Source organism: Pelmatolapia mariae, linkage group LG10_11 (genome assembly GCF_036321145.2).
Source record: "Pelmatolapia mariae isolate MD_Pm_ZW linkage group LG10_11, Pm_UMD_F_2, whole genome shotgun sequence".
Lineage (NCBI taxonomy): Eukaryota > Metazoa > Chordata > Actinopteri > Cichliformes > Cichlidae > Pelmatolapia > Pelmatolapia mariae.
The window spans coordinates 13,912,338-14,020,493 of NC_086236.1; the positions used below are offsets into that span (position 1 = coordinate 13,912,338).

At 39.3% G+C, this 108,156-nt stretch overlaps 4 protein-coding genes across 5 annotated transcripts; 2 read left to right on the plus strand and 2 right to left on the minus strand.

The window, feature by feature from the left end:
- Positions 1-20,481: 20,481 nt before the first annotated feature.
- plac8l1 (PLAC8 like 1) lies at positions 20,482-26,134 on the minus strand. The gene is made up of 4 exons (XM_063488303.1): positions 26,004-26,134; positions 25,214-25,617; positions 23,624-23,760; positions 20,482-21,865 (listed from the first exon to the last, which is right to left on the minus strand). The coding sequence occupies exons 1-4, from the start codon at positions 26,027-26,029 to the stop codon at positions 21,734-21,736; spliced, it is 699 nt and encodes a 232-aa protein (XP_063344373.1). The 5' UTR covers positions 26,030-26,134; the 3' UTR covers positions 20,482-21,733.
- Positions 26,135-28,538: 2,404 nt separating this feature from the next.
- Positions 28,539-49,407, minus strand: LOC134636876 (leucine--tRNA ligase, cytoplasmic-like). Its single transcript, XM_063487119.1, has 32 exons — positions 49,301-49,407; positions 48,941-49,062; positions 48,483-48,570; positions 48,289-48,369; positions 47,910-48,047; positions 47,484-47,645; positions 47,135-47,247; positions 46,837-46,900; positions 46,168-46,256; positions 45,792-46,017; positions 45,537-45,624; positions 44,707-44,783; positions 43,188-43,241; positions 42,946-43,086; positions 42,515-42,592; positions 42,345-42,430; positions 42,068-42,133; positions 41,782-41,864; positions 40,817-40,955; positions 40,336-40,548; positions 39,341-39,398; positions 38,676-38,739; positions 37,352-37,535; positions 37,072-37,162; positions 36,718-36,858; positions 35,350-35,490; positions 34,194-34,304; positions 33,832-33,942; positions 32,559-32,663; positions 31,715-31,810; positions 31,345-31,477; positions 28,539-29,487 (listed from the first exon to the last, which is right to left on the minus strand). The coding sequence occupies exons 1-32, from the start codon at positions 49,304-49,306 to the stop codon at positions 29,282-29,284; spliced, it is 3,555 nt and encodes a 1,184-aa protein (XP_063343189.1). The 5' UTR covers positions 49,307-49,407; the 3' UTR covers positions 28,539-29,281.
- A 275-nt stretch (positions 49,408-49,682) lies between these two features.
- On the plus strand, positions 49,683-68,184 carry rbm27 (RNA binding motif protein 27). Of its 2 annotated transcripts, XM_063485624.1 has the most exons (21): positions 49,683-49,837; positions 52,349-52,467; positions 53,695-53,822; positions 54,349-54,422; positions 55,132-55,337; positions 55,798-56,103; positions 56,847-57,074; positions 58,804-58,980; positions 59,913-60,059; positions 60,164-60,317; positions 60,788-60,941; positions 61,078-61,311; positions 61,412-61,543; positions 61,741-61,866; positions 62,042-62,116; positions 62,220-62,396; positions 63,265-63,369; positions 65,175-65,402; positions 65,601-65,684; positions 65,847-65,966; positions 66,892-68,184. In XM_063485624.1, the coding sequence occupies exons 1-21, from the start codon at positions 49,779-49,781 to the stop codon at positions 66,994-66,996; spliced, it is 3,138 nt and encodes a 1,045-aa protein (XP_063341694.1). In that variant the 5' UTR covers positions 49,683-49,778; the 3' UTR covers positions 66,997-68,184. The 2 variants fall into 2 exon arrangements, with proteins under 2 accessions (XP_063341694.1, XP_063341695.1); XM_063485625.1 differs by lacking the exon at positions 58,804-58,980.
- Positions 68,185-73,664: 5,480 nt separating this feature from the next.
- pou4f3 (POU class 4 homeobox 3) lies at positions 73,665-76,762 on the plus strand. Its single transcript, XM_063485627.1, has 2 exons — positions 73,665-73,894; positions 74,250-76,762. The coding sequence occupies exons 1-2, from the start codon at positions 73,772-73,774 to the stop codon at positions 75,180-75,182; spliced, it is 1,056 nt and encodes a 351-aa protein (XP_063341697.1). The 5' UTR covers positions 73,665-73,771; the 3' UTR covers positions 75,183-76,762.
- Positions 76,763-108,156: the final 31,394 nt, after the last annotated feature.

Here is a 108,156-nt window from a genome sequence, read left to right on the forward strand (position 1 = left end):
AGAGTATTCCTGCAGGTGGAATTAGCTGCAGTCTCAGGTGACAGAGCACCGCCCAGTCTCATATCTTGCAGCCTCTCTATCAGATAGTCAGTAATCCACAAGATGGCTGTGTTCACTGACATTTCCCATAGCAACATCTCGAATGTATTAAATGCCCTCGAAGAAGGTGATTCACACTCTGTAGCCATTAGCATTTAGCTGGGACTACACTCTCTGTACCATGTAGATGATTGCATCATCCACTCCCCAATTTGGTCTATATGCAATATAGAGGGTGTCTAGAGATGTTTCTACATGCCGTCACTTCGGTACCTTCATCACATCCAATATGAGAGCAACCGGTCGATACTGATTAAGCTCTAATGTTGTCAGCTTCTTCGCTATGGAAACTAAAATGGATATTTCCACAGTGCCAGTGCCTTCTCTGCTTCAGATTACTTCAGGCTGTAATTGTGACTCAGGATCACAGACAGCTGGCAAGCACAGGTCCTCAGAACTTTGGGGATGATACTATCAGGGCCTGCAGCATTCACTCTGTCCTTTACTATGTTTCATCTTTTATGAATACTCTCAGGACTACAAACCAACATTCTGTAAGAGTTGCTATGGGGAAGTCTTGTCTGAAAGACATCTCTGTTTATATTCCACAGTACATAAACTACAGCTAAATACACCATCGTTCATGAATGTTGTGACGAGGGGAGAGCGTGGCACAGTGAATGAAACATTAGGTTGTATAGGTTGAATAAAGGAATGACACTGACATTTTAGTGTTGCAGGAAGAAACCACATTCAAACATTAAGTGCAGGCTGTAGCATGGAAAAGGGAATATTAATCAGTCAGTTTGGATAAACAACCTAATTGGAGTTGTACCTTGCCCTAATAATCCTATTATCATGTGCATATAAACACAGCCTTTGTCAAGTTTGACTTCACCTCATTAATTTTACAGTTCTTTAAGTGACTAATAGAAAATTGGCTTCAAATTAAGTGAGCCATAAACAGAAACTACCACAGCTACTTTTCTTCATTAGAATAGGTCACCACTGTGTATCATCAGCTTCCATCCAGGACCTGATGATCTGGGATGGAATTTTTCTGGTTCACATATTCAACCCTCCGACTGATTTCTGATAGAAAGTTAAATGGCACCTAACCAGAGTCTCACCATAATAAAAACAAAGTAAAATAATTAGTCGGGCTCAGTTTAAATTTAAAAAAATATCTTATGTCCTCTGATACTTTAATGAGGGAATTATAAAAGTGTGAGTAGGCTTCTTATCCAGTCTGGTTGTTACACATTGTTTCTTATGCCAACCCAGGCAAATTACCACCAATGGTAGACCAAAACTCTAAGTCTGGGAATATACTGGGTGTGAGTCTTTGACATTGCATGTCCAACTGCATTTTGTTCAGTTATTGCATGGCTTCAAATTACACCAGGGGGATTTCAGAAACTGATTCATTCACTCTGCACAGGGTCTTTTATTTCAAAGACTGGATTCTCTCTCTGTCTGACTCAATGTTGAGATGCGCTCAATGTTAAATTACTAGTATAAGCCCTGGTCCATAACAATAGAAATGATAACCCAGTGCTTATGTGCGTATTAGCTAAAACACAACATGTGTTGTTCGCTGTATAGAAATTCCTTATTTTCCTGATAATTATTATGTCAAAAGTTGCAAATATGAATCAGAGGGTTTATAGTTAAATCATTAATGATCTGCAGCTGGGGAAGTTACAATGAGAAATAGGTCAAGATCCCCTGTGATCACAAGCATAGGAGGAATAAGGGAGGGAAGGAAAGATGCAGGAAAGAAGTGCAGAAAAGGTTGCAGGATAGAGAAGTATCCCCAAGACTTCATTCACACTCACTCTTTTTTCCTTTCTGGACCACTGCAACTGGCTTCACAGTACACACCTACACATTTTCTGCACTGCAGCCTTTTGACATGTAGTAATCACACACACACACACACAAACACAACACACACACACACACTTCTGAGGTGCCAGTAGATGAAAGAACACCCACATCAATGGCAGGACTGTGGAAGTGTGTGTGTAATAGAGATAAAAACATTATGCAACACAAGCCACAAGCCTGTTATGTCAGCTATTAGGCACAGCTACATATATTATCGAATGAGCATTTATAGATCACATAGTATAAGGTCCATTTGTATGGCAAGACAAAAGACGTACAGTAGAGAACGATGATAATGCACTAACGGCATAGCGGAGACTCATCTATGTGTTTCATGCAAGTGAATTATAGACAAGAGAAAAACATCAGGAAACTTCAAAAGACTACATCATGAGGTAGTTAATGGATTAAATATTACCATGTTAGCTACCCATGCAGAGGGTACATAAATACATAGCGTAGCCCAGAGTGAAACAGAGTTAAGCATAAAACCCACACATATTCACAGTATGAATCATTAGTGTTTTATCAGAGAAATCAATGACAGAAAAAAGTCCCAAGAATTTCAGGGATTCATGGGCTTTTCAAATAAAACACACAGCGTAGAAGTTTAACGCACCGAATCCCATAAGCACCATGCTGGCTTGCTCGCCTAGTAAGTAAGATGCCCCCTTACATAGTGTAGGCCGTGGCATACGTACACAATGGCATTGCTATTGAAACACCTTCATTTATCTAATTGAATGCAGCACACTTGACCTTTTCCAACAAGTGGTCTTCTACCATTGTACACTGACAATAGTTACTATGGACACAGGTCCAAGAGCTTATTTGAAGCATCAGTCTGTTGAAGCTGCTTGCTTTCTACCCTCCTGTGTCACATTAACCAGCATTTAGTGTACAGCAGGCAAGTATAAGGGAATAAAAAAAGCTTACTTCGTACATCTGTAAAAACAAACTGTGACAGCTATCTGGTCAAAAGGATTTTTTGCACTTAGTGTACTACATAAAAAATTAATACATCAATTATTGTTAAAGTGCTACCGGGGGGTGTCATTTTAAGCTGTTCTTGGTTACAGATGCAGTATTCATTCATTTCTTTTCCTTTCTCTGAAATACCTCATGGGTATCCAGATTTTATGTTTTCCTCTTTTCTTTTAAAATTTGTTTTTTAAAAGCATTTTTCTTCCTCATCTCACTGTACCTACGTTTATGTATCAATAAGAAGCACTGTTCCATATAAATAGTAAACTTCAGAATACTATACTACTATACTATACTATTATTCCTAACACAATAATGTTAGCAAATTATGCTATATATCAATATATAATGCAGTATTAATGTAATGGTTTTTTTTTTCCTTTTTAAGACTAACAGCTACAAAACAAATGCTAATAATAAGGTAGAAGTTGCCCCATAAATTTCAAATTTCCCAATTATTTCTTCATTACTTATAATCTCTCCCACTATATTAAAAGTTATATTTTTAGGCACCAAAAATGTTTGCTAAATTTGCTAAATGGCTTTCCTTAAAATCCCTATTTGCCATTTTTATTTTATAAGATAAAATTATTTCTATGTAGTATTACTGACATGTGAAGAGGCTGGTGAAACATGTTGACGCACTGCTACGATGGAATTAAAAAGTAATTAACTACATATCTTACTATAATACACAAAATCTTGGTTTATTTAAAAGGCTAGTTAAAAATATATATATATTTTCTTAACTCTGACTTTCATATGAATCTAACATCTGTGCATAGCGTATTTAAATTGGTGCCCCGAATTGCCTTAGCTTAGCATAAAGACTGGAAGCAAGTTTAACTCACAGGTTACAGGTCAACCAAGGGTGAAGTAACACCTGCATGCAAGGGCCTCTGTTGAAAGTCTGTAACTTGTAGCTGTCAAGTGAAATGGCAAGATGTCCTTCTGGCAAACTGAAGGAATGACCTAAACATTTACTTTGAAGTTGGCACAAGAAAAGAGCCATCATGACACTTTCAAATGGAAGGGTTATCCCCTACGGTTTTCTGTTAGCTGTTAAAAAAAAAAAAAAAATAGTGCTCCCAACACAGTATGGACCTTCTAAATCAGCAGGGAGGAATTCAGAAGGTGACCAGTAGCAGTAAAAGAAAGCACTTTATAATTGATGTTCACATAAAAAAATATGCTTTTACCAAAGGAACTGTGGGGGGAGCAGTGCATTGTGAGCACTTCAGTTTATATATTGTAGCTCCACAGTGGATATGAAAACACTGGAAACACTTTGACGAAAAGAGAGAGAGAGAGAGAGATAAGTGCCGTATGTAAATCACCACCCTGACACAATAGATAGATTCATGCAAGAGCCCCTTCTCCGGGGTGCTCAAATGAGAATAGATGACATTCTTGACATTCATCAGAGATGCTTTTCTGACTAAAAACACAGGCATTCAGTTCCCACAGTTGTGCTAGGAGGCCACAGATATTTCTGCCATTTGCCACTCTGATATTTTTGTACATTCAAATCTTTAAACGTGTCAGTTCCAGTTTTGATTGGTGTACGATCTCAGTGATAGCTTTTTATACAATTTTTGACTATTTTTTGCCATGATCCTGTTTAATATCATGTTTTATTTCCTTATTTCTTTTCTGTTTATTTTTTTGGAAAGAGGAACTTATTCCATAGTTAGAAAACTTTTTTTCCCCTGCAAGAAACCTCACAATCTTTTTGAACTCCTTTGAGTTCAATCCCTTGCCTCATGTTGCTTCAGCTCACACACAAAATGTGGTCACATCAGACCGTGTTTGAAGTTGACACATACTGTACATCTAATTGAAATTTAACTTTGAAGTTAGATTTTTCTGCCCTAGCTTAGTTATATAAAAATGATTTATGTCCACATTTCTTCTAGCTTCTATTTGACGTGCCTTATGACCAATACATTCACCACAGTACACAACATATTTTGTTGTTGCTAGATTCATTATCACATGTTTTAATGCTTTCAAAGCCTTATTTTTTTTTAACAAATTCAGCCATGTAATTCAGTATGATCCATGGTAAAACTGTAAACATAGCCATATTTGTTTATTTTAATTAATGCTGGATGAAGTTCTGGCAACCATCACTGTTTAATGACCTCGAATGATGCACAGCTTATTTCATGAAAAAAAAAAAAAAAGATCCTCCCTTTTCTTGCCAAGCAAATGATAAATGGATAAATGCATCAGCAGTACATATTCAGTCATAGAAGAAAATATATCCTCTTTGAGTTCTAAGGTTTTATATATCAGGACCTAATAAAAGTAGAAGCAATAACTTGAAGTAATCCTCTTCTGACTTTATCAGTCTCTCATATCATTATGGAGGAATTTTGGTTCCTTTTTTTTTCAATATTTCTTCAGTTCATGATGCTTTGCAAGGAACTCGATTTTGCATTGCTCTCCTACCACAGTATTTGCATGAAATCTGGACTTTTCCTATCTGGATCTGCTGGATTGTGTTTAGCAAAACAGGACTCAAATACAGATGCATAAGGTGAGATGTTTATTTGGCAGATTGTCCAGGTACACAAACAGATCATGACATACAAAGGAAACTAACAATGTTAAATCACCGGAATTGAATTAAGCAAAACATTAGGAGACTCAAGGAGCTGGGAAACACTGAACAAATGACCTGATGAAACTGAAACAATAAATACGCAGACAAGTGATTGGTGAGTGAGTGGAGATAGGGGAATACAGTTGGAACAAATCAATATAACGAGACAGGGGAAGCAAAAGTGAACCAAAAGACATAATACAAGGACTATCAAAATAAAACAGGAAACATAATAAACAGAGAAACATAGACCCAGACTCAAAACACAAAATTAATGAAAATAACACACACTCCATTAACCTGATTATGGACTTGCATCGTTAAATACAGTGAAACTATATAAAATAATATGGTATTATATTAAAAAAAAGTTCAGTATTACTGTAAATTACTGGCAGCTGTGGTTGCCAGAATTTCACTGTGGGAAATATAGTAATAATGCAGAATACATAACAGTATATTTTGTTGATAAATGTAAAATTCACAGTGAACTGTTGTTTTTTGCAAAATAATTACATTGAAAGAAGAATGCTTGGTCATAGGCAGTGACCTGGATGGTGATGTGGAGGCCAGAAGAGATGGCTATGAACAACACCATGGTGGACAAGGATACGGTACGCGAAACGAAGATATGCACCTAGATATTGGACAGCATCGGCGCCCTCCAACAACCAGACCAGCCCGCATCAAATGGTGGAAGCTGTCCAAGAGCAAAGACCAATTCAAGATGGGACTCAACCAACTGACCACCGAAACAGACCTCTTCCTAGACCTAGTAGTCAGATGAAGAAGTGCAGAAGATCGTCAAGCATAAGAAGGCCGCTTTTAAGAAATGGCGTCAAACACTGGCAGACTCCGATTACCAGCAGTACAAAACTTGCAAATCGGCGGCAAAGAAAGCAGTAGCAAAAGCGAGATCAGCCCACTACGACCAACTATATGCCGACCTGAATACGGCAGAAGGAGTGAACAAGATCTACCACCTCGCGAAGGCACGCCACCGCTCAGCGCAAGATATTGGTCAAGTCAATTGCATCAAGGACAATAACCATCAGGTCCTCCGAGATCCGCCCACCATACTAAGGCATTGGAGCAACTACTTCTCAGAGATCAGTAACAAAGAATTCCCCCACCCTCCAATTATAAGGGCTAACCCTGTACCCGGACCAATCCCGCCGATTACACCCGCTGAAGTGGAAACAGCCGTCAAGAAGATGAAACATGGAAAAACAACTGGACCAGACAATATCCCAACCGAAGTCTGGAAGCTTCTCGGGTGACCGGGAACGGCCATCCTGACAGAACTGTTTAACAACATTGTCAGCACAGGGGAAGTACCGAAGGCCTGGACGACCACCATTACCATACCCATATGGAAGAACAAAGGGGATGTAGCCGAATGCTCAAATTATCGTCCTATTCACCTACTATGTCACACGATGAAAATATTCGAAAGAGTCATCGATGCACGTCTTTGGGAAATTGCCAACATCACCCCCAACCAATGCGGTTTTGTAAAGGGATGCGGAACAACTGACGCCATACACGCCCCCCGCCTCCTGCTAGAGAAGCATAGGGAAAAGAGCAAGACGGTACACATGGCCTTCCTAGACCTTGAAAAGGCTTTTGACAGGGTACCCCATGACCTCATATGGCACTCCCTAAGATCGCATGGTGTCCCTGAGGCGTATGTCAAATGGATACAGCTCCTATATGACAACGTCACCAGTTCAGTCCGATGCGCCGCTGGACTATCACCTCCCTTCCCAATTAGTGTTGGGGTCCACCAAGGGTCAACTCTGTCACCCCTCCTCTTCATTCTATGTATGGATACCATCACGGCCGACTTCCCTTTACCCCATGGTCTCTCCTCTTTGCTGATGGCTTATTCCTCGCCAGCAAAGACAGAGAAGAGACACAAATGATGACTCAACTCTGGAAGACCCGGCTCGATGAATATGGAATGCGGCTCAATACGAAAAAGACCGAATACCTGGAAGGAGGCCCCCAAACTGATGGCACCATCATAATTGACAACGAAGAGTTGAAGAAGACAGAAGAGTTCCGCTACTTGGGCTCAGTCATCAGCTACGATGGAAATATCACCTCCGATGTCCGAGCACCAATAAATGCAGCCTGGTTAAAATGGCGACAGGTCACTGGTGTCCTTTGCGACACAAGAATGCCAGATCGACTCAAGGAAAAAATCTACAAAACGGTAGTCCGCCCAGTAGCCCTGTATGGCTCTGCATGTTGGCCCGCATTGACCACACATGAACAGGCCCTAAACACCATGGAGATGCGCATGCTCTGATGGAGCTTGGGAATTACAAGACGGGACCGTGTTACGAACAAAGACATACTGAAGCGACTAGGCCCCAATTAAGGAAAAGATGCTCGAGTCCCGCTTGAGGTGGTATGGACACGTGATTCGAAGCGATGAGAACTCTGTAGCAAAAACAGCTATGATGATCGACCCAGAAGGATGCCGGCCTCGAGGCAGACTGAAGAAACGGTGGATGGACAAAATTAAGGAGGACATTAAGACCGTCAACGCATCACCTGAGGACGCCTCGGACAGAACCAAATGGAGAAACCTTTGCCAAAGAGCGGACCCTGCACCAGCGGGAACAATGCCAGGATGAAGAAGAAGAAGAATTACATTGAAATAAAAAACTACTATAATGTAAACCTGTTGTCAAAATAAATTTTTTATAAGCTTGATTATCGTCTCCTATTGAAAAAGCAAAGAAGAGCTGTATAATATGATACATGATTTTTTTTTTCATTCAAAAGTTCATATTTACATTCAATTACTGGCAGCTAGTGTGGCCAGAATGTCCCTGAAACATGATACGCCTGATTGGCATAAAATTTACACTCACTGACTTTTTGCTATAATTTGCTAGAAACATTAACTAAAAAACAATAGAAACATTGATTTAATTTTTTTTTTTTTCCGTACACTTTATTGATCCCCTTGGGGAAATTCCCCTCTGCATTTAACCCATTCACTCAGTGAAGTAGTGGGCAGCCACTGGGCACCCGGGGAGCAGTGTGTAGGGACGGTACCTTTCTCAGGGGTACCTCAGGGTAGCCATTCAGTGGATTGGAACCCCCGACCTTCCGATCATGGGGCCAGCACTCTACCTACTGAGCTATCTCTGCCCCAAATTAATTAATTAATACAACAAAAAACAAAAATGTACATAATAAACAGTCAAATAAAATTTAAAACACTTGATACTTGCAGTTGTAACCCAGTTCCTAAAATCTTTCAAACAAAAGAGAAGAAAAAGTAAAACATTTTATGTTCATTGTTTCTGTTCTTACTGTCCTTGTTTAATGAAAGTGAAACGAGATCAAAATACCTATTTAAACAAAAAAGGGACAAATTTATATATATGCTCTGGTTAAATAAGGGTTAAGTTTCTCCAAGGGTTGATGAGCTCTGATGAGAGCCTATTGTTTTATTCCACTCCTCGCGTGTCAGCCAATCGGTGAAGCTCTTAGCAGCTCTTGTCCCTCCTTAGTACCAGCTCCCAAGTTTTCAGTCTCTCGTTTCTGCAGCCGAACAGAGCAGGCGGACTAAAACTTTGTTATTGGTAAGCTGGAGAAATTAACCTCTAACGAGTTAAAAAAAAACAGAAAACAACTTTAAACTGATATTGTTCACAAAGTATGGTTTTGCACTTGTTGTCGTAGAGGGCAGAGCGAAACCGGAAGGTTTACTGAGCTGTGGCTTCACCTAAACGCTGAGCATCCACTCGACGGCGGTAAGCTAAATGTGGCTAATCAGACACGTGATGTGCAGAGTGTGGGTACAGTTGTTGGGTGTCTCTGAAACGCACTAGCTTACTGGAAAAACGACTTAAACTTGTTGGTTAAATCTTTGACTTTAATTAAAAAGAAAAAGGCTGCTTTTTTTGTTTCCTTTTTGGAAGATTTTAAATTAAGGAGGTAATAATCTGTTAAATTATGTGACCCCATCTTTATATTTTCTTTTTCCTATGTATGAAAGTTGCTAATATGTAAGGAATGTCTATTCTCTGAATGTGTAATATATGGTGCATTTTGTTTGTATGTTAATTTTGCTAATAAAAAAAAAGTCTCTGAAACGCACTGTTGTTATGCTAGTTAGATCATTAACTAAGTCATTAACATGTGAAAAGCTGTAAATGTTTAAACCAGCTGAAAATAAGTTTATGAGAGATAATTGTAAGCAGACTTTATGCTGCTTCCTGCTTAGTTTTGATGCCAATCAGTTATTTTACAATGCTCAGTATTGACTTCTTGGAGGTAATTTTTAGTGTATTTCCACTTGTACTAGTAGGCCTATGGTACAAGCGGGATTAAGCACATCTATTTTAATACTCCTATTCGTAGCCTGAGTCCTTGTGTTTACGTGTTATTGAACCTGATTGTTTGCACTTTGTTCAATTTCTGATAAGCATTTGCATATTGCTCCATTTCTTAAAAGGCGTAATATACTTATTTATTTGTGATTAGATATATATGTACAGTGAGTTTATTTTGATGGATGTAATTAATGTTTACAATGAAAGTGAATTATATGGTGACTATAATTCCTGAATGTTTGAAGCCTTGTAGATAATCTTTAACATTACTGCAGGTTACAGCTGTGAATTTTGAACATTGATACTTTGAACTTTGAACCTTGATATTTTAATGTTGTACAACATGACTGAACTGATGATGATTGAATTGATTGAAAAGCTGATCTGAATAGTAGTTACTGCAGTGTAACCCTACTTTAGTTTAATTTGTGAGAGTTATTCTTAAAGTGGACGTGACATATATTTGGCCATTGTTTATAGGTCAGGTTTTTATATGGGACGAATCCAAAGACCAGGTCAGCGATTCCAGAACCCAGAGTGTTCCAGTGTTCACTGGATGGCGAGCCAACCCAAGATCCTAGGAGACGATAAACATACACACGCACATTCATTCGCACATTGATGGACTACAATCCTCTACTGTACAAGTAGTGCGGTAGGACAGACAATCACACACACACACTCCTCATTGGACGGACTCTATTGCAATACACCTGTTTGTCATGGGTAGGGCTGCCACAAACGAATATTTTGATAGTCGACTAGTCACCGATTATTTTTGCGATTAGTCGACTAATCAGATCATGCATCCATTGGACGTAAAACGTACAGTTTATTGCACCAGCATCTGCTCTTATATAACTATCATTAGCTTACAGCTTTAAGTGTTTAAGGTCTGTGCTAACTAAAAATAAAGACAAGATGATAGCTTATTAAATTTTAATGAAAGTTGCAGATTGTTTCGGTGAAGTTTAATAAACTCCTTGCAATCGAATATATAACAGGACACCGGAGTATATTCTCCAGTATCTCACATTTCTGATAATCAGTTGTCTGCTTGACGTTTATTCGGCTGTGTAAAAACTAAAACTTTAATCTCAGCCAAACCGATTTACTCAGGAATAAATATAATACTAAAAAAAGCCAAACAATAACATTTTTAAGTTATCTAAGTGACTTATGTATGTTTAACCTGAGTAGCGAAAGACGGCGGTGGGTTTGAAAACGATTTGCCGGGAGTCCGGTGTTCTCACGGGCGCTAGTGAGCCTTGCCCCCGGCTAGCTATCGAGCTGGTGGGTAACAGACGTCTCCGAAAACGTCGGAGCGCTTTTGAAAATATGTGGTGTCTTGATAAACTGAGCAGATATTTGAGGTTTATACAGTTACATTCTCGCCTGAAAACATGTTAAACGTTTATTTTGTGACCCAGAAACAATAATAAGAGTAATATTAAAGCTAACTAGCTGCCGCCATTGTTGGAAACGGGGCTGGGCTGCGCTATGAATTCTGGGACAGAGCTACTTCTTCCTCTTCGGGGTTTAATGGCAGCTGGCATCCTTGTACATGTAGTGCTGCCATCTTCTGTTTCAGTCTGTTATTACACTCTTAAATCCTACTACTTATTCCTGCGGCTTTTGTGATCTTACAAAGCTTCAAACGACGCGTCGACTATTAAATCAGTCGTCGACGATTTTGATAGTCGACATAATCGTGACTAGTCGACTAATCGTGGCAGCCCTAGTCATGGGCCCCACCGGTACCATTTGGACTTAAAAGGACTAATTCTTTTACTTGTGCACAATTTTATTTTTACTCTATTTTTTTGCTACTTTGGGGGAATTTTTTATACTTCAAGATCTGTTAAAACCTGTTGTAATACTGTGTGGTTACAAAATTCTTTTAAAAGGCTTAACATCACTGAAGTACTTTTAAGCCACACAACTGTGTTTGTCTGGTTTCTCTGCCATCCATGTACCAGAGCTCTAAGAGTCGTTTTTACTCTTCTGATACTAGCCCAAATTACTCATTACCTTGGTAATTATCCATTGGTACTGTATATAACTCCACGTAAGTGCTACACAGTGGTTGACAAAGTTTCTTTTTAACCAGACTTGACAGTAGAGGGCTTTCAAGTCTCTGATGGTGTCGTAGGAACTAGAACAGGTTTTGGATCAAACTTGTTTGAGGACTTGCATGTTGTTCTTCAGATGCTCAGTGTAGATTAGCATTCTTTTCTTTTAGCCTGAAAGCAAATACAAATACTAATTTTAGTAACTGATTGTATTTACTATTAAGCTATAGTGATATGTGCCATATCACTGAAAATTTATGTTTTTTCAATATATTAACAGTGTAAAAAAAAAAATCAATTTACCATTTGTCTATTAACAGAAATTTAACATACATATTACAATAATTTACTCGTTTTGATTTAATGGTCATTTACCATTGCCATTTCACAGTTATTTACTGTAATTTGTACGTACATTTTTTACAGTGAGGGAGTACTGTAGTCTTTTCTACCTAAATTAATTTACATTACTCTAGAGATACATAATATAACAGAAAACTCATAAGCACAAGGAGACTAAATTATACCAACAGAGTCCCAAAAAAGTTGATTCTTCAGTCAGACTGAAGGAGTCGCTTGGATGAGTGACATAACATTTCTCCCACTGAAAACGTTACGTAAAGAATCAACTTTTTGGTGATTTCCTTACCTAGATGGTTGACCACGCATCAAGACATATACCAGTAGAGGCTAGGAAATATAAATCACTCCTTGAGATCAAAACAAAACAGTGACCTTATAATCCATAATCCAGTTTTAAGATCCCTTCCCAGACGCCTTAATGCCCACTCACACCCTGGGCCGTCTGACCTCAGGAAATCACATGATAGGGTGGGTCCAGGTTTCACAATGAGCTCACCCGAAACCCTGGCTGATTATGACCCACACCCGTTTTCACACCTTGGCTCATGTGATTAGGTAGAGGATCATCAGGGGGTCCTTTTGTCCCTCTTTGGGGGGTTACTCCCACGGGGGTTAAATTTGGGACTCTCCATCATGTGACCCTAGAACTGAAGAAGCTTCTCGGCTGAGAGGTGAAACGTCTTCAAGCAACTTAAAGAAGTCCAGACGCTTTTCTTTCCAAGCTCCTTAGACTACGATGACCTGGATAACTGAGAACCTTCACAGACAGATTATCTTTGTCCAGAAACTTTTGGCTTTTTGTCACAATTTCCTGCTGAGGGACAAATATCGAAAAAGCAAGAAAATCTTCAGTATTGTTATGTTTTGTTGTTGTTTTATTAAGTCAAATCAAACAGATTTGATACAACTGAAAATAAAAAATGCATATCCTCTTAGGTTTAAAAATGCCAATGAAATTCCGAGTCAATACATAAAAAATATACAACCCAAAACATGACAACTCATGCTCACAGACTAGCATAGCACACAGATCGCTGTTCAAACTGCCAAAGCTTCTAGCTTGAGGCTGAACGGCAGCTGAATGCCCTCCACCTCCCCGTGCCTCCCATTTCCACAATGGTAACGTGTGAGAGAAAGAATGAAAAACACAGGGAGACAGATGAAGGACAAAGATGAGCAAAAGGGTATCACAGAGAAAGTGATATAAAGACAGGGTATGAGGAAGTGCGTGTATATGTGTGTTATGTAAACCCCAGGTGGTACTTGTTGTCCTGGATAGAAGCATCACCAGGGGGATGGCTGCTCCTGCTAAGCAGGTCTCACCACACCTCTTTCTTTCTCTTTTTTTCCCAGATACACACCAGTAGGAGTAAGAAACAGAAAAAACACTAACAATAAGGGAGAAATGAAGGGATGAAGGGAAGAAGACTGAGCTTACTGACAGAAAGGGGCACTGAATTTAGCTGGTGTGAAAATGTTAACGTAAAAATCTGCAAGATGGAAGAGAAGAGTTTGATCCTTTGAGAGAAGAAGAAGCAAAGGGGGAGGTGAAGTGTATGGTAATGTATGTCAGATATGTGGTTTATGAAAGCCCAAACACGCCACCCTTAGCTTCTTGTTTTTGGGAGCGCATTTTGTATTTTATGTGCCAGTATAATGGTGGCGTTTCTGTAACAGTTCATTAAGAGCACATTCATGATACATCTGCATATATCACACAGACATTTCCACATCCACCCACACACGCACACAAACACACCTCCCTGAGGGGCTGTTGTCAATAACAGCCTGTGCTCTGCACCTGATGCATCTGTAGGGATAGTCGTCTTCATGCTGAAACAGCAGGAAAGAGCATCAGCAGAGATATATTTTATGGTTCCTGTCTGACTGCTGACTTAGATAGAGCTCCACTGTTCCAAATCTTGACCTCTACTACTGCTCTGGAAATCCCAACTGTGACCCCAAATCAGCACTTAAGACTGATTTCACCCCACTGAGAAGCTGCAGGAATCACAAGCAGACAGAGGTACCGTGATCTGGGGCAACACTGTCCCCTAATGGCTCAGACCTGGAGGTGTATCTGGTAGAGATGACGTAAGGCAAGGCTGTGCTCATTGATCTAGTCATGGGTTAAAGATGTATTTGAGGTTTAACTGTAAGCCTGTAACGTTTAATTGATACCACTTGACGTTTTGTGGCCTGCTCCATAAAACAACACTAAGTAATTCATTATACGGTGAGTTGCCATTTTATTATGTGCACCTAACTGAAAAGAATGCAGTCAGATCATATAGTCCGGCAGTAAACCTTTCATTTTGTGAAGGTCATTTTGTTCAGTTTCTCTTGAAATTGTTTTACTGAGGTGCTGATTGTCCTTTATGGCTATTTCAAATGAAAGTATAGTGAGCCCCATTTATCCTCTCACTGATACAAATGGGGCTGACAAAATAATAAAGTTTATCAAAAGTTTATTACATTTAAAGGACTCTAAGAAAATGCACTAGCTCAACTGAGTAAATCTGGCACAACAGAAGAAATATTAGTAGCACGGCTACTACACATGTAAGGATATTACAATAGTGCTTCATTGCAAGTTGGCTCGAGGCAGTTCCAGCTCACCAATAGGTACTGAGCAGCGAATCCGTGGGAGGATTTATCAATCTCTGCATGTAATCCAGACATAAAGGAAGTAAGATTGTACTAAGGTGGCAACGATTTTATGGTGCAGCTGTAATAAAAAAAACAACAGAGCAACTAACAATGTGGGGTGTTATCAATTATAGTACAGACTTGGTATTGTTTAGAAACAGGGATGGCACCAGAGTCTGCGTCTGCACCAGAATGATATATTTTAGGCTGAAATGGTTTTATTTATTTTAGTATTTTCAAATGGGACTTTGTAGGCTTTGTTGCCAGCGTTCATCTGTTTTCTTTTGTTTCTTTGATGTGCTTGGGTACACAGAAGCAAGGTTCAAGCTGTTTTTATGGTCGTCTGTGTAGAATGTGAAATCACAGTGTCCACAGTAGGATGCACACTGGCAGGTAACCCCAGCAAAATGCAAAGCAATGTTTTGTTTTGTTTTATATGCAGCAGTTATTGGCAGAAAATGCTTGCACATCACTGTGTTTAATCTATTTGTTCCTGCTTTAAAATGAATTTGCAATTCTTCTGTGTAACAGGCACTATTCCACTCTTAGTCTAATAGTGATTAATTAAGTGTTGGTTAAGGAGAAGGATTGGAAAAACATTAAAAATGCACAAAATACAATCCAAAAAGAAAGACGTGGCTGCTTAAGAATAGCAGTGATATAAGAAAATGTATTTACATTCAGGAAATTAACTTATTGAAATGGGAATTGGACTCTGTGTAATATATGATTACATTTTAATATTCACATCACTCCCTTTAGAAAACAAATCAGTTTCTCTATTCTCCTATTACATTCGAGGCAGCTGCCAGGTGGGAGACCACATCGGAAAGCCTTAACAAATTTGCCCTTTGAGGACCCATCTGTGTGGCGGATAAATAAATTTTCATATCCCTTCTTTCTGGTTGGCATTTCAGGTTCAGGGAGCCACTGCAATCAGACTAGATTAATAATATGATTGAATGCCAGAGGAGGAATCCAGGAATACATGGATAAAAGAATAACAACAATATGGAAATCACATTCCATTAGCGGCCCAGAGGTGCGAAAAATATCAACATTTCACAACTACAGAACAGAAAACACAACATCCCCAGACAGAGCCCAACTATAAGGAAAAGGATACAACAAAACCACAAAAGCAACAACGCTGCACTTTTCCTCTTTGTGACTGGACAGAACCTGAAGTTGATGTTGAGAATTAAAAGAACATTATGTCCTCTGGTTTTTTGGGGTTTTTGTGTGCTTTTTTTCTGAATGAACCCAGTATTACATGTCAAAAGGTCCAAAAACCTGCTCACAGACTCCGTGGACTGTATGTAGTCCATTATGGACTCCCAGTGGTCTACATAAAGTAACTATGTAACTGTGAAAACTGATGAACAGAAGGATGAAGTGTCATTTTGAGCGTTGCTGCCAGAGAGCGAAGGAATGGCATTATTTATTTTCAACAATTTAATTCAGTTCAGTTCAGTTTCATTTTTATAGCGCCAAATCACAATAACAGTCACCTCAAGGGGCTTTATATTGCAAGGTAAAGACCGTACAATAATACAGAGAAAACTCTAAAAATCAGACAACCCCCTATGAGCAAGCACTTTGCAACAGTGGGAAGGAAAAACTCCTTTTTAACAGGAAGAAACCTTAAGCAAAACCAAGCTCAGGGAGGTTAAGAAACAAAGCATTTGAATCTGTTCTTTTAAATAATTTGACTAGTTTGCAATAACCCTAGATACTTCCAGGTGATTTTACTCAGTTTGAAACCTGGCTGAGCTAAAAGAACTTTTAAAATGCAACCCAAGTCTCTGAATGACAAGTCAATGTTTCTATTGTATATCACTCTCAGTGGTGTCCTTATGAAGATTTAAAATATGATATGAAATACTAGAATCATAAAGGAATATTTCAACAAACGACATTTATTAATACTGTGATGTAATTCTTGGTATATGTTCATACTGCGGAAGCAAGTTTCAAAGAATTACGACTTCTGAAAACTCTTTTTCTTTTAAAGTTCACTCAAGGACGCTGCATAAAGCAGTTTAGAAGCAGGAGATTATTTTAAACTGTCAAATAGGATAGTCCAAACACAAATGATCACAAAAGAGAAATTTTGTCTAGACTTGTTCTATAAAGTGAAATGTGTTTTTTGAAATGTCTGCTTGAGTTCGTGTCTTTGGTTTTGCTTTACATTGCGTTACACATGAGGACCAAGATATTCATGATATACTTCAACAACTGACTGTAAGCAGAACTACTCAGTGGTATTATTCAGTCAGTAGACAGTATGTCAGTTAATGAGGCAGTTGGCTGTGTTTATCAAATGAACTCACACACTTGTTTCATCCTGTACACGGAAATATATTTTTCAAACTCTTCAAAGCAATTATGTTTACTTAAGTAACCAAATGACTGCTTGGGTCAGACTTAATTGGCTTACAGCTTTCTGTTCTTCCCTGGCTTTACTTGGATTTAGTTTTAAATGGGACATTAAAATGAGATTTGCAGATAGGGTCCTTCATGATGAGTTGTGTGCTCATTGCACAGTTTGTGCCTCAAGGTCTGGGAAGCATTACGTTTCCTCACTTCATCTTTCCTTCATATCTCAGGGGGACTGATCACATTAATGGGTCTGGTGACCTTTGGCATTCTAGACACAATTAACCGGGTGAGTCACACATATCACATACGAGATTTCACAGTTACTTAATTTATAACAACCTTCAAGCTAAAAAATAATGAACTGTTATCAGTGAGCTACATCTAATATCCAAAACACGAGGGACATTGCTTTTGGAAAGACATCTCTGGTATCCTATTTTTATAAATGACCACCCGACTGAAGCCAGTATTTATTATCTATGTGGCTCAGTGTCAGTGATTTGAATTTGGCTTTAAATTTAGAGGTGCGATCAAGCAGTTGAAGTAATACAGAATAATAAATTGGTTCTGAATGTGTTTAAAACAAGAAGCTTGAAACACATGACTTCAAAGCACTATATTACAAAGAATTCAGCTTTAAATATATTCATGTATTAAATAGGGCTGGGCCATATCATACCGTTCACAGTAATACCGGTATAATGTTAGGCAACGATAAGAAAATGAAATATCGCGATAGAATATGGGTAAAACGCACAAGCGCAGTGCATTTGTTTTCATACGCACATGGCAGAAAAAGCATGGCGGCGACGGAGAATGAGATCTGTTTCATCTTAATGAAACAGATGAACCAGAATTGGTTTGTAAAAATGCTGCAACTTCAGTGGTGTGGAACTGGTTTAGCTTTCGTCCGTCAGATACACAACAAAGCACTATTTTTGGTAGTGCATGCTAGCGGGCCGTCGTTATTACTGTGTTTTTTGGAAAATACGGCACACTTAAAATCAATCCTTATAATCCCGTGTGCCTTATGTATGAATTCTGGTTGTGTTTACTGACCTTGAAACGATTTTATGTGCTACACGGCGCTCGAAAATCTGTCAAATGTTTTAGTACGACTTTGCTAAGCTACGAAGCCGCATCGCTTGATGGATTGTCGGAGCATTACGGCTATCGTAGGCAGGAGCCTCGCGGAGTGATATGTACTGTGCTTCAACATAATATTACCATATTGTGTGTGTATAACCTCTTTTTAAGTTTTGTGGATATTATACATGGTTATGCTGAGGATATGTCGGCCAGTTTCCACTGGAAATGCCTTTTGGTTAAACTGTCAGCAAGGAATTTGCATTTGCACTGTAAAATCTTTATATAACTTTAATGCACATAAAAAACAGCTGCTTGTTTAAGTGAAAATACATTGATGTTTTGTGGGGTTTTTTGCACTTATAAAGTTGTGGAGTTGTAAAACATTTTGTCTAGTGTCAATTATATCGTCAGTTATATCGTTATTGCAAATTTTCAAATGTATATAGTCATAAATATTTTTGGTCATATCGCCCTGCTCTAGTATTAAATATATGCGTATAAATGTATTGAGTAAGCCCGTGAGACCAAATTTCTTGTTATCCTAGTAAATTATGTTAGACAAAACATGTCAATAAAACAATTGCTATATATTTTAAACGCACGTACACAAAAAAATAAATAATTAGACTGCTCTCCTACATAGACTGTATATAAAAATGGATATGGTAAAAAATTAAAGCCAATGTAGTGCCTTAAATTTACATTCATTCTAATTCATAGTTTTACAGCCACGGTGACCAATTCGCTACCCTGGAGGGGTCGTCATTACTCCATCATGACAGCCAATAGTGGACAGTCGGTAGTACTGCAGGACAAAAGTGTTTTGGGGGGCTTTTTTTGCCTGTATCAAGCCAAGAATACTTGTACCATCTATTCATGGAGGAAATATTAAGATATCAAGAGAAACTAGGAATTTTGGCACTTGTGATCCATATTTTGCCCCGGCAGCTTTATTTAAATACCTGAAAGTGGGATGTCTCTCTCAGAGCTCCAGTTCAGTGACATCTAAGTGTATCTTGAAAAGAATCACTCACCTTACACTGCTGCGACGAAGAAAGCTTTCAAAGTACAGACAGCTACATGTTTTTTTCGATCTGGATGGGTAAATAATGGCTCCATGTGGGAGGTAAAGAACAAGATCTAATGTTTTGTTGACTTTGACACTTACACTGTAGGGCCAGAAAATTCCAGTAGTATTAATTTGTCACATTAATGTCGTGGTGTCCCAGTAGCTTTGATGTCATGTGAAAACTATGAATGAAGCAGGGGGCAACTCCTGATGGGTTGCTGATGGGGGTTTTGCTCTGAAATGCAAATAAAAATTTCAAAAAGGAGGACAAAGCAAGGTGAGCTTTACTTTTTAAATGGGAAGTTGCTGGTCAGTAAGCTTGCAGTATTCTTAAGGTTCTTAGTCAGAGCCACCTAACTCTATGCCACTAAATATGCAAATAAACAAACAAACAATTAGGTTGCTATAGTGAATGACAATCCTTGACCCATCTGATCCTGAGGTTTCCCCTCCCTCAGAGGTCTGGGTGTTACATTTGATTAGGTGTTCAGGTTTGATAAAACATGATGGTTGTCTTGTATGATACTGTTTTTATCATCTGCAGAGCATTGCCCAGCTTTATTACATTGTGTTTCATCTGATATGGAAATGATCATGCTTTAATTCCATCACACCTCTGTTATTGAAATTAATTATTCCTTTGTCCAAGCAAATCTTCTCTTGATTACCTACAAATGGTCCAGTGTTCCTGCAAGACTTTGGTGACTAGTTTCACAACTCCTTATGTTCAGATTAGTGAGCTTTTACATCCTGGCAGTACCACTTACTCCCACTGGATCAGTGGACACTGCTGATAACCAGCAAGTCTGCTTTTTTCATTCTATTGATCTATATATAACACCTTTTCATCTTTTTTAAGTTATACTGTGACTTTTCTTCTTTAAAAAATGTAGTAAAATTGCATTTTACATACTTACATCAACCATCAGTCATATCTGGTTTCAAAACACCAAGACAGTAAAAGCAAAAAACACTCAGTTTGAAGCTTCACAATTTTACTGCACTCACCAGAGGGTGACTTCATGTTCAAACCCATCTTTTATATGGAGTCTGTGCTTTCATCTTCATTATTGCCCAGCAATAAGGTTTAAAACTACATCAAGAAATTGCAAAAGGTACAAAACATAACAGACCATGTTAAGCTTTGTTGTGAGTAGAACAACCACTGGAACAATGTTTAAAAGTCTAGACTGGTTACATGTAAGAATATATTACTATAGTCAATGAATGTATTGATTACAAACATTATATTATTTTTGTATAAAATCATCTTTCAGTTTAGACAGACATGATTATGCACTAACAGACCAGCCGCATGAGGAAACATTACATTATCAAAAACAAATTCAGTCTGTTATGTGCCAACCTGTGCAGGGCTGGTACTTAGTGTCAACACCAGTAAACAGTAAATGTTTTGATGTGTTGTGCTGTTCTCCATTATTAAAGTTTCCCCAATATTAAGTACAAATTCCTAATGCAATCACACAACCTTTTTTAACTGTAAGGAGCTCATCTTGTTTCTGTGTGTGTTCTAGTTATTGATTTGTTAAATGTGTCTGTGTGATGCAAGTTGTCATGATGTATTGTCACAATATAACATTTTATTCTGCACCCCAGGAAGAATAGCGGCTTCAGTGGTGTAGGTAACAGGCATTGTAAAAAGCTAAACTTACTTGAGTCTTTCTAAATTTTCATTATGTAAAATGTCGTGCAGTTACCTCAGTCACAGAAGTTAACCCAGGCTGTTTCTAAAACCAAAATTATAGATAAGTTAAGAATTATAAGTGCCGGAATTTAATGCTGCAGTAAAAAGTTGGTTAAGCTGATCTTTCAAATATAATTAATCAGACCAATACCTTCATAAAAAACTGCTCTGCAATATTCTATATGCATTAATCCAGATGTAATGGCTTTTAATGATCTTTGAACTAACTACATTTAAAAATATCTGCAACTGAACAAAGGTTATCAGTGTTGGTGTTGGTTCATGTTTTACAGCTGTACCTTTAACACAGTTTATGCCGTTACTTTAAGTTTTCCCTTTTCTATCACTTTTAAGTATTTGTATCACAGGCTTGTTTTTTATTATTTAAGAAGCCCTCAGGGGCAAGTTCAAACCTCAGAGTAATGATTCATCCTATTGTTCATACCAGTAATCTCTGATGGTCTTCACACATTTATGATAAATTGAAAAAAAAAAAAAAAAAAAAGGATCTCATTTGCTGTTTCTTTAGGAGCATTCGAGTGTAGTAGACACATGATATGTCTGAGTCTTCATCCTCCACTTCATTTCTCTTATCATCTGACATACAGCCAGAGGGTAACAGCAATACACTGTAGTCCAGTCCTCACACACACTTCCCTGTGGATAAGCATGCAGGACAGATGAGTGCATGTATACATGCAAACACATACAGAAGCACACATAAACAACAAAAATGCAGTAGGAGCAGGATGGATACATGATAAGATGAAAAATGCAAACACAGAACTTCATTTCCACAAATAAGATGAATATTTAACTGATAACCATTTAGAAAGAACCAGTACAAGGGTCGGTTTTCCATTTACTAGAGTTGGAGTCAATGTTCCCTCTAAGCTGCACACGTGCGCAATTGCGCACTGTTGGCACGGTCTCTGCGCAGAGAAAATCTGTGTTGCACACACAAAAAAATTCTAACCTGAATTGAAATTAAAGTAAATATGTGCCGACACCGGTGTTTTAGCTAGCAAAGCTGCGTGGCTGATGTGGAGTGAAGCCACGTTAATGACAACGTGTACAACCATTGGAGATGTGAGCAGGACAGACAGAACAACTGATGGGAAAAGTGTGGACTTTATACCAGTTTTTAAATTGTGTTGATAGGCCACGTAAAACCAGAGTTATGACAAAAATATCTGCAATGTTTGGTTTTCTTCCTGAATACTATCGTTGTTTATATTTACTGCGGGAAGAAACGGTAAAAACGGCGTTTTATAAGGAAAGCGCTCTCTGCCTGTGAGCAAGGACGAAACCAAAACACCCCACCCTTTCCCATTGGTCGAAAAATGTACCATGTCGCCCAATCAAAACATGGCATTTAGTTGTTAAGAAACGGGAGGAAGTTTTAGGAGTGAGGGCGGTGTTGTGAGATGTGAGAGATTTGCAACGTTTAGCGCAAGTCTTGTGTAGTTAGTGTGTAGTGTAGTCAATAGTTTTGTTGTGTGTGTCAGAACAATGAGGCGACTGCTGAATGTTACAGGTGTTACAGGAGTGATACATCTCCTGTTGTCAGGCCTGCAGGTATCAGGCTGTTGTTCTCCTTTATCTAATAGTGGACAGAAATTATTTTTTGGAGTGGCACAAATAATTTGTGTGGCATCAGATTTGATGCAGAACAGCTGATTGTTCTGTAAATAGTTTGAAATGTTTATTTTAAAAAAACGCTTTGGCAGCATTTTTAGGTAAACAGCTGCAAAAAACTTTGTTGTTTGCAAAACTCAGTAACTTTTTTGAAGAAGTAACTATATAATTAATTGCCCAGCATTGGTCATTATATCCTGTATTTTGCAGACCGAGTTACAGGACTCTCTCCCAGACCACAGACTCATAATACAAGTCAGAGCTATATATATATATATATATATATATATATATATATATATTTATGTATATATACTTCCAATAGTGTTAACATACTACAGGTCATGAACAAGATTCTTTTTTTTAATTTTCATTGTAAGTGGGCTAAAGCATTTAATTAAAAGTAGTCTAACATAAATGTAAATGCTTTAATTTGATTATTTTTATAAACTATGTAACTTGGATTGATTCGACGCTGGCGTGACCACAGTGCACACGTCTGTTGTTGCTCACAGTGGTCCAAGGAACGCTCAGGGAGTTTGTGTGTTCGCTCAGACACATGAAAAATTAGAGGGAACATTGGTTGGAGTTTTAAAAATGGCTGAAACGTCACAGCACTAAAAACTGAGTGCGGTGGTGCAGTTTCTACTTCATTGTAAATATTATGGTGCTATGAACAGGGTCCATTTTGACAAATTTGCCTTCCTCTGTGTTCAAGGACACTCTCACAACAGTACAACATACTGTATACCTGCACACACATAGACACACACTCACCCGTATCTTGTAGCGCTCCCTGATCCCAACTCGTATGGCAAAAGTGGATCCTGGTAGTAGAGGCATGCACAGACACTCCCCATATTGGTGAGCTAAACTCAGGTCTAAACAGCACGGCACGAGAGCCCCGAGAATACCTGCAAGCACAACGCAGCACATCATGTGGGTATATGAGTGTTTGTTTACGCCAGACAAAATCCTTCTTATATGTCTTTGTCACATCCAAAAGTACATTTAGAAAGAGACAATGATGATGTATTGGCTCTTCATTTTGTAGAAACAAGTCAAGTGAAAAGCAAAATACACTGTGTTCCCAATCATTTTCAGTTTAGAAAAATCTACGTAATCTTAATTAGAAGAAAAGCTACTTAAAGCAGTTGTGCTGAAAATAAATAATCTTAAGATAAAAAATGCTTAAATACTAAATTGTTTTGCAAAAGATGAGCTATTAAAAGTTTGTTAAAACTGAAATGATGCAACTGAACTATAAAATAAATGGGTAATATTCATTAATATTAATATTATAATTATAGTATTAACTATGTCTCAATATATTGACATAACGCAGTGTGCAAAGCACCACTGGGAGAAGAAAAAGGTAGCAAATGGATATCTGAAACTGCTGCTATTTGAAATTATTTGCACTTGGCTCTAAACTAAGACTAAGTTTCAAACATTTTTTTTTTTTCATCATATATGAATTGCATGCTATGGTACATCTGATGGTTTAGCTGAATGGAGTTCTGGATAGTTGGTGAATGGTCACCCAGTTCCAACGAGACTGCACCGTCAGCAGCAGAGGCTGAGTGATGATCTGAGCTGGAATAATGCAACGTGAAATGGTAAAGCCCCTTAGGATCTCTGAGGGTGTTAAAGTGACCTCTGTGAAATATTTTATGTATTACAGACCATTTTCAGCCACAATATTAAAAAATAATAAAAACAGAAAATAAAGGCTTGGTCACCATAATTCCCAGCCCTCTGTCAAACTGAAAGCATGTCATTAAGGGAGGTCTATGTAGAAGGGCAACAGCATACCTCTAGAAAGCCTTCTCAAATGAATTAATGCAGAGAGTGTAAGTTTATTGCAGTGGGGCAGAGCGCTGGGAATTATGTCGATCAGGCCTTTATTTTCAGCTTTTATTACCAAAGCAACCAAGGATGGTCTTACAGTTCAAGAAGTTAAAGTTCAAAAGGTGGAGGAGCTGCTGTTAAAGAAGAGCTCTTATGTGAGGTGTGACCATCAAGTTCTGTGACCTTATAGCGTCTCCCTTTTAATGGTCTCTTTGGACAGCATGGCCGTTACTTTTAGATCGTTCCATATTTTTATGAGCTGAGTTGCTGTTTTTGTGTATCAGTTTTTGTACCAAAAACTAGACAAAAGTCTAATATGTGTTGAACTTGTTATGGCCTTCATTCTGCATTATTATTTAGAACAATCAATATTTATGTTTTTTTAATATTATTATGTTTATAAAATAATCGAAATTATTTAGAGTTAAAAGGAAATGTTACATTTGCCTACTGTCTTGTGGATGAGAGGCCTGGGCTTACATAGGAATACAATATCTGGCTGTGTGTCTACATTACATGTTGTCTTGTCTCTGCAGACATCAAGTAGGCCAGTGCTCCAGTCCCCTCCAGTCTGCGTGATGGTGGTGATGGTGGTTTTGGTGATGCCAAGACCGGGCTGCGTCACTACTGGTTCCAACGCAGCAGGGGCTTTGTTTGACCCCCAATTATCTTCACTTCTTGTAGTGACCCACCCCACTTCCTTCTCTTGAAATACTATTGCTGAGTCTGTAGTGAGCACCCCCACTTCTTCCCCTTCTTCCTCTTCTAATGCTGATGCTGAAGGTGTGCTGAACACCCCCACTTTTTCCCCTTCTTCCTCTTGTAATACAGATGTTGAAGGTGCGGTGAACACCCCCACCTTTTCCCCCTCTTCCTCTTGTAATTCTGATGTTAGAGGTATGGTTACTAACGGTTCTGCACTGAAAAAGAATTTTGAAAAAATAGATTATTAGATAAACAGTGCATAGGTTCACAATCATCTAAACGTCAACTTTTACTCAAGTGCAAGAGAAACGATTTCAAATCAGCAACCTGGCCTCATGTTATTCGTAATTCTGCATTAAAGGCAAACATCACGTAGAGCTTGGCATTTTAAACCAAGAAGTGCAAATACAGAAGCTGCAGTAACAACAGATTCAAAAGCTTCTCTTTCTTTTTTATTATGATTTATTATAGAGGCAGAAGAGAATAAACACAGCAGCATTATTAAGCTGGGTAAGATAAAAGAGCTGTTGGCTGTAATTCTATTGTGTTCAGCGCTGACAACAATGTGTAGTGGTGGGGACAAAAAAAAAAAAACACTTACTGGTGTGTGACTGTTGCATCCTCCATGACTAGCAGCTACTGGCATCCAGACAGGGGTAAGACGACGAGGCGAGAGAGGACAGCGAGCAGGGAGTCAGCAGGAATGAGGAGGTGGAGGAGGGGGCGGAGTGACACTTTCCCAGTGAGAGGGTGTGCATCAGAGCAGATAAACCAGCAGTCAGATGGCTCGGCCAGAAGCTGTGTGACAGAGATAAGTCTTGTAGTTTTCTTCTGTCTGAGACTTTGCCGTGCACCCTGCTAATACAGCAAATGCAGAATCGGCAGATACACATCAGGGTGCATGAACATGAATGTCTGGAATAAAATAATGTGGATGCAAGCACGCACTTAATATGAACACGCCAGCAGGAAGAAGACCTCAAATCTCGCAGAAAGAACTGAAACCTACCAAAAACAAACTGAGAAAATGAGGGAAATGCAGTAAGCACGAATTATTTTATTGTTTGATAAATGTTGGAAGTTAAGAATAAGCTCGAACAAGAGAGTAAACCTATTCGTTTGTTTGACCTGTGACTGATGAATTTAAAACCACTTACAGTAAATGTTACGCTTACCCTTAAGGTAGAAATACAAGTCTATAGACTGGAGCGCTGGGAAGTCAGAGATACAATGAATTACTTGTGGTTTATGTTTAGAGGCAATGTGTTCATTTCCTGTGTTCTCTTATTGACCTTTATATTTAGACTGACATATTTCACGTCTGACAGTGGGTAACGAAAAGAGAAAGAGGGAAGCAGGCAGCACTTTGTACGTGGTGGAGAGACATGTAGTGAAACTAATGATGGTTTGGAGGCCAAGACGGTTCACACACAAGTACACCCAAAGAGAAAAGTGAAGGGGAACATAGTAAATTACCTAAAACATTGTACTGTTTAATCTGAAGTCCCCAGGATTAAAGCAATGCATCATTTTCTCATGATTATTTTCACTGGCATTCCTGATTAAGTCATTCTGTAAAAGCCTTTCTAAGTGATACAGGCCTGAAGGCTTGTGCTTTTCTGTCCACACTGGAAGGTTTTATGTTTACCTGTACAGTGATCTCAGCTTGGATCTTTTTTTTAAATCAAATTCCATGTCAGTCTATAACGCCAGCTTAGTTTTTTGGAACAAGAAGTTACCATCCTTGGACAAGAAGGTAAGACTGGCAGGTTTGGCTAGCACCATGCACAAACACACATATCTGCCAATTAGTTCTGCATCAAGGATGAACACAGAAACAAAACAAACAAAAAAATTGATTCCACTTAACTAAACAAAAACTTCTTATATGGGGCGCAGAACTTGTTTCTCTGTGGAGTTCTCTCTGTTCCTGTGTTGGTTTCTCCCACAGTTCAAAAACATGGCTAGGGTAACTGGTGATTCTAAAAAGGCCATGGATGTAAGGTGGACACATTTTTTTTAAGTGTAAAGAATAAAGTGCTGCATGAATGCATAGTTAAAGTGTGACTTGTAGTTAAAAGCTCTTTGAGTGGTCTGGAAGACTAGAAAATAAATGAAAATAAATGTGATTATATTATATTACCTTTGCATCTACAAACACCAGAAGCATAACAGAATAATCTAAAAGGAAACAAATTACAGTCAATTTCTTCTGAGCTTACTGAGAGCAGAACTCAAGAGTGGTTGAGGGAGGTCATAAGATTAGAGTGGGAAATGTATTTACAAGCCCACACATGCAAGATGTCCTGTTACTGCTTTGAATGCACAGATTTATTCACAATAAGCAATTTTTGTTCATTATTGGTAGTTGTGAGGATTTTTGCAAATATCAGCAAGCATAGAGTTAAATGATTAAAATGGTAATGGATATTCAGTTCCAACAATCTGATAATTTTTTCACCATTTTCACTTTTAAATCGATCTGGACTATATTGTGAAGGCATGAAATATGAGGTTAATTCCATTAAAATGTTGCAAAAGGGACCAATAGCACAAATGCAGTGAGAGCAGTTTTCAGGCCTGACAAACACCTTGGATGGTGTGCTGGGAGACATGCCAATCAAATCAATATTTCCATCAGGCTGTAAAAAAAAATTTTTTCCCAAATATTGCTAGTTTGACATTTTAACATGAGACTCTGTCATGTAGCCACTTAAGTGCCTGCTGTTTTTCAGACTGCATTTTTCAGCTGCAAGATTGCTGGTTGATTCTGACAGAGAGGTAGAGTAACTTCATGCACAGTGTGTTTTTATATTTGGTTTTAGAACAAAGATTTGGTATATCAACAGAAGAGATATTGGCTATACAGTAGTTGTATCCAGGCTGCTTTACTCCTCAAATAAGCTCTAACCTTTCACTATAGACATCTAGATTCAACTCATGAATCTTAATTTTAACACTTGACTAACACTAACACTTTAGTTCCCTGTGAGATGTGATGGAGTAGAAGTTAACAGAGGTGTGAAAAGCACAGAGATCTCAAACATGCCCATAAGTATAAATCTTAAGTAAACGTATTTTGTTTTATTGCGCCACTGCCAGCATAGAGGTTAGAGGAAGACAAACACCACAGAGGTTTAATGTTTCATAGGTTTTATTATTCATCTGGAAAAGCCAGACAAGCACCATCCACAGCTAGAAAACAGGAAAGCTGTCTGACAGGCTGACAAACATAAGGGAACGATACGCCTCACCTTGGATGTATAAAACAACACAAGGCACGTTACCCTCTGTATGAAACCATCAGGCATTCTGGAGGATGCAGGAGCAGTCTCACAACATAAACATACATCAAATCAGTGGTTTTCTGTGACAAGAATAAACTGTACAGACGATTTAAATATGGACACCGCTGACTGAGTTCCTGAGTCCTGCAAAACAGATGACAAATTCTAGTGCTGTTCTTGATTGCAACCATGACAAAAAAAAAAAAGGTCAAAACTTTTAGGATAGGTTTGCAGTATTTTGTGATAACGGTTTTGCAATACTAACTTCTTAAGGAGAAAACTGTACCAGAGGGATAGCCCAGAGGCAGATGTGGATGTACTACAAATATAGAATTTGTTTTAAAGAAAAGAAGACACAAGCCATCATTTTAGGTCCAGCTAGTTTCGGTATTTCTTGATGTTACACTCATCAGTTTACAAACAGAAATATCAATTATAAAACAGATACAGCTTTGAATTGCTGTCCTGATGCTTTAAATCAAAATGAGTTGTTTTGCCGCAACATTTCTTGATGCGTTTGAATCTTCAACAAAGCTCAACAACTACTGAACATGCCCCCTCACCTCTGTGTGTGTGTGTGATCAATGTTATTCTAATGAACCAGATAAACCAGAGTGTCGCCAATGTCTACAGTGAGGCCGTTGTCAGCCAGAGTGACCTTCTTTTCCTCCAGATTGATGTTGAACACAGATTTGTTGGAGATGAGCAGTTTGCCTTGTTCCTCCTGTCCCAGGACAGGCAGCCGGCGAGGGCCGAGCAAAGGGTCCTCATACCTCATCAACTTGACTCTGGACAGATCTGGTGGAGTGAAGGTGGACAGAAAGATGTGAGGCAAGACAGACAAGAAACATGGGAAATAAAATAACTTTGAAATTGCAGAAGTACTGGAGGTGGGATAGATAAACAAGTAAGAAACAGAAAGCTATGCTTGAGATTGGGGAAACTGGAGAATATAAAAGAAGAAGCAGGATGGAAAAAATGAAAAGAAAGAATTCACTGAGATATACAGAAAAAAAAACTTGAGATGAGACATTACAGGCAGAGAACAGAGAAGTGAAAGAAAACAGCCTACAAAGAAAATTGGGTCATATATTGAACTGTTCTAAGCCAACATTATTCAGTTTTTCTTTTCAAATCTGAAAGCATAACACAAAACTAAAGCCAAACATAAAAGACAATATGGAAACAGCAGAAGCAGAACCTCTCAAAAGGCAGAGTGCCTGGTGGTGCAATCACAGCGGAAAGCTTTCTCAAGCGGTTCGCACAAATTTGATGAAGGATTGCTGGTGGTTGTTGTGTTAGCAACACACTGGCAGAGATATTTGCCACAGTTTTAACGGCATGATATGGCTGTCAGCTGTCATCAGACAGCTCACATAAATTAGCTTGGAATTAAAGATGACTGAAGCGAAGGTAAATGAACGCTGTACATTAAGTGTCTTTGTGTAGAGACACTGAGGCTGTCTAAATAGCTGAAAGAGAGTGAAAGAAAGAGAGAGAGGTGGTGGATCATCCTAATGCTACTTTGCTCGGCAAAGTTGTTAATGATATGAAGGAAGTTGGGACCACAGTCACCAAGAATACCAGTGGCAACACACTACGCCGTAATGGGTTGAAATCTTGCTGCGCCTGCAAAGTCCCCGTGCACCAGAAGGCACATGAGGTCATGTACTGTAAAATCTTGGATGCAAACCTCCTTCCCCCATGCTGGGTCTTCCAGCATGACAGTGACCCAAAAACATACCACCAAGGCAACTAAGGAGTGGCTAATGAAGAAGCACATTAAGGTCATGTGACCTAGCCAGCCTTCAGATCTCAGTCCTATAGTAAATCTATGGAGTGAGCTGAAGATTCAAGTTACCAAGCACCATCCAAGAAACCTAAATGATTTAGAGACTTTCTGTAAAGAGGAGTGGGCCAAACTCCCTCCTGAGATGTATGCAAACCTCATGACCAACTACAAGAAACATCTTACCGCTATGCTTACAAACAAGGGTTTCTCCACAAGTACTAAATCATGTTTGGCTTGGAGATCAAATACTTATTTCACACAATGACACGCAAATCAATTTATCACTTTTATGTAATTTATGTAAAGCTTGGGTTAATATTCTCTCTCTTTATTAAAATGAAATTTGCATAAAAATAGAGATTGTTTATTTCTTTGTAAGTGAGCAAACTTACAAATTCAGCAGGGGACCAAGAAATTATTTTCCCCACTGTATATTTAACTCCCTGTGATAAAGGCCCTTCTAGCTCAGTTATTCAGTCATGTTATTCTAAACTTTTCACAAATGTTAAGGCCACTGTGTACCTGGGGACATTTAAAACTTGAGGTATGGTTTCATACCCATCACACTGGCCTCTCTCAACTCTGCCCAATCAATTCACTCTGTCACACTGTTTTGTTTTGTTTTTTTAGATGTTTTCTGTTGTTCACTCAAACCTTCCCCACTCCTTCTATATGATTACTACAGGCTGGGAAAGAGTAGAAAAGATGGGTCAGAAAGATAGAAGGAAAATGTGTGTTGAACATCACATGGTGCTGGTTAATTGAACCCAAATGCTTTCAACTAAACTGAGCAAATACTTTTATCCCCTTTTGATTAAGTCACTAAAAGTCATTTTGGCTTTATTTATTTTTGTCTTACTAACCTTTAATGAGTCTGTTGACCTTGGCTAGCCTGCGGACGATGCTGTCTCTGGTGTCCCCCTGTCGGACGTCAACCTTTGTAGAAAACATGCCATTGCACGGCTGAGGGTTGACCAAGGACACAGAAACTCCAGGCTACAGGGATTAAAAAACGAGGAGAAATGAAAAACTGTCTTTTTGATTTGAGTATAAAACAAATTACTTTGTTCATCACTGGCTGCTGCACAAAATGAAATAAGTCAGTAAAATGAGCACAGCCATAACGAATATATGAAAACTGTGGACAAACACATGAGTGAGGAGAAAAAAGCTAAAAGTGATCTAACACGCACAAAGTCTGGCCAAAGCTAATAAGCATTGAAAAGTATTTACCTCTGATCTGAAAACACTGAACGGTTTCCCTGGGCAACAGTCCTCCTTCACTTTGTCATCAGCCTCAGAAGCAAACAAGATGTCAATCTGCTCCAACTGTCAAAGAGAAAAGATGGAGGGGAAAAAGATAATCAGCTCAGCAGTGTAATCCACAGGGAGTATGTTTACAGGTGCGTTTGGTATGCACACCGGCAAATGCTGGTCGTACTAATCATGCTACAGTAATGAGAGACTAGTTTGTACTTGGGTCTTTAAAGAAGACCAGGAATAGCGACAGACAAAGCACTTCTCTCCTCATCTGTCCTATGAACTACAAGCCCATTTCAAGCCACACTAGTTAACCCACTTCTTAGAGTTGGTTTGTGAGTAAGGTAATGTATCACCCTTTTTTAGTCCTACATGATACAGCGTATTTCATTTCATTATGTCTTCCTTGTCATCAACTTATCTTTAGCTATGATCTATCAGAAACATGGGAATTTAAGCCGAGCTATTGCTTTGATGTACATTAAGTGCAATTTTCCTTTTCTGTGGTTAAATCTGCTGGTTTCGCAGAAGTATCCTGGGGACTTTGGGCTTTTTCCCCCCCTTTTTTCCCCGCCTAGGCTAAGCTTTTGTGCAGACAGTGGTATTAAGGGGATTTTCTGCAGAGAACTGAGCTCAGGATTTCTTCAACTTACTTCTGCAAAGGGAGTAAAACTCAGCTTTAAAGCATCTCTGTGCGAGTTTGACATTTATGTGAAGACACACTGAACCAAAGTTCTGCACACTTTGCTGCACAGTTGTTGCCCAACAAATTTTAGACACCAACAACGTGGGGTAAAGGTCGGATCAAAAAGCTTACCTCCAAAGAATTAGTCAAGTAGACCAGGTTCTCCATGAGAACTGCTCGCTCATCAAATTCCAGCTCCAAATCCAAAACTCTGGGTCCATTCTTTTCCAGGTTCTCCTAAAGAAAAAAAGAAGATCCCATTGTACATGATAAGAATCAGAGCTATCATCACGAATGATCAACAAGGCAATGAATAATAACTCCCATGAGGAAGTGCAGAGGATTTCCTTGGTATAATTTTACACAGAAGCTGAGATATTTGGAAATATAAAAATTCATCTCATTACTGAGGCAATCGTGCTTTAGTTTATAATACAGCGCACACACAAAGTTCATTGCTATGTTGATGCCACCACCACAAGATTATCAAGAAACAAATGTTTATGAGCCGAAAAAGTTAAAAACAAACAAATAAAGCAGGGCGAGAAATCGACATGAAAGATACAAGACCAGCTTGAGAGACAAACCGTGGATGAATACAAAGCTCATCATGACTATTTATTAGCTTCATTCTATTTGATCACTGCAGTGAAAGAGCGACACCTGAACAAAGCCCAGAGCACAAGAGATGTGGCTTCTAAAATTTTAATAAGCAACAATGCTTCTGATCATTTATTAGCACCACTTGATCTTGAGTGAATATGTAGCTTTATATAACAGAAACAGCAACTGCAGGCATAATGTTATTTTTGATATTTGTATCATCTGGTGGCTACTGCTTTTAGAAACGTTTTCGTAACATGAAAGGTGGGGATAAAAATTGTAAATCAAGACATGCAGACCTGCGGCCGAGACAGTGAACATATTTTTTGTGGATGCTGCAAATAAATGGAAAGTGGCTGACACAGCCCATCAAAAGTGTGTTTTGTATTCTTTTCAATCAATAAACACATTACACTGTGCAGAACAAGTATTCCTGAAATTTCTCTGTAATGTCAGTGTAACACTTGTTCAAATTTTTCATTGTATTGTCTACAGTTTTGTTATTATTTAACACAAAGCACTAAAAAAAAAAAGAAAATAGCTTTTCAACTCCAATCTTCCCAACAAATTATCAGGGAAGACTTTCCACCAATCATAAGTTGATCAGTGTGAAAAAACAGTCAACTTATGGATTGGCTGTTGTGTAAGAGACTTATTAAAAAGGAAATCACAAGTGAAAAAATGTCTCTGGAAAATTCCATCTACGTATAAAGATGACAAAACGGTTTATGATCATTGGTGGAGAGTGGGCTGTGTACGTCTTCATAGTAAAACATTAATGTTGGCCTTTCAATATTTTTACCTTGATCATGGCTACAAAAGGCATGACTCTCTTCATGTATTTCTTCAGTTCCGGCAGAGCGCCTAGTTCACTCGCTATCACTTTGTTGTCCGGAAGGGCCCCATTGTTGTTCTAGACATACAAACAGGAACATAAAAGAAAAGAAAAAACAATTAAGAAACTTAAACAAACAGAAGCATCGATAGGAAGACACAGAGAAACTGAAAGAATTCAATTACATAATCATTTAATTCTGAAATTATTGATTTACAGAAATAAGCATATTATTGCACCACTAGGCAGACCTGCAGTTCTTCAGCAAACAATAAATCTTCAAACCTAATGCCGTGAATAATGTTGGGCTTTGTGTGTTTGTTTCCTACCTTGTAGTGCTTGCCGAGCAGGGATAAGGCACTGTGCTGCCATGGAGGGTAGCTCTTGGCCACATAGATGGTGCAGTGGGAGGGCTTGGCTGGAGGCTTGGAGTCACCTTTCTGTTAGAAGGAAAACAGGATTAATGTTTGTGTTTTTAAGAAGCCTTTCACATTCATCTTGTTTATTCATACATCAGGTCCCCAAAACAAGGTGGCCTCAATCAGATTCCAACTGGGTTTGGATTATTCAAGGAAAAAAGACAAACAAACAAAATAGCTGTTTTGTGTGTGTGTGTGTGTGTGTGTGTGTGTGTGTGTGTGTGTGTGTGTATGTGTGTTCTTTAGCAGACATAATGATCTGTGAACTTGTATTACATCACAGCTGTCAACTCCCCTACTCTAGTGCTGTACTGTATGTGTGTTTTCACAAATGTACCTTCATATTATACTGTCACAGTATGTAAAAAGTTGCATAGATATTATTTTATAATATAATGTTACTTGATCAAATATTCCATATTTTCTACTTGGGGGTGGGGTTTAGGGGGCCTGGAGCCTATCCCAGCCATCGTAGGGCGAGAGGTGGAGTATACCCTGGCCAGGTTCCCAATTTTCTTTTTTTTGTTTTATTACTTTTTGTTTTTAATTATATTTTTAATTTTTGTACATATCACAGATTCACAAATCCCCTTTTATAGGCTGATTTAAAACTCACATGCTAACAACATAGGTGTTACTGCTGAGAACACTTATTGTATAAAAAAATAACAACTGTATTTAAATTTTAGAAAAAGAAAAAAGAAAACCCTTTCCTGTCTCCTTTTTCTTCTCTTTTCCCATCATCTTTCCAATCCTACCTCAATGGCAACAAAGCATTTCCAGTAAATCAATAACAGGGGCCTGGAAGCCTGAGATATTGCCTGTCTTAGATGTTGTCAATACTTGTTTGCTTTTCTCTAAGCTGCCTACAGCCACTTATTGAAGTGCGGAACTGTTAACAAACAATAGACTGGCTTTCCTGCTGTGAACACAGACATAAGCTCACAAGTGTATCAGAAAGGATATAGGATGCTGCTGTAGAGTTACATCAGTCTGTTTTATTTTGCAACTCAAAACTCACAGCATATCCATGAAGGCAAAGTGTACAGACAACTTCATATCTTACCTTGCTTTTAGGCGGAAGCATGTAGGCTTTGAGGCGAAGACGAAGGTCGTGAGCAGTTTCCATCAAATATTGAGAGGAACGAATCAGAACCTCGTCCACGGGCCCGGCCACAGGCCATGATGCCTTCATCAGAGAACCAGTCTGTCAAGCAGAAATAGAGAAGAAAAAACAGTCACTTAGTGAGCAGTGTAAACTTTTAAAAACTTTCACGGCTGGGCTCAGCTCCAGAATATCTGCTGGGACTGCTTTTCTCATATCAAGTAGTACGCAGCCTCAGATCCTCAAGTAGAAACCTGTTAACTGTTCCCACCTCAAGTTTAAAGACAAAAAGGCAATCAAGTGTTTGCTGTTAGCCCTGCCCAGGAATTCTGGCTTGCCTCGTTAGTGTTTTCTTATTAATAATTTCTTTTTTAAAAAAAAAAAGCTTTCTGAGAAAAAAAAAAAGCTCATATGTAACTAAAATACATTTTAGTATAGATTTGATTTCTTTTGACATTCTTAACTCCGTCTTTTTCTGTTTACTTTGTATGTTAATTTGAAGTTATTCATTACAATTGGAATCACACTGTATCTTATTCCAATTTTGAAATTGCAGTTAAATCTTGGGCTGCCTATTCTAAATGGATTTGAAATTTCTTTTTAATTTTCTCCTAGTTTGTCCTCTTAGTCAGTGTTTCTGTGAAGCACTTGGGTAGCATTGGTTTTGGTAACTGCTACACAAATAAACTTTAGTGTTATCATAACTACACAACCAGAGGTCACAATGGTATCATAACAGTGGCATGTGTAAGTTCTCTGTGTACCGAGTGCCTCTTAGCTCTTTAGTTAGTCGTACTGAACACATGACTGGAGAACACAGTGGTGTTGGGGCTTTTTTTGTTGCTTAGCGACAGCCAAAAAAGCCATTTCCATCACAGCTGCACTCCTTCATATTCATAAATTTGAGTGTTAAAAATATATTTGTTTCCCTGTGCTATTTGAAGTGTGCACCTGTGTGTGCATTTGCTTCATGCTGCAGTGAGAAAAAGGTCCATAGTGCGAAGATATGCTCCCGGTGGATATGTACATCAACAGTGAGAATGTCAGTAACCATTTCACACAGGTAAATAAGCAGCAGGCCCAGAGCTACTGCAGGTCTACCTAAAGCTGTAGCTTTCAGCTCCTTGATCCCAGTTCTACTCATGAATACAAACAAACACTGGATGTTAAAATGTTTCTTTTGACTGTATTCCTGTTTTACTCTGAAATATACAAGACAGATAAGAACTAAGGACAGAAAGGAGAAGTTAGATATGAGTCAAGTCAGAGCACAGAGCCAACTCGGAGCCTGAAAACAGGGATATGACGCTAAATCCATGTGTTTCTTACCTTGCCAAGCAGACCCCAAGTGTATTCACAAAGATGCGGGCAGATGGGGGCCAGCAGCAGAGTTTGCCTTTCTATGAACTGGAAGACAAGGTCTCTGTGCATGCCTTCGATGGCCAGCTCCCGATACTTATCTTTGGCTGCCTAAATACACACAATAAAACAACACAAGGTTCATCAGCGAAACTCGAGTCAGTCTCTTCTACTGATTTAACGATGACTGCAGTATCTGGAATCTAAATGCTCTACTACTCTTGGTAGATTATGGATACTTGAAATCATGCTGCAGTGTCTGTTACATGATCTCATAAAATGATTAAGGACTCTCAGAGATGGAATTTTATAAATTGAATTTACCTGAAATTCGAAAAAGCCACTTTTCAAAGCCTCCTTGTACATCATTCTCTCATAGTACTGCTCTGTCTTCAGGATGCCTGCATTCATCTCACTAACCAGGAAAGAAAATTATTTTTAAAAAATGTACTTTTAAAACATTTAACCACAATCAGGCTTTTGCTTTACATTTATTAATGCAGACATAGCTGTGGATTCTTTTGCTTTACCAAGGCTAAAATTCAATAAATTTCAGAACTTGTAAATCCTTTTCATTCCAGACCCTCTTAAATCCTCAGACTACCTGGCAAAAACTCGATCATTAAAGGTGTCTGCAGGTCCCGTCCTCAGGTTGTTCTGGTTGGCGATCATCTCCTTCACCCATTCCACCCAGGTGTAGAGGCGCAGGATGCCAGCATCAGCCATGGTCTCTACAAAGTTAGCATCCTCCACTGTGTCCCCAGCATCCGCTAGAGCCAGACGCATACCTGAGAATGGAAATGAGAACGTGTTAAAACAGCAGAATGTACAGGTACAATATAATAGATGTAAAACTGATATACAGTCACTCTCACAAACGCAACTGCCTTTGTAATTTGCTCCAGTTTAATATCCAACTATCTGAATCCTCTATTCAGGATATACAATGAACACAGCACTTTTTTTTCTATTCTACAAAATAGTTCAACAAAAGGTGAAGTACAGAGGCTCTGTGGAAAATTCCAAAGCTTGAGAAAACGTCAGCTATTCAGCAGACATCCCTCCTAGCTTTAAGACAGGAACAACTTTATGTGTCTATCTGCTGGCAGACCATGAAGCTGTTTCCTCCCACAGCAGGATATCTTCTATAGAAGCATGAACTATCCATCTATTCTTCAGCTCACTGAAGATATCAAAAAAAGAAGGTGAAAATTATCCATCTATCCATCGCTAACGTAAAGGAAAAAAGTAAACATATAGAGAGGAAAAACATAAGTCTTGAATTCCCTGTGGATAATCAACATTATACCAAACATAAAAGTTGTAATGTTCTCACTTTCCAGCCATTTCTAAAAACACAATTTATCTTCCTCTTATATTCCTTCTAAATATTTTATTTGCTTTTTATCTTTTGAAACCGCATTCCTTGAATATAATACATCTGTAAATACATAATACATGAATGATAGAGGCAATTCTTTTGCAACAACAAAACAAAATGTTGTTGAAAACTAATTAAAAGCTTCTCATCTTAGAGCACACATTGATATTGAGAACATCATGCATTCTCTATTTTAAAGTGTGCATATTACATAATTACACAGAAATCTCTTACTTACAGTCCACTGACTGACCTGACAAATACAACAGCTCATAATACTCAACATCAAAACCTCATCTATCTTATGAAAATTGGTTCATTTTCTAAACACCTTCACCAGGGGATAAGAGATGTTAACAATATAATCAACCATAACAGCCCATGCACTGGGAAAATCACAGTTGAAATCGGTTCCAAATGTACACCTGAAGTGTTTTTTCCCAAGGTTTCATGGTAAGATGAAAGAGTCATTGAGAAGAAAACTATGAAGAGGGAAAGAAATAAAAGAGAAAGAAGGAGAGATAAATCAAGAAGAAACTGATTATACCGTCTGCTGAAAACTTGTCAATGGCTTGGCTGAGAGTGAGGAAATTTCCAGTTGATTTGGACATCTGGTCAATAAAAGAAACAGATGTTAGCAGCCACAATCTTTCAGGTCTGCCCACCCACACATAGTCTTTCTGTGCTTAAAACCACAAAAAACAAAAAAACAAAAAAAAAACAAACACCCAACTAGAAAATACAATCAGCAGCAAAAACAGAAAATGGCATTCCTAAAACCATTCAGAACTTAAAGCTTATTTGAGAAATGTTTGGCTGTTATGTTTAAAATCTGTCGGTCAGTCAAGGAACACAAAAAATCCCATCAAATGAAACCAGAAACAAAGGAAGATTTCATCTTAACCAGGTAACTTTAGGTATCTAATATCTTTGTATTTCTGTGATGAGCATTAGTGGTCAGAGGCTCCCAACGCCAATCCTTTCATGACAACAAGCACTTAGCTAGACTGGGAAACCCTGTGTTATTTTAGTGAGTTGATAAACTGCTTCATGTGACCTGCTTGACTAAACTGACTGAACTGCGATAACAGAAAGATATACTGGGTATGTTAGACTTGGAGCATGGTACAGGGCCCTAAACTTACAGGGTTATAAACTAATAGCAAATTAAATGATTTTAAAGTAATACATACAGCTTAATATTTGACATACCTTTTCAGAGTTGAGGAGCAGATGTCCATTAGCTCGCACTGCTTGTGGCCACTTCCCGCTGTAAAAAATAAAAAAAGAGAGAGAAAAAAAATCCTCTTTTTAGTGTTATCTTGTTATTTTCATCATTACTGCCATTATCATAGTCAAGTTTACCCAAATGCAAAGCTGAGCTCAGTTTATTAAAAATTAAAAAAAATCATACCCATTTGGCAAAACAAAAGAAAGACTGGCATTATGTTAAAAATCATCATCATTATGACATTGATAACATCACACTGTATTGTGATTATTGATTTACATCTTAAATGGTAAAAAGCACAGTATTATCACATTCTGATAATGTAACATTACCAAAACCTTAAAGAAGGCATATAGTACCTGACACAATTATAAATATTCTATTACTGAATCTGAATTATTGTCATCTCCTCTTACTGTAGTGTCACCGTAACATAATTTCAAAAAAAACCCCAAAACATATTTTAACTTATGTACATAAATACAGAAAGAGTTGCGGAAACTACAACAAAATAAGATCAAATCCAACGAGTCCGAGCCAAGAGTGACATCAAATAAGGGTATAAAACAGACTCAAAAGGACTGTTTCCATGGCAACCACTAGAAACTCCAAAAAGTTACTCGTCTAAGCCAAGAATTAGACCAGTGTACCAGTCGTGAACTGCTGAAATGTTTTTACACTTTTACTTTTGCATGTATTAAACTAATGGGATATAATGTGTTAATTAGAGCTCTTTAGAGGTGCTTGTTGTGTTGGGCACATTTGCCAAAAATATTCATTTAACTGTCAATCACATTTTTATGAAACACCAGCTAAGTGGATGTGAAAAAAATGTCACAATTAGACTAGAGAACATAATTTTTGTAGCATGATAAGAGTGTCATTCAGAGCTGATAGCTGGAGGTTCGAAATTTTGTTTGTCGCCCCTCATTCCGGTCCTCTTTTTTGTTCTGGTCAGTCCAGTGGGCAAACTTACTTGTCTTTGGGCCACATGGCCACATGGTTGTACAGGTAGTATGACAAATGGTTGGGCACCAGGTCTTTGCCAGATACACGGACATCCACAGGGTACCAGTACTCAAACTCCCTCCTAAGCCTCTGCAGATGCTCTTTAGGGATGTTGGTCTTAGGGAAAGGAGAAGTCTTAAAGAAGATGAAGTCCCACACCTCTCTAGTCATCTGCTCTGGCCTGTGATAGAGAAAAAAAGAGAAGAAAAAAAGACATAAATGAGGCTAGAAACAGAGACTTATTGTGTTCAAGTGAGGTGAAAAGAAGAAATTGAATGCTTGGTGTGACTGTGTGCGTTTTATATAATTCAATAGCTGACTGTACATGCTTCATTTTAATTTGACATTTATTTTAGTGCAAAAGAAGGGACGAGACTTAAATGAACAATGATTTGCAGATTACTGGTTTCTGCATATTTTGTGTGCACATGCGTGTGATGCATCCATACTTGATGCCCAGTGGTGACTCTCCTTGGCCGTTAAGCACACCTCCCTGCAGAAGGTGGGCTACGGTGTAGTAAGCCATGTAGATGGTGGAGTCTGATAGGGACTCAATCAGCCACTGCTCGTCCCAAGGCAGCCGCGTTCCTATGGTAACCAGGGGATGTATGCACGCACACATGCACACGCACACGAAGGAGAAAGAAAACCAAAATTATTCATTTTATGACAACCGACATCTCATCAGTTTTAACACAATGTTTTCTTGTCAAACTGCACACACACTGGTGCCAAATATCGAGGAAATGTAGAATAAAGTCTTGGCTTTACTGTGTGATCTTCTGTAAACAAGCTGAAATGTAACTCTGTTGTCAAATAAACCAAATCAAACCAGACACCAAAGCAACTTGTGCTTTCACACAAATAGTTTGACACTTTTTTCCACAGATTAGATTTTTAGGATTTTGGAATCCCTGTTTAGAAGAATTTACAAAAGATCGACTATTTAAGCAGCCTCAGATCAGCTAAACTCAGGTTGGTGACAATGTTAAACATCTTACAGGCTAATTGTCTGGTAAAATGACTAGAGAGACTTTGTGTTTTTTATTCTTAAAACATGTGGAGAGATTTATACAGTGAGGAACAGTTTACAGCTAGCCTAGACTGTACTGCAGTGTCCTGCGCTGAATGCCAGCTGGCCTTCAGTCTGCATCTATTCTTATAAAAACCATCAGAGGTGGAGTGTTGCTAGGTGTCCAATCATTAGTCCTTTGTCTCCATCTATAGACCAAGAGCATCGCTCAAATACAAGTTCAAATCTTTATATAAAAAAAACTGTTTCCAATTAGACAATCATGATCTTAAAAGAGCCAGCAAAGCTAAAGATAAATAAGAGTGGTGGTTAGTTATAAATATTTACTGAACACACACACACACACACACACACACACACACACACACAGAAACCACCTACCAAGACCATAGGTACGTGAGCAGGCATGCTCCTGCAGCCAGTCCAAAGTTGCCTCAAAGTTTCTTCTGGTCTCCTCACAAAATCTGTATCGTGTTGCAAAATGAAACATAAAAACAAAACAAAACATGAATTAGGCAAGACTCTGGACTGAAACATTTTATTTCCAGCATAAAGCTTATAGGCAAATAATAAATTGGTGTTCTGAACCTTTACAAGATCCCCCACAAAAACACTAGAAAAGACAAATTTGATATATAATGCAAATCAATTGCATCAGAGATCTTACGTTTCCAAAGACTTCAGGGCTTCATTGGTCTGCTGCTTCCACTCAGCATCCCCATAATCCAAATACCTGTGGGATGAACAAATAATATTTGCATAAGGCTTATTGAAGACAGTAAACACTAAAAATGTTTTTAAAAAGTTAAAATTACAAGAGTTTCATGACCAGAATGACTGGAACTAATTTAAACTTACCAGCTGTTAACTTTTTGTCACTTTGTAATTCAAAGTATCAAACACCAACAATTATGACTTTATTTTACAGTTCCTGCAGCACTCACCACTGGTCACAAAGAGCCACCACACACTCGTCAGCTGAACGTGACATGACCCGCTTTTCTGGCTCCATATAGATCATGGCCTCTCCCTGGAATACATGAAAATAGAGTCAATAATAATACAGAAATAAATAAACAACAACTTTGTGTGACATTGCAAATAATTTTTTTACCCTTTCAACCATCATCTTCTGGATGGGCTTCTTGACATCCTGGACCTTCTGGCCCTTGTAGCCTTCCACAAGCATGATCTAAGACAGAAGATTATTAGCAGAAAGTCAAACACACTGATGCACTGTTTGAACTATTTACAAGATTTACCAGCAAATGAGCTATGCCTCACAAATGGTTACAGAACTTCATCTTGCTTCATTGTTTAACGATGGTAAACAGAAGAAAACTACCTGAGGGTACCTAAAAATCCACAGACAGTTGATGAATGATTTAGGCTAGCCTTAAGCTTCGAATTACTTGATTTGTGCCTGGGAGATAAACAATACAAGCTTCGAACCTAAAAGGTATACCTGCAGGGCTTTTGCAGACAGACTACATTTTGTTAACTAACATAGATGCTTTGAACCCATTAGGGACTAATGGCACTCACCCCTTCATAAAATCCCTTCAGATAAACCTTCTCCTTGGCTTCAGCCAGTTTCTCCTTGTCATTCTGGCTCTGGATCTTCAGCTCATCACACACCAGAGGAGCAGACAGGTTGCCATATCCTGGAATCTCAATGATAGGGATCTGCACACAAATAAAAGCACAATGACTTTGCAGGGTGACACTGAATGCATGAATTTTGTGCAGCATAAGTAAAATAGATGGACTTTACTAGTTCAGCTTACCGGCTCAAAAGGCAGAACCATCTTGTCCTCAATTCCATACTTCTCCCGCAGCGCCTTTTATTCCAAGTCCAAGAAAGAACAGTGACATCAACAAAGAGGATGTGAGAAGAAATGACTACATTTTGTCCACAAAACTAACATCAAATTGAAATATTACGCACTTATGTGAAAGGTTCAGAAATTTTGAACTTATTGCTGGATGGTATCAGAACCTTTATATTTCTTTTGATTCTGCTATGAAAATGGTAAATAAGTGTAGTGATTTATTGATACATCTGTACACATAAATGGAAATACAGCAGATAAGGCAAAAACAGAGTCTGCACAATTCTAATGAGCTATTCAATGCAACTTGAACTCTCTTAGGCAAACTTTCTTGTCATTTCTTTAAGTAGCCATCGCAAATAGTTCTCCAGGCTTCTTGGAGGACATTCAAAGTTCTTCTTTGGATGCTGCCTGCCTTTTGTTTTGTTCTCTGTTAGTAGGATCCCACACAGTTTCAATAATATTGAGCTCCGGCCTTGGGGAGTCCATCCCATGACTGATGGTGTTCCACTCGGTTTTATTCATGATTAATTTACTGAAATGTGTCTGGGATCATGGTCATCCTAAAACATGATGACATTACCACAGAAAAAAACCTTTCTATGGTTTTTTTTTTGTTTTGTTTTTGTGGTGGATTAAAATGTCATGATACTTTTTGTGTTCATCATTCCATCAGTTTTTACAAGATCACCAACATCACTGGCTGGAATGCATGACAGAGCCTCCACCGTGTTTTACAGATTTACAGTTATTCACACTCTCTGTTGTACCTGTCTCCTGACCACCTCCCTACATTTGAAACCAGAACTCCAATTTGGATGAATCACTTCCTAAGACCTGCTGCCACTGATTCCATCATGTGGTGTAATTTGGCATACCTCAGCCTTTTCTCCCCGTTTTCTTTAAAAATGACATCTTGACAGCCACCTTTCCTGTGTCAGGTTTTTGCTGTAGTTTTTCACATTTCTTAAAGAAATGACTTTTAAATCATGTTCACCTGCTGTAGATAATTTTTAGGACTGTCACTCCTTGTTGAGTTCTCCACTTGTCCAGATTCCTCAAAAAGCTAATTTCAGGACATACTGCACACCATGTCCAGATATGTTTCCCTCTAAAAGCTTATTGTAAATCGACTTGTTAGTATAAAAATAATATTTTATGACTGTGAAACTGTTCAATCATTGGCATTTTTCATGTTTTCAGAACACGAAAAACTCGTTTTTTTGACAAGCTGCTAGTAACAAAAATGCCTGAAGTAACAAAGTAACGAAGTTCTTCGATACGTTGACTGTCATGTGTAGACACAAAACTATTCATCCCTCGAGCTAGGTGCCTTTTTACGCTTTGATCAGATCAGACAAAAAGACTGGATTAAAAAATGAGTGCAAAAGAAGTCAATATCCAAAGAAAAACTTTGAAAAATATAAAGAAATGCAGGATGGCTCCAGACCTTTTCGTAGGTTTATATCGTCACCTGTTTTTTCTTGATGTCCCTGAGAGCAGCAATGTCATCAGGAGCATCAGATGGTACACTGGTAACTACCCCAGTACCTAAGACAGACAGGAAAGACACAACAATGCATAAAATCTATAAAATGATAATGCAGTTTTTTATTCTTTTCCCTTACCCTCCATAACCCTCAGAAACATGATGACACAGGGGGCATTTATTATTAAAATTGTGACATATCAACTTAGTCATTGAGAAATTCCAATTATTACTAATTCTACAGAGATTCATCAATAGGACACGAGTACAAAGAGACAAACTACTACCCTGGAGCAACACAGACAAGAAAAATAGATAAGTCTGACTTCTAACAGAATAGAAGCACTCTGCAATAAGGTCGATTTTAAATGATTGCAAATGTTATGTGCTGGAGGGAAACAAGAACTTATAGCAGCTATCCTTTGACAGTGCAAACAATGCTTCTGAATTCTACCTTGACCTTGTCCTGCTATTTTGAGTCCCAAGGAATTTTCTATATAGCTCAAGCAAAATAAGACAGTGTTATAAAATGTGGATAAATCAAATTTCAGTCAGATTCTGTGCAGAAGACAGCAAGAGGTGGAAAAACTGAACTATTTAGAACTACTTGTGATTGCCAAGTACATAAGAGAGGAGGGTGCCACTCCTCAGGAATATTCCTGCTTTTTTGAGTGCAATCAGCAACAGCGTCCATCTACAAGTATGATGTTTAAATGTGAGAAATTTCTGCCTCAAAAGAAACGGCACAATTTCTCAAAAACAAAAATGTACTGAAATTTAAGCTACAAATCTAATCCTAGCGTTTTGGCTCATACCTTTATCCTCCTTGATGGTGAGCATAGGGAGAGCATAGATGATGTTATAGGAGGTCAGAGGAGCACTTAGGGCACAGCCGAGGATATCCTACAAAGACCAAAAAAAAGAAAAAAGGCCACTGAATCAGATACACGAACCGCTGGTTTAATATTAGATCGCATTTTATTTTTTATTCCACTAAAATTAAATAAATCCATCTAAATGATCTGAACTTATTTGCTGTAGCTGGAAGCAGCATATGAAAAAAGTAGTACCTGTCCCAGTACTTCCATTATTACTGGCACCACTCCATTTTCCTTGGTGAAGCCCTGGAAAGACATATTCCTGGCAGCCCTTCTGGTGGAGATGAAGACGTCCCCATTGGTTGTCTCAAAAGCAACATACTTCATGTCAGGTCTCACCCAGCAGTTGGTCTGACCAAACATGGTCTCTGGTCTAAGTGTAGCAGCCACCAGGAAGATGTTTTTGCCTTTCATACCGCTGTGGGGAAGTACCGAAACTAAGGCTTAGTGGCAGGATTTAAAACAGTTATATTCAAGAGGATAAAATCAGTCTTTCTTTGTAAACCTGTCATCTCCAAGAAAGTTTTGTTTTCTTTTTTGTGGAAGTACAGTGTTAAGTATTTGTTACCTGCTATAAAAAACCTTGGATTTGAATTTTGCTGTGTAGGGTTCAACGACCTTCATCTTGATCAGGGTGTATTCCTGAGGTCCAACTCCCTATAAGTGAGGTATAAATGTTAAGGAAGAAAATTTGATAAATAAAAGTTCCTCAATCACTAAAATTTAAATTGTAAGAAGGTTTTGTGGTAAAATAAGTAAAACAAACATTTTTAAGCATTTCCTGCAGTAAATCTGTGGTTAAATACGCCTCAACATTGTCACTTTATTAGGTATTAAGTCACTTTGAATGTGGCATTGTTGTTGCTGCTGTTATTAGTCTACTTGGATTTTATGACACAACCATTTCTAAAGACAGAATGATCCAAAAAGTAGAAAACTGCTTCAACCTGATAGGAAAGCAACAACAACTGAAATAAGTCCTTGTTACAGACAGAAGGACATCTCTGGATGCACAACATATCGAAACTACGAAGCAGAAGACCACATCGGGCCCCACTCCTGCTAGTTCTTGTTCTGACAAATTTGCAGCAACTATGTGATGCTATCATGTCAATATGGACCAAAAACTTGTTGCGGGGGGGGGGGGCAACCCTGACACTAGTGAGGTGTACCTAATCTTAAACAATACTACAGTTTCAGAATAAATAATTTTTTCTGTCAAGCTGAGGACGTCTACCTCTCCTGTCTGTCTGTCATGGTCCATGCATGGTTGTCCATCCTTGGGACAGTAGATGGTATACCTGCAGGGGAGTTCAGAATAGTCACGATATAGACTCAATAATATAAACAGAATATACAGACTCAGAATAGACTCAAAGAAAACTAAAAGGAAGACATCAAATTAAACAGAATTGAGAAAGAAAGCCACTTAAAAAAAATCAGTCATATATAAACTATGATGATTTTTTCCCTATATCATTAAAAAAAAAAAAAAACCTTGTGGTAGATGACAAGAAAACCTGAAAGCATCTCACCTTTTACCAAATTTGATCTTTTTCCTCTCTTTTAGAGTAACAAACTGCCACCTGACAAATGAGTCGTAGAAGGGGTTCACGTCTGTGGTGATGAATGAACGCCTCCAGTCCACCTATGAGGTAATGACATAACAGCATGTCAGCACAACTGAATAAATTCAGTGCCTTCCTTTAGCCATGAAAACATGAATGCATCAATGTCACTGTACTTTTTGTGTCTCTTATTTAAAAATTACTATGTTTTGCCACATGAAACTGCATGAATGTTTAAAAGGTATGTGCAGTTTAGTCTTAAAAATAATTTTAATCAAAGCACAGAAAGAAAAAACAAACAAACAGAGAAAGCCACCTTGACTCCCAACCCTTTGAGATCTTTGACAGCCAAAGGAGGGAAGTAATCCAGCCAGTGTTCAGCATCAGCAAACTTGACAATCTCCTGGTCAGTTAAGCCCAGAGACCTCATGATGTCCCACTGCAAAGCGGAGGATCCAGATTTGGCCACTGCTTTACTCTGGCAAAGAAACGAGAAAGAGATTGCAGAACGTTAACAAACTTTCTTTTATCTGAAAAAATGGAGAAGCCATACACTACTTAGATAACAGACCTAATTTTTTACACCTTCAAACCAAATTTTATGGTACTGCTTTCATCTTAACTCTGCAAATTCTGTCCTGGGTAATAAAGGCCTTAAAAAAAACAGCTCAAGCTTTTATCATTATAGCATAAGTATAATAAATTCATTTTGAAAATAGCATTTCTGCCCTGTGATCCTAACCTTTTTGCCTTTTGCTTTGTCCTTGATAATGATTTCATCAGATGTTGTTTGCTGTTGTTTCTCTTCTTCCTCCTCCTCTGGAAACTGTGGAGGGTTTCCATACAACTCCATCTCTCTCTTCAGCTTGTCTGCACAGGCCTGATGGATACAATTATTGATTAAAAATATCAGAAAAAACACAAAGAACTGTTTATGACAGATCGATAGTAGCATAAAATAATTATATTAAAAGTTGATTTTGGGACAATAAGAACAAACTGTAATTGCATGTTTATATGATGAAAAGTGATAAGATTATGTCAGATTATAGACACCTAGAAATCTTATGAAAAGTTTCTGAATAAAAAAAAGAAAGAAAAAAACCCCCAACATTACTTACTTTGATCGGCATTCCTGTACAGTGCAACCCGAATGGAAAGAGGCATTTCTTTCCCTTAAGAGACTGGTAACCAACAGCAAACTGCAGGATGAGAAATTAACAACAATGGCTAAGAGACCACATATCAAAATGTTTCAATCTTAACTTATTTGCAACAGGTGGTGACTCAAGTCGATGTCTGCCTTTAAACTTACCTCACATTTTGACAAACTGAATGTATGGCCAAGGTGCAAACGGCCATTCATGTAAGGATAGGGAAAGGTGACCAGGTACTTGTTTTTACTAGAAGGTAAAAAAAAAAGGTAAGGTAAAAAACAAACAAACAATTTAGCTGCAGCCCAACAGGTTTTCCCAAGATTGTAGTGTGAACTATGAAACAACATCAGACAACATGATTCAGCAACAAAAAAAAATGTACTAAATACTACATATCTATTACAATATAAAACAATAAGTGTATTATATTTAGTTCTACAAGGAAGTTCTACAGAAACTGCTTTCACATTCCAGTGTGCAGCAAATCTTTGGAAATCTTTCTTTATATATGGGCTTACAGTTGCATATTCTCTATCTGGAACAATTTGAGAAATACTGTAAAACTGTTCAGAAAACTGATCACGTGGTTGTTCTTGAACACTGAAAAGATACTCACTTTGTACTTTCCCCGACTGTTGTCGGTGCATCTTGCTCAAATGTTCTCTCCCTCTCCCATTTCTCCTGGATTTCCAATTCAATCTTTCTCAGAAAGTCCAGCTTTGCTGTTCCTTTCCGCTCCTGAAATGTACCGTCGAGCAAAGAATCATAAACTGAATGTCATAGTTTACAATAACAGCCGCAATATCCAGCTTAACAGAGTCAGGCTTTTTTATTTCTGTAATTGTCTCAACAGCTCATGTTAGCTAACTTTGCTATTAGCCACATTGAATTAATGCTCTAAGGCAGAAATTAAAAAAAAAACAAAAAACTAGCATTAACCATTTCATACTGCGAGTAATTAAAAGATTGGACCTACCGTCATTTTGTCTAAAACTGCAAGTAATTAGTTATACTGTTCAAAAAGAAGAAATAGTGTCTAGTTTGACAAGAGAAACCCACGCCACCGGTGCCTGGCTGATGACACCTTTCGCTTGGTTTTCTGGGAAATGTAGTCCATCTGACTTTTCAGTCGTATCTTAACCTATCTGTCGTATTTGCACATTAATTAGAATAACTAAGATTTATTAATCTTAATTACTTTGATAAACAAATACAAGCCGTCATATGTGCAGCTTTTTGTGTTTGCTTGTTTGTTTAAATGCATAATAATATAACATCCGCCGTCGTGCTTGCGTTACGACAATTTGACCATGTTGCCATGCCGTAAAATATTTTGTACGACCTGCCAGTGAAGAGAGACAGAAGGCCTTAAAGCTTATAAATTTATAGACGATGAAAGTAGGGTTGTCAAAACGCTCTTTCTTTTTGTAGACAGTATTGTAGTCCTTCTCACAATGATCATAGAAAATGTTGAAGCCTTGAAATCGTGGCTGGCAAAGCTCCTGGAGCCGATGTGAGTATTGAAATGAAATGACATTTAGCGTGCATGCTACGTAGCTGCTTTAGCCTGCTAGCCGCTGGGTTAGCCTGGCATCAATGGCAGATTCTTGCACGAGTAGCTAACCATGGCTTGTTGGCCTTTCGAAGCACAGAGAGGCACTTTTACTTTTCATTAGTAATGATTGTGCATGATGTAGTGAGTTTGCTTGCGTTTGATGCACTGCGAATTCTTGCATTCTGACACTATGGTAGTTAAGAACGCAGTTGGCGCACGGTAGTGTAACTTTATCACAGTTCTGTAGCAAGCTCCTAGCCTTCAACGTGTAGCCCCTCTTGCCTAAAACAGCTGTTGTATCTCTGAGAAAAGTTACTGATTAAAACTGTAGCTATTAGCTCGACATTTTTCATAGTTAAATGCACACAAATACTTTGCTTTTGGAGTTTCCATAGTAACACATGCTTTGTAAGCGTTACGCTTTCTCTCTGTTTTGCTAACGCGAGATCCTAAAATTGTTTTAAATATGTTGACGAGCTCAAATGGGTAATGGAGTGCATTAAAGGATTTAAGTTACCCCCTCCCTCTCTTTTTTGTGCTGTTGGGACAACACACAGTCACTGTTTAATCAACTAATGGAGTAACTCCACAATATTATCGTTGTGTGTCCGAGGTTCATCCTCTAAAAACAAGGAGTTTTTTGCATAGGGGAGAAAAAGTCCTTGCAGAGCCAAAGTGAGGCGTATTTAAGCTGCTTTAACTAAAGGCTGGAGTTCAAGTTGGCATAGTTTCATTCACATTGTTATTAAATTTATATTGTTGGTAATTATTAATCATTGGGAATTTCCATGGTCAATGATCCTGTAGTTAAGGGTCAAATTTGACTGTAGCTTTAGTGAGCCAGCAGTTAATTAACTACTAGCAGCTCGTTGCTTGAACTTGTTAGGGATTGTTTTTGTCAAGGCTTTTGGGTTTGGTTTTTTTTTCGGTTCCAGTAGTTCCATAGCTGACGGGCTTGGAGATCTTTTAGCTTGATTTCTATTTTTTAAGTTTAAAAAAGCAAATGTTGTGTAAGTGGAACATTTAAACTTTTAAACTCATAAATTATTCTGAGAAAGTGCAGGTAAACACACTGAAATTGTTTTACCAGGCTTTATATTAAATTTAAAAAAAAGGCATTCATGCTCAAACTGCAAAGATTACTGTGCTGGTAATTGATTTATTGAGCTTCATAATGCATTGGTCCAGTGCTATATGTCTGATAACTTTGATACTGAAAACCAGCCACAGTCTTTTACTTGCATTTTGCAGTGAAGTATAACAAATTCATCCTGTCAGTTTGCATAAATACAAATTACTCTTAAGAAGACAGCGGTGGTAACTGCAGAAGAAGCCAACTAGTTAAGATGCATACATCTTTTCCCTAGGAGACTGTAATGTTTCAAACATGTCAAACAAACTCAACCATTGGCTCAGTTTAAAAGAACAAAATAGGTTTGATGGCTAAACTGTAACTATTGTGAGCACATGATGCAAACTGCAGCAAAACTGTATACCAGTGAGCATAAGACAATAATGATTGTGTTTTACGCTTTATGGGCTCTGAAGCTTACATATTTTGTTGTTTTTGTATTTTATTTTGTATCACTTATGTTTTCCTGTACTTAATTTATGTATTATTTTCTGCATTCATTTGTGTGTTACTAGTTTATGGAACTCAGTTGATTTTACAGCTGTCTGTCTTGGCCAGGACACTCTTGTAAAAGATATATTTAATCTCAAGAGTCACATTTTCCTGGGTAAGCAAAGGTTAAAAACAGTGTAGATAACACTGAGCTTATTTTTTATTTTATTTGAAAAGCTACCAGTAAGTTAGACAGACACACCTTGACATGTCCCTCATTTTGAAGTCCTGACATCATACATTTAGCTTACTTTGCAGGAACATCTGAGCATTTTCTTTATGCCCACAGAAAGGGTGACCAGCTGTAACACAGTGAATTGCAACGCTTGTGTAAAAAGCCAAACCACAACGACACTTCAGACATAGTCCCTGCCCTATGTCATTTCTTTCACATGCTCAAAAACCCCTACATTGCATGCATTGTAGCACATCATGTGCAGAGTTTTCAAAGAATGGTCATCAAACTTAGTTGTAATCATAATTAAATTTTAAGCTATATTACCGATGTTAAGAAATGCTACCATGGAAACCTGTACTTCTTTCCTTCCTATAAGAATAAGTACCTTTCTTTTACTTTATGCATTTGGTGGATTGTTTAAGTTTTGTGGCAATGATCTGTCCCCCTTTGCATTTTACGCTTTGCATACATAGATATGTAAATGAATTTGATATGCATTATATTTCAGTTGGTTCAACTAAAACATTTTCTCTCAGTTTTAACAGTTGTTTCTTATTAGATATATATGTGTGTGTGTGTGTGTGTGTATGTATATGTATATATATATATATAGAGAGAGAGAGAGAGAGAGAGAGAGAGGTTCTAATATATACATTTTAATCTGCAGATGTGATGCTGACCCCTCTGCATTAGCCAACTATGTAGTTGCTCTTGTGAAGAAGGACAAACCAGAGAAGGAACTGAAAGCACTTTGTGCTGATCAGCTTGATGTCTTCCTACAAAAAGGTATACATTTTATTTATATAAAGCTTTTGTGCTAATGTGTCAGCAGGTAATTTTGACATTTTGTAGCTCTTCCTGGTTAAGGTGGAGGAAAAGCTTTTGCTCAATCATTAAGCTAACAAGGGATTTATTCGTACTCCCCTTGCACATGTCAGACAATAGAGGCTTTGCAGTTAGGTCACAAATCCTTTGGGAATCAGACCTGGTGGCATTGTCGAGGTCAATGACTAAACTGATTATTAAAAATTAGTTGCTAAGTTTAGAAAGATCAGAAGCTTTTTTCCTGCATACAAAAAATGCAGTGCCCCTGCAGAGGGGATTTAGTTTTCTTTTTTCCCCTCATATGCCACCAGGACTGTACTATATAGTTTAAGTAGCTCAAATGTGGAATACATGTGGTTAATATAAATAATATTGAAAGTATGCAACTTGTTTGATAAAGTAAAACAGGCTCTTTGCCTTAACAATGTTAAAAACTTGATTGAGGCTAGAAAATGACCAATATGGAAATAAGCTGATCAGAAGCATTTGATCCAATTGATGTGTCGTCTTAGCTTCCAGTTAAACTGATAATGTTAGCCATTACCTGGGATTTTTGAAAGATTTGCTTTGGAAGAATGTCAGATAAACAGGCTCAACATTTCTGCAACACAAACTGCTTTTCAGCCCCCAGAACTCACGTGTATTACCCATTAATAGTCACACTTATGTAGCCTGCATTCTGTAACAGGCCATGTTAATGAAATATCACCTGTATAAATATAGTGAGGCAGGCAGAATACAATGAAATGTATAGCATCTTAAATTTGAATTGGAACATTAGCAATGCTATCTTCTCTGCAGTATCACCACCTCGTGGATGCCATTTGTGGACCCCACATGTGGCCACCAGAGGGAGTGTTGCATCGTTTGATAGTGACTCTGTATCCAATGTGATGTGTCCTGATTCAGTCTCTTTATTTTTAGCTCTACACTATTAAAATTAGTTTAGGGGGTTAATTTAGTTGGAAAACATGTTGATGGTTATTACATATGCACCTGGATCGCTTTAGAATTTTTTAATGTTACATTTTTTTAATCAGGTAGCTTTCCCACATTTCATGGATGCAGTGTTCATATGTGTTAATTTTTCTGTGTGTGTTATGCTTTTAGACTTTTGGCCCTTTTTCACGAGACTGAAAACTGCATGCAGTTTTTAATGTGTTCTCGTGATTAATGTTGTCCTTGCAGAGACGGTGGGATTTGTTGATAAACTTTTTGAATGTTTGACGACCAAGAACTACCTGGGAAATCCTGCTGCCAAGGAAACTCCCAAAGAGGAGATTAAACTGCCTGCAGTCAAGGCTGAAGTTGTTGAGGTACACCCTGAAATTGAATAGTTCGCCTTTTGCTCTCTCTCACACACACACACACACACACACACACACACACACACACACACACACACACACACACACACACACACACTATTTTTTAAGCTGGTTGAGTGGTTTTGTTGGAATGGGCATTTCAATTTGAAATCAAAGCTTTTGATAAAATCACTTATTTTGAATGCCTTTTTGTTTATTAAGGCTACGTCCACACGTACATGGGTAGTTTTGTAAACTGAGATTTCTCATTTTCATTTAAAAAAATAAAAAATATCTCGTCCACACATGCAGTTTTGAAAAAATATCTCCGTCCACATGTAAACGCAGAAGTAGCTCACAAAGAGCCAAAGTGAAGTCCTCGACCTGTGAAAATTATCTCGCCATTCTTCTGGATGAAACGCATAGAAAAAGCTGCGTTTTCAAAAATACCCATGTATTTGTGGACGTAGCCTAAGTTTTAAAGTTATATTATAGCTGAGGTTTTTTGTTTTGTTTATTTTGTTTTCCCCTCAAGGCTGAAACACCCGAGGAAGAGAACAGGCGAAGGAGAAGTCCTCTGAGAAATCGCTCTGACTTCAATGAGTCCAGGTATATGGCTTGCATTTAACTTTGTCTTTATAAGCAGTTAAAACATTTGCAGGTAGGACGCACTTGTTGAACTGTTTAGTACATATTGATGTTGTGTAGTTGTATAGCGATCTTACCAAGCAGCTATATTTCCAACCCTCCGTCCTGCTTTTGGCTTGATTAGGCCCTCGTGTCCACTAATGTGTCCCTTGGCTGTGGCATATCTAGTGTTGGGTGCAGATGGGAGAGTTTATTCACTGATATACGATGATTAACGTAATTTGAAAAGAGTTACGTCTTTAATATGCAGGTTATATTTTTGCATTTTCTGCATATTTTTAGAAATTAAGTTGTCATTAATTAATGTTATTTTTTTTACTTTATTTTACTTTCTTGAGCTGCTGTGAAAAGCTTCTGTTAATGAAACTAAGCACTTCCCAATAGTTTTAACACAAACAGCCCATTTGGGGACTTAATGGGATTGTGCACACATAAAACAAAAGTAATTAAGCCTTTCCCTAATAACTTGTTTCAAATAAAAGCGTATTTCTCTCAAACAAAGATCATTATTTCAGGGTTCATGTTATGTTAAAGACATACAGAAAGAAATGATCCTTGCGTCTTCATTTGTTATAAGAAGACCCACATTTGTGTCTGAAAACCTGTGAAGTATTCCTGTGTGATTTATACATTTAAAATCAGCAACAGCTCTAACTTCTCATCCACACAGGAACCGCGATGAGAGGAGGCGAGACGAGCGCAAGCGCCGTGACTTTGATCGGCACGGGAAAAGCGGCAGCGACTCCCACCGGGAGCGTGAGCGCCATGAGCGGCGCAGGGGCAGCCCCCGTGGGAGAAGCTACAGCAGGAGCCGCAGCCGGAGCAGGAGTGGCAGTCGTGGAAAGAGCAGGGATAGGGAGCACAGAGGAGGCAGAGGTGAGAAAGTCCCTCCTCCCACAACCAATAACAACAACAGCACAGGGGAACAAAGATTGAGGCGCGAAGAAGCTCCTGAATCTCTCGTCAGCACTGCTAAACGGTGCATTAGTGACGGTGACGTGCTGTTGGAGACATGCTGGTGTGAGGCGCTTTAGATGAGAAGACTTGTAGAAATTACGGATGTAGCCGACTCTCGTTTTTATTCCCGTCGGATTGTTGGACAGTGTTGCTGGGAGTTGGTAGAAAGGAAGGGAGAATGTGGACAGCTTTGCAGTCCTATCACTGGGGGTTCAACAACATGGGTTGGGATTGGTCTTCTTACCACCAAGGTTAATCGGCTCATCTTTGTCATTACAAGTCTCTCTCTTTTTTGTAATCTATTATTTAATGTAGTGCTTTTAAAAGTCAGCTATGATACAGTACACAATGATTTATGTGATTTACTTGTTTTCAACAGACTTCAAGTCAAAGTTTGAGGCAGAAAGGAAGGACACTGATGGATACAACTCTTCCACCACATCCGGCTCTCTGCAGCAGCAGCAGCAGCACCCGCCACCTCTCCTGCCCTTACACACACCTCTGCATCCCTTTTCCTCTTCTTCCTCGTCTTCAGGAGCTGGGGGTGTACCGGTAGCAACACCGGCTCACTTGCCCGACAGCACTACAGACAGCTGGTCTGGCTACTACGGAACGAGGCAAGATGGTGTTTGCAAACCTTTCAGCAAGACTGCTTCACTCAAACAGCGCTGCAGGGATTACGATGGTAGGAGCAGAGTTAATCATCCTGTTCTCAATTCCTTTGATTCCTTCTTTCTGTCATTTCGTGTGTCTGTGTGTCTTTTATTTTAGTTTTTCTTCTTCCATCTGAGAGCCTTTTATCTGCTACAGCCCAGTAGCGTTAGGGAGATGTTTTCTGTGCATTTCAAAGGGGATCACAGTAACATTGGAGCTTTTTGATGAGATTTAAAGGAAATGTTAAGTGCTTATTCCAAGTGTATGACGGTTGTTGTACAGTTTGCTCAAGTCTCTAGTTTAAACACTACCTTTTTCTTCCCCTGAGGCTTCTGTGCCTTGTTTGGTCTCTTCACTAATGACCGCTGTTTAGCACTCATCCTCTTGTCCCCAGTGAAAGGTAGAAAAGCAAGCTGGTTCCCTCTCACTCCCCTCTACATTGAGGCTCAGGAGAGTTTAAACTTACCCACTGTCCCTGAAGCACACTGCTTTCTGTCACAGTGCTCAAACACAGCCACTTGGGACCCAGTTCCTTAATGAGGCTTTGGTGTAAATACATGAACTGTGTGACTTAGCTGCTTTAAACTCAGATGTTTGTTCATTTTGTTTAATTCCCATGAATTTTTTATGTTATTGTGTGTGGGGTCTTTTTGTTTGTTTGGCTTTATTAATGCGTGTGTGTGCATGTGTGTTTTGTGACTGTAAAGCAGCAGTTTATATAAACTCCATGTTGTGTATGATATTTATGAATAATCGCTTCTCTCCCTCACACAGAAAAAGGATTTTGTGTCCGTGGTGACCATTGTCTCTATGATCACGGCAGTGACCCCCTCATAGTCGACGATGTCAATCTACCAAATATTATTCCGTTCCCACCCCCACCTATTCTGCCACCTGCCGGGCTGCCCATGCCCCCCATCACTGAACCACCTCCCTCCCTCAGGATGCCTTCTATGCCACCCTATGGCCAGCCACCACCACCAGGTGTTTTCCCTATGACAGGTGAGTATTAATGCTCCTCTAATCCATAAGTTTGAGCTTCATCATATTGCAAAGTTTTACAATTTGCATCTACAAAATAGTAAAGCCAGAAGAACAGTGTTCCTCTCTTAAGCATTTGGTTTTGTGTGAGAGGCATTGTTCTTCCACTTCCCTTTTTCAGTCTGGTCACAATATACATACCTTTCCTTTGGCCTGTAGTATCATTGATTTATGAAGATATTTTTGCATGAGTTTCCCCAATTTTAGAGAGATGACAAACATCTCTTTAATATAATAGAAGTAGAATTAAATCATAAATCGTTTTCATTTAGAAACAATTTTGTCTCCACTCACAACAAAATCCAGCTAACTAATATGGCGATGTTTACCTGCTGTCAGGACTGGGATGTTATGATACCATTAATGTAATTGTTGATACCACTCACTATTAATCATATGATTTATCACATGACCCAAGTTGTGAAAAAGTGGCGAGTCATTACTTACGCGAAACTGGGCAACTTGTACCAAACCAGTTGATCAGAGGTCCATAAATGTTACATATGTGATTTCCCCATTCTGTTGAAAGTGTAGCAGGTCACATGTAAGACATCCTGGCCTCAGTATTGTGACACTGTACTCCTTACTCTGATGGCTGATTTGAAGACACCAGAGGTTTTAAATATGTAAAGATTGAAATGAGATGATGTCACCACTCTGGTGTGTAGAAAAGCAGTTGTCTTTGTGTGTGTGTGTGTGTGTGTGTGTGTGTGTGTGTGTGTGTGTGTGTGTGTGTGTGTGTGTGTGTGTGTGTGTGTGTGTGTGTGTGTGTGTGTGTGAGAAAACACTTGCCCGATTTGACTACGTGCTCAGTTGTAAAGACTTTTTGTTGAATTTCTCAGGGGAAGAAATCGACCTGTGCAATCTTCCTGCCTTTAAGTTGCACTATTGCAGATCCATTTCACACTGGCTGTGTTTTGTTTTTGCAAATCATCATGGTGATTTAAAAAGCTGTATTTAAATCCAAAGCTCAAAAATCTTATGTATCTAGATACGTTTAGAGCAGACATGCTACACAGTAGATAGCTGCCCATTGATCATAAACAGTACATAAAAAAAAAAAAAAAAATTTGCCTTTTTTTTTTTAATATATTTCAAACATGGAGGGTGATGACTGAAACATTTGATCTGATAGGCTTTTTGTTGTTTCAGCTACTTTTTAAGGCTGTTAAAGTTATGAGATTTCTATCTTCCACTTGATAAATGGATAGTATGTCATAAAGTTTAAGCAAATCTATCGAGAAGACGCCGCAGTTTCCCGGTGCGTCTGCTTTTATATTAAAGCAGTCAGATTTTCACTGAAATACTTTTTTAATACTATACTTGTAATATACTATATAGTCATTGCAATTTTGTCATTTTCTTACTTTTTTTGGTAATTTTTATTTCATTTTGATTTCAGTTGAGTTTCATTTAGTTAATGAAAAAACATGAATTTTTTATTAGTTTTATCGCTACATTTTAGGTTTTTTTTGTTATATTGTCTCCATTTTATTTTATTTTAATTTTCCCAGTTCACAAAATAATTTTAGTTGGTTAACTTTTTTTTTTTTTTTTTTAAATCTAGTTTTTAGTTTTCATTTAATTGACTAATTTATTTTCTTTTACATCTAGTTTAAGCTTTTAGTTGTAGTTAACTATAATGACCTTTTGTACCTGAGACATCAGCTTGGGCTTGTGTCTCCCTCAGGACCCCCACTGATAGCAACCAGTGGGATTGATACCCCCAACCACCAATCTGCAATCACTTCTTCTCCTCCCGTCGGACCGCCTGGTGTGGGCCTACCTCCTACACTTCCTCCTCCTCCTCCACCTCCTTCCTCGACCTCATCTGTGTCTCTTCGTCCCCAATATGTCCAGTCTGAATGTAAGCAGGGCTGCTTTTGCTTTTCAGATTGGGACTGTGTATTTGGAAGAGATTTTGCTGTGTTGCTTTTTATTTGGGTGTTCCTTTTAGTGTGTTTATGTTGTTGAGTTGTTGTTTTTTACTTCTCATTTCTGTGTGCTTTAATAGTTACAGTAGAATAAAGGTTAGTTAACTAAATATCTAAAATAACTAAGATGGTAAGGGTTATTTAAAAAAAACAAACACTTTTTGGTTCTGTTTCTGTTTCCTGTCACTGTAAAGTAGTTGTTGTATGCCGTGCGTGCGTGTTTGTGTGCACAATTGGCATGTGTTTCTTGAGCCTGCAGTAACAGTTGTGGACCAGAAGGTAGCGCTGTGTATTAACCTAAAAAACAAAAAAAACAAGCATCTCTGGGAAATTTTGTCATGACTCATTTAGTTGAGTCCTTCCTGCTATGATTACGCACATGAGGGTTTCAGTTACACACTGCTTAAAAGACTTTAAAGAACTAAAAAGAAATTGGTCTATTTGGTAATTGCAAACTTTGGGTTTGTGATCTGTTACCACAACTGCCATGAAGGGCCTCTTTCTGATAATTTTGCACTTGTGTGTCACAAATGTAGATAAGAATGAAAAGCATCATCTTGGTTGTTAATTTTTATCTTTGTTTGTTTCTTGCTGAGTTATTTTGTGCACTTACAATAACTGTAATTTTAATTTCTCATATTTTGTAGGTTTTTTTTCATAAATTTTCAATTTTAAAATGTGTCTTTATCCTGGACTACATGTTAAACTCATGTCACAGGTTGCTACATATTCAGTGGTTACATTTAAAGTCACTTAAGTTTCTTTTTTATTTATATGTTTGCTTGTATTCACTTTTTCATATTTTTTACATTTTTTCATATTCCCCCCCTAACGGTATGTGCGTCTGTTCACTTTTACACATTAGACAACTACGATCCAGAAGGCTACAACCCAGAATCTCCAGGCCTGACTGTAGCAGGACGTAACCCATATCGTCAGTTTATTCCCCGGGTGCAGTCTCAACGCTCCAACCTCATTGGCCTCACCTCCAGTGAAGGTCAAGGCTCCAGAGGTAACGACCTCTTTTATCGTCTTTTTTTTTTTTTTTTTTAAATTCAACCTGATCCTGGGAAATTGACTTTCTCAGACTGATTTGACTTCTTGCGTATCTTCTAGCTGCCAACATAGTGATCCAGACAGAACCAGCTACTGCACCCAGCACTCCTGGAAGTAACGTGTCCCGTTTCAACACAGAGCAGGACAGCAGGAAGAGGACCATGGGACCCAGTACAGCTGAAGGGCCAGCACCTAAAAAACCCTGGATGGAAAAGTAAGAGATTAAAGAAAAAAAATGTACATATTTGATTTAGGATGTCATGTATTCTGCACAGTGTTTTTGTTTTCTGTGAAGAAATTGGAGTACGGTAGCCAGCTGAAATTTAATCAAGTTGGTGCCTCACCCCATTTCCTATTACTGCTAAGGAGCTTTGTTTTAAGGTGAGGTGAGTCAGGTCAGCAGCAAGTGTTGTCTCAGTTGTAAGCAGGTAGATACAAGCATCCTAGTCATGAGGATTTCTTTGCACCACCTCTACTTGGAGTACATTTAAACTGTCATGCAGGTTGTAGGTTGGTAGTAGTCTTCTGTAAATAAAACCATAATATGGCCGAAACTTAAATCCCAGATCATCAATCATCCCTAAATTTTGATTAACTTACCTGCTTTTTTCCTTCATTTATTTATTTTTTTATGAAAACAAAACTGCCAAATTAGTGATGTTAGCACTGAAATGTTCTTTTTAGGCCGAGCTTCAACAACCAGCATAAGGGTGCTTTTCCCAAGAGGAATCATTACGTGAACACAAAGTTGGAGGTGCGCAAGATCCCGCGCGAGCTCAACAACATCACCAAACTGAACGAGCACTTCAGCAAGTTTGGAACCATCGTCAATATACAGGTAAAATGCATCCATTTTTGTTTGTTGTTGTTGTTTTGTTTTTTAATGAGTGCTCCCCACAAAGTTCATAGAGATTAGGCCTGCAGGAGAATGAATTCAAAACATTTACGGACTTGCACGTGCACTCTCAATCCAGGTTGTGTTTGGCGGAGACCCAGATGCGGCATTGATCCAGTACACAAAGAATGAAGAAGCCAGACGAGCCATATCCAGCACAGAAGCGGTCCTTAACAACCGCTTTATCCGCGTGTACTGGCACCGCGAGCCTGGTGCCAATGCCACAGGCCTTCAGCAGCAGGAGCAGAGCTCAGGGAGCCAGGTGGCCGGGTCAGCGCCCAACCAGGGGCTGCAGCACAGCAACATGCATAAAGTTGGTATTAACAGCGGAGACATTGAGAATCCTTTGATGACAATTTTATATATTTTTTTAAAAATATCCATTGATTTACCCTCACTCGTTTTATCTGCAGGGGATCAAGCAGCACAATCCAGCTGCTTATGTGTTGAACAAGACTATACCCAAGCATCATCTGTCTGCAGCAGCTGGGGCCACGACAAATGCCAAGTCGGACAACCTGAATCCAAACACAGACACGGCTGCTGTATGTTTTAAGTTTATCTTGCAGACAATATCAGGCAAAGTGGATATTATATAATATACAAAAGTATAATATTATGATGGCACGTGTGTTACAACATTTTCACAGTGATTTATGTGTGTTTGTTAGCTAAAATTGGATTTTAAAGAAATTAATTATATATTAATTTCCTTTTTTTGCCCCCCCACCTTTCTCCTTAGGTGGTGCCTGCTCCTACAAACACTCAGAAGGGCCACTACACTTCCACAGCCACCAAGTCTTCCTCAAAGAGCCTTGGGAAAACGGGAAAAGCACTGGAAGCACAGGAAGCTCTCAAGAAAAAGCAGGCATGTTGCTTAATTTGCTTACGTATTTTGACCATTAAAAGAATAGCAGAGCTAAGCCGTTTCCTTCTCTCAGGAGCCACAGCTAAGAACGCTACCACTGAGAGAGAAAACTGTTTGGGGTTTTTTCATCTCAGTGAATGTTTTTGATTTCCTTTTTCTTTTTTCCCTCCTTTAGGAGGCACTAAAACTCCAGCAAGACATGAGAAAGAAGAAACAGGAGATGTTAGAGACACAGATTGAGTGTCAGAAAGTAAGACATTTAACACTGAAACTATTCTTATCTGTAATCCTTCCTCTTTTTCTCCAGTGTACTGTCAACGTTCTTTCTGATACCATTTCTTGTGCTCTTCCAGGCACTGATAAGTCGACTGGAGAAAAACCGAGGCATGAAACCTGAAGAGAGGGCCAACATCATGAAAACGCTGAAAGAACTAACGGAAAAGATCACCCAGCTCCAGAATGAAATGAACCCTGCCTCCCAGGTCTCAAGCGCCAAAACTAACCACAGCCAGCCCAAAACTAAGACTGATGTAAGTTTGGCTTTCTTTTTGTCTTTGTACATAACTGAGAGTAGGGGTGGGAAATTTAGGCCGACAATTATATCACACACTTAGTAGAGTTGTTTATTTACCTTTTCTCACACTTCACAGGTCCTTTTTAAAAAGGCGTTTCTTCACATAAAAAAAACAGAGAGGGTGCGTAGGATTCCACTGATGTTAAACCAAAATGTGTCAAAAAACATTCTCTAAAGGCTCTAAAACTACTTGACCACAAGGTATAGACATTTACGTATATACAGGATATGTGCACACAGGCTGTCCTATATACCAAGTGAATAACTGCTCAGCCTCAACAAATCTTTGCTGTTTTCACATTCGTTTTCTCCTCTTTGCATGTAGTTGTGTTGTAGTCCTAGGCCCTTTTCAAATTTCAGCTGTGTGATGTTGAGTTCCTATATGAGTTCCTATACCTGGGAATGGGTCCTTTTTAGTCTGAATGCAATGAAAAAATTGGTTCTTTTTGGTTTTTTGTTATTTTTCCTGGAAATTCCAAGGAATGCTTATACAAATCTTTTAATCCATACTGAAAGAAACGGTTCTTAAGTTTGCAAAAACTGAAAAAAGATCAAAAAGTAAATGTTGGTTCTGTACAGGACAGAAGTAGGGGATCTGTTTGAATATTCGGTGCATAGGAATAAAGTTTTTCTTTGTTTTTGTTTTTTTTTTAATCACAATTTCGATTCACACAGTTTTGTTTTGATTGACCTTGTTAGTCCAACAGCACTCTCCACCCCCCACCCCCCACCCCCCTTTATTTGTAAACACAAGTTGATATTTGTGTATTTAATTGCTTCTCTGGATTAAGTAAACAAATTTCTTTTCTATGACATGCGATCAGGCCCAGAAGGAGCTGCTAGATGCTGAGCTGGACTTTCACAAGAAGATGAGCTCTGGAGAGGATACAACAGACCTCAAAAGAAAACTGGGGCAGCTACAGGTGGAGGTAATACACACTCTCTCTCTCACACACACACACACACGCGCGCACAGAAAATACACATGGATAGAAACAGACACAAAGTTAATCATTGACAGCATCTTGCATCATCAACACTTTCGTTGAGAACTGAATTAGAGGATGTGATACCAAGAAATGCCTTAGAGGAAGTGTGCAGATGAGATTATAGTCGCAGCCTGTTCCGCAAGGGGTGGAAAGAGATGGTATCTGTCCACCAATAAAAGAAATCAAACAATATATTTAATTCATTAGTTTATTTGTGTTCTGTCAGACGTGTCAGGCAGAAAGAGTTTTTTTTTTTTTAAACCATCTATGTTCTGTTTGTTTTATTTGACTCTGTGATAACTGGAACCTGATCCTGCAGTTTCTGCACAAGCTCCAGATCCGCTGTGTTTAGTGTTATTCGCTCAGCTCGAAGCTTCGTAAGAGTCCTAATGAATCTGATGCGAACGTCTTGGTGATACCACAAGACACCCACACAAGATGTAAATGACCTGTGCTTTCTTCCTGTTAAAAGGGAGTTTCTCTTTCCCGCTTACCCCAATCGGTACTCATAGGGGACCAACTGACTGTTGTGGTTTGCACACTGTCGTCGTAAAGTCTTTACCTTGCAGCATAATTGCCTTGGGGCGACTGTTTTTGTGAACTGGCCTTATATAAATAAACTTGAATTGTATTCAGTAATTAAAGAAAAAAAGAGGTTTATGGTAAATTTTCAGTTTACCTCTGTACTGTTATCTTAGTCAGCTCCAGTAGTTGGCTTTGTAGTCCCCTCGGGGTTTTGACACATAAGATTAAACAGCATTTTATTACTACACTCCATCAACATGTAAGGAGGTAGACTTACACACACTTATCTACTGAATTGGTGGCTTTTCTTGAGGTAAGTAGTATTGCAGTTTTGTTTGGAGTATTTGTACATTATATTTCATGTTCTATAACTTGCATTTAACCTCATCTTTGTTGCATTCATTCTGGATCAGGTCTCTTGTAAGTTAGTGTGGTTTCTTGGTTAAATGAGCAATGACACATAAATAACACATCTTCCCAATGATTCTGCCAAAAGTCATTAATTAGGTTTCAGGTTAGGTCATGCAGCCCATACATTTATTTATTTTTATTTTTTGGTGTTACACACAAAGTGTTTTCTTCTTCTTTATCCTCTAAATTTGCTGTGCACACAGACGGCTGTGGCTTAAGATCAGGCTAACAACAACATAGCTTTTGTTAGCAACAACCTGCTTTGCATTTTTTTCCTTTAACCCCAGGGTCTTAAATTGGCTAGTTGTTTAAAAATGGATATGCATCCCCCATCCATCTAAACTCAGCCCGCCTTCTGCACATTAAACTGCAGCCACTTAAGCAAGCCCAGAGGAACATCTGCTAACGAAGCCAAATCAGACACACGTCCTACACTGATGGAGCTGCGCCTCATTAAAGTTTGAGACGCTGGTCCTTGTAAGAACATCGCAGGATGACAATTAAAGGGAGAGTGGTTGTGAGCTTGTGGAGTGTCTGAGAAGGAAGGTCGTGTTTTTAAAAATGGAGGAGTGACAACTAACGGTAAAGGGCAGAAAGTGAGAGAGAGTAAGGGAGTGTAGAAAATGTTTCAGCTCTGAAGGGTTGTGATGGCCTGCTCCTTTTTGTTGTTGTTTTTGTACTTTTCCATAAACTTTTTTTTTTTTTTTTTTTTTAAGTTATTCAAAATATAAATTAAACACACAGTGGTGTGTAATTGTGTACTGAAATCAAGCAGCGTCCAGTCAACCGCCCTTTCTGTCCTCCTTTAGGCAACACGTTTGGGTTTGATCCGGCCTCCAGCAGGTCGAGGTCGCGGCCGAGGAAAGCTGGGCCCAGATCCTGGTGTGATGCACGTGGGCCGTGGCCGGAGTCGAAACCGGGAAATGATGGCGCGCGGCGGGCCTGTGAACCGTATGGTGGTTGATCACAGACCCAGAGCCCTGGCTATTTTAGGGGTCACTCAGGAGGAAAAAGAAGAGCTAATGCCGCACTTTGTGGTAAGAATATGGCAGGATCTCTCCCTCCAGTAATACACCACGATGTTATTGCTAAGTAAAACTGTAGTAATAAATACCACTTTATTCCTTCTTATATCTTTTAAATATGTTAAGTGAATAATTTTCCCTGTGATAAGTCAAAATGTTTTGATGTGTATAACTATATCCTGATTGGTCAACTGATATTTTTAAACCTAGAAATTTGGCGAAATCGAGGATCTCCGTGACCAAGACGCCAACAGTGTCGTCATGACCTTTAAGACACGGAGTGAAGCAGAGAATGTAAGTCACGTGGCTCCAAATGTATGGGCTACATGTTCTCTTTATCTTACTGCTTTTCCTCTAATCCTCTCCTAATAATAATAGAATAAATTAATAAATTCAGATAATTAAAATACTCCAGTATAGCATCTAAAAGAGCTGTACCTCTCTTTGGTGTTCTAGGCAGCAAACCAGGGAGCTAAGTTCAAAGGTCGTGTTCTGCAGATTTCCTGGTACAAGCCCAAGACACCCTCTGTTACAACGGAACCAGAGGAAGAGGAGGCTAAAGATGAGGACAGTGCGGTATGACAAATACACACACAGCTTCATGTTTTCCCAGTAACTAAAACAAAGTAAGGAAAGGGCGTCGTGTACGACACAACTTGAAAATCTGAGTTGGGGAAACTTTTCAAGTTTTAGTTACATTCACAAAATTCTACTTGGTTATTTTTTTCTGCTGCTTGTTAATTTTTAACAGCAGCTCCCAAAGGAAAACGAGTGCTAGCCTCTCAGTACTAAGAGCATCTTAGCCCCATGAGTAAAACTGCATTACTGTCAGGTGAAATCCTTATACTGTATTTATTTAAGGGGTTTGTTTCCCCCTTTGAGGTTGTGCCATTTCTTATATGTAACTTTTTTTCTTTTTTTTTAAAGGTATGGTTGCCATTCTGAAAATGTGTCTGTGCACAGGTAGAAATTTGTGGTGCTTAGATTTGTGGTCAGATTTCCTCTGACTGCGGATCTACTTATAGCCACTTCATGCTAATCACGTTTTATCACAGGAGCTGAAACAGACAGATTTCTGGACAGGTCTACAGACTAGCTTGACTGGCAGAGATTAGAATTAATTTCCTGAGACTGATCAGCAGGTCACTCGTCATGGTGGATTCACCGATGGCTAACCAATAGAATGGAGGATGTCTAAATCTAAAGCATAAGAAATATCAGTAGCAGGCAGTCTGACCACTATAGGATTTTTAAGACCAGTACCAATATTTGGTGATTTTAAAATCTGATATTCCAGTATATTTTTGGATTGGTTTTTTTTTCTTTAAACAGTTACCTAACATTTTTTATTTGTTACAGTATTATTAAAAATTGCTAATATCAGACTAAATAATTTCCCTCTGCTACACTTTGAATCACTTTCTGTTTGCTGTGTTCTAAACGTGCATGATGCCAGGAGGAAAGCATAATATACATGCTAACATGGTATTTATTTCTACAGAAGGAAGCTAGCTCTTATCTACCTGGGGAGGAAGAGGAAGAAGAGGAGGAGGAAGAGGATGACGATGAAGACGATGAGTACGAGAGTCGATCTTGGAGGCGATAATGACATTCGTCATTATCATTAACTGCTCTCCGGCAGTGGTCCCCCACTCCCACTCCCACGCAGATTAAAATTGATGTAAAGGAACTCACTTTTTTTTTTCCCTTTCCAGTATTTTCAAAGTAATTTTAGACTCTAATCAAAGTAAAAGAAAAAAACGTCTTTACTTTATTGTACATGAAAAGAAGTGTAGATGGTCAACAGTTTTTTGTATCCCTCAACTAAACAGTTGTTTAAAACATCTCACTTTTGCTGAGAAAGATACATGTTTAGTTGTTCTTATAGCTAGAAAAACTTATGTAAGTTTCTGTGTGCTTACCAGATGAACAATATCAGTAATGCACAACATTTGTGTCGACTGTGAATAGGTATTTTTATACATACTGTATTTAAGCTCTTTTTCTCACCAGTTTTTGTAGAATCTTGTCCTCCGTTCAGGGACAGCCATTCCATCAACAACAGAATATTCTCTGCCGCTACCACAGAGAAATTTATTTATTCTTTTTCCCCACTGCATAAATGCACTGTGCCGTACCGATATTGGCAAAGTATGGTACAGTTTTCACTTTGCTCACAGTTCCTTTTGATGTGGTAAAGCCCAACGTGTTAAAGGATTGCATCTTTCTTTTTCCCTAAATGTGTGCTGGTATGAATATTTGCCAGTGCACATGCATGTTGGTGTTCCTAATAAACAGACAGACCCATAGAGATGCTGTACCATGGCCATACAGCCAGTGCAGGTACAGTAGGATACCAGTGCAATAGAAAAACACAATCAATGTTTACAAACTTCCATGCACTTCACATACAGTCATGTAGTCATGTTCGGAAAAAAATCGCCCCCCCCCCACACTCACTGCTCACTCAGTTGTCCAGTGCCACTCTGTGTAAATACACACCCAAACACATGTTGTAATGTTCATCTGCTAAGAGTGCGTAACATTTTCACTTGTTTTCTTCTGTCACTTGGTCATTCAGAGGCCCTGACGGGACAAAGATCAGATCACCCATTTCAAAAATGTGAGATCCATAGACAGGTGTTTGAATGTAATGCTTAAAAAGGAAAAAAAAAGAATATATAAATAATTTCTTTGCCTTACACAGTCAGCGGATTGCTGAGTTTTTACAGGACATGTGATTTACTTTTGTAAATTTTGTAAATGCTTGAAAGAGGAATTACTGTTCTTTTTTTTTTTTTTTTTTTTTTTTTTCTAAGTTTAAATTTTTTTTTTCCTTTTTTTTTTTTTTTTTGGTTTTAACGAATGATGAGGTTGTATCAGGTAGAAAATGTTGAGCAAAGAGAGCTTAGCATCTCTGCTTTAGTCGCAAGAATTTTGTATTTTCAGTTCAAATTGTTATTTGACTAAACTTGTCATTTAAGTAGGTTTTTGTTTCTTTAAGAAATATAAGAGCTGCTCCGAGCTGTGGAAAACACTCTGAAAGACACTGAGTCATGCCCGTAACAACATTGATTTAGCTTAAGTGCAGCTTTGCCTCTATCTGAATATTGTCAAACTGCTCCGAAGCCACTCTGTGAGTAAAACCACAGTGTGTGAGTTCATGATAAATATTTTTATTTTCTGTTTTGCCTTTTTTTTTTTTTTTTTTTTTTCCCCATATACTGTATTTTAGAATCCTCAAGGTGGGAGGAATCAAAACCATTAAAACTCACATACAAATGTATTTGGTTAAAGAATTAGTCCTGTTGCTTCCCTTCCACCAGATACGTTTACATGCAGCTTAATGACGTTTTGTTTGATTTATGCTTTTCGTAACTCAGCTAAACTGATCATATCCAGTTTGAATAAAGCACCATAGGAGAAGAAAGACTTTAACTTATTACTGTGCAGACTTTACACAAGACATGCGTGTATAATGTGCACATATATATATATATATATATGCACATATATGCACATATATGCACATTTTGGCCTGCATGGTCATATATTCAGTCAGTGATTACAATTGGTTTTCTTTGCTCCCTAATGCACGCTGGCACCGCATCTAAAAGGGTGCAGATCTTCCTCCCACCTACAATGTTGGTAGTGCTCTTGTGTGGCTTGCATATCTGACTGTTGACTGATACTCAGAAGCCTCCTGCCAGCGACCTCATTGTCCCAAAGCTGATGTTTTTACCTCCAGCATTAGCGTCAGAATGATGTGTGTGTGAGAGAGGAGAGGCTGTTGCTTTTCCCTTTGTACTTCATTATGATTTTCTCATGTGATGTTTTTTTTAATTTTTTTAATTTTAATTTAATGAGGTCACTGGCAGGTTGAAGGGATAAACCTATACTGGCGAGGTTCTTGCTTTGTGTGAGTGAGGATTCAGAGAAGGTCTCCCACTTTTTGTACTATCACACAATGGTGTAAAAAATGTAAAGTGTTTATTGGATAATAGTTTTGGATTTGTTACTGTTTATATTTGCAGGATGTGGATGTATTTTCTTCATGTATTTTGTTTGTAAAAATGGATTTCTAATTTACTAGCATGTTTGCTTTTGCCAATAAAGATGGAGGAATTGGGTGCTTATAAGGCCATAAAAAAGAAGAGGGGAAAAAACAGAAAACATACCATAAATATAAATTGGATCTTGGAGGAAAAGAAAAGTTAAAGAAAATGAAAACATGTCGGCATTGGCAAGGGGGGAAAAATTTTCCAGGCAAAAGCATTCCAGAAAATATAAACCTATTCTCTTGTGTTGTCTCATTCTTCTTGCATGTGCTCAGTAATTAAATAATTCACACTGCAGTATTAGTACTCACAATTAAGCATAGCATTAAAGATTATACCTGTGCTTAAAACACATCAAATGTTATGACTAAACAGTGGAATTATGGAAAGCCATTAAATTTTTTTTCCTTATACTTTAAGTACTTTGATGCATGAGTGCATTAACCTTTTTTTAAATAGCGTGTTTATCAAACCTGACAATTTTGTTTTGCATCTATGAGTTTTAATTTACATTATATTTGCTACATCTGGCATTTTTTGCAATTTATGCTTAAAGTTCGGGGTGGAGGGTGAAGGCACTGATGACGTACAAGTGTCAGAAAACCATATCACAAATGACACTGAATTTCCTTATGGTAGAACCTACTTTGAAGTTCTGCTCTACGTGTGTATTCACATTTATCCAAGTGTTATTAGGTCAAAAGTGTTATTAGCTCTTTTTATTGGGGGTGGGGAAGCTCAAGCCTATCCCGGCTATCATAGGGTGAGAGGCAGGGTGCAACCTGGACAGGTCATCAGCCTGACACAGAAACATGGACAATAATTCACACTGATGGGCTATTTAGAATCATCAGTTAACCTATCTCCACCCATGTCTTTGGACTGTGGGAGGAAGCCAGAAGAGAACCCATACAAACACAGGGAGACCCCAACCAGATTGTGGGGTCGAACTCCCAACCTTCTTCCTTTAAGGCAACAGTGCGTGCCACCATGCTAGTCTGGGAAGTCCATCATGCCATCAACATGATTATTCACAAGTGGAAAATATTCAAGATAGCTGCTAATCTCAGGAGTGGAGGTCCCAGCAAGTTCATCCCAAGGTCAGACTGAAATACTTAGAGAAGCTGCAAAAAACACAAGCTACATCTCAGACTCTACAGGCCTCAGTCAGCATGTTAAATAATAAAGTTCATGACAGTACAATTAAGAATAAGACTGAACAAGTGTGGCTTGTTTGGAAGGGTTGCCAGGGGAAAGCCTCTTCTCTCTGAAAAGAAGATGGCAGCGTGGCTTAGGTTTGCAAGAAATTGGATCTGAACAAACCACAAGATTTCTGGAAAAAGTGGAGTGTGTGCCCACAGTGCACAGCTCCACATTTAGCAAAAAATTAAGCACAACATATTAACAGCATACCAACTGTCTCTGCACTTTGCAGTCACTTCTCTGTATCCCAAAGTATTCTAGAGTAAAATGTGAAGCCATCTGCCCAACAGATAAAGCTTTGCACAAAAGCTGAGAAAAAAAAAAAGAAAAGAAGTGAGGTCCTGCAACGGCCCAGTCAAAGTCCAGATGTCAGCTCAACTGTACTGTCATGGATAAACAAATGACAACCCTCAATGAACTGAAGCAGCACTGTAAAGTAGAGTGGGCCAAAAATTCCTCCAAAATGACATGAGAAACCGAAATCATACGGAAAACGATTACTTCAAGTTATTAATTGCAAAAGTAGTTTGATTCTGACAGATAATTAACTGTGCGACCTCAGAGTAAAGTAATTCATTTAAGGAACAGTCAAGTTTGAGAAGCATCCTAATGACCATTAATTAAAGTAAGATGGGTCAGCGCCCCAGTCTCACTATGTGATAATGATAATGTAAATAAGTAGATGGGATTTTTTTTTCATGAATTTCCAGAACACATCAAAACAACTTTTGCATTTTTATTTTTGTAATATTACACAATGAAGGGTAATATTAAAAAGAAAATTTGTAAAGGAGATCGAGTTACATAAAAGTAGGGTCAAAGCTGATTTATGGCTTAATAATTACCCAATAAGACAAGCCGTTATGGTCATGGGCTCCACTTTGATACGTTCCCAAGCAAATCCCAACGCATCTGAGTGAAGACACCACAGAGCAGCTGCGACATATTAAAATATCACTGAATAATGCATGACCATTTCTTACTTTAGGAAGTCAAGTGAAAACACTCAGAATCTGTTTAGCTTAATGCAAGAACTTCCAGCTCGTCCCAGGGGAAAGGACTTGAAGGGCTTGACAGTTCAACATTCCTACCAGATTCCATTCTGACCTGGTTACTGGGAGGTGAAGGAACAAGCACTGGGAGAATTGACTGTGCTTGTGTATTTAATTATATCATCAAAAATAAGCTGCTGATTGGTAGCGCGCTTATTTATTTATTGTTTCTTTCCTGAAATTATTCATCACGGTGTGTAATGAAGGCTGTGACAGTATTTAGATCGTCTGGTGGAACTGAGCTCCAGATGTAGGCTGGCCAGATGGATGGGCGGTGCTGATGGCGTGGTGTGGGGACAGGTTGGAGAGGTTGTGCTGCAAATATGACAAAGCGCTCTATAAAACACGTCAGGGGCATCTTCAGAATATGAAGAGTGCAAAGATGACATAGCACAATGACCACTAAATTATGAATAGCCCCAGCAGTGTAACAGCAAGCAGGGGTTTCATGCTTTCTACAGACTAATGCGGAGATTCAGGTTCTTGTATCTGATTTTTATTCTCACGCTGATGAAAAATGATATCTTCTGGTGAGATCTCACGTGTTCACAACTCAGTTTAAATAACATGTTGGGTAACTAAAAGTATCCCACGAGCGATCAGACTCACATAAGTCAATCAGGGGTCAATCTCTTTAATGCATTTAAAAGGAAGAAACTTGGAGGGTGTTTTCTTCTGCTGAAAGTGAAAAGTTTCTCAAAAAGTCTGAGAGGCGTGCTTTGTGACATCACGCTTCAGCCAGAGGCCAATCCAGGTTGAAAAGGCGACTTGCAGAGCTATGTGGAAACTTGAAGCCTGTATTCACATACAGTTTGGATAGTCTGTCAATGATGCAGAAGATTATAGTTTAATTTTCGAAACTAAAAAATATTTAGTTTAATATTTTAGAGGCATACATGCAATGTAATACCAGAATATACAACAAATTATCGTTCAAAGGACGTTTATCTGCGTCTGAATTACGCCAGGAGAAGATCATTAAAGGTATCTCTATGAGTCTGTGTTGAGTTATTTGAACGCAACACTCGCAAATATGAGTTAAGGCCACATGCTCTTCGCAACCAAGTCTGAAAGTCAAAGTTTGACTGCAACAGGTTTGCCCGGATCGAGAAGTCCTTGGCTGTTTTAATCTGTGTAATGTATAAGAACCTGCCAGTGTGGTAATGGATGCCTGCCACGGTGGTGCTAAATTATTCACAGTCTGGGGAACCAGAGAGGCAGCAGGATCGGATAGACTAGGCTGTGTCATCGGGAGCCTCTGCCAACCTGGCTCCTCTTTCGGGCCGTCCAGGCCGGCTTCGTGAGTTTTATCCAGGCAGCCACATGAGAAGACCGTAAAACAGCCCGAGGACTGGCGTTCACAGTGGATGGGACAAAGCCAAGGCCGACCGGTCAACCAGCAGGCCTTAGATACAGTTTGGAGCACGCAGGACCAAATCCATCCGTAAAGTCATCCAAACATATCCATCCACGGTTTAATACACACTCAGTACTACTACTCAAAATGCTGCGCTGTCCTCGGTGCTGAAATTATTGAAACGGTCTTTATGCTGCATAATAATTGCTATAATACAGCCTGCTGTAAGCCTTTCACTCTGTTTGTCACCTATAACCTCATCGTTGGCAATGGTGGGGGGCTCGGGGGTATCCTGCATGAACTTAACACTGGATTTATAGAAATAACAGGCTGTAAGTGTCGGTGTGATAATACACATCTATATCTCAGGGGAAATGAAATTACACGACCCCAAATATCAAGGATGTCGTCAATAAACAGCCTTTTAATTAAAGAATTGTGGGGCTTTTTGGTTTTGCTCATTCTTAGACGCTTGCGCACAGAGTCCACGATTCTGCAACCTGTAAGTTGAGCAGAAGAGAGGGTGGGTGGGAGGAGGGAGACTGAAAGACGAGGAGGGGAGGGTGGAGGAAGCGGGAGAGCGGAATGCCGGGAGGCACTGCTGATGTTAACTGTTCAGTCTGGTGAAGGAGAGCAAAGGAGCCGTGTAGCTGTCCGTGCCCCGACTTTCATGTCAGGGGCCACACTGCTAGCGAGGTGCTTGCAGGGAGGATGATGATGACCATGAACGGCAAGCAGCACTTCTCCATGCACCCGGCTCTGCACGAGCCCAAATATCCCGGCCTGCACTCAGGCTCGGAGGGCATGCGCAGAGTCTGTCTGCCCGCCCCACAGGTACGTTCAGGTCAGGGTAGAATGACTGGAGTATACTGGGTGAGAGAAAGGGGGGAAATATCACACTGGAAATGTCTGTAAAGTTGATTTGACAGGACTTTGTTCTATCCGCTATCTCTCCCTCTCTCTTCTGTCTGTACACCCCCCCTCCCCCTCCCAACCCCATCCTCCCCATCTCATCCACATGTCTATTCAAGCAATGCTCTTGCTTTCATATTAATTTTTATGACCTGCGCTTTGAGGAGGGTTCTCTTCTCTCCTCGGCGCTGCTTGCCTTTGGAAAATGTTTTTTAGATCCTGAGAGCTGCCTGACAGAATTCCCCACTGACTCCAGTATGCGCACTCTTGCTTGCAGCTGCAGGGCAATATATTCGGAGGCTTTGATGAGAGCCTGCTGGCACGGGCAGAGGCTCTGGCGGCTGCTGACAGCATTGTCTCTCACGGCAAGAGTCACCCGTTCAAACCAGACGTGACTTACCATACCATGAGCAGTGTCCCCTGCACCTCAGCTTCATCTTCTTCCTCCACTACCGTGCCCATCTCCCACGTTCCTTCCACCATCGCCTCTCATCACCACCACCACCTCGGACAGACCCTGGAGGCCGGAGACCTCCTGGACCACCTCTCCACCAGCCTGGCTGTGACCGGGATGGGTGCCCCAGAGCCTCCAGGGATGACCACGCCGGCGCACCACCACCAGCACCCTCATCACCACCTGCAGACTATGGGGCAGCTGCACCAGGCGATGGCCACTATGGCCCACCCTCACTCCCTGTCCGTGCACGGCGGTATGGCTTGCGTCAACGACGTAGAGTCGGATCCCAGGGAGCTGGAAGCCTTTGCCGAGCGGTTCAAACAGAGGAGGATCAAACTCGGGGTGACCCAGGCGGACGTCGGGTCAGCTCTGGGGAACCTCAAGATCCCAGGAGTGGGGTCTTTGAGCCAGAGCACCATCTGCAGGTTCGAGTCCCTCACCTTGTCCCACAACAACATGATCGCGCTCAAGCCGGTTCTCCAGGCCTGGCTGGAGGAAGCCGAGGCTGCCTACCGGGAGAAAAGCAGCAAGCCGGACCTTTTCAACGGGAATGAGAGGAAAAGAAAGCGCACGTCCATCGCCGCGCCGGAGAAGCGCTCTTTGGAAGCGTACTTTGCCATTCAGCCCCGACCCTCCTCGGAAAAAATTGCGGCGATCGCCGAAAAACTGGACCTGAAAAAGAACGTGGTTCGAGTGTGGTTTTGCAACCAGCGGCAAAAACAGAAACGAATGAAATACTCTGCGGTGCACTGAGTTTCACAGATCATGAATAAAATAGCCTACTACATTTTTGATCGAGTGATTAATAATAGCCTAAGTAACCTAACTAACAGGGATTTTGCAACGTGTCTCATTTTGGATTGTTCCCAGAAAGACTTTTACTTCATCCCCCCTCCCCATTTCGTGTCACGCACTCTTCATTGTTGCACTTTTTCGATTTTGTTATTAATACGGGACTGATAAATGTGTTATAGATCTGTAAGGAGGATGACTTTGATGTTGTTTGTCTTGTATCTTGCACACTCTAAATGTGGATTTTTAGGAAATTCACCCTGACAATTTGTCACATTCAGGGATTATTAACTCACTTTTTATAAACCATTACTTGGAGTTCATGGAGGCTGAATTTATGGGCTGTTTAAATGTTAAACTGATGTTATCTGAAGAGACAGACAGAGTCTTCAGGAATTCGAGAAGAAAAGAAAAAATAAGATTTTGTAAGATAATTGGTTGAGACCTGAGTTTGTCCTCCACATCACTGGCTCATATATACTGAACTATATGTCGTTTTCACCGCTTTCTTTTTCACCTCTTTTCTTTTTGAAAACTTCAATGGAATGCGTCCTCAAACTTAAAGTGTTCACCTTTTTAAATCACTATTTTTCTTGTTATTTTTCTTTTTTGCGAACTAATCAGCTCTCTTCGTGAACTGTGTGAAGGTAATTTACGCACAAGCAACGACTCTTTCACAAGGTATATGACACTGTGAGTCTGGCTATCTTTAATTATTTAGAAATGAAAATGACACCGTCTTATATATATATATGAGGCACAGACGTGTGGCTTTGGCTGCTGCTATATTTTAATATTTTGATGTGAACGTGTTTTGGACCATTACAGGTGAGCTGTATATTTATCATATTGGTGAGATATATTCAGTATACAGGCCTCCATCACCTGATCTAAGTATTTATTTTTCCTCACTCTTGATTTCACTTGGAAAAAACATGTGTGAATTTTAAACTTAATAAATTATCGGTTATTTTTTAAAATCCCACTGGGGCGACTTTATTTCTGTGACTTATGAAACTGCATTCATTTTAATCTTGAAGTTACACCGCAAGAGCCGTTACCGTGACGAACAAATCGCAGGCCGAAATCCTCACCAATGGGCCATAACTTCATTGTAAACAGTTTGTTTTTATGGGACCTCGCCAGACTGTTTTATTTATAAATCCCCAGACCTCTGCTGGAATTAAATATGTATCGTCGTATATGATAGCCGACAAGGACCAAAGAAAGAGACGGGCCTCCGTTTCTACAGCGATTTTCACACCGCAGAGCGCTGACTGTGTGTGCCCTCTACACGCTACTTATCGCCCCTTTCTCTAATTAGCACGGTTTTAATTATGGATGCCCTCATGTCACCGTGCATGGGCTTTGAAATTATTAAGTAATGACGATGCAATATTAATTATATATTGGTATAAAACGAAGTAATGTGGAAGAGTTGGAAGTAGAAGCCTGACTGGGAACTCTGGGAACTCTAGGGAGACACTGGCTGCACCACAGTTTAACGCAGGAAAGATGGGAATGGTTTTTATGAATTTTTTTCTGTTTATCTAAGTAAGTATTTAATTTTATTTTTTGCTATTTACATATTTTGTGTAGTTTAAAAAAAACATTTTAATATTTTGATATAATTATTTGGGTGAAGCGCGGAATAGCCTATCGCACCCAGTTATTATTATTATTATTATTATTATTATTATTATTATTATTATTGTTGTTGTTGTTGTTGTTGTTGTCATATTTCTATATGGAAAATAGCCCAGTACTTTTAGAAATAGGCAGCACCAGTTTATTTTAGTTTTAACAATAGTATTATTAAATTAAACTAAAATAAAATACATTTGTTAATAGTTAAGGATCAATTTACAAATACACGGAAACGTTTTGGGGTTTGTTGATGAGAAGTGAATACTCACAGTGCAATTTACGGGGATCAAAAAGAATTTGAGATGGGGACGGTAAAATAAAATGCAAACTCTCACCCAGTTGACTTTTGACCTGTAAACGTTAATTTCATGTAATTAAATGTTATTTTATCGGCCTGTGTAAGAAAACATTTCACTTTAATTGTTATTAAAAATAGCCCATTAGCGTGAAACTCTTTTCAAGACCAGAGCCAAATTTCTCTCTAACGGCCGGCATGTTTGTGGCATAAAAATGAAGATAAAACAAGAGCTTGGCGGTGTGAATAATTGATTTTTGGAATACCAGTATTGATATCATAACGTCGTCCCTATGCGGTAAGTTGAGCTGAAGGCTTGTGAGTTAGCGACATGTGGCGACTGAGGGCACTTCAATTATTCAGCAGCAGCTGAAAGGTATATTGCGTTTTCTCGTGCAATAACAGAGACGTGATCAGGGGCAAATTCATGCGTCATCTGCAATATATATATATATATGTGTGTGTGTGTGTGTGTGTGTGTGTGTGTGTGTGTGTGTGTGTGTATGCAAACCGCAAATGACTCACAGCTAAAATAGTGACGGGTGAAGGACTTGAGACTAGTACTGATAATAATAATAATAATAATAATAATAATAATAAGAAGAAGAAGAAACAGGGCTAACACTGCGATAAAGGGAGCAGGGCTCTGTGAAGATATAGTGAAGATGTTTTCATGCTGGGATGACTATTTTCAGAGGTGGCTGTACTTAAGTAAAATTTTCAGGTTTTTGTATTTTACCTGTGTATTTATTTTTCTGACAGCTCTTTACTTTTACTCACTACATTTCTAAACAAATATATGTCCTTTTTACTGCTTACATATTCAAAACAGGCTCGTTCCTTTTGGTTTAACACATGTGAGTGGAGTTATTAGTTCACGTCACTGCGGGTCTTCAAACATCAAACTGATCTGAGCCTAAACAGTAACACATGACAGGCAGTCCCGTTTGTGTGTTAGTTAGCACGGAATGAAAGGTGCAAGGCCGTGTGCGTGTGCCATAGTTAAAGGGGTTACAGTTTGTTTTCGTTTTGTTTTTTGGCACCGGTCGCATTATCGCGATACTTCAGCATCTTCAGCACTTCAGCCCTACCGAAGAGGAGCCAGCATAAAGGGATTAACATTTTTTAAGCGGCAGGTCATTTCAAATCCAACGTTTATGTCAGCTTAACAAACATTAGTAGTTTGTCTCACAGTGTGTTGCTAGCTAAAGGTCCAGCGGCTGTATTTTACAGGGAGGGAAAAGAAAAAGAGCTAACTTCACTCAGAGATGGAGAAAGATAAGAAAGACAGGACAGGAGAGGAAGAGGAGAGGTTAGATTCAAAGGTAAGGACTGCACATTTAAAGCGTACATGTAAGTCCTCATGATTTTAAATCTGATGTTGGGTCTGTACACGTGACATTATGTTTTTTCATATTGTGAAACGTGCTGTAAAACAAATTGAGGCAGACTCCATGAAAATCATCTGCAGGTTAGTGCAGGATAAACAGGTTAGTTTGCTGTACTGTGATGGATTTAAAGTAAAGAACAGTGTGTGACTGGTGCACAGCTGCTGTGGTTTAATGTTCAGAGAAACGTTACTTTAAGCGCCTCAGAGATGAGTTTGAAGTTGATGATTAGATTCATTGACTGAATTCCACCTTCATACCAACTGTATACTGTCTAATATAAAGACAGCATATAGTACAGTTTACTGTCAGTGTAGAGGATGGAACTCAGCCAGGACAACTCATGAAACATCTGCTGACATCTGGTTGAATTCATCTGTGTAAATCCACAAAGAGCAGCAGGCCAGGTGATCACAGCCTGTACACTAAGAAAATAGAAATGATTATGAGCTGTGATTCTTTTTCCCAAACTGAGCCATTACAACTGATTTTTAGGCTTCCCCCACCTGCTGAATCCCACTTTAACCCCTGACTGTGCACATTTTCCTGTTTAGAGGCAAAGTCACCCTCTACAGTGTAGGGAACAGAAAATAGATATATATATTTTTTATTGTTTTTATTGTTTGTTTGTATTGTTTAAGTGAGTATATTTACAAGAATTAAAATTTAGACTCAAATAAAGTTTGTAATTCCATCTACTAATATAAATTAATTATTACATTAATATAATATAAATAGGTTCAGTTAGCTTTGCACAAAAACAGGTGGTAGAAACTTCAACTTTTACAAGAGTATTTTTTAACATTAGTATATGTACTTCTACTAAGTACAAACTGTCTGACTATTTTTGACAGAATGAGGATGAAAGCTCTGTTTAATTGCTCAAGAATAGGTGCACATATATGTATCTCCTCTCTCTTTGTCTCTCAGTTTGCTTTAAAATACGCACTCTCACAGGGTGGCTGTCATCCGTGGGAGCACACTAAGGGAATGTGAGGGGAGGGTAAAGCCAAGACACCCCAAACTCAATAATTCATCCCATGCCAGTAGCAACAAATGAGAATGTGACCAGAGCGAGGGAAGACAGCTACCTCTGGGCTCTCTATTAGTCACCTTCTATTATCATCAGAAGCCAAACCGCTGCTACACACACACACAAATATACACACACCTGTGTGCAGCACAGACCTGGATACACATGCTCACAGGCACACAATGAGATTGTGTTACACTCTAGAAACTTGAAGCCAAGATGATGCATGAATGTCTTTTAAAGGTACAGCAGGTGATGCTCTCTGCAGTTTCTGTCGCTTTTTCCATGGTTGGATGTGTGAATCCACATTCTTTCTGTTTCGCTAATGCTACATTCTTTCAAATAACTCGTTGCATTAGTGCAGTTCTAAAGTCCTTTTGTAATTTAATTGTTTATTTACAGAGTAAGAAAAATCTACAGATTTTATAGTATAATAGAATAAAGTCCCTTTATTGTTATAAAGCAAATTAAAGTATTTGCATTTCTGCAGTACTGTGCAAAGGTTTTTTGGCACTTCAGATTTAGATTCTTATTCATTCCATTAGGGACACAACTGACAGTCATGTAGAACTGCAGTATTTTTAGCAACAACAATAAGAGTCCTGCAACAGATGTAATGTCCTCCACAGAGACCCTATCTCAACATTATGGAGTCAGTCTGAAATCACATAAAGAGACAAGACACTGAAGTGATGTAAATCCACAGACACGTGGCACTCATGTTGTGTGTGTGTGTGTGTTTACTGTACTTCATATAAAAATAATAGATAAATAAACAGAAAATAAATCATTAATAATGGGGATAATCTTTTAATTCCACTGCCTGATGTGAGAGTGCTGGCTTTATTTTCTCTTTTTTGAGAATGTTTTGTACTGCTGGTCAGGCAGTTTGTAAAAATGGCTGACAGGTTTCCAAAATAACAGAATAATAATATTAATGGAGACAAAGTTAGAGAGGGTAGGTTGAAACTAAAATAAACTTGCTTATAGCACTTCCTGTAATTATAGTAGTTTCTTGCTCCAAAGGAACTCAAATCAGTAATTTGACTTGAAAATACAAATATTCTGAAGCATCAGTAAACTGTCATTGCTTCCACAGAGAAAATTAGAAATGTAGGATAGAAAAACATTTAGACTCTAACACCCTGTGCTTGAGGCCAATCGTATGCAGATACGATTCAGTTGTGGAAACATGTCTGAATAGTCTGTGTAGAAATGGCAACACTGGAGGCTGCAGGCGAGAGATCCTTCCTTCCTGATAACAGATGAGAAGCAATTAAAAAAAAAAAGAAATAGCAAAAATTAAAAAACATTTCTAGCAATTTCATTTCTTTCACAGAAGAGCACATTCGTGTTCCAGCTCCAAAAATATAAATAGAAATGTGAAATTGAAAGGCTGAAGTAAGGGTGTATATTAGAGGCACTCACAGAAACTCACTTATATGCACTTGCTTAATTCATTCAGCGGGTCTGAAGAACAGTATTATATACCCCATTCATTATTCAAATCCTCTCCATTATCAAAGTGCCCAGAGAAATAAAACTAACTCAGCCAGAAATAATTCACTGTGGCGTGATTTTTTTTCTCTACAAAGCACTTAGCTGGTCAGAAGATGAGCTACACACAAACCCAGATTAGAGTGTAAGAACGCATAATCACAATAAGGTCTTCTGAACATAATCAAACTCCATAACTCCACTCACATGTGGCTGTAGTGTGGCAAGACAAAGGAAAGGAAAGGGGAGAAAAGGACTTGTGGGAGGCATAAGTTAAGAAACAGAATAAGGAAAGAGAAGATGGAGGAACAAATGACAGAACATACTCAGAGAAAATGAAATTAGGATAAAATGAATGGTTGCAAGAGGAAAATAAGGTAGGAAGAAAAAAATGGAATCAGCAGAGAGAGTAAAGGAAGGTGGGCAATGTACAAATGAAAAAGGAATGTAAAGAGAAATAATGTAAAGTGAAAGTGAGGAAGAGCAAGAGTGAAAAGTCAGGAACGAGCAAAAATATGAGAGAAGGAAGGAAAAAATCCCTAATGGCTGACATGTCTGTTACCCTGACTGTCTGGATTTAGTTCTTTTCATTTCAAGGTTGATCACGTCAAGGTAAGCGCGTCCCTGCCGGCCACGGACAGTTTGACACTAAACACCTGTGACAGCAGGAGCACCAAGAGAGTCCACTATGAACAGGAGGACGGGAGGCGGGGCATGAGGAGCGTATACCAGCCAGCAGAGGAGAGTACTGTAAATGCAAAAATAAAGCTAGGGGGAAGCTATAGTATGTGACTGACCTAGAGCTATAAAAAAGAAGAAATGAGTAGAAGCATGCACTACATTATCTATTTATTTAATTAATGATGCAGCTAATTAATATTCCTCAGATGTACCCCCTCTCAAATGCTGCAAAAGTGTGTTTTAAAGTTTATAACTGTGAAACCAAAATGAATCATTTGCAGTGTATGAATAATAATCATGCCACAATTAAAGTATACATGCCATAGATAGATAGAGAAGTGAAAAGCAGCTCAGAGTTGACATGCTCCATTATCCACATATTGTGTATTAACAGAGGGCACATGGGAAACTAACAATGGCAGTGCCACTGCCGATGTACTGTCTTCTCTCTGTTTCTCACCACAGGGCTGTGCCTTTGAAGACAGACATGAAAACTGAGCCAGGCCACTGCGGGGCCCCTGAAGGAGGTCCCCTAGCAGATGCAGCCACCCGCCCTCCCCCTGTCTGCTCCCACCGGCCCCAGGCCCTGAAGACAGCCCCGAGGCTAATCGACCAGGAACACAATAAAGAAGCAGCAGAGGCAGACAGTGCTGAGCATGTATGTCTGTGTGTGTACAGATGAAGGGGAAGAACATAAAACGACATCCATCAAGCCCCTCTAAAGACAAGTAATGATCCAGAATCAGCACGGTTGTCGCACATTTAAAGAGTTTTATGTTTACACGAGCCTGGTCAATGAACAAAGAAGTCCTATTGTTCTCTATGAAACAGAGAGGATTCTTTGAATGACAGCATGGTATCTCCTACATCCCAGATCTGCCAGGAAAAAAGCCGTTTTGTATCGTAGCAGAATAACAGGTTATGTTGCCTTAGGCTAAATCAAGCTTATTTGCATGCCTGCAATGATTCCCACGTGGAGTTTTTAATTTGTAGTCCTGATAATGTTTTCTTTAACCCAAACTAATAATAGTCAATAGGCTTAAAAATCTTATTTTATCCTTTGATGACTATATAATAGCAGTATCACGGATTGCTTAAAAATATGGAATTTCCAATATTTCTGAATCTTTTTTATTGTGATTTTTACAGTATGAAATATATAATAAAGATTTATGTAAAGCTTCTACAGAAACATGATAAATCTGGAGAGAGAGTAAGTAAATAGATAAGCCATTAATAAAGATGAATAGTCTTAAGACTAATAACCAGATTGTACCACAGTTGGTTAAAAAAGGCAATATATTGGAAAAAAGAGAAATATCTAGACATTTAATTAGTTTTTCCAATTTAAGGCATTTTTCATGAGATAATATGAAAACAAACCATAAAACTAATGGCCACATACAAACCTCAGCTCTGTGGCTATATATGTTTTAAGTTTATTTGGTTAGTTTGTTTGTAGTACCCGAATCTAACATAAAATATAGAACACATTACACAATGAATGTTGAAGGGAATTAATGCAAAAGAAATCAAACACATTCAAAAATATTTTTAAAGCTTGCTCTAACATATACAGTCAGGTCCATAAATATTGGGACATCGACACAATTCTAACATTTTTGGCTCTATACACAACCACAATGGATTCCAAATGAAACGAACAAGATGTGCTTTAACTGCAGACTGCCAGCTTTTATTTGAGGGTATTTACATCCAAATCAGGTGAACAGTATAGGAATTATGACAGTTTGTATATGTGCCTCCCACTTCTTAAGGGACCAAAAGTAATGGGACAATTGGCTTCTCAGCTGTTCCATGGCCAGGTGTGTGTTATTCCCTCATTACCCCAATTACAATGAACAAATAAAAGGTCCAGAGTTCATTTCAAATGTGCTGTTTGCTTTTTGAACCTGTTGCTGTCAACTGCCAGGATGAGATCCAAAGAGCTGTCACTACCAGTGAAGCAAGCCATCATTAGGCTGAAAAAAACAAAACAAACCCATCAGAGAGATTGCAAAAACATCAGGCGTGGCCAAAACAACTGTTTAGAACATTCCCAAAAAGAAGGAACGCACTGGTGAGCTCAGCAACACCAAAAAACTAGGAAGACCACGGGACACAACTGTGGTGGATGACCAAAGAATCCTTTCCCTGGTGAAGAAAACACCCTTCACAACAGTTGGCCAGATCAAGAACACTCTCTAGGAGGCAGGTGTATGTGTGTCAGAGTCAACAATCAAGAGAAGACTCCACCAGTGTGAATACAGAGGGTTCACCACAAGATGTAAACCTTTGGTGAGCCCCAAAAACAGGCAGGCCAGATTAGAGTTTGCCAAACGACATCTGAAAAAGCCGTCGCAGTTCTGGAACAACATCCTATGGACAGATGAGACCAACATCAACTTGTACCACAGTGATGGGAAGAGAAGAGTATGGAGAAGGAAAGGAACTGCTCATGATCCTAAGTATACCACCTCATCAGTGAAGCATTGTGGTGGAAGTGTCATGGCGTGGGCATGTATGGCTGCCAGTGGAACTGGTTCTCTTGTATTTATTGATGATGTGACTGCTGACAAAAGCAGCACAATGAATTCTGAAGTGTTTCGGGCAATATTATCTGCTCATATTCAGACAAATGCTTCAAAACTCATTGGACGGCGCTTCACAGTGCAGGTGGACAACAACCCAAAGCATACTGCAAAAGCAACCAAAGAGTTTTTGAAGGGAAAGAAGTGGACTGTTTTGCAATGGCCAAGTCAATCACCTGACCTGAATCCGATTGAGCATGTATTTCACTTGCTGAAGACAAAACTGAAGGGAAAATGCCCCAAGAACAAGCAGGAACTGAAGACTGTTGCAGTAGAGGCCTGGCAGAGCATCACCAGGGATGAAACCCGGCGTCTGGTGATGTCTATGTGTTCCAGACTTCAGGCTGTGATTGACTGTAAAGGATTTGCAACCAAGTATTAAAAAATGAATGTTTGATTTATGGTTCTTATTCTGTCCCATTACTTTTGGTCCCTCAAGAAGTGGGAGGCACATTTGCAAACGTTGTAATTCCTACACCGTTCACCTGATTTGGATGTAAATACCCTCAAATAAAAGCTGACACTCTGCAGTTAAAGCATGTCTTGTTCGTTTCATTTGGAATCCATTGTGGTGGTGTATAGAGCCAAAAATGTTAGAATTGTGTCGATGTCCCAATATTTATGGACCTGACTGTATACATACATGTACATACACATGTTTAAAAAATAGCACTAATATTAAACAATCTATACAGACAATTATATAACTCATAAAGCAAATCCTGGTTATTTAATACTTACGAATCAACACCTCTTGAATGTGGATCTGATGTTTACAGTGGATAAAATATACTAATTTCCTACTCAAGTTCTGCATCTCACATGGATTTGAAACTTTACCTTTTGGTCTAGGGGCAGTCTAGATATAAAAAAATCCACTACTTTACAAAAACATTTAACGTAAAAGAGAATAAATCACCGACAGAATTTTCCAGAGTGCAGTGGAGTGAATTTAGCCTTTTCTTGCTTTACATAAATACTTAAACTGGGCTCCTCTTGACCTGCAAGAACATGAAATAATATTTAAATAATATAATGCTTTCAAAATTTAGTAATTTTAAGTATATAATAGTGAGAGATTAAAAAAAGTCAACTTCTGACACCAACATACTGTGTCACATTAAAATGGTAAAATACTGTAGAAAGGATTGCATTCTAGGCAGCATTTTCTGTTTCTAGTAAAATACTAAAGTACACCCATAATGTTTTTTTTTCTTGTTTTTTGCTTTATAATGGAAAGCAGTAATTTAACTGGTTTCTCACAGCACTTTGTCAAACATTTTTTTGTTATTTATGTAACATGGCGATTGCTGGACTTGTGCTTATGCGTCTTTTACTTAATCAAAAATGGTATTTATTCCACTAAAGGTTAGTTGGGTTAGTTTATATCTTATAAGAAAGTTATCACGCAGTGTATTGCATTAGTTTATTCTCTTTACACAATGTTAAATGAATATTAGAGCTGATCTGTCCTTCAAGAAAAAAATGGGTTACACACAGTTTTGGGAATATTTCAACAGTTCTATAAAAAGCACTGTGGAAAAGAAGAGTCTCTTTATAATTAAGTAATGAGGGAGCCATGGTTCAGTAGCGCACATACACACAGCTGAACGCCACAAAGAGACCCAACCACCACCAACGGCAAGCCTCCCCATAGCTCTCACATTGCATCAAGTCACTGAGTGATGGGTACATTGTGTAAGGCAAGAGGGAAAAGAGTGGTGAAACGTGTTTCTTTCAGAGAGGGTACCAGCATTTGCACAAATGTATTTCTGGGGTGCCCCGATTAGTTGAGTGCATTCTACTAAAAAAGAGGGTTCTTTAGAAGTTCTGTGGGCTGAATGATTTACAGAATCATTAATATTTGAGCAATCATTTGAACTTCTAAACGCTTCTGCAACGCTTCTTCAAGACCCATCACGGCTAGTGCACACAAATAAATGACATGTAGACTCATTATAGTTCCTCCTATTAAAAAAGTAAATAATTAAAAAATGTAGTTTCACATTTTAAAGTGCAGTTGAAAGTTGTCTTGGTCTTATTTTGAATTAGCAACTCTAGAATTTTTAGGTACACTGCTGTGACTGTGAGTTCGGCAGCTTCAACCAGCTGCTTTGGGAGGGGCAGCCAATCAGAAGAAAGTCTGCTTCAAGGGAGCCATTTCAGACAGTGGATGACCTCAGGGTCTGCACAATGTTCTGGTATGAGGGAATCCTGCAAAATTACTCTGATAGAGAACAAGAATTAGACCAAAACCAAGAACTGCTGAAAATGAAATTAATATGTTCCCTTAAAAGGACAGAATGAGAAAAGATGGCATGCCAAAAGTTCAGCACTATGAAAATACAACCAGAAGCCATCAGAAAATGGGTACACTGTGGTCATCAGAAGGATAGACATGATCAGCAACAGTACTAAGGCTTTTACAGTTTAATGATGCTCAGTAGGTACAAAGGAACCCAAAGTGTGCCAAGAAGATATCAATTATCATTGTGCCATCACCACCACCACCACTAGCTTAGACTGCTGATACAATGTAGGATGGGTCCATGCTTTTATGTTATTTATGTCAAATTCTGAACCTGCCCGTGTAAATGTTGTAGCAGAAATAAAGTCATCAGACCACACAACATTTTTGAAACTTTCCAGTCTCTAACTTTGGTGACACTGTGTGACTTGTAGCCTCAGTTTCCTTTCCTTGGGTGTCAGGAGTGCGACCTGGTGTGGTCTGCTGCTTGTCGATTGTCAGGGAACAGCACCCCAACACAGGAAGCCTGGATTGGCCTTCTGCTAAAAAGAAAAATTAACATCTGATCCTATTGATCTTACCCAGTAGGCAGTGCAAAGCTGATGAAGCCTGATAAGTGAGCGGACTTGCCCAGCTCTAACTACCTCAAAGTCTAGACGTCTTCACTGCCTCCACTGATAATGTCTTGGTTAGATCATGTTTAATAAATTAGTTTATATTTAAGTGAACTTCTTGTTTGAACTCCCTTCCTGTCACCTACTTTAAGCCTTGGGGACTGCACATTGCCAGACTATAATATTGCACCTGTCCCAGTTGACATAAAGACAAACCCAGTAAAAAAAACAGAATGCTGTTTAAAATACGGCCTTTAATTTAAAATCAACCAGGAAAGAAAAAAATGACAAGAGGAAAGAAAAAAAAAACAGCGACGCTATCATGCTTTCAGCCTGGCCTTCAACTCACTGATATACTTGCTGTCCTCTTAACCATTACTTGAATCTCTGCTGAAAGGCAGTATAGTCACAGCGTGCTTAAATGGCAACTAGATCTTCTCAACATACTCTCTTTTCACACATCTTCTGAAATTATATCTGTCCTCACCCACAGGGACATCCAATCACATTATTAATATCTAATCACCCAATGTCCAGCCACACCTCAACATCCTCTCTTTATCCATCTGACCTTTCCACATACATGATTTAATACAGGATTTAAACTTAAATTGCAAAATCACGTCACTGCATTTCTTCCATATTTGTTATATTGGTTAAACTTAAATGTACTTATTCTTTTAAATATTTGATTATATTCTGGTAAGTATTAAGCATCATTTACTATCAGCAAAAATCACATATAAATTATGCTCAGTTTGCCATTTTTATTTATTTATTTTTTTACTTTTGATGCTGTGTGATGTCATGGTTATCTCAAGTACACAGCTCTGACCGTCAGTATTGCACTTCCACCCACCTGTAGTTCAAACCTTCTTTTAGGGATGGGCAGCCAATCAGAAGAATGTTGACTTAAAGGGAGTACAAATATTATGAAATGAAAAAGAAGGCTTGAACAAAGTATATAAAACAAAAAAACAAAACAAAACTGTGTATGAATGTTAATAGTTAACAGTCAAGAAAACATTTGTGCTTATAAGATGAGCCCTTACTTTAGTGAGAGTTTCATTGTATTGTTCAAATATATGTTTTAGATTGTCATGATAGACAGGATTTCCACTACAAGGACTGATCGCCACAGCCACAGCAGACACCAGCATAAACATCCTCATCTCTATAATTGTCGTTGGCTTGTTGGAAACCTTTGGAAAAAACAATTTCAAGAAACTGGCCATGAAGACCTTGTTTCTGTTGTGTTGCTCAGCTTGTAAGCTGTTGTGATGTCTTGGCTGAGAGCAGATTATTTGTACTTGCTTTGCCCATACCTTCATCACATTCACCAGTTTCAAAAAAATCCAAATGCAGACAGTAAAATAAAATGTGTAATTAATTTGTGATCAATGAATAGAAGCAATGTTTCTCCAAAGAACAACCTATAGACAGTAGAGAAGAAAAAGTGGTACTTTCAGAAGAAAGTTAATAACAGACACGTAATCCACAAACTAGTAATATACTACAGGCCGATCTCAAATCTCCCATTTTTAAGTAAGATCATTGAAAAAGCAGTTTCTCAACAGCTCAATTACTTCTTAACACAGAATAACTGCTATGATGCCTTCCAGTCAGGTTTTAGACAGAACCACAGCACTGAAACCGCTCTGACCAAAGTGTTTAATGACATATGTTTGAATACAGACAGTGGAAAAATGTCAGTCTTAGTTTTACTGGATCTCAGTGCAGCATTTGATACAGTTGACCACAACATATTACTCAAACGACTGGAGAACTGGGCAGGTCTTTCAGGAACTGTACTAAACTGGTTCAAAACATACTTAGAAAACAGGAAATACTTTGTATCAATAGGTAACTTCACATCTGAGCAGACAAGTATCACATGTGGAGTTCCCCAAGGTTCCATCTTGGGACCCCTTCTGTTTAACATCTACATGCTCCCACTGGCACAGATTATAAAGAACAACAAAATAAACTATCATAGCTACGCAGATGACACACAAATATATATCACAATGTCACCAGGAGACCGAGGCCCTGTACAGGCTCTTGGTAAATGCATTGAGGAAATTAATGACTGGTTGTGCCACAATTTTCTCCAGCTAAACAAAAACAAAACTGAAGTAATAGTCTTTGGTGCCAAAGAAAAACGATTACAGGTCACCAGAGAACTTCAATCTATACACCTAAAAACCACAAACCAGGCGAGAAATTTGGGTGTAGTGATGGATGCAGACCTAAACTTAGAAAAACACATTAAGAGGTAAGTGACGGAAGTGACGGACAAGGTAAGCGACTCATGTTGTAACTGACGTCAGACGCCGGAGATTTTGGCGGAAAATTAAGCAAATGGTAGTTTAGATTTGTACAAATTCCTTTAAGCTTCAGTATTACCAAATACACTTATCAATTGTCTTATAACTAACAATATTTGTCTTAATAATCTCCAACACCCTGGAGAACAACGGGGAGAGTTTAGAGGCTCTCCAAGATTACATTGATCAGTGCTTTCAGGATCTCGTGATGAAGAAGGCCCAGAGTGCATCTTCCCCGGCCAAATCTGAGACGCCATCGTCGAAAAGACTTCGCCCGGCAGATTCCCCCGGCACAACATCGCCAGCCGGCAAAGATATTGCCGACATACTGGAGTCAATCGACAAGCGATTGTCCAGCTTCGACGCAAGGCTGTCCTTGGTGGAGATTCTTCACCGGGAATTTAAATGCTTGCGAGAATCCCTGGAGTTCAGCCAGCAGCAGGTGGAAACGCTCGCTGCTGAAAATGCCACGCTAAGGGAGTCGGTGAAATGTCTCACAGAAAATGTTACCCAGCTCAATAGAGAAAATAAAAAAATAAAAGAAACAGTTATTGATCTACAAGCTCGTAGCATGCGTGATAACCTGGTATTTTCTGGTATTCCAGAAGCCGCTGGAGAGGACGCGGAGGCCACGGTAAAAAGCTTCATCAAAAACCACCTGAAGCTGCCGGAGGACACGGTGAAGAACATCGTCTTCGATAGGGTGCATCGCCTCGGCCCCATTCGGGCTACGGCCGGGAGACCACGTCCTATCGTGGCCAAATTCGGCCACTTCAAACAAAAGGAACATGTGAAAAGCCGCGGCAGGGAATTAAAAGGAACGGACTTCAGCGTGAACGACCAGTTCCCCAAAGAGATCCTGGAACGACGCAGGGTCCTCTTCCCAATCCGACGCGGCTTCATCCAGAAGGGCTCCCGCGCTGTCATCGCTGTGGACCGGCTGTACGTGGACGGACAGCTCCACCGCGACCCTGACATCACTCCGTGGCTGTATTAACTTCACACCAGATAAGAATCCGCTACACCCTTTCCCCATCCACTCACACTAACTTGCATTAACATCTGTTTAACTTACCAGTATCAAATCGCATCTTAGGTGTGATATCATAGCAGTATTAACACCATCACTCTCCGTCAATGGTTTGATTAGAATGTTTCCGGTTTTTCCTTTTTTTTTTTTTTTTCTCTCTTCTTGTTTTTTCTTCTCTCCTTTTCCCTCTTGTTTTTATGCTGCTCACCCTTGTCCTTGGTTTCTTTCTTTTTTCTTTCTTTCACTGCTTCGATCACCTGCTTCCACACTCATCCACAAACAACATCCTTTATTTCGACACATACGCAGCACATTTACATCACTCAGACAGCGCACACAGTTGTATAGGATACACACATTTAAGCCAAGCGTACTCATCTTAGTAAATATGCAAACACATAGTCAGACTCAGGGAGCATCTCGCCACACACTTTTTCTCTCTCTCCCTCTCTTTATTTATGAACAAGTGATGTATTCTCTCCACCTGTCTAAGCGACACACACAGCATACACCCCTAGTTATACACAGACATCTATGGGTGCACTGAGATTCGTTACATGGAATGTAAATGGAGCAGGCTCCAGAGAAAAGAGGTTAAAAATATTTAACCAACTCAAAAAACTACAGGCAGATGTTGTCCTTTTACAAGAGACCCACAGACCTCTTAGAGGTTCGAATGAACTTAAAACACCTGAGTTTCCTAATGTGTTCTCATCTTGTTATAATTCTAGACAAAGGGGAGTAGCAATTTTAATACATAAAAATATTAATTTCACAGTACTCGATACAGTTATAGATCCAGAGGGCAGATTCTTAATCATTAAACTATCTATACTTGATAAAAAGCTATGTATTGTAAGTGTATATGGTCCAAATGTTGATGATCCCTCATTCTTTCACAGTTTTTTCAGTGCACTCTCTGAACACTTAGATGGCACACTTGTTCTTGGAGGCGACCTCAACCTTGGACTAAATGAAGAAATGGATAGGCTCAATACAGCAGGAACTCAGCGTAATTGGCAGTCCACAAATATAATCAAACAGTATATGAGCGACTTTGGTCTTTGCGATGCATGGCGCTCCCTTCACCCCACCAGTAAGGAATATACTTTTTTCTCACATGTTCATCACTCCTACTCTCGTCTGGATTATTTTTTGGTCAGCAGCTCACTGCTGAGTGACATTTCAGACACTGAGATTCACCCTATAGCTGTCAGCGATCATGCTCCTGTATCTTTAACACTAATGCACAAGAATAATACTACGCCAAGTAAAAACTGGAGATTTAATACATCACTGCTTAAAGATGAAGACTTTATTAAATATTTTAAAAAAGAGTGGACTTCATATTTAGACTTTAATGACACTCCCGGAACATCAGCTTCTGTTTTATGGGAAGCAGGGAAAGCCGTGATGAGAGGTAAAATAATTTCTTTCTCATCACATAAAAAGAAAAAAGAAAACAAAAATATTCAGGAATTAGAAAAAACCATCAAATCACTAGAAGAAGCCTACGCGTCCCACCAAGATCAGGAAACATTGAACAAAATACGCAAAACAAAACTAGAATTAAATGAGATAATTGATAAAAAAACAAAATTCTTAGTACAAAGACTACGCTTACAAAATTATGAACATAGTAATAAATCCGGTCAATTTCTAGCAAACCAGCTAAAAATAAATAAAGAAAAAACAACTATATGTGCTGTTCAAGATTCATCTGGGAACACAATATATGAACCGAAACAAATAAACAACATTTTCAGGGATTTCTATAAAACGTTGTATTCACCACAAATAAACCCATCTAAAAAGGAAATTGATCAGTTTTTAGACAACATAACTCTCCCAAAATTATTAGACACTCAAGCAATGGCACTGGATTCGCCACTGACGCCAGGTGAACTCCAGGAAGCCCTGATAAATATGCCCAATAATAAGGCTCCAGGTCCAGACGGCTTTCCTGCAGAATTCTACAAAGAATTCTGGACGATTCTAGCACCAGTTTTTTACAGAACGTTGTTGGAAATCAAAGAAAATGGCAGACTTCCACCAAATATGAATTCTGCAAACATTAATCTCCTGCTAAAACCAGGCAAAGACCCTGTATATCCCTCAAGCTATCGTCCAATATCCCTTATAAATGTAGACCTTAAAATAATTTGCAAAGCTCTCTCAAAGAGACTAGAGAAAATAACCCCCCTCTTAATTCATCCTGACCAAACTGGTTTCATAAAAGGTAGGCACTCATCAACAAATACACGTAGATTACTTAATTTGATAGACTACTCATACAGTAAAAACCTTGAAACTACAATATTTTCTCTAGATGCAGAAAAAGCGTTTGACAGAGTTAACTGGAAATTTCTATTTGCAACTTTACACAAATTTGGTTTTGGATCTTCTTTCATCAACTGGTTAAAAATATTATATAATTCCCCAACAGCTTGTGTCAGAACAAATGACCAGACATCCTCCAGCTTCTGTCTCCTGAGGGGCACCAGGCAGGGATGCCCACTCTCCCCTTCACTGTTTGCAATTTTTATCGAACCACTAGCAGCAGCAATTAGACAGAATTCAGTAATTAAGGGCATAAAATGCAAGAACGTGGAACATAAAATCAGCCTTTATGCGGATGATGTGTTACTCTTTCTCCAAAATTCACAAACCAATATCTCTGGGGTGATTGAACTGATAAACTCTTTTGCAAGAATATCAGATTACTCAATTAACTGGTCAAAATCTACAGTCCTTCCGATTAATTGCTCCTTCCATAATTCCTCTTCTACTCCACTGCAATCGGGAAATATAAAATATTTAGGTATTAATGTTTCTCCCAAGCTTGCAGATCTAACTAAATTAAACCATATCCCACTTTTAAAGAAAGTAGAAGGTGATCTGGCTAGGTGGAAATGTCTACCCATATCACTCATGGGAAGGGTTGCCGCTATAAAAATGATGGTATTACCAAAAATAAATTATTTATTCTCAATGATCCCAACTAAACCGCCGCAAGATTGGTTCAGATCTCTAGATTCATATATGTCCAAATTCCTTTGGAAAAATAAGCCCCCACGTATAAGCTTAAAAACACTACAAAAGAACAAGGATAAAGGAGGATTAGAACTACCTAACTTTCAGCACTACTTCTTGGCCAACAGGCTTCAGTTTATCTCAGGATGGCAAAAACATACCCTCTTAGATGAACCTTGGCTAGATGTAGAACAAGCACTTTGCAATAATCTAGAGATTTCAGATCTACCGTTTATCAGCTCAAACATCCAACGACATGAATGCTTCAAAAGCGTCAACATCAGCTCCTCTCTGACAGCGTGGTGGGAGTTTCTGAAGTTGACAGAGTCTCCATTAATCCCATGCAAACGTACACCTATCTGGAACAACCCTGACATATTACAAAACAATAATATGATAAACTTTTCAGATTGGAGTAGTAAAGGAATCAAATATTTAGAACATATACTAGAAGGAACAGAATTTATTTCATTTGACAGACTAGTTACACAATATGGGATCAACAAGAAAAGATTTTTAGAATATCAACAAATTAAATCCATAGTAAAAAAGAGATTTAAACCGGGTCAAGTTGAACTACAAACACCACCAAGTGTGGTTCAATTTCTTACTCTTAAAACCCCCAAATTACTATCCAAAATATACAGAATGCTTTCTAAAACAGATGAATCAATATCACTTCCTATTGCAAAATGGGAAGCGGATTTATCAGTTAACTTAGACCAAAACTTCTGGTCTCAGATTTGCTTAAAAACCTTTCATTTAATTAGAAATCCCAGTCTTCAATTAATTCAATACAAAATACTACATAGAGTGCACTATACAGGTCATCGGATGTTCAAGATGGGCTTTACGTCTACCAACAACTGCTCACACTGCCAAACCAATTCACCGGACAATTATATCCACGCTCTTTGGTTCTGTCCACCAGTTCAGAAGTTTTGGCGTGAGATATGTGAAGACTTATCAAAGTGTCTGAAATGTAACATTCCAACTTCTCCTTTAGTATGTTTGTTGGGCAGCTTAGATAATGTCACTACGGAAAAGAATATAGCCCATATGGTTTTCACTGCCCTATGCATAGCCAAGAAAACAGTCCTCATGAACTGGAAAAATAAAAATAATCTTAATTCTAACCAATATAGAAATTATCTATTAGATTACATTAGTCTTGATACAGCCTCTGCCACCACATCAGATCAATTGCTCTGGGCTCCTTTGATCAGCTCCATCACCTAGTGGGGGTGGGGGGCCATAGTTTGGTCCCACCTTCACTGTTGTGATTGGTGTGGGGGTAGGGACAGGCTTAGGGCGTCGGGGGGTTCCCCAGGAGCATCTTCCTTGGGGGGCTCAACCCGGGGTAGCGGTCATGGCCAATTAGGGGCTCTGTTGGCTCTTAGGTGACGGTTTCCTCGTGGCTGCGTGCAGCGGGGCTAGGGGAGGGTCTGTGCTGACGGACGTGGGTTACTGACCTGGTAGCCTGGCTGCCCCTGGGTGGGTCCGGGATGGGCGTGAGGTTCTGGGGGCGCTCCGTCTCTGGGCTGGGGCCCTGGCCGGGCCTCAGGGGCTTGGGTCCTGGTTGGTGTGTTGCCGAGGTTGTGGGCGGGTGGGTGTATGGGGGCCCGGCCCTGGCGCGGGGTGCCGCCGGTGCATCGAGCCACCTGGGGGGCTCTTCAACTGGTGGGGGAGGTTGTCACATCTTGCAGGAGCTTTCCTCTCTTCAGGAACTCTCTCTGCAGGAGGGGGAGATACAGGAGTGGTGGAGGAAGATCTCAGCCTGGGCGTCTATTGTCTTGTGTAGTCTGGAAGATGAGTGGATGATGGGGTGGGTGCAGTTTTCTCTGTGGTGGGGTCAGGTGAATTGTCCCGGGCTCTGTGGGGCCGGGGGGCGCTGCTGCACTGGGCCCCGGTCCGGATGGGCCTGGGCCCCCTTTCCCTGGCGGGTTGCACAGCATGGGGGTGCCTACTGGGGTCAGCGGGGGAGCTGGCCCCAGGGAGGGGTCACTTGCCCCTCCCTTCCTTCCCTCCCCATCTCCAGCGGCCTCCCTCTTCCCGCTCCACCACAATCACCCACACATGCAGGGCCTTGGGGTAGGGGTGTGTCACCAGGGTGCAGAGGAGACATCCCCCCCCTCTGTCCCCTTCTGGCTGCCTCTGCCTCAATTTTATCCCACTACTTAGACATTCACATTACTCACACTCTCATTACACATACATATAGGATCTTGGAGGTGGGCACGCTACACGGATTCCAAACTACCATCAGGGTGTACACCTCACCCCTGGCGTCGTTGCCCACCTCTCAATTTTAAATACATGTAGACATTGAGGGCTAGCAGGAGGGGCTATATGCTTACCTGCTGCTCTGGCAGGTGGCTCCATGCCCTCCTGGGTTTTAAATGCACCTTAGAACACACATACATCAACAGTACATATGAGCGGGTGGAGGGAGGTTTGGAGTCTTCCTACACCCCCGTTCTCTGCGGCCTGCTGGAGCAGGGGGGCTGGGAGGAGGAGTTGGCCGTCCGACTGGGGTCTGGTGTATGGGGCCTCCCTGCTGCTGCGGAGTCGGGGCGGTCTGCTTCTCCCCACCGCAGGGAAAAGGGTTACACCACCTGAGTCTGGGTGCAGTTTCCCCCTCCAGGGGCAAGGGTACCTAGACTCGGGGCTTAGAGTACGCTTGGGGAGTGTGATTGTGTGTACAGCGTCTCTCTATGTCTGTCTCCACGTTGGGTGAGTGTTGAGCAATTGTATATGAGAGCATGAGGGTGGGAATAGATGTTTGTATCTGTGTGCGCCTGTTTGTCTGTGTCTATATGTCAGGTTGGGTATCAGACGCCACCTCTCTGAGGACATCTCAGGCCCTCCAAGGTTTGGAGGCCCATCTCCCCCCACCACTTCCCCTGCCGGTGGCGGACGCCCTCAGACATCGGTGCGTTGGTGGTTCTCTGTCTCCGGGGGTGGGCGCCCAGGTACCCACCGGCTCACTCCTTGGTGGCTGCTTATTGGGGCCTGGAGCCTGGGGCTCGCTCGGGCCACTTTGGGGATGGGGTGCCCTCGGCCTCACGGCCCGGGGCTCGGCCACTCAGGCACAGCTGGCTGCCGGCGGAGCTCACGGGCACGTCACTGCAACCCCCCCTGGCTTCTGCTCCGCGGCTGCTGAGTGACCCCTCATCTGGGACTCTCCTCAGCTCTTTCTGGGATAGTGGCGCGGCTGCCCCTCTGTTGGTCTTCCTTGGTCTCTTGTGTTCTGGGGGCCTCTGGATGTCTGGAGTCTTGATCTCCTCCATACCTGCTTCATGCCCTGGAGGTCGGGGCAGTGGCCCCCCACACCCTCTAGCAGATCATTACATGAAGGAACCTTTTAAAAACAAGCGCGTTCATGCTCACAGGTGTACACACAGGTGATCACACACACAAACTACACCCTTTTTGGCTCCTACCTCAAAGCACACTGTGCGCTGTCGATCTCACGTGCTGCACAATAATGTTTAATATTTAGTATTTACTGTCATATTCTCATATATCATTGTGATCTTGTTTATTACTCTCGTTTTCTTCTGCTTGCTTTCTTTTTTCTTTCTCAACAGGTGATCCAGGTGATCGATATATGTATTTTTTGTCTGCTTATTCTGTTGGTTTTTGTTTTTTGCCCTTTTTCCCCGTCCCTCTTCTCAGGTTTTTTTCTTTCCCTCTTTCTTTCTCCACATTCTCTCCTCCAGTCAAGTCTGTCCCGTATTCAGCAAGTGAAAATAAAATAAACAATAAAAAGTTGAATCAAATGGACCATTACGGCAAGGCTGGGATGGTCCATTTGGTAAAGTAAATCCGTTGGGCATCTTTCTTCGCCTTTAGACAATAATTCTGATGGCAAAAGAACCAAACGGGACAGGTTAAAAAAAAAAGAAAAAAAAAAAAACACATTAAGACAATAACAAAATCAGCTTACTATCACCTCAAGAATATTTCAAGGATAAAAGATCTGATGTCTCAACAGGACCTGGAAAAACTAGTCCATGCATTCATCTTTAGTAGGCTTGATTACTGTAACAGCATCTTTACAGGTCTACCTAAAAAATCAGTCAGACAACTACAGCTCATTCAGAACTCTGCTGCTCGAGTCCTCACTAAGACCAAAAAAGTGGACCACATCAGTCCAGCTCTGAGGTCTTTACACTGGCTGCCTGTCCGTCAGAGGATAGACTTTAAAGTTCTGATGCTAGTTTATAAAGCTCTGAATGGTTTAGGACCAAAATACATCAGTGACCTCCTGACCCAGTATGAACCTTCCAGATCCCTCAGGTCATCTGGATCTGGTTTTTTATCAGTTCCCAGAGCCAGAACCAGACACGGAGAAGCTGCATTCAGCTTTTATGCTCCATATATCTGGAACAAACTCCCAGAAAGCCTCAGATCAGCTGAAACACTCAGTTTATTTAAATCCAGGTTGAAGACTCACCTGTTCTCAGCTGCTTTTGAATAAAGCACCAAATCCACACTTTTAAGCTTAAATTTCAAAACTTACATTTTAACTACTGATTTTATCTACTGTCCTGATTTTATCTACTGTTTTGATTTTTAATTTTATATACTGTTTTGTTTGTTTGTTTGTTTGTGTTTGTTTGCTTGTCTTAATCAATTTCAAATCATGCTTTTTATTTGTTTTTGTTTTTAATGTCTCTGTAAAGCACTTTGAATCACCTTGTTGTTGAACTGTGCTATATAAATAAACTTGCCTTGCCTTGCCTTGCCTTACTACGCAGAACATGTCTTCAAGCAGAAGCCCTTAAAGTGGTTGTTTTGCTCAGTTGGTAGGTTGTTGTGAGATGTTGGTTCAGATCAAATTACTTATACTTGCTTTGCCTACGTCTTTGGCATGCCAGTTACAAAAAACACCCCAAATGCAATCTGAGGTGACTGTGAGATAAGGCTCATGATGAAGTTGCGGTCAATAAGCAGAAAAGGAACTGTTTCTCTGAAATGAACGTATATGTTTGTTTGCATTACATTTTTTCCCCTTCATTATCATGTTGAATAAACCACTTTGAGATTACTTGAGCTTTACTTGAGACATTTCAGGGATTTTGAGTCATTCTGCACTCCAGATGGGTTAATTGCTTTAATCGTGTTAATTGTGATGATGGATTGATATGCGTTAACTTTGGCAGCTCTAATTTATTCATGTCTTACTTGAATCAATGTGTCAGTTTACACAATTGTGACCTCTCTATGATATTCAAAACTTGTTTTGCATTACCTTCTGGGCAATTCTTCCCAGACCTTATGTCCATCATTTTTACAGTTAGTTTGAGAGGTATATGGCTAAGGTTAGCATTTCTATAACTGTAAACCAGGTTGTACTGGCAAATGTAGGCTATAAATTTCACTAATTATGGAATTCTACAACTTTGGGCTGTTTGTGCTGTCAAAGTGACCCATACTTCAAAAATAACCAATTTTGTCACGAACCATATGTCACAAAACTATCAAAATAGAACACAAAACTGTCAAAGTTACCCATTATTAGATCTCAAAATAAGTTTCACATTAATAGGTATTAGAATGTACTTAAGTATGTGGGTCATAAACAATTTGAATATATGATTTAACTGCTCAACATTTTAATGACAATATCAATATATATATATATATGTTTGTGTGTGTGTGTGTGTGTGTGTGTGTGTGTATATACACACACACACACACACAAACATACACACACACATATATATATATATATATATATATATATATATACACACGTGTGTGTGTGTGTGTGTGTGTGTATTCACACACACATATATGTGTTTGTGTGTGTTTAGCTGTAAAAACAGCACAGAGGTACTAATCATGGCAGCATAGGAACAATCTCTGAGCACAAGATCCATAGAGGCTGGGGTCTATCACACTAGACAAGACCCAAGGTGCAGGCTATGTAAAGATGCCCCTGAGACAATCCAGCACATAACAGCAGGGTGCAAGATGCTAGCAGGCAAGGCATACATGGAACGCCATAATCAAGTGGCCAGTGTTCTGAGAAACCAGCCTACTTTGGCAAATCGTCCTACCCGTATTATAATTTGACAGTGAGTTCTGACTAAACCTAACCCTAACCATAACAAATATTCACAATGGGTTAAAAAAATGAAGTAAGTTTGTATGTAGAAACAATGGGTAGGATGGTTTGTGAGGTAGGATGGATTCCCAGAACACCGGCGTAGTATACAGAAACATCTGTGCCGAGTATGGCCTGGCAGTCCTGAGGTCAAAATGGTAGACAGCCCCTAGGGTGGTTGAGAATGACCGAGCTAAGATCCTGTGGGACTTCCAGATACAGACAGACAAAATAGTGATGACTAACCAACCACACACAGTGGTGGTAGACAAACAGAAGAATACGGACGTAGTGATAGAAGTAGCGATACCGATTGACAGCAACATCAGGAAAAAGGAACACGAGAAGATGGAGAAGTACCAAGGGCTCAGAGAAGAACTGAAGAAGATGTGGATGGTGAAGGTAACAGTGGTCCCAGTGGTAATCGGTGCACTAGGTGCAGTGACTCCCAAGCGAGGCGAGGACTTGGATTAGCTAAGATACTGCGCAGGACCCTCAAGCTCCCAGAGGACCCGAGCTTGAAGGATTGACCGCCCGCAGGGGCGAGAGGGGAATCTTTTATTATTTTTTAATTTAATTTTAGAGTATATATCTCATTAAAAAAATCTAAAATAATACACTGTGGTCCTACAGTGAGGAACATACATGATCAGCAACAATAGTCAATAAGGCTATGGTTTAATGTTGCTCAGGCAATACAAAGGAGGCCAATGTGTGTCAAGAAAATATCACTCATATTTCACCACTACCAGCAGCCTAGAGTGTTGATTCAAGACAGGATGGATCATTACTTTCATGTCATTTATGCCACATTCTGAACCTACTGTCTGAATATCACAGCAAAAATGGAGTCACCAGACCAAACAGCATTTTTCATATCCTCTATTGTCCAATATTGGTTACCCTGTGTGAATTGTAGCCTCAGTTTACTATTCTTGGCTACCAGGAGTGTGACCTGGTACAGTCTTCTGCAGCTCTAGCTCGTCTGATTCAAGGTTCAACTTCTTGTTGCAGTTGTGTACCTAATGAAATAGCTGGCAACTGTATATACGTAATGTGATAATGGTGGATTATTATATTTAACCTAACCAAATTTTCAAATTATGAGGAAGGTTTATATACACGTGATACTCAAAGCTTCAAACCACTATGAATGCTCAGTTTGCAAGTTTTTTCTATTTACAGAGCTGTGTGATAGTGTAGCAGCTCCACCCACATGCTCTGTGTGGGGCTTGGTGTTGTTTTGATTGGACTGACAATCACAAGGAAGCTGACTTAAAAATCATGCAACCAGCCTCAAAGCCAAAGGCTCATTTCAGAGAGTAGGTGGATGGGGGAGTCGTGCAAAGAACTGTTGCGAATGAACATAATATCTCCCCATTAAGATGCTGAAAGGACAGAATTATCTCCACTTTTGGGCAAATGTGATTTATTGTTCTAAAGGCTTGTTTCAATGTGGCATGAAAGAATTACAATAAACATAACATGCAAATAGACTGAAACAACCAGAACGTATTGCCTTTTTTTTTCTTAAGTAAATATGTATTTTTACAATAACATATCAAATTGCTTTCATAACTGTTGTAATCATCAAAGACAACTAATATATAATTCTGCTTTCCCAGTTTAGACATAGTTCAGCCAAAATAAATCTTTGTAAATTAATTAAATATATCAATCCATTCATCTCTTTAGCTTAAGGGTCATAGGGGGGCTGGAGCCTATCCCAGCTGCCATAGGGCAAGAGGCAGGGTACATCTTGGACAGGTCACTTGTCTAAAAGGATGATAACGGCATAAAAAAGAAAAAAAATACTAATAGCTTACTAAACTATACTATAAGCTAAAACAAATATCCAGTTCCACAACTATTGTTCTTTTTGTTGTATTCCAAAAAGGAATTTGTATTTCTGGCCAGAATTGAATCAGAAACTTATGCTTGGCAAACAAATGGGCTAACCAGTACACTTTATGAATTATGAAAAAAATTCAAGTTATCACATATCAGACAGTTCAAATATCTCTCTAACATGGTATTTTCTTGAAACAAAAGTAAAAGTGTGAAAAAGACTTGTCTGTAGAATCTACGTTTCCCGTGAAATTTCTCCTGTGAATACATTTGGTGAGGTTTCCCAGCAAATCAGGGAGTGGCTGTTCTTTTTCTGACGGCCGTACTTTCTTTAGTACTTCTTCGCAGTTCATCTGAAAGACAGGAATCTGTGTTCAGTATATATGCTCAGTTTTGCAGATGTATTTGTCTACCTAAAGTGAGGTTAGCACATTGTCTCTAAATATTTACAACACAGATTGACGCTTTTCTTTCCAAGCTCCTTAGACTATGATGACCTGGATGACTGAGAACCTTCACAGACTACACAGATTTGCTGTTCTTAAGTTGGAGATGTGTCAAAAAAGATAACTTACATCTGATTTCTTAATGAATATTTTCAGGTTTCTCACAATATCTTTCTCGTTGTCATTTTTGGCATGCTTTTGTAGGATGTCATTCACTTTGCAGAAGAAGTTATTCTGTATGGAACACAAGGACGGATTTGTGAGCTTTTAAAAACACGTGCATTTACAAATATACAAGGTGGCTAATGTTTTTTTCTGCAGTTTGTAAAAAAAAAAAAAAATAACCAACTCAAACTGCCAATCAGCAGAACAATTCAAGAAAACTGAATGAATTAAAAGGAACATTGTTTCGAAGACATGAAAAACATCTCCTCACCCCACATCCATTGTCAGCCAGGTAAGTCACATCCTCCACAAAGAACCTCTGTAAGATCCAAGAAAAAATTACTTTTATCAGCTAACACTTTTAACATATTGAATCATTTGTCTAGATAAGGCACCAAAAAATGTAATAGAATTTAATAAAAAAAATATTTGTAACTGAACATTGCAAACACTTTTTAAAGGTTTTAATAAGTTAGGGCACCAAAAAAAATGTTACAAAAATTTCAAGCTAAGTGTCACTGAAACAATTGTGCTTATGCGATGAACCCTTACCTCATTCAGATCTCTGTTGTATTTCCCAGCCAGGTCAATGATACGGTTTAGGTTGTCGTTACTGACAGGATTTGCAGCATATGGATTGATCAGCATGGCCACAGCAGACACCAGCACTAACATCATCATCTCCATACTTGTTGTTCGTTGGCTGAAAAGCAGAAGTCCTTGAAGTTGTTGTGAAGTGCTGGCTGAGAGCAGATTATTTATACCTGCTCTGTCTACGCTTTCATCACATTACAATTACAAAAAACCAAAAAGCAGTCTGCAGCGCCTTGGCGATAAGATCCATGATTAGTTTGTGGTCAATGAGCAGAAAAGAAACTATTTTTCTCAGAAGAATAACCTATAGACTTGGTTGCATTACTGCATTAACTTCTAACTGTTTAGTTTCCATATTACAGAAAAGATGAAAAAAAATGGTACTTTCAAAAAAAACTTCATTAGAGACTGTGATCCACGCAAAGTGATTTCTTGGAAGTATACTGCTGAAAAATATGGGGGAAGACTCAAACAATCTTAACTTTGATTTGCGGTGTGATTTTAAATCTGGCCAAAGGGGGGAGTCCGGTGACTCGCAGTGGCAGCTAATTTGTGTTAGACTTAGAACATTACTCTACACAACACTTACGAAATATCACCTCAGGGCTGTGGGAAGCTTGAAGACTCTTTGTGAAAGCTCATAATGCAGAGTCACCAACAAAAACTTACGCTTCGACGGCAAGAAGGCACTAGCAAGGAAACCTCGATGAAAGCTAATGATGTGCGCCCGCCCTCACCTTCAATGTCGGATACTATCCAGACTGCTACAACTGAACAAATGGCCAAGGACATTGCAAGTATTTACACACTACTTAAGGAAACCTCAGAGACACAAGAGCAAACTCCACTGCCCTCGTAAGCTAGCGGATATGGCTACTCGAATAAACAATGCTGAGTCTCGCCTGGATTTCCTTGAGGATGCTAGCAGAGCGCTAAAGGAAAATCCTCCTGCTACTAGTGACGAGGTGAACGCTCTACGCCAGAAATTAGACGACCTCTAGAGCTGGGCGATATAAGATTTTTTCATATCACGATATGTTTTTTTCTTTTCAGGCGATAACGATATATATCACGACATAAGCCAAATAATTATATTTGTAAGATTTAAATGTGCCATTGCTCACAAGTAAAATGTGAAATAATCAGCAGCTTGTTTTGATTTAAATATTTATTTCCCATAATAAGTTCAACAGGGTAGATGTACTTAAGGAACATGAGACTTCAGTTTCAGATAAATAAAGGCAAATATTGCAAACTACACAAAAGGCAGCCGCTAAAGCGTTTAAGTTTCAAAATAGAACAAACAAAACAGACTACTAAATTGTCAATTCCACTTAGAAACAAAATCTTAATTCTAAAAATAAATCTTAGTTTGTTTTATAGAAGAACAGACAAAATTGACTAACTTTTGTCAATATCAAATAAACTGAGAACTAAAAGGAAATTCTCAATCTCTCCTTGTTGTATAGCTTAGCTTTTCAAACAGTTTTAACAGTTACTTTAGTCTGACAAAAGCCAAATGACGAATTAGCGCTTTCAGTCAGAGATTGAGCATGCACCGGTTTATTGTATTTCCAGACTTGCTTTCGGCGCAATTTACAGTGGCGCTACTCTGTTTTTTGTCAGACTTGAAATAGCCGAAATACCTTCACACTACGGAACTTCTATGGCCCTTCCGTTCGACAATCTCTCCGGCATTGGAACCATCATCTGTTTTCTCTCCTGTAACCTTCGGCCACGCTCTCGGTTGATTTTTCTCTAGTCGGCAAACTCATTTCCTCCATTACCCGGGTGGCACAGCGGCTGGCTGCTTCCCAAACAAATACACAGATGCGGCTTGGCACTTGTGCTGTATGTAACAAGTGCGCTGCGGCTGTGATTGGTTCGGTTCTGCGCTACTTAATTTGGATTGGCTGTTCTTCTTTTTTTTTTAAGAGGACAAGAGAGATGAGGCCTATCGCAATAGTTAAATTTTTCTATCGAGAAAAAGTTATTTCGCAATACATATCATTATCGTTCTATCGCCCAGCTCTAACGACCTCTAAAACAGAGGACGGAGAAACAACCTGCACTTTGCTGGCTTTCCCGAGGGCTGCGAGGGTTCGGACGCTCTGACATTCGTGCACAACACGATGCCGCAACACCTGAAGGTCGACTTCCTGGGCGGGCTGGAGATTGACCGTGCACACCACAGCCTAGTGAGACGCAAACCTGACGGTCATCCCCCGAGGGTCATCATCGCCTGATTTCTACAGTTCCAGGACAGGGAACGGATCGCAGAAGCTGTGCTGAGGCTGGGGCAGCTGAGCTGGAACGGCCACCGCATCATGATCTTCCCTGACTACTCCAAACTTGTCACGGACAAACGAGCGGCATTTAATCCCCGTAAACGGTTGCTGCACGAAAGGAAGATCAAGTTCTCCCTACTGTTCCCAGTGGTGCTGGTGCTGAAAATGACGGAGGGCAGACGTGAGTTTACTGACCCAAAAAAAGCCCAGGACTACATTCTGTCTTTACCTTAAGGGAGTTATTTACAGTCAAGGGCTTGGATTTAAACACTACCTTTTTTTTGCCCTAGTGTTAATTAACACACTATACACGATATACTTTGCACCTCCTAACTGTTTAGTTTCAATATTATAGGACTTCGCGGTTTGATTTCATTTATTCAGTTGTGCTACTTTTGAGAACACTAAGAATATTAAATTCCTCTTTTAGTAATTCGGTTGTTATGAAGCCCTTCTCGGTTTGTCAAGGGACAGTTCTAACCAACCTGCATAGAGGTATGTTCAGGTAGCTAAGTCCCAGAATGACTGCTCTCCTCATATTACATTGACTTGTTATGCTGCTGCTGGCGACGGGTCCTGTTTATGACTGTTCGACTGGTTAGAGTCACGGACCATAAAATTTATGTTTTGCTTTTTGGGGCTCATAGCCCACCTGAGGGTAACTAGTGTTCTCGGTTGCCCCAGACCTACCTGTTTAAATGTTTATCAGTTGTTATTTTTATTTACTTCCATACCCCCCTATTTTACTTACAGCCAGCCTTCCAAATATTGTCCACTCGGTACTGAACTCCTGGTTCTAATAATAAGTTACCCCACTGTCTGATACATACTGCATGATGGCAAATAAGTACCAAAGGGCCCTTACCTTAATGACATGGAATGTAAAGGGCCTTAACCATCCAATTAAAAAATAAAATCATGACATTTATCAAATCAAAAAAAGTTGACATTGTCTTTCTTCAAGAGACTCACCTGTCTCCCCAAGAGTCAGATAAACTTTGCCGTGACTGGGTGGGTCAGGTATTTTTTTCGTGTAGCAGCAGTCAGAGTAGGGGTGTAGCAATTTTAATTCATAAGCAGTTACAGTTTAAATGCACCAGAATGGTTAAGGATGAAGATGGGCGGATATTGCTACTCTTGGCTGAGATTCAAGGTCATAGGATGATTTTAAGCAATATCTATGCACCAAACATTGATGACCCTACCTTTTTTGGAAACAAAATTTGTGATATGGGCGACTACCCAATCCTGATAGCAGGGGACTTCAATTTGGTCATGGATGATATACTGGATCGACGCACTCCCTCACAGCAACACTCTAGATCAGCTTCGGTCACTATAAAAAGTAGGACCTTGGGTTTGGTAGACGTATGAAGAGTATTCAGCCCATCCACAAGAGATTACACCTTTTATTCTGCCCCCCACAACGCTCTTTCAAGAATAGATTATTTTCTTGTGTCAAATTCTATCATGCCCTCAGCAATGTCTTGCTGTATTGGTAGTATACACATTTCTGACCACGCCTCGGTGCTCCTGCATCTGAGCTCATTTGGTAGCCAACCCAAGTCTCCCATATGGAGGCTAAACTCAAGCCTTTTGCATGACCCCAACTTTTTCCACTCCTTAAGAGAGCAGATCAATTCTTATATAGAAATTAACCTCTTTACAGTTCCCAGTGCGCATGGGAAGCTTTAAAAGCTTATATCAGAGGGTTCATCATCCAGCATGCCTCATACAAGAAAAGAACTGCTCTGACCAAGCAGATAGATCTGGAAAGGAAGATTGCCATAGCTGAAGCCACTTTTAAGGCAGACATGAGCTCAGCAAATCTGACCCACCTAACTAGACTTAAATATGAGTTTAACTCAATTTTGACTCAGAAAATGGAGTTTTCCCTATTTCGGGCTAGGCAGAAATACTTTGAAGATGGAGATAAACCTGGCAAACTGCTTGCAAGATATATTAAAGAAAAAGAAGCTCAGACTATCATAGCAACAATTAGAGCACAGGATGGCACTATGGTGTCAAAACCCACTAAAGTGAATGAGGCCTTTACAGATTTCTATATGCAACTCTACTCCTCAGAAGTACAAGCAAACTCACAGGAAATTAACAGTTTTCTCTCCCCCCTCAACTTCCCAACTCTCTCTAAGACACAGGTGGACTCCCTGGACGCCCCGATTTCAAGGGAAGAGATCTTAAGGCTAATCAAAAACCTCCCAATTGACAAGGCCCCTTGGTTGGATGGGTTTACAGCAGAATCTTACAGGAACTTTGCAGAGGAGCTCTCCCCTTTACTCCTGGAAATGTTTGAGGAGGCCCTGGATAAGGGCAGCCTGTCACCAACACTGTCAGAGGCACTTATTTCCCTTGTCTTAAAGAAAAACAAAGACCCGCTTGACTGTAAGAGTTACAGACCAATAAGCTTGATCAATTGCGATTGCAAAATTCTAGCCAAGGTACTAGCAACCAGATTAGATAAGGTCAAGACTTACCTAATACACACCGACCAAGTCGGTTTTATTCGGACTCGCAGCTCTGCCGATAACATTAGACGCCTAATTGATATTATGTGGGCAACCCAGAATTAATCCCCTACGGGGGACTCTTCTCCAGCTATAGCCCTCTCCCTAGATGCAGAGAAAGTTTTTTCTATTTTGTGTAATGGAAGCATTTGGCTTTGGCCCAAAATTCATAAGGTGGGTCAAACTTCTCTACAACAATCTAAGAGCATTAATACTAACAAACCGTATTATATCACAGTCCTTCAACCTCCACAGAGGTACGAGACAGGGCTGCTCACTGAGTCCTCTGCTTTTTGCTCTAGCTTTAGAGCCTCTGGCAGCGACAATACGTAGAGACCCTAATTTTCCAGGTATCCAGGTCCACAATAATAATCACAAATTGATGCTCTATGCTGACAATGCTCTGGTCCTGATATCGCAGCCAGAATGCTCTCTACCTGCTCTCTTAAGAATTATTAACCGGTTCTCTAATATATCAGGATATAGAGTAAATTGGTCAAAGTCTGAAGTGCCCCCTGTGACAGCCTTCTGCCCCCAAACCCTGTTCCAGCCAGGGGATTTCAGCTGGCC

Bases quoted from the DNA above. Each gene is read 5' to 3' on its own strand.
- LOC134636876 (XM_063487119.1), bottom strand. The intron at 38,740-39,340 runs GTATGTCAAATA...TTTATTGACCAG, and splicing joins TGCTCCTCAACTCTGAAAAG to ATGTCCAAATCAACTGGAAA. The intron at 33,943-34,193 runs GTAGGAAACAAA...TTGTATGTCTAG, and splicing joins TGCTCGGCAAGCACTACAAG to AACAACAATGGGGCCCTTCC.
- rbm27 (XM_063485624.1), top strand. From the start codon at position 49,779: ATGATCATAGAAAATGTTGAAGCCTTGAAATCGTGGCTGGCAAAGCTC. The intron at 62,117-62,219 runs GTAAGACATTTA...GTGCTCTTCCAG, and splicing joins CACAGATTGAGTGTCAGAAA to GCACTGATAAGTCGACTGGA. The intron at 65,685-65,846 runs GTAAGTCACGTG...TTGGTGTTCTAG, and splicing joins CACGGAGTGAAGCAGAGAAT to GCAGCAAACCAGGGAGCTAA.
- pou4f3 (XM_063485627.1), top strand. From the start codon at position 73,772: ATGATGATGACCATGAACGGCAAGCAGCACTTCTCCATGCACCCGGCT. The intron at 73,895-74,249 runs GTACGTTCAGGT...TCTTGCTTGCAG, and splicing joins TCTGTCTGCCCGCCCCACAG to CTGCAGGGCAATATATTCGG.
- plac8l1 (XM_063488303.1), bottom strand. From the start codon at position 26,029: ATGGAGGATGCAACAGTCACACACCA. The intron at 25,618-26,003 runs GTAAGTGTTTTT...ATTCTTTTTCAG, and splicing joins GATGCAACAGTCACACACCA to TGCAGAACCGTTAGTAACCA. The intron at 21,866-23,623 runs GTGAGTGTGTGT...GCTTATCCACAG, and splicing joins GGGAGCGCTACAAGATACGG to GGAAGTGTGTGTGAGGACTG.